The sequence below is a fragment of the Hemicordylus capensis genome, chromosome 6 (genome assembly GCF_027244095.1).
Source record: "Hemicordylus capensis ecotype Gifberg chromosome 6, rHemCap1.1.pri, whole genome shotgun sequence".
NCBI classification, from domain to species: Eukaryota; Metazoa; Chordata; class Lepidosauria; order Squamata; family Cordylidae; genus Hemicordylus; species Hemicordylus capensis.
Window position 1 is genome coordinate 21,402,603 of NC_069662.1, and position 119,264 is coordinate 21,521,866.

A 119,264-nucleotide genomic window follows, 5' to 3' on the forward strand; every position below is an offset into this window, starting at 1 on the left:
AAACACATTAAAATTTAGATTTCAATCAAAAGCCTGGGAAAACAGGTACGTCTTCGGGGTCCTAAAAACAAACAGAGAAGGAGATGCTCTTATTTCAGCAGGGAGTGCATTCCAAAGCACACTTGTGCAGTCACAGAGAAGGCCCAGTTCCGAGTCACCACCAAACAATTTGGCAGCAGCCATAAACTGGCCTCTCTAGATGATCTTAATAGGCAACAGGGTTCATGACAGAGAAGGCACTCTTAATAGCGAGTAGGAAAACCATGCTCGCCAGTAGGGGAAAGTGGGAAATGACTGAATTAGCCCTGTTGCTCCACCCCAATAGGGGTGCCTGTGGGTTGGAGTGGGGATGCATTGTCCGATTCAGCTCAGATTGCACTCGTATCGAGGGAACCCATGCACGAATGTGATCTGAGCAGAATCTAGTGATGACTCATCCCCAGACACTGCTTGTCAGGCAACTGGGCCACATCAACTTTTGCCAATTTTGAGCCTGCAGCTGCTCTGGGAAGGTCCCGCCGAATACACAAGTGCTGTTTGAGTAGAATTAGACGCCTGTGCCCTTTGAGTGGAATTAGACCCTGCACCTTTGCATCCTCAACCCAGAGTCGGGTGGGGGGAGCGACTGGGCCATTCCAGAATTTTTCCCTACTGTTCTGTATCAAAAAGTGTGTTATTCTATTACTGCAAACCTGGTTCTCCGATTGTCCCCTATTTTCAAGTGTGGTTTTTCTATTATTACTTTGGGGCAGGCATGGTATTCCTCAGATTCCCCAGTGGTAGCATATTGTTCCTATGCTTCACTATTGCCAAGTGTGGGTTCCTAAGATTCCTTGTTAAGAAGCTTAGCTTCCTATGATTTACAACTGGCAAGTGTGGTATGCCTATTCTTATTCCTATTCTTCACATGTTTTCCACAAGATTACATATTGGCAAGCAGGGTGGTTTAAAGTACAAAAGGGTATATCCCTGCCAGTATTCCCTGTAACAGGGATTCTCAGATGTTGTTGACTACAACTCCCAGCATCCTCAGCTCCAAAGGCCTTTGGCTGGGTATTATGGGAGTTGTAGTCAACGTCTGGGAATCCATGTTATAGAGAACACTGGTCCCTGCCTCAAGGAGCTTCTGTCTGGAAGTGGACGGAGGAGGTGAACCCCCCCAGCACACCGATCACATAAATGTTTTGTTTCATATCTCCAGAGGTGTATCTAAAGCTGGTTTATGTTTCGCTCTCAAACTGTTGTATACTTTTCCGGCAGATTGTATGGCATTTCAATCTGTAAATATTTCCTTTTGTACACATTATTTTACCTGTATATATTTTGTATGATGCTCCAGGCTCTGTAAGCACCATAATTGTACCATAACTTTTGAGTAGTTTGACATCTCAATAAAAAAAGTTCCCAAAAAACCGTTCCTAAGGAGCTAATAATTTAAAATTTGATGCAAAGGAAACAGCAGGGGAAGGTGAGGGAAACAGAGGGAGGGGTAAACAAAGGAAGAGTTTGATCTATTACAGTTTCACATACTTAGGCCTAGTTAAGAACATAAGAACAGCCCTGCTGGATCAGGCCCAAGGCCCATCTAGTCCAGCATCCTGTTTCACACAGTGGCCCACCAGATGCTGCTGGAAGCCACAGGCAGGAGTTGAGGGCATGCCCTCTCTCCTGCTGTTACTCCCCTGCAACTGGTACTCAGAGGCATCCTGCCTTTGAGGCTGGAGGTGGCCTATAGCCCTCAGACTAGTAGCCGTTGATAGACCTCTCCTCCATGAAGTTAGCCAAACCCCTCTAAAAGCCATCCAGGCTGTTGGCTGTCACCACATCTTCTGGCAGAGAATTCCACAAGTTGGTTGTGCGTTGTGTGAAAAAGTACTTCCCGTTTGCTGGTCCTAAATTTCCCGGCAATCAATTTCATGAGATGACCCCTGGTTCTAGTGTTATGTGAGAGGGAGAAGAATTTCTCTCTATCCACTTTCTCCACACCATGCATGATTCTAAACTAAATAGCCCCCGGTGTTGTAGTCTTGCCTCATAAGGAAGGTGTTCTAGGCCCCTGATCATCATGAATCAGCTTTTATTTCGATCAATGACCAGAATAAAAAACAAGCAAAAAAAGAAGGAGAGAGTAAGACATCATAAAATGGTAATACGCAACTTGCAAGCAATATAACAAAACTTGGCCACAGAGTTAGTACTCATACTATCAAATTTAGACAGTAATAAATCAAGATAAAAGTCATCTGAGCGGCCAGGAAAAGGCTTCAACAAGGGTGAAATAAAATCTAAACGGGCATCCCTGTAGAGGTCACAGTAAAGAATAAAATGTGCAGTCGACTCAATAGCACCTGGGCCACAGGGGCAGAGGCGCAAAACATAAGGAATCCCCTTGAACCTTCCCTTAAGCACAGATGTTGGAAGAACGTTAAGACGTGCAAGGGTCAAGGCACGCCTAAATTTAGGAAAAGTTATGTTACTTAGGTAATCAGCAGGCTTAAGATTGTAAAGCTGGTTACCTATATACAAACCTCTAGGTATTTTGGAGGCTTCAACCTGTAGGTCAGTATCTATTATTCGCTGTTTAATAACCTTCATAGCTGTAGTAGAGCCCATCCTAACAAGTTCTTCAAGTGGGATCATCTTGGTTGCCCTCTTCTGCACCTTTTCCAGTTCTACAATGTCCATCCTTAGATGTGGTGACCAGAATTGTACGCAGTACAAGCGTGGCCTCACCATAGTTTTGTATAAGGGCATTATAATATTAGCCGTTTTATTTTCAATCCCCTTCCTAATGATCCCTAGCATGGAACTGGCCTTTTTCACAGCTGCCGCACATTGAATCAACACTTTCAGTGAGCTATCCACCAGGACCCCAAGTTCCCTCTCCTGGTCAGTCACCGACAGCCGACAGCTAAAATTTCTCAGTTATAATAGGGTATGTAAGGGAACAGAGAGCTGCCAAGCACAGGCCCTGTGGCCCCCATGTCCTGACAGAATTGGTGCAGGGTTGTCCGTGATGGTGTAAAAGGAACAGGAAAGCTATTCGCTGATCACAGTCTTGTGTCTTCTATTTAGAGATCTTCCAGTTTATGGAACGCAAATTAGGACTGTATCTGTATGTGCATAGGCAGATTCATGTGAATGACAGGACACACATTCATTTTAAACGTCAACATGGAAACGCCCCCCCCCCCCGGAATTTGAAGTAGAGGCTGCATGCACATGTTGAATGTAGCTTGTGAATAACTCTAAACGTAGATTGACCGACAAGGAGCTCTTCAGTGCAAATTATGGTGGGAGATGCAAAGAGGCATCCACATGACATTCAAGTACATCGCCTGAGTTCTTAGTGTCATCTGCTGGCAATCTGTGAAAAAGCCATGCTGAAAACACAGCTTTTTCGCAGATTGTCAGCAGATGGCGCTAAGAACTACGGCGGCATACCTGAATGTCACGTAAACATCTAATTGCAGCATTTGTGCTAAAGTTGGACTAAAGTTGGACATCCAACTAAAAAGTTGGATGATGAAGTTGGATCATCATCATCATCACCACCCCTGCTAACTTAGCAAAGAGGCACCTTTTAATGTGGTGGTTCTCTTTATTTAGCAGGGGGAGAGTAACTGGCCCTATCCACCCCCAGCACAGTACCTCCAGTGACTGTTGCTGGTGTCTATCTTATGTTTGTTTTTAGATTGTGAGCCCTTTGGGGACAGGGTTCCATCTTATTTATTTATTATTTCTCTGTGTAAACTGCCCTGAGCCATTTTTGGAAGGGCGGTATAGAAATCGAATTGATGATGATGATGATGATGATGATGATGATGATGATAGTGTGAGGAGTGACTTTTGCCTGGCCGGAGAACAAAACCTGCCAGTTCCCCTCAGATGTGTTTCCTTTGGGGATGAACGGCTACGGTCGGCTCTTCTCAGCCTATAAAGAGGCTGCAGTCAGAGGCAGCTACAGACCGAACCATCATGGGGACATTTTTGTATGTATATTGACCATAACATGTGAAGCAGTAAGCACAACTATTGTAGGAATACAATATGGTGCCCGCCCCCCCATCCCTTGTTCAGGGGAGAAACAACTTAGCAATGGAACATGAAGGCATAGAATAAAATGTGATTCTCCTGTGGCATAAATTCTACCACCAAAGTATCTTTCATACATTTTCAAGACATCGGCATGATGTTTAAGTACTTCACAGAAATTCACTAGGGGATGGGGCTGAGTCTGGAGCTTGGAGGCAGAGCATCTGCTTTCTATGCAGAAAGTCCCAGGTCCAGTCTTCGGCTCCTTCAGGTTGGGCTGAGAAAGACTCCTGCCTGAAACTTGGAGAGCTGCTGCCAGTCAGTGTAGACGATTCTGAGCTGGAGGGACCCAGGGTCTGACTCAGTAGGCTACAGAATGTTTCTTCCCTTCCTTCTTTTCATCCCTTCTTAACTCAAGTACACAACTATTTCCTTAACAATATACCAGAGACTTCCCTTTGTGATTTAAATATCCTTGAGCAAGGACATTTGCTCAAAGGGTGGAACTTCAAAGGGTGGAACTTCTCAGTGGTGTGTCTCCAGTATCAGTTGCTCCTTTTGTCTGGTAAATAGCTTCAGGGTGCTGATGATGCTGGAACCAGTTTTCCCTGACCTGAAGCCACATTCCACTCTGAATTTATCTTATGCTAATTTCCAAATGACTGTGACTGTTGCTGGCGTCTATCTTATTTTTCTTTTTTAGATTGTGAGCTCTTTGGGGACAGGGATCCATCTTATTTATTTATTTATTATTTCTCTATGTAAACTGCCCTGAGCCATTTTTGGAAGGGTGGTATAGAGATCAAATCAAATCAAATAAATAAATAAATACCGTGCAAAAGGGAACTCACACAACATCAAGAGATGTATATGGCTTAATGTTTCCAAAGTAGTTTACATACTGTAGTTAGATAGATAGATAGATAGATAGATAGATAGATAGATAGATAGATAGATAGATAGATAAAAATGGCTCCCTGTTCCCAAAGAGCTCACAATCTAAAAAGATCCTTTAAGAAAGACACCAGCAACAGCAACTGGAGGGATGCTGTACTGGGGCTGGATAGGGCCAGTTGATTGATTGATTGCCATCAAATCGGTGTCAGCCACTAGCAACCACATAGGTAGATTCTCTCCAGGATAATCGGTCTTCAGCTTGGCCTTTAAGGACTCTCAGTGGTGCATTCATTGCTGTCATAATCGAATCCATCCACCTTGCTGCTGGTCATCCTCTTCTTCTCTTTCCTTCAACTTTTCCCAGCATTATGGACTTCTCAGGGGAGCTGGGCATAGCTATAATTGAGCGAAAGGGTTCAAAGAACACGGGCCCCCAGCTCCTGAGGGCCTTCCAGCTCCATCCCTCCCTATATTCTTCATTATCTCCCTCACTCTGGGGGGCCGCCAGAGAGAAGGATGAACACGGGCGCCCTCTTCCCTAGCTACGCCTCTGGTTTTCGCATATTGTGTCTAAAGTATGATAGTTTGAGTCTGGTCATTTGTGCCTCGAGTGGAAATTCTGGATTGATTTGTTCCATTATCCATTTGTTTGTTTGTTTGTTTGTTTGTTTGTTTGTTTGTTTGTTTGTTTTCCTGGCTGTCCATGGTATCTTCTAAAGTCTTTTCCAGCGCCAAAATTCAAAAGCGTCAATACTTTTCCTATCTTGCTTCTTCAAAGTCCAGCTTTCGCATCCATAGAGTGTCATGGGAAAAACCATTGTCCGAACAATTATAATCTTTGTAGATATAGACATATTGCGGCATCTAAATATCCTTTCCAAGGCCTTCATTGCAACCCTACCAAGTGCTAGTTTGTGGAGTAATAAAGAGAATCACCACTTTTAAAAGGTGCCTCTTTGCCCAGTTAGAATAGGAGTGCGACACTGTGACACTCTAGCACGGTCTACTGGTTATTGCATGCAGCAGCAGGCAAAGAAACATCACCTGGAGTCCAGCCAATGAGCACCAGGAGGCAAGCCCCTTCTCCAGCCTCCCAGTGAAGGTAAAAGATAGAAAGTTGAAGGTTAGTTGCCAGAGCACTTTTGCCAAAGATGATGTGCGGCCAGAAAGAGCACCACCTATAACAGAACTACACACCGAGGCAAAGACCCCTTTCTTCCAGGATCACAGAAGCAGCATTACTAAATTTTTGTTCATATATTATTTAAAAATTTTTAAAGGAAGTGCCCTTGTGAGACTCGCTGTCTGTACCCAAGCATATGGATCTGGGACTCTCAACGAAAGATTGTTTCAGGTAAATTCTATAAAACAGCCTAAAGATGTGATGCATTCATCTGTATGAACTTCCAGAAGTGTATCTGTGCTTGTCTGTGTCAGCAAAGAGTCCTGCGGCACCTTGAAGACTAACAACTCTATTAAAAGCATAAACGTTGTGGGCTAGAATCTTGAAGGTGGTACGACCTCAGGACTTTCCCCCTCATTTGTATTATTCTCTTTCTGAAAAACTCCTCCCAGTACTTAGATCTGCAGCTGCCTATATTTTTACAGTACTTCAGAGACGTGGTGTAGTGGTTAGAGTAGAGTAGCTGGACTAGGACTGGAGAGACCTGAGTTCAAATCCCCATTCAGCCATGAGACTTGCTGGGTGACTCTGGGCCAGTCACGTCTTTCTCAGCCTAACCTACTTCACAGGGTTGTTGTGAGGAGAAACTTAAGTACATAGTACACCGCTCTGGGCTCCTTGGAGGAAGAGCAGGATAGAAATGTAATAATAATAATAATAATAATAATAATAATAATAATCTTTTTCATTGATTTTGTAATGAGAACCCTGGAGCTGATGCAGATAAATATTGAAACATCAAAATTCCTGTAGCCGTAAGCTGGAGCATTCTCCGGTTTTATGGACATCTATTTGAAGCCTGATAATATTCATGATACTTTTGCAATCTCCATTTTAAAGTGAGCATTTACAGTGCTAACCCCTGCAAACTGAGCAAAAAGGCATCTTTAAAGGGTTGATTCTCTTATATTTAGCAGGAGGAGAGCAGTTGTCTACTTTGTGTCTCTTTTTAAATTGTGAGCCCTTTTAGGACAAGGAACCATCTTTTTTATTTCCCCTGAGTAAATTGCTTTGAGAACTTTAGTTGAGAAGTGATATATAAATATCCATAGTAGTAGTAGTAGTAGTAGTAGTAGTAGTAACAGCAGCAGCAGCATTGATTGAGAATTCAGAATCTCATTCAATCAGTCTCAATGCGAGGAGAGCTGGTCTTGTGGTAGCAAGCATGCCTTGTCCCCTTAGCTAAGCAGGGTCCGACCTGGCTGCATATGAATGGGAGACTAGAAGTGTGAGTGAGCAATGTAAGATATTCCCCTCAGGGGACAGAGCTGCTCTGGGAAGATCAGAAGGTGTCAAGTTCTCAGGGTTCTCCAAGATAGGAGAAGGATTCTTCACTCAGGCTTCTCCAAGATAGTGCTGAAAGAGATAACTGCCTGCAACCTTGGAGAAGCCAATGCCAGTCTGTGAAGACAATACTGAGCTAGATGGACCAATGGTCTGACTCAGTATATGGCAGCCTCCTATGTTCCTATATAAGAATCTGTCCTTGGTTTTACTGATCATAAGGGGTGTGTGTGTGCAAGTTTATTTATTTATTGTTTGAGTTATAAACCGCTTTTCATTAAAATAAAATGAAAAAAGTGGTTTACAATATAATTAAAACAATGCATAATTGAAATACAAAGGTACAGATGATCTCAAAGCAGTTTCTAATATAATTTAAACAATACATAATTAAAATACAAAAGTACAGATAATAAAAGAATAAAAATAAAACCTCTATTTAAAAATTTAAAAACCCATTAATAATAATAATTTATTATTAAGAATGATACATAAAACACCAAGCAGGATCAGTAAAAACAATACTCCCATTCAAAAGCCTGGCTGAAGAGTTTGACCTTCTCCCCCCTAAAAACTGTCCAGGAGACTGGGGAGCAGATGTCAGCCAGGGAGGGGAGGGGAGGGGAGCGGAGCGGAGAGTGGCTGCCCCTATCAGGGCATGGTGGCTCAGGGAGACAAGGAGGCGGTGGTTCTTCAGACCCATCCGCCCTATTGAAGCTCTACTCCCGGGTCCAGAGTCCGGGTAAAGCTGCCTTGCCCCTTGTGCCGGCTGGGGACCAGCTTCCATTCAAAGTCAACCTTTGCAAGCCTTGGAAGTGGCACCGAGGAGGAAAGGTTGCCAGCCGCCGCCTCTCCTCTCCTCCTGTTTGTTGCAAGCTTTGCAAGGCGTGTGAAGAGAGGCACTTCTTGCAAAGCGCGTGAGTGTCAGATTGGTCCCGCATTGCAACTCCATCTTGCCACCCTGCAGGTGCCCCAATAATCTGCCCTCCGAAGCAACCGCCTCCCTTTGCCTCATGAGACGGCTGCCCCTGGCATGAAGGAACCCTCCTCACTGCTCTCAGCAGTCAACGGGTAAGGCCCTTTTACAGGCCTCCGAACAGGTTTGAAGTTTGAACACTGGCCAGTTCGAACGTTTGGTGGGGGGGAGTAGGACTTTAAGGGCGGGGGAGGGTGCACTTACCCCTCTCCCCCGCTTTCCCCCAGCCAGCAACGGAGTCCTGTAAAATCTTTTGGGGTGGCAGTGTGCCTCCCTGCTGCCCCTTCAGTGGCCAGAAGTACTGGGCACGCATGCGCACATCAGACGGGCTTGCACGCGATCGCAACATGTGCATACACACACCCGTACTTCTGGCCACTTCTGGCCAAGGAGGGGGAAGTGGCGGCAAGGAGGTAAACTGCCGCCCCGAAAGATTTTACAGGACTTCAGTGCCGGTGGGGCTGGAGAGTGTCCCCCAAAGTAGTTTGCCCTCCCCCTTCCCATCCCATTGGAGAAATCTAATATGGGGGACGCAGTTCACCCTCCCATAAATACATTTTGCACCTTCTGTGCCCCCCTCAGCTTTTTAGCCTACTTTCCTTAAGGAAAGAAAGCTTGTGAGATCACCCGGCACTGTGTGTGTGTCCCTGTATCAACTTTGCAGTGTCTGGACCAATATGAACCAAATTTGCTACAGCTGTAGGGACACATGAGGGACATGCCTCAATGGCTTGGTTTGTATTATTAATTAATACAATTGTAATTGTAATAATTAATTAATACAATTAATACAATTGTTAATTGTAAACCGCCCTGAGCCATTTTTGGAAGGGCGGTATATAAATCAAATAAATAAATAAATAAATAAATAAATAAATAATGTCATCCGCCCTGATTCAAGATGGCAGACACATTAATGTTAGAGGCGCAAGTGGGCTAACTTGTGGACTGCCTAACCGATTCAAACCAAATTTGCTACAAGTGTGGGGACACATAGGGGCAGCTCAATGGCATAGTTTGTGATGATGTCATCCACCCAATTCAAGATGGTGGGCGTGTGGTTAAAAGGTGAAGTGAGCTAACTTGTGAGGATGATAATTATCAATTAAGATTATAGTGAAAGGAAAGTGGGCAGATTAGTTCTTACCAGAACAACTTGTTTTCTGGTTCCACCACCGCACTGACCTCATGTAAGTTGCAGATTACATTCAGATAAGGGCATGCTGGCAACAAGTCAACTTTATATTGTAATAGGACTGGCCTTTAATTAAATGCAACAAAGGACCTTGAGGGACTTGAAAGACTAGGATGGTTATGGATGGGTTCAGACATCACACTGAATCATGGTTTATTTTATCTAACTGGTTAGTTTGAATGTCTGAACCCACACCAGGCAACAAACTGGTTTATTTGGTCTATTTGGGGCAGTCAACCCACCATCTAAGGCCAAGGGTTGAATTTTGTTGGTTTGTCCTAAAAATGGTCTCCATGATACCCAAACTTGCAACCATGTTTTAATTTTGATTTGTTTCAGTAGCTCCATCCTCGCTAGATTCTCACATAGAGAGAGGTGAGCCTGGATCATGTGAGGGAAGGAGAAGGGGCAAACCACAATATGATGAAATAAACCAAGATCTGGCGATCATCTGTGGTGCCTGTCTAGGTTTGTTAAATACATCTTAATTAGAATTAACCATGGTTCCACATGACATCTGAACCTGCTCATTATCACAGGACAAGCTTTTGTGGATTAGAGACCACTTCATCAGATGTTATTCTCAGTTGGCATGGGTGTACACACACAGAGAGGGGGGGGAAGAAAGGGGGAAAGTTGAGCTGTGGGGACTAAAGGTTATGAAATGCAAGCAGTACAGATGGGGCCATTTTCATGTATTTGAAGAAGACTCTAGTCCATTAAAACATATACTCTAACAATTTATTAGGTTTTGAGGTGGTTTGACACTGCTATTTTGCTGCAGATGACTACCACTGCTACCCCTCTGGAAGTGGATATTAAACCCAAAGTAATCACCTAATGGCACAGCGGGAAAATGGCTTAACTACCAAGCCAGAGGTTGCTGGTTCGAATCCCCGCTGGTATATTTCCCAGACTATGGGAAACACCTATATCGGGCAGCAGCAATATAAGAAGATGCTGAAAGGCATCATCTCATACTGCATGGGAGGAGGCAATGGTAAACCCCTCCTGTATTCTACCAAAAGAAAACCACAGGGCTCTGTGGTTGCCAGGAGTCGACACAGCGGCACACTTTAGCACACAACAGGGGATACCCTTATTTCAATAATTCCCTGCAGACAGAAAATGTGCACAGCAGGCTAAGGACTAGACTAGAATCTGACTTCCAGCTGTGTAAACTTTCTGTTTGCAACTAATACTATATGTAAAGAAGGATTCAAAAGTAGTATTCCCTAACCCTATCACAGTACAGTCCATTCTCGGGGGGGGGGAATAGCTACAATTTAATAATGCCCCGGGGGAACAAATGTCCCCAGGCCCCTGAGGGCGGGGAACAGTGCGACACACTTAGAAAGCAGCAACGGGAGTCATGGCGGAGCAGTCCGACAGGTTTCTTCAGGAACCACCTTCACCTTCAAAGCTGCCCACCAGAAAAATCAGCACAAGCAAAGAAAGATCCTGCAATGCAAATCACCATGGGGGCGTGGGCAGGGAGAATGGCCAACTTCCCAATACTTCCGCTGGTCCCCCCACACCCAGAATAGAATTGCCAGCTTCTCCTGCTTTCGACACATTTTCAGCTAGCTTCAGAAAAGGCCTCGGCAAATTTTCTTTAGATCTAGAAGCCAGCCCAAACACTTAGAGCCAGACAATGGACACTTGGCAAAATTACCAGACTTGGTGACAGGCATAGTGAAAGGGGAAGGGGGTGAATGAGCTTCTAGAAAACATAGAGAACTGTCACATGCAGAGTCAGACCCTTGGTCCATCTAACTCAGTATTGTCTGCACTGACTGGCAGCGGCTCTCCAAGGTTACAGACAGGAGTCTTTCCCAGCCCTACCTGGAGATGCTGCCAGGGATTGAACCTGGGACCTTCTGCATGCAGAGCAGACGCTGTACCACTGAGCTACGGCCCCATCTCCAAGGGAAATATCTTATAGCAAACAATGCTCACATGTAGTCACCCATCCAAATGCAAGCCTGCTCAGCAAAGGGGACAGTTCATGCACCTAATGGCGCGGTGGGGAAATGACGTGATTAGCAAGCCAGAGGTTGCCGGTTCGAATCCCCATTGGTACCTATATCAAGCAGCAGAGATATAGGAAGATGCTGAAGGTCATCATCTCATACTGTGCGGGAGGAGGCAATGGTAAACCTCTCCTGTATTCTACCAAACACAATCACAGGGCTCTGTCGTCACCAGGAGTTGACACCGACTCAACGGCAGACTTTAATTTACTGCAAGTCAAGACTGGCTGTCTTCATTCCATTTACAAGTGGTTAGAGTGCTGGACTAGGACCGGGGAGACCCGAGTTCAAATCCCCATTCAGCCATGAGACTTGCTGGCTGACTCTGGGCCAGTCACTTCTCTCTCAGCCTAACCTACTTCACAGGGTTGTTGTGAAAGAGAAACTCAAGTATGTAGTACTCCGCTCTAGACTCCTTGGAGGAAGAGCGGGATATAAAAAATGTGTTTAAAAAAACAAAAAAACAAATAACATTCTTAGAACAGAAACAAGTGTGGCTGGGACAAATAATGTTTTTATTCAATAACTCTACCTCTGAATTACCTAGTTAAGTCACCACAGTTAAATTTCCGGACGCTATGGCTCCCTGGCACCTGGGATTGGCCAAACCCTACTTTACAATTCTCTCATTGTTATGCATTATCAGAACAGAAGCTTCTCTGAACCCCCTAGCACATTCCTGGAGACGCTGTCTCAAACCAGGATGACACAGTCGCTTCTGAAGCTATTTTGGGTTGGGGCCCTAAAGACTCCCGCTTCATATTAGCATACAGGTGTGGCTGGAGGACCAATGCCTCTTTTGTACAGACAGGTACACTGTAAATCACGTGACTGCAGCTTTGACACATTAGGAACATAGGAAGCTGCCACATACTCAGGCGAGGCTCACGATGGGTGAGACTAGCTGAAATGAGGTCAGCAGTGAGCAGGGAAAGCAGGCTTGTCCCCGCTCTCCCCACGGATCGGCCGCCCACACGACTGCCGGCTCCATCACGGAGCCGGTGGGGGCTGAGGGGATTGAGGGCTGCGCGGCCCCCAAAAGTTCCAGGATGCCCCACGCAAGTGTGCAGAGCATCCTGGAGAGCCCCCAGGGCCAGGAGACTTGTTTCAGCCTCCCGGTGGGGTTCTCCTCATATGTTGCCACGGTGCGGAGCCACGCCGCAGCGATACACCATCAAAAAGATGGGGTTAGCAGAGCGCTTGCTCTGCTAACCTCGTCTAAGGGGAGGGTTAAGTTAGAGGGTTACCCACTTTGGAGAAGCCGGGCTCGCCTGCAAGCCCGGTGGTTCTCACATTCTGCCAAAATCAGGCTAGGCTCCCTTAGCCCGATTTTGGCCGATCGTAAGAATAGCCTCACTGAGTCAGACCCTTGGCCTATCTAGCTCAGTATTGTCTTCACAGACTGGCAGCGGCTTCTCCAAGGTTGCAGGCAGGAGTCTCTCCCAGCCCTATCTTGGAGATGCCAGGGAGGGAACTTGGAACCTTCTGCCTGCAAGCAGGTAGGTGCTCTTCCAAGAATGGGCCCGTCCTCTAAGGGAACTATCTTACAGTGCTCTCACATATAGAGGCTATTCACACGATGGAGGAAAACCGGGCTAAGGTGCCCAGCCTGGTTTTCCTCCATCATGAGAACCACTGGACTCAGGCGAGCTCAGTGGCTCAACGGCGGCTAGACCACCAAAGTAGTCCTCCCCTTAAATGAGGTTAGTGGAGCAAGTACTCCGCTAACCCCATTTTTTTAATTGCGTGTCATCGGGGCCACTCATGAACAGACCCCCAACCAAGAGACTACAACAAGCCTCCCGGCATTGGGGAGCTCCCCAGAATGCCCTGCGCACTTTCGCGAGTGGCCCCTGATCCCTGCTGCCCCAACCAGCTCCATGACAGAGCCAGTAATCGTGTGGGCGGCAGATCCGGCCGCCAGGGATGGCTCAGCGATCATCTGCGGGGAGCAGTACGTTAACCCGCCCTTCCCGCAGACCCTCCGGAGGCTCTTCTCACTGATCATGAGAAGAGCTTCGTAGTCTCTCATTCAAATGCAAACTTGGGCATACCCTGTTTGGCAAAGGGGACAATTCATGCTTGCTTCCACAAGACTAGTTGAAGACAATTATGCTGAACTGTGGAGAGAGTGTGTGCTCTCTCTCACCTGGCTTTCTTCAGCTCACCTGAACTGGAGAAACTTTGGTTAAGCACTTGCCTCGTAACCAAGTTTGAAGTGTATTTGAAGTGTGTTTATGAACCATAGTTTGGAGGCCATCCTGCTTAGCCCTAACCATGGTGTGCCTGATGTAAATAACACATCAAACTCAGCTTAGGGGAAACCAGATAGGAAAGGATGGAAAGGATGTAGCAGGAAGCAGCATACCTATGATCTAGACCAGGTTTCCCAGGTGGTTGAGAGCCAGCAAGGTGTAGTGGTTGGAGGGCTGGATTAGGACAGGGGAGATCCAAGTTCAAATCATGGTTCAGCCATGAAACTCACTGGATAACTCTGGGCCAGTCACTTATCTTTCAGTCTAACCAACATAACTATGTGCACAGCTCTGGACTCCTCAGAGGAAGAATAGGATATAAATGTGAAAATTAACCTTGGGTCCCCAGATGTTGTTGGACTCTAATACAATGGGCACTGTGGCTGGGGATTATGGGAGTTGTAGTCCAACAACATCTGGGGACCCAGCTTTGGAACCCCTAGCTTGGAGAAGTGGAACAGGACAGCTGAACTGGGACCACTATCATCTTATTATTTATTTATTTATTTATTTACACAGTCATACAGGTGTTATTGACTGGCTTGTTTTATCCAGACATCGAGTCCTTCCCAAGGACCTGGGATGGCTGGATTTTATTGTCAATGTTGTTGCTGTTGTTATAGATATCGTCGCAGAATATAGGCTGTTCCCAGTAAAGTTGCTTTTTGTAATTGGCTGATGGTGATTTCTGTGGCCGCTGTGGTGTTGAGGTGCTCTTCAAGGTCTTTTGGAACTGCACCCAGGGTGCCAATTACCACTGGGATTATTTTGGTCTTTTTCTGCCACAGCCTTTCAATTTCAGTTTGTAGATCTTTGTATTTTGTGATTTTTTTTTTCTATTTCTTTTTCTTCTATTCTGCTACCCCCTGGTATTGCAATTATTTTGACTATTATTATTATTATTTATTATTATTATTCTACATGTATATCCCGCTCATCCTCTGAGGGATGCTTATTTTTATTGGACAGTATTGCTCCAGAACATTCCTCATTTTAGAACTATTGATCTGGTCCTGGTTTCTGGCAATTCCCCCTATCTTAACCTGCTGGACACCACTCAATTTTCACAGAATCCAGGCGTTGTAGTCTCCAGTCATGCTCCAGACTTCTTTCTCTAACCTGGTATTCTCAGATCTCCTCACTGATCATCTGGCAATCCTGGTGCGCTGTTAGAAAGGCACACATCATTGCTAAGGCATGGCAGATTGACCATTAAAGGCATTCTGTTTTGCTTCAAGAGCTATTAAGGTGGCAATGAAAAGATACTCCCTGGTGACAAAAGTCCCACATTAATAGCACTGCCACAATGCCCTTTGCCCTTACCAGGCATTGGGGCAGGGTGATCAGAATGTACTTTGGCACACTGCAGCTTCTACCTGCTGGCGTAAAGATCATTTTCCTGGACAGAAAAGGAGGCACAGCTAGCAGTTAATTCCAGGGTAAGGACACACTCTATCCACACAATATATTGCATGGCACTGAGGGCTCGAAGAAGAAAAACAGAACTCAGAGACCCCAAACTTCCTGCTTCGTGATCCCACGAGGAACCCCTGACTTTGCCAGTTCAGAAGCCGTGTATCAGCCAGGTCTGTGCAGTTTCTAAGTGGTGTCATAGATCTCCCCAAATTTCAGTATATTCTCCTCATGACTCATGTACATCAGGGAAGATACACTCTCACTTTAATTACAGGCAGGAGCCTTGCCTCGCTGGGTGTGTTGGCCAAGAGAAAGGGGCGTGGCAAGGAAAGTTTATAAGTATACCATTAGTTGAAGTTTTTCTTCTTTGGGTTTCTTTTAATTCCTGGGTGCAGAGCAAGACAGGAGCTTTCTGGTGAAGAGAGATGGGGTCTTCGGGAGCTAGCAAAGTGATGCTCAGATCCTGTCTCTACTCTGCCATACCTAGCCCATCATAACAGGATGCTAGAGTCCAATAGATCTGACTCCTCCCAGGCTCCTTTCAGCTTTCTCCCAAGAACCCATGACACCAGGCATATGAGGCAATCTTCTTCATGGTCCACCTGTATTTTTTGTCTTTAGGTCTTCAGCCACCATGCGGCTCTGGGCTCTGCTTCCCGTGATCCTAGCTGTAGGGGGTATCGCTGGCTTCTGGGTTGTGTGAGTAGTCAATTAAAGGGAACTGGGTCCTTTCAAGGGGGTGGGGTGTTGTGTGTGGAACTTTGGCTTCTTCTGGATTCAGGGTTCCACACAGAAGCTGGACACCAACAGGTTTATTTCACAGGGCTATATACAGCTGTATGGCAGGACCCTCAGCACAGACCTGCCACAGGGTTTCTTCTAGGAGAGGAGGAGAATCTGGAGGGTGGAACATAGGAAGCAACTACTACCCCTGTTTACTAAGCAGAGGCACCTTTTAAAAGTGGTGATTCTCTTTATTGAGCAGGGGGAGAGCAACTGGCCCTATCCATCCCCAGCACAGTGTCCCTCCAGTGGCTGTTGCTGGTGGCTGTCTTACTCTTTTTCCCCCCTTCTTTTTTTAAATTAAAGATTGTGAGTTCTTTGGGGACAGGGAGCCATTTTATCTATTCATTCATATCTATGTAAGCCACTTTGGGAACATTTGTAAGAAAGCGGTATATATTTGCCATGTTCATATTCCTGTCTTTTCCCAGAGACAGTGTGCAGGCTGTTATGTCAAGCAACCTGAGTCTGCACAACTCTCTTCCTGTACTCAATCTTAAAACAGTTGCAGTCTACAGACTTTTAGGGTTATTGCACCATGCACCCATTCCCTTGAAACCTTTTTGCTTGGCTCATTTTCGAGTCCAATGAAGAATGCTGGTGAACACAAAATTGTTTCTTTTTGGTTGGTCCCAAATAATATATCTATATCTCCATCCATTGTATTGTACTATTTACCATATTTTATGGACTATAAGATGCTACGGACTATAAGACGCACCTTAATTTTAATCCAGTTTTTCAGGGTTTTAACATATTAAACTGTTATCAAAACTGTACCGAAAAGTCCTGCTAGCTCCAGGAAAGGACTCTCAGACTTGCTTCAGTTTGTTCTCCTTTCTTCTTGCCTCAGATAAGTCCTCTTTCAATTGCTCCTACTCCACTCCTTGTTTTCTCTTCAACCTTGCTTCTGACCCTTTTTTTTTTTTTTAAACCTTTTTTGTTTTCGAGCTTTCCTTCTCCTCACCAGAATGCACATTCTTGGGGTGGGCGGGCAGGGGTCATATGAACTTCCAGAGGAGGGAGTGGCCACCACTTTGGCTCTCCTACTTCTTTGCACTTTCTTCAGCTGAACATGTTTGCAGAAAGTAAAACAGGAGGGAGAGCTGATAACGATAGTGTTGCTGGTGGTGATGTAAGGCCCAAGCAGCTGAGGGTGAGCTGGAGCGGCAGTCCCCAGGTGGCACAGGGTTAATAGAGGGTCGCCCCCAACCCCCTCCTTTAGCATCGGTACAGGCTTTGCTGGGGGATAGCCCCCCCCCCTCGAACCTGTTGGGCAGGCTTACGAGTATAAGACGCACCTGAATTTTGGTGGATATTTTTCGAGGAAAAAAGTGCGTCTTATAGTCCATAAAATACGGTATACGCTGCTTTTCAACAGAAGCTCTCAAAGTGGTTTACACAGAAAAATTAAAGTAAATAAATAAGATTGTAAACTAAATAAGCTGCTTTATACCAAGTCAGGCCCTTGGTCCATACAACTCAGTATTGTCTGCACTGGCTGCCAGTCAGTCTACAATGACTGGTATTGTCTACACCGAAACTCCAAGGTTTCAGGCAGGAGTCGTTGCCAGCACTACCTGGAGATGCCAGGGAGTGAGCTTGGGACCATGCAGATGCTCTCCCACTGAGCTATGGGCCCATCCCCTAAGGGGAATGTCTTAGATTGCTCACACGTAGCTACCAACCGAATGGAATCCAAAGCAGATCCTGCCTAGCAAAGCGGACAATTCATGCTCTCGGCCACAAGACCAGCTTCCCTCCCCTGTAAAGCTGTAAATAACACAGGGCACAACTAATTCACTGTGCCTGCATATAGCACAGGGGGTTTCAGAGCTTTGCCCATCTAGGGAGGCTAGTTAAGACCTAGGATTGGTTGGGCTGGATATTGCGGGGGGGAGGGGGGGAGGACATCCCAGCTAAAATCCGGTTTAGGAATGCAAGTTAAACGTTGTTACAGTCTAGCAAGGATATCCCGGAGTATAATTTTCCTTGAAAAGCAGTGACCTTTTTGGGTAGGACGGGGTGCTCCTGTCCATGAGGGTTGCTAGCTTTTCAACAGGCCTCTGAGGCTGTCCCTTTAACAGCAGTTTGTTGTGCAGAAATTAGCAGCTGATCATGTTTGGCTCCATACCCTGAAAACACAGGTAGCTGCCTTCTTCTGAGCCAGACCCCTGGTCCATCCATCTCAGAGTTATCTATCCTGACCGGCAGCAACTCTGCAGGATTTCAAGCAGGGATCTTAAATTCCCAGCCCCACCTGCAGATACCAGGAGTTGAACCGGGGACCTTGTGTTGAACCTTATCCCTTGTTAGCGTGGGTAACCCAGGTACCCCTGCTAACTGAGCAAAGAAGCACTTTTCAAAGTGGTGATTCTCTTATATTTAGCAGTGGGAGAGCGACTGGCCCTATCCAGCCCCAACACAACATCCCTCCAGTGGCGGCGGCTGGGCACTTTCCACTTGATTATTTATTTATTGGTTGGTTGGTTTTGTTATACATTTATATCCCGCTCTTCCTCCAAGGAGCCCAGAGTGAGATTTCACATTAAGACAGGGGTAAGATACTTCAGCTTGGCAGGATCATATTGAAAACGATACCCAGAATCTCAAACTTTTGCAACAGGAAAATACAGCTATTTTTCTGCAACAGATTTGCAATGTCGTAGCACTAAATCGCCAAGATAAAAATCCAAAAGAAGGCATCGGAACTGTGAACGGCACCTTGCTGTAAGTGCAGGGACTGCGGTGTCACAAGACGGGGTACAGAAGCACATTTAGCAGATCTGTAGTGACCCTCTGATCGAGGTTAATCTGGAAAGCGCCCTGGTGCCTACCTTACGTGTCTTTAGACTGTGAGCCCGTTGGGGACAGGGATCCATTGCCGCCCTGCGCAGTAGCGTACTGGAGGGGTGGGGTATAAATACTTTAAATAAAAAAATACAAAATATATCTTATTAATTTATTATTGTGTTCTCTGTGTAAACCGCTTTGGGAACTTTTGTCGAAAAGCGGTATATAAATATTCTCTGTGTGTGTATGTGTATTCAGAGTATGTGTTCTACCCCCTGAGCGGCAGTCCAATCCCCCTGCTGGTCTCACTATTTCAAGTGCTTCTTAAAGGTACAGGAACAGTACCTTTGAAATAGACAACAGGCACCGTTTTTTTCTGGCTAGTTGACAGCTCTTTGCATCCATGCTGATGTGGAACAAGGAGGTGGGGGTGGAGGTTGTTGCTAAGTTTAGCCTGCCAGCTTGAGGTTAGTGTTCTCAACCTTTTTGGAGTCAAGGACCGCTAAATTCTTCGTGCAGAGTTTCAAGGACCGCTACATTCTTCATGCGCAGTTTCCCGGACCAGCAGTTAGTAAAGGGGTTTCAAGTTTATCTATCTATCTATCTATCTATCTATCTATCTATCTATCTATCTATCAGACTTCTATACTGCCCAAAACTTGCATCTCTGGGCAGTTTACAATTAAAATAATATAAGCATTAAAATCTTTTGCAAACATGGAATATTAGGGGTTCTCAACCTTAGTTCTCAACCCTCAGTTAAACTCCCATAACCCCCAACCACAATGGCATCTGAGTACCCAAGGTTGAGAACCCCTGAATCTAAAAGCCTGGGTGAACAAATTTGTCTCCAGTATGTCTTCAGTATGTGCGGCGTGGGGGTGCTTGTGATTACTCAATGGAGAGGGGATGTTGGGCCATTAGAAAAATTTAAAAGCTACATGGGGCCAATGAAAACAACACACAAGCAAGCTTTTGAAATCCCCAAAACGCTTCATCAGGCTGGATGTCAAGCAAAGCAAAAAGGAGGTGAGGAGAGGAGAGCTGGGACAGTTCAGTAGAGCTGGAAATCTACCGTTTAACCCTCTCATGATGCAAGTGGAGTTTTTGCAGGAGTTGTGTAGTCGCAGGGCCGGATCCAGACCACGTTAGTCAGGACCACTCACTGAAATTAATTTAGTCATCTCTCATTTGTGTCAATGCTGCTTGGTCATGATCACCTTGCTTGATCTGGATCCTGCTCTTAGATGTGCACTTTGTGAGGCGGACCTAATGAAACCCGTGCAGCTCCTTAAAAACGGTTACATGGCAGGTGCTGGGAATGGCGCTTTTTTTTAACGGTGAAAGAAAATGTGAAGAAGAGCGGTGGGGACCTGGCATTAAAGGGAAGGGGGTGATTCTGAGATGGTGGAGGGCGTGGGGCGTTGTAGTGGTGGATGCCTCATCTTCCTCGCTGGGGAGACGAGGCACTGTTCAGGGTGGGTGAGGCAATGGTGCACCGGACTGCACTCGGAAGGTCGCCTGGGTCCAAGAGCTGCCGCCACTGTGCTTGCGCACCAGAGTGTAGCAGGTGTTCCCCGATCCTCTCTCACAGCGCGCGCTTCTGTGCCCCCCTCCCAACTCCCCTGCGTGCGCCAATCACACCAGCCTGCCTTTGGGGCCACGCAGCTCACGTGGTCCCACATGTTGCCCTCGCATACCTGCGAGGCAAGCCAAGGCAGCCCTCCCTCCCTCCCTCCTCTGCTTAGCCCTCACCGTGGCATGATCCCGGCCAGAGATTGTCCCCCACACCCGACGAGGTCATAAAGGGGACCTCCGTCTTCCACCAGCGGTGCAGACCAGGGGGTTATAGGGGGCCGAGAGACCACAACACCCCACCAATGCAAGAGGGATACGGCGTTCCCTCTCAAGGTGCCTTGGCCGCAACAGGCAGCTGGTTTTAAATCGGTTTGGATCTGACACGAACCATGCTGGGCACCAAATCCCCAGGATCACTTCATTCCAGTGTCATTCATCCAATGACCCTTTTGCATGAACGCACAAAATGGTATCTTGCCTCTTCCCTGCACCACACCGCCTCCCTTCTCCACTTAGCCCTCCTTGGTACACGTGCTTGCTCCCCTTCCCCTGATGAAGGTCCACTTGCACTCCCTTCCTGCAAAGCCCGAGCCAAGGCAGCCCTCCTCCCTCCCTCCGCCACTTAGCCCTCACTGCGGCATGATCCCGGCCAGAGGTTCCACCCCCCTGGCGAGGTCACAAAGGGGACCGCCATCTTCCACCAGCAGTGCAGACCCGGGGGTTACAGGGGACCGAGGGAGCACAACGCCCCACCAATGCAAGAGGGAAGCAGCGTTCCCTCTCAAGGCGCCTCGGCCGCAACAGGCAGCTGGGTTTCAATCAATCAACCTTTGGCTGCAAACAATGAGCACGCAGGAACCAGCAGCCCTTCAAGTGGCACCCAATGCCACACCTTTTCCTTGATGCCCCCCGCGCTGCATACAGTTTGAAGCTGTAAAGATAGGGAATAAAATAGCTGTAAGAAGATCTCAGCAACACGTGGAGGCAAGGCGGAAGCAGGGTCCCGCGCCTCCGTGATACTCTTCCTCTTCTGTGCCATGTGCAAAATTGAGGAAGTGAGTGCCTTGATTGCAGTTGTTGGGGAGGGGGGGATTGACTCCCAGTCAGGGACCGGCACTCAACCCTTCCGGGACCGGCAGCGGTCCAGGGACCGGTGGTTGAGAAACTGTGGAGGATCTGGAATCTTGTGTTCTTTGAGAAGGCCATGTGATCATGCTGCCCACCGGACTAGTGGGTTAAGTTGTGTGTAGTTTTCATGCCTGACTTCACAGCTCTTTGGGGCACTTGACAACATTTGCAAACATTTAACTCTGGCCAGTAGCCTATAATTCCTAACTAAAGACATTGCCGTGGCTCGAGCCTTATCTGGAAGCTGCGCCCTTTAATCCCAGTTATTTAGACAGATTCAGGGAGGATGAGGATATCAATGGCCTGCATTGCTGTATATTTCTATTAGGGTCAGAGGGAGTGTGCCCCTGAACACCAGGTGCTAGGGAACACCAATGGGGGGGGTGGATCGAGATTCATGCACAGATTAGAAGCACAGAGTTGGCGCCTTTAAAAGTGAGGAGAGCAGGTCCTTGCCTGCTCCTCGGCTGCTCCATGCAGCTTCCTGCTGCGGTGGCACTCCCCCAGCAGTCCTTGCATGGTAGCGGCACAGCAGCAGCACACACATGGCCTCTGTTCACATATAGAGGTCATGTGTGTGCCAGGCAACACAAGGGCTGCTGGGAGGCACACTGCTGCCACGGCAGGAAGCTGCGTGGAGCGGTGGAAGAGCAGGACCTGCTCTCCTCACTTTTAGAGGTGCCAGAACTGTGCTTAGAATCTGTGCACGAATCCTGATTCGTGCACATCCCTACTCTTTTCCCTGCACGCGGACTTCCCTGATGTACCTGGTTGGCCACTGCGTGAAGCGAGAGAAGATGAGAGCTGGTCTTGTGGTAGCAAGCATGACTTGTCCCCTTAGCTAAGCAGGGTCTGCCCTGGCTGCATATGAATGGGAGACAATGTGTGAACACTGTAAGAGATTCCCCTTAGGGCAGGCCTGCTCAACTTAGGCCCCCCAGCTGTTTTTGAACTACAACTCCCACAATTCCCAGCCACAGTGGCCAATAGCCAGGAATTATGGGAATTGTAGGCCAACATCTGCAGGAGGGCTGAAGTTGAGCAGCCCTGCCTTAGGGGATGGAGCTGCTCCGGGAAGAGCAGAAGGTCCCAAGTTCCCTCCCTGGCATCTCCAAGATAAGGTTGAGAAAGATTCCTGCCTGCAACCTTAGAGAAGCTGCTGCCAGTCTGTGTTGACAATACTGAGCCAGATGGACCAATGGTCTGACTCAGTATATGGCAGCTTCCTATGTTCCAAGATGCTGGACTAGATGAGCCTTTGGCCTCACCCAGAAGGGCTTTTCTTATTTGGAGGCAGTCTCTGCACCTATCTACTCTCTCCCTGCTTCGCTCATCTTATGTATTTGTGCAAATGTACCACACATCTCCAGGACACTCTAGCCCTGCAGTCGGCAACTTTGGCCCTCCAGATGCTGTTGGACTATAACTCGCATCATCCCCAGTTGTAGCTGGAGATGATGGGAGTTGTCGTTCATGAACAGCCGGAGAGCCAAGAGTGCTTTCCAGATTACACCCTGCAAGGGGGTCACAGCGGATCTCGGAAGTGTGCTTCCACACTTCCTGTGTTGTGACACCACAGTCCCTGACAGCAGAGTGCTGTTCACATTTCTGATGCCTTGTTTTGACTGTGATATAGTGCTATGACATCATGTATCCAGCGTAAAAAGGTGGCTGTTTTTTCGGGTTGTTAGTTTCCCCAAGACTGCTCCCCCTGCTGCTTACATTTCAAATGCAGATTGCCTGAATGGAAGCATTTTGCTGTTGTTGAGCATCTAGACTGGAAAGCACTCAGGTTGCCTACATCTGCAGTCTAGCCCTATTCACTGATTATGATCAACACTGGGACTATCTGTGTACAGTGCCTACAGGCACAGATCTGTACACAGGTGTAGTTATTCATATGTTATGTTGAATGAAGGTACAGCAGTACACTTCCTATCTGTATTCTGCATTTCAGAATGGCCTGTGCTCGGATTCACTTTTAAAATGAGTGCAGGTGCAATAAGCATATATGTGTGTACAGACATTTGAAAGCAGGTACAAGGTAATGTCTGAATTGGACTTCTCTTTACAAGGAACCTGTTCTTGGGACTTGCTACTGCTGGAGAAAGTGGGCAATGTGAAGGACAAAACCAATCTGGAATAACAATAATATACATTTTAACAAATCCAGCAATCTCATGCAATTCCTATTTTCTCAGGTATGCCATGGCGGTTGCAAATGGCTCCGTGAACATCACAGAAGCATTTCCATACATCAGGTACAGGTTTATTGGCTTTATTCGAAAGCATCCCTCCCCATATGAGCCCACCCACTAGGTTATCTTCTGTGAGGAGCGGGGTCTTTTCAGTGGTTGCCCCAGTCTCCAGTATGAAGTATATAGACATTCCTTCCTCTTGAGGTTTACACTATTGAGTAAGGCTTGTCTGTTTACAAAGGCCTCTGGATAGCCAGGGTCCGCCCATCCACTAGGCTAGGCTTGCTCAACTTAGCTCCCCCCTGCTGTTTTGGGACTACAATTCCCATAATCCCCAGATACAGTAGCCAATACCCAGGGATTATGGGAGTTGTTTTGCCAGCATCTGCAGGAGGACTGAAGTTGAGCAGCCTTGCACTAGGCAGATCTAGCCAGTCGCCTAGGGCACCAGTTCTTGGGGGCAGGTGCAAAAAAGTGCCAGAATTTAGCACTGCCAGCTGTTCTTTCTCTCCCTCTTGCATCGAGCCCCTGAAGTACTGCAGAGTGCCATAGGAGTGTAATGTGTAATAGCCCTCCCTAAAGGGCCTGCACATTCTGCACCCCAAAATATGGTCTTTTCTCCTTTCCTCTCCCCTCAGCACGTGTGGCGCATATCCCCCCCAGAGCTGTGTGTTTGGTCAGATTCTCAATCTGGGAGCCTTTTTAGGTAAGCTTGGTCTCACACTGGCTTGTTCACCTCTGTTACCTGAATGTACCAGCTGCCCCTATTTATAAGGGACAAGCCCTGATTTTATGGGGCCCTGCCCTGGTCAACGACTGTCCCTGTTTTGGCCTTGTTGAAACGCCATTCATGTGAGTTGCTAAAGCGGCCATTCTTCCATAGTCTGCACCCTCTAGGACAGGGGTAGTCAACCTTGGCTCGCCAGCTGTTGCTGAACTACAACTCCCATCAGCCCAGCCACAGATGGTTCCCTGTCCCAAAAGCATTCACAAACTGAAAAGAAATGCAAAGGAGACACCAGCAGCCGCCCAGGGGCGTAACAAGGCTGGAGTGGGCCCAGAGACAAAATTTTAAAATGGGCCCCTCGCTGATACACACACACACACACTTTTCACAATATATAGTCATGTGACTTGCCTCTGGGGGGCCCCTCGAGGTGTGGGGGCCCCCAGGCAGCCGCCTCCCCTTGCCTAATAGTAGTTACGCCCCTGCAGCCGCCACTGGGGAGATGCTGTGTTAGGCTGAATAGGAAATGAAGAAAAATGAAAAGCACCCAGTCAAGATGCAAAAAACAAACCAACTGGGGAGACCAAAGTCCCACAAGGCTGTGAAATTGTTTATTGCAGCCCAACATGTATTGGCCGAAGCCTTCTTTGGGGGCAGAATATTTTCCACTGAAATCCTGACATACAAAATCAACTTCTCCACAAACAGGTAAAAGCCTTCTTAGACTAGCCAAGACTCCCTGAGCAGACTGGCTGCTATCATATAAGCTCACGAGAGGAAGATAGCAGCCAGTCTTCTCAAAGAGTCTCGGCTAGTCTAAGAATGCTTTTACCTGTTTGTGAAGTTGGTTTTGTATATCAGGATTTCATTGGAAAATATTCTGCCCCTGAAGAAGGCTTCGGCCGATACGCGTTGGGCTGCAATAAACAATTTCACAGCCCCCGTGGGACTTTGGTCTCCCCGTTTTTTAACCATTGCTTTCCCCCATTAAACAGAAGAGAACCACCCCTCTAAAAAGGCGCCTCTTTCCCAGTTAGCAGGGGATGTGTGCGTTTTGTTTCCTGTGCATGTGCTTCTAAATCAGCGATTTTCAAAGTACGGGCCTGACCCTGTACTGTGTCGTGGAGTATTAGGCACTGGATCCTTTACTAATTAACATTTTAATGATCTCTTAAACTATCATGCACCACATTTTGAAAAGTAACATTACAGCCGTTCAGATATAGGACTAGTAGCTTGTTTCCAGTAAGACTGCTAAATTTGAGCTGATGCATTACATGTACAAGATAGCAGTTCTGAATATAGCCAGTCAGCTAATGAGAGTGGCTTTCCCACTCACTGCTGTGAAGGCATGGACTTTAGCAATAGCAATAGCACTTACATTTATATACCGCTGTATAGCCGGAGCTCTCTAAGCGGTTTACAATGATTTTTAGCATATTGCCCCCAACATTCTGGGTACTCATTGCAAGGAGGTTGCAAATTATTCTTTGGGGTCATGGGGATAAGTGATTACATACAACTGGGTTGCAAGAAGTTTGTATAAGAAGGTTGAAAACCGCTGGTCTGAATGCACCTTCAGGCTGTAAGTTACATGGGGATGCTGGGAATTGTAGTCTTAACAGCTGGAGAGCCTAGTTGGACATTCCTGCCAAAAGGTTTCCTGCAAAGGGTCCCTGCGATGATGCCTTTGGGAGAAAGCCCATTGACTATTGGAAGAGGAGGAGTTACTGCAGAAGGGCTCAGCAGCTATGGGGGCAGCTCTTCTTCCCACCTATTAAAGTGAAAGGGGGAGAAGTTGCTATCGGCACCAACCAGCCAATAACCACCCTGTAACCAAGAACTCTGTAACCACCCTGGTGAGGGGTCCAGTATTATTATTATTATTTTACATTTTATATCCCGCTCTTCCTCCAAGGAGCCCAGAGTGGTGTATCATTTCATCACAACAACCCTGTGAAGTAGGTTAGGCTGAGAGAGAAGTGACTGGCCCAGAGTCGCCAGCAAGTCTCATGGCTGAATGGGGATTTGAACTTGGGTCTCCCCGATCCTAGTCCAGCACTCTAACCACTACACCACGCTGGCTCCAGTATGCAATGGGGTGGGTGCCCATGATCCAGCATAAGACTTTGCCCCCGCCAGGGCCCAGCACAAACTGTCACTGGCCCTGACCTCAACCCCATGCATAATTTTATTGTATACACTTTTTCTTTTCTTTTCTTTTTTTGGTAAAAACTTATAGAAGCCTAGATTAATTTTGTAAACTTTTGTCATGGTCCTCTTCTTTGTAGTCTCTTCTTTTCTACACCCAATCAGCAAGAAGTATACCTGATACAAAATGAAACTGGACAATTAAAAGAGATCAGGGTTAAACGTTATATTCAACAATTATATATTTATACTGAATATGGATTAATAAATATAATGGTATATGTATATATTAAAGTCCAAATGAATAGTAACTCACCAAACTCCCGTCCACATAAATACTCAAAAAATTTCCCATTAAAAGGTTTGTATGGGAATATTGGAGTATCTATGTGGATAGAAATTCTGAGGGTTACGATTTATTTGGACTTTAATAAATGTATATACAATTATGTCTCTATTTTTTCTAAGCAGAAATGCCCCAAATGCTTTAGCCATTCCTTGTAGGGGTGGTGCTCCAACTCCCGAGGTTTTTGGTTGCCCTTCCCGGCACCTTCCCAGCTCTACCATGTTGTTATGGACACCATCTGGCTCAGGAGGCTTATCCGGGTTCAGTCTGTGCCCTCTGTTGCTGGAGTTACCTTGGAAGCAACCTCTGCCCTTCCTCTGTGGGGGTTCTGATATTAGATTTGGTTCAGTTACTACTGAAGCACCTTGTGATCGTGAGGAGCATCCCAAGGCCCCTTGTGTTTTAAAAAGCACAGAGTGGATGCTTCCTGCATAGGAACATAGGAAGCTGCCATATACTGAGTCAGCCCATTGGTCCATCTAGCTCAGTATTGTCTACACAGACTGGCAGCGGCTTCTCCAAGGCTGCAGGCAGGAATCTCTCTCAGCCCTGTCTTGGAGATGCCAGGAGGGAACTTGGAACCTTCTGCATGCAAGCATGCAGGTACTCTTCCCAGAGCAGCCCCATCCTCCAAGGGGAATATCTTACAGTGATCCCAGCTTCTGATAATTCACCAGGCATTGCTCACAAACGTACAAGCTAATTGTCACTGCCTTGAGGACTAGCAACTTGCTTTTTAAAAGATGACTATTCAGGAATCGTAGGGTGTGAAATTCTTTGCCCGTACTCAATTTTACACTTGCATGGCATTATGGTTTGTGATTACATAAACACAGAATAGGCCCAGCCATGCTAAAACACACGGAATACTGGCTAGGTACAAGAGCATTTGGGTAGCTGCAAGCTGGCAGCCCTTAGGAGCAGCAGATAACAATGGAGGAGTAAAGCTGGCAGGCTCGACAACTTAATGAAGTCCTCTTGGCGTAATGTCTTTTCCAGGCATGGTGATCTGTTATCTAAAGTACCAACAAGTGCGGAATTATGGTTGCCGCTCCCGTTTAAATCTAACTGGGCTTGTTCTAGGCATGTTTTGTGCCCTTGGCGCATCTATTGTGGGCAATTTTCAGGTAAGATGCTGTAAGGGGAAGGGATGGGTGAGGCTTCACAACAGGGGAAACAGATGTGAGGATCAGGGGTGGGGGTTCTCAGAAGGGACACACCCTGGCAATCTCTTCTTTTTTCTTCCCCCTACAGCAATACAACCAGCTGGAAACCCATTTGTTTGGCGCCTTCTTGGCCTTTGTGGTGGGCATCCTTTATTTCTGGGTCCAAGCATTTCTGACTGATAAAGTGAAGCCGAGACACGGAGGGTTGTGGATTGGGCCTCTCAGGTTCGCTCTCAGCGTCTGTGGCACTGTCTTCCTTGTGGCCAGTATCCTGAATGTGGCATCTGTTAGAGATGAAGGGGAGGGGAGGGGTGGGTGGACTGCGGCCCAGGATTTCATATCGTCTGCAGAGTGATGTGATGGAATTCAGGTCTTGCTGGGGACTGTGTGTTGGGAACTGAAGGGTAGAGGATAGGTGAAATCACAACGACCGGCTTCTCAAGGTGGCCATTTATCTTGCTTTTTCCCAGCGTCCACAGTACTCACTGACAGGGCTTTTGGGGGTCTTCTGAGGAATCCCATTCTCCCTCCTTGCAAGTTTTGGCTCTACAGTCAGATGCTGTGGATTATTTTAGTGCTATTTGTACAGTGCCACCTGCCGGCATGTGCTTACTTTCCATCTCTTTTTACAACTGCTTTAAAGCAGACATGAACAGAGATGAGAAAGTATGTGCTGTCCGGCAGGTGGCGCTGTAAATATACCACCGAGGCAGGGCTCGGCATCTGACCACAGAGCCAAAACTCACGAGGAGGAGGAATGGGATTCTTCAGGAGCCCGCATGCGCACAGGGGTGCTCTTACCCCTGGACTTCCAGGCCGAAGTCCAGGGCCTCCACACCCCCTGGGGCCCCCAAATCTTTTTTAGTCTGCCTCGAGTGGTGTGATCGCGTTAAAAATGTATTTAAAATACTGTGTGTGGGAGTGGGGGGCTCCAAATGCCCTTAGGTCCAGGCTCCAAAATTACCTAGGTGCACCTCTGCCTGCACATCTGGATCCTGCACAAGAGCCCTGTCAGTAAGTACTGTGGGCGCTGGAAAAAACATGAGGTAAATGGTCATTTGGGGAAACCCTGTAGCTGCCCTGAATGGTTGTTTAAACATCTTCCAGCCCTGACGGGATGTTTCTTTAAAGATGAGGTGCTGTAAGGAACTGAGAAAATGTTTAAATGTTTTAAATATAAACTGGTCCCTCAGAACTTAAATATTAATATTCAGTAGGAGCCTGGGCAACCCAGCACCTGGGACATTTCCCAGTCCTGCCCAGAACTTTGTTGGGACTGACAGGCACTCGGGCCTTTCCTTGACTGCTTGACCCCTCAGCATTTGTGCTCTTTTACTTGAAACGGAACTCTGAGGCCGCCTACTGTGAATGGGCGCTGGCCATGGACCTCTTCCTGCTTTTCGGCCTCTTCGCCGTGGATTTCTGGCACATAGGCGACTGCTTAGTCTGTGTGCAGCCTCACCGAAGAACCCAAGATATCCAGGCCTCCACACAGACCCTGCAGCTTTGATGACCCTGTGGGGAAGAAGGGGCTTTGTGAGGATGAGTGTGGGAACTCACCCCAGGCCAGCCTTGTGGTGGGAAAAGTCATGCCCCACTATATTGGAAACCAAAGTCGTTCTGGCCTTCTGCTGTGAGAGAAAGGAGTCTCTAATATTCCATGGGACCCTTGGTGGGCAGCATATATGTGCCATCCAACCAGCTTGGAAAGCCTCCCCAGCTGTGATTCCTCATAACCCACCAAATTAACTCTGCCACTGAGCAGAAATATCCCAGGTGCCCTTGGTAGGATCCAGCCATGCCTTTCCATCGACTGAGAAATATTGCCGGTTCTTTCACAAAGAGATCCACACTCAGTCTTCCTCTACATGTCATCGGAAAACTATTTTTTTAAAGTGCCTGTTTTATATTCTACTAGCACCTTCCCACAGTGGCGGCAACATGGCACCCTTCCGCTCTCTTGGCCACCTTGACACCGCTATATGAAACACAGTGCAGTGGAAGGATCCCAGTTACGGCTCTGACTTTTGTGGCACAGTTGGATGTATCCTTCTGCTGATGAGACCAGCCTTTGCATTCTACCTCATGGGTGGGCCTAGAACCCTTTGAACATGGTTGGATGGATGAGCAGCGATTCCACCATGTACTCCTACTACCTCAACAAGAAAGTGTGGGAGGTGAAAGGAACCAGAAAAACAAATGCTTCTTCTTCACAGTCTGGTTCAGTTCAATGAATCCTTGGCACAACTACTGAGGATTGGCTAAAGTATGCAGGTAGTTCTACATGGATCCTTATGCCAGTAAAACAGTAGCCCAGGTAGTGTTCCCTCTAACAGGGATGCCCAGATGTTGTTGACTACAACTCCCAGAATCTCCAGCTGCAATGGCTTTTGCTTGGGGATTCTGGGAGTTGTAGTCAACAACATCTGGGCATCCCTGTTAGAGGGAACACTGAGCCCAGCTGAGTGGTTGCATCTCCCTACCTCATCCTCTGGATATATCCAGGCACAGACAGCTGCTAGTTGAAACCATCCTGTGTTAAAGGATGATGATATTGTGTCTTAAATTCCTGGCTGGCTTCTTAACCATGTAAATACTTCTGAATCACTCCATGAAGGCAGGCCCAATTTTTTTTCTTTGATATACTGTAGTACCATGTATGACTACTCTTGTGTCCTTCCTCTAGGGGGAAAGTAGTCCCATCCTTTGTTTTCTTTGCTATGTAAGGGTTGGAGGTAGCTGAACCATCCCATTATGGGGATGAATACTGAGTTCCAAGATGCCTCTCTTTCTAATATGTTCCCTTTGGGAGTTTATTCAAACTGTACCCTTGCACAAGTGGGAAAACAAGTCTGTCCCCCAACTCTGATTTTAACTACTTGTTCTCTCAACCTCCCCCAATCTAACTGATTTCTTCCTTTCTGTGGAAGATTTAATAAACCGAAAGCCTCAGATTCAGTTCTCATCATCTACTATACTGTCTGTTTTCTGTCTGGCCACAAAACCAGAGCATGGCTGGCTAACATGAGCACAGCCATTAGTGATTTAGGTGTGGTATTATTGCCATAGCTAAACTATTTGTTGGCATGTGTGCTTTATAGCAGCTTTCAAAGAGAATAGGGGACAAAGTTGCTGAAACTCTGAAAGTATTTCTGTGAAAGATGAAGTGATCCGTGAGGCTGAGAGAAGCTTTCTAGATAGGAATGGAGAAGATAATAAAATGGATTCCTGTTGAGATGCAACATATATAAAAAGATCCCTGACGTCTCCATAAGCCTTCATGTTTCGAGCAGGCAGCAAAGCCAATTACACAGAGGAAGCTCCGATCCAGAGGTGTTGGGTACATGTCAAATGGTCGGACCTACTTAATACAGACGGTCCCCCATAGAGTCTCTTCTTCACTCATTTGCACGTGTGCACACATACACTAGTTACGGCTACATTTCTCAGTTCACACAGCTGCCTCCTTTCGCACACACTGTTGTCCTCCAGCCACACTAGTTCACAGCTCACTGCACACAGAGCCTCTAAGCTTATCTACACCCCCTACTTGTGTGCTCAGTCATACAAACCAACCCTCTTTACTCTCACTCAACTGCAGTATCAAAACCTCATCTGTTCTCTCTGGCTGGATTCATGTTAGTTCCCCCCTAGGGCCAAGGGATCCTTTGTATAGATGTTTAGGATTTGCCCCACTCACACAGTTCAGGATAGGTCCAGGATTTGTGCCACTTACACAGTTCCTCCATTACGATGTTGCCAGAGCTTTGTGGGGAGAAGCCATGAGAAAGCAGTTCCTCTGACACTGCAGTAATGTCTGTATAAGCCCATCTCCCCCTCACCCACTGCTTGCATGCAGGTTCATATACAGAGCACTACCCACTTTTTGGCATACACATGGTGCTCCGTGTCACACACCACCCCTCCTTGTACCCTTAATGCCTAATTCCACCCTCTAGTTGTCTGCTTTGATATGTGTATCCTACCCACTCCCATTTGTGCAGAGGGCCCAATCCTAATAAACCATCAAGCACTCTCTTATGAACTCATGATGTCTGCAAGGTACTAGGCCTATCCACACATTTGTTTGACTCTAGGTTTAATGTGGGTTACCAGCATTAGCTTGACTGTGTGGACACATGCCATGGGGGGAATCTCGGGCCATAAACCACCTTGTCCTGGTTCACACAATCACTTCAATTAAACACTGATTGTGTTTAAACCTATTGTGTGTACATCCAAACAACTGTGTGAGGAAGCCTAGAGTCTCTCTGGTGCACAGAACACTCCACACCAGTGGAGAAATCATTCATTCAATATCTCCATTCAGGTCCCCACCCGCTGTTTGAGATCCCAGCGACTGTTTCAAAGCCATCCCAAAGCTTCCCTTTTAGGACCTCCAGAAGTCCTCTAATTCAGTGTTCTCTGGAACCTGCCATAACCCTGACACTTGAAGGGAAGAGGGGAACTCCATTCATCCCTACCTGCCAGCTGGAAGCAAAGTCAGAGCCTCCCAGAGGTTGAGCAGAAACGACAAGCAGTGGATCTCAGCAGGAAGGAAACGTTTGAGTGATTGTTTGTATTTTTTCTTTCTTTCTCTTCTGAGCAATAATTAGACCCCGGAGATGACATGAAATGGAAGGACAGTAGATGGAGGGGCAGAGAAAAGACGGGCAATTGGGGGGCAGGTGTGTGTGTGTGCGATAAGGTTGGGTTCACAAAAAGGAGAGAGGATGGACAGACACAGGGCCAGAAAATGTGTGTGTATGTGGGGGGGGGGAGCTACATACAGTTATTTCCTGTTCATGTGCATGCCCGCATGCGCCATCGCCCACATCCAGCGCCCCTCCCAACTGGGAGAGGCCAGTTACCTAGAGTAGTAGGAGGAAGGAGGAGGAATGGAAGGTGGGAAACGGAATTGCTTTTGTGGATTCCCACCCCACTATGCCTGGCATCAAGCGCCGGTGGCAGTATCCAAACCTGGACTGCCTCCCCAGTTCTGCCAACAACTGTGGTTTTAAAGCTGCTCTTGCCCCCGGTCCTGCTGCTTCGGCCCCACCGCTCTACTGGTCCTCCGAATGCCGCCCATGGGGTCAAAAGGAATCCTGCCTTAAGATCTGTGTCTATGACGGCATTCCAGCTGGCGTCAATATTTATGCCACAAGTTTTAGGCCTGGTGTCTTGGGCTCCTCTGTCTTCTTAAGACCGCAGCACTTTCAAAATACAGTTGAATGGTTGCCCCCCTCAAAAAAAGGGGGGGATGCCCCATTAGAGTACCTTGTGTATATGGGTGCAGAGGGTTAGGGAAAAGGATTGAGGAATAGAGGTGAGACATGGACCTACTCAGAGTTCTGGCTGGGCTGCTAAAATGACACGGAACAGAGCCAGTTCGAAGCAAGAGGTCAAATTCCACAGGTAAATTTAAAAAGCCTTTTAAATTTTGCAAATGGATGAAAGTTTGAAAATGCCAGCCAAAGATTGCCTTATTTATGGTGCGGTGGGGAGAAAAGGAAATAGACTAAAATATTTGACTAAAACATGCTTCTTTTTTCCTTTTAAAAAATTAAGGGGGCAGGCCAATTTTGATAAAGTTTCCTGAGAAAATAATGATTTGCCTTTAATTGTGGTAGAGAAAAAATATCTTTTCTTTTTCTTTTTTTGTTCATACCAGTCAACATTTTCATAACCACAATATTTCTAAGGCTGTAGAAACTGCTGGGTTTTTTAAAAGTGTAAATTCTATTAGTCGAAATAAGGAGTGCTTGGTTTTTCCCCCAAAACATGAAAGGAGAATTCCCCAAAAGGAGTAACAACATTTTAAATATGCAAGAACTTGATGTAAATATGAAAGTACTCCCCCAACTCTCAAGGTATTGTTTTCTAGTCTGGAGCTATTGTTGAGGCCTCTCATTTTCCCTGCTTTTACTACAATTCCTGTGCAGGGATTATAAAGAGCTTTTTGGAGATGAGGAAAATCACTACTGAGAATGCAATGGGTGATTATAGAAGTCTAAAGATTAAAAGAACAAGGTTATAATCCTGTTCCATTGCAATAAGGAGCATCTGTACTGAACTGGAATCCAGAACGTGGGTTGGTGGGGGCGGGGGAGGAAAGATAAGCACATTGTAGTGTAGCTATTTTGGCATACCCAGACGGGTTGTTTTTAATCCACATTGATCATTCCTGGGCATACATGCACACACCTTAAAATTCCTGGCTTCTTAAAACTGCAGTTTAAAATTGGATGGTTCTTTTGTTTGTTTGTTCCATTTCAGGATTTTGAAGTCAATGCTTCAGGTACATCTTTTCTCTCTGTTTAGTGAAATGCCAGCTTTCGCTAAACTGTTTTGATATAATCACAAAATTGTTCAGATTGCAATATCTTTATTTAAATTTTCAACTTGCTCTACTTGTGAAATTCTGATTTGGCTCTTTTTAAAACATTTGCCTTGGGGAGAATCTTTTTATAATATTGGCTTTTGAGGAAGTATATTTTAGAGTACTGGTAAATATGATGAATGTAATCCCAGTCTATGCAAGTTTACTCAGGCATAATTCCCACTGTGTTCAATACATGTGTTCAGGATTGCAGCCTTTGGGCTTTTCCAGATTACAAGCTCCTGCCTTACTTAAGAACAGGCTCCTTCACAGGCTCCAGATACTGACATCAGGTTCTGAAGAAACCCCTTGCCCCTCTTTGTGAGTTTTCGTGCTCCAACCAGACAAGCAGCACCTTCCTCAAGCTAGTTTTGGAATGCCACCCACAAGCCACGGCTGACTTTCTGATCTCTTTTCGTAACCGATTTAAAGTGGCCAGCATGGTGTAGTAGTTAGAGTGCTGGACTAGGACCAGAGTTAAAATCCCCACTCAGCCTTAAAACTCACCGGGTATCTCTGGGCCAGTCACTTCTCTCTCAGCCTAACCTACCTCAGAGGGTTGTTGTGGGGATAAACATAACCATGTACACTGCTCTGAGTCTGGACTCCTTGGAGGAAGAGCGGAATATAAATGTTAACATGAATGAACAAACAAACGAGGGGCAATGGATTTCTTCAGAACCTGATGTAGGTGACTGGAGCCTATGAGAGAGCCCATTTTAAAGGAAGGTGGGAGCCTAAAAAGCTATAGAATAAACCATCATGGGGAGGGGGGCGGGAGCCAGTTTCTGAAAGTAGGAAATCTTTTTAAAAGAAAGAAAATTGTGCACTAGGGAAGTGGGGAGGGAATGAGAAACTTTTTATTTCTCTTCCATAACCATCAAGCTTCTTAATAGCTCTGTCTCGTGATTTTAGCAAATGCTGCTGTGATACTATGAGGAGGTTGGCACCTTACAAGCCACAGAAGGAAAAAGCAGGAGAACGAAGATGTCTCCTGATCAGAACCAAACTGAAATCAGAAGGAGTCTGTGAAAAGGACTGAAGTAAATAAAGACAACCCCCTCCCCCCAACCAAAGGAATCGGAGTAAACTTCCCAACCCCCACCGGCTCCTGCCCGGTTTTTTTCCTCCTCCTCCTCCTCCTCCAGTTTTTTTCTTTTTTCAGTCCACCATCTCTCTCTTTTTTTGCCATTCTATTTTCTTTTTTCTTTCCCCCCGTTCTGTTCTTTTGTGGATTTTTGTTTTCTGTTTTTGTTAACTATTTACAAGTTCACAGTATGGGCCGCTCCCAAGATGGCGACTTTCCACCCCGGGGTGAGGCGAGGTTGTTACATTTAAACCAATCTCCCTCCCCACCCCGTTGCGTCTCTGGTGGGGCCTTTACCCATCCGCCTGGTTCGTTGGCTCCTTCTGTCCATATGGGGCGGCTCTAGCTCCTCCCAGGGGCGTGGAGATGGCTTCCTTCTCCGCTCTTCCCCTGTTCCGCCCCTGTGCAGCCCCCCCTGCCCCAGATGTCATGGCTGCTGTGGGGACGGGGGTGGCGGTTGCTGGACTTGAGTCCCATTGGAGGAGACTAGCTTCTTGTCCTTGGAGCCACGTCGATGGTGTTCCGATGAGACGTCGGATTCGGAGCGCCGCGATGGTTGGCAGCTGCGAGTCGGAGTGCCTGGCAAACGGGGCTGCTGCTGCCCGTTCTTCTCATCTGGAAGGGAAGGGAAGGGAAGGGAAGTTCAGACTTCAAGCTAATTTCATGAGCGAGCATCCCTTGATGCCACCCTGAATATTTGCATTTCTTTTTTCTTTTCGCTTTTAACGTATTTTATGGATTTTCCAGTAATAAACCATTCCAAATAATCATTTTGACAGTCATTAATACACATCAATCTTAACTGTACAATGCATACAAGCTTTTATAAATAGCTATAAAGGTAATTTGGAGGGAAAGGAAAGGAAAAAAATAAGTGGAAGAATGAGAAGGGGGGGCGGAATCATTTTCTTTTTCCAGTTATGATATGAATGGTTGCCATCATAATAAAAAATAGTAATTGTGATTGTTCGTGCAATAAGGCTTTGAGTAAAAGGATATCTTATCCATAACCATTACATTCCAGAATCTCAAAAACCAAGTCCTAACTGACAAATAGCTGGATTTTTTTCCAATTTACTGCAATAATTAATTTAGCTGCTCAGTAAAGACTAAATAATTCATTTTGTTATTTGGTAAATTGTTCTCGTAATGGTTCATTCAACAGAAAATACATTGGATAAAACAGAATTTGTGTTTTTAAGATTACAGTATTGTGACGATGTATTCTAAGCCAAAATTTAACCACCACATGTGGAAGTAAGATCCTTTTTTGTTACATTTCTTCCAACACAATTCATATTCACATTTCAACAAGACAGCTTTATATCACACAAGGGATCCTTCCAGACATCATTCATATTCATTTTCACATTTAAACAAGGCAGCTTTATATCACACAAGGGGTCCTTCCAGACATCAATAAATTGCACCATTTTGAACACTTCCATGCAAGTTCAAAGCTCCATCCTACTGACAGTCCACATGCTGCTGTAGGTTTCTGCACTCTTTCCTATCAGGATTTTATTTTCTGACCACATAATGATCACAGACCTCATGCAATTTTCACAGCTCCCCCTGCTGGCCCGCATTTGCATTCTGAGAAGAAAAACAGGTTGCTTACCTGTAACAGGTGATCTTTCTGGTGATGCATGTTCACTCACAACCTGGGTTCTGCGCCTGCGCAGTAGCCCCGGCGGAAGATTATCAAGCTCCAAGAGGCGCTCTTCGGCTCCGCCGAATCGCGCGCGCGGCGCATCTGTTATTTTCGGCAGGAGAGCACCTTTCTCCTCAGTTCCTGATCAGCCACAGCGATGATAAAGGTTGAAGGTGAGACGAAGTCAGGTAAGTCCATACAATATTAGTAGATAGTCAAAAGAAGAACATAAGAACACAATAACAGCACTGCTGGATCAGGCCCAAGGCCTATCCAGGCCAGCATCCTGTTTCCCACAGAGGCCCACCAAATTCCTCTGAGAAGCCTACAGGCAAGAGGTGATGGCATGCCCTCTCTCTTGCTTTTGCTCCCCTGCAACTGGTATTTAGAGGCATCTTGCCTCTGAGGCTGGAGGTGGCCTATAGCCACCAGACTCATAGCCATTGATAGACCTGTCCTCCATTAATTTGTCTAAGCCCCTTTTAAAGCCATCCAAGCTAGTGGCCATCACCACATTCCGTGGCAGAGAATTCCATATATAAATTATGCACTGTATGAAAAAGTACTTCCTTTTGTTGGTCCTAAAATTCCCAACCTTCAGCTTCATGGGATGACCAGTAGTTCTAGGGTTATGAGACAGAGAGAGAAATTTATCTTTGTCCACTTTCTCTACTCAATGAATAATTTTATACACCTCTATCATGTCTCCCAGTAGTTGCTTCTTTTCCAATTCAAATGCCCCGAATGCTGTAGCCTTGCCTCATAAGGAAGGTGCCCCAGGCCCCGATCATCTTGGTTGCCCTTTTCTGCACCTTTTTCAGTTCTGCAATGTCCTTCTTAAGATATGATGACCAGAACTGCACGCAGTACCACAAATGTGACCGCACCATAGATTTGTATGAGGGCATTATAATATTAGCATTTTTTTATTTTCAGTCCCCTTCCTAATGATGCCTAGCATGGAATTTGCCTTTTTCACAGCTGCCATGTTTCCATTATACCCACTATATCTATTTTTTCATTAGCAACTAAGCACTCCAGCTCACCCATCTAGGCTCGGAGGCTTCTGGCACTGGTATATAAATACCTATACAGCGAGTCTTGTACCTGGTGTGGGCATGTGCTATTTCCCTTACTATCATCTGTCCTTTTTGACTAGCTATTATGTGTTTCCATCTGCTCTTCTTCTGGTTCAACTCTGTCCCTTTCTGGTTTATCTGAAATGTTTTTACCGTTGAACCTTAGGGGAATTTGCTTGCCAAACCAGTTACCGTCCAGTTCTGTCGGCAATCCCCCAGGCGTCATTTTAATAGCTGCTCTGCTTTATTTTTAGCACCAAAAACTAAGAAAAGCAACCCACGCAAAAACACGAAGGCACTGAAGACCTGAGCACAACGTGAATGGTGAAAGAATAGAAATGTAATGGCAATAAATCACAGGCACCCCTGTGATAAGTATGATAAATACAGTAATGAGGGCTGTACACGCTCCATACAATATAACAATAAGCCACAGTCACTGAAGTTCATCGTGCACGAAGGTGGTGCTGCTATGTTGAAATGTGGTCATAAACCAAGCGAAGTGTAGCACTCCACCCCAGCAACCCTTCGCCTAAAGGCTGAGCACAAAAATCTTGCAAAAGAAGCTGGAATCTGAAGCATGAAAATCTTGAAGATGAAACTGTATGAATTCTTGTATGAATGGTCATACTAAATTCCACGTGGGTTACGTATTCAAAATCCCCAGCTATGTTTGGAGAGGATGAGGATTTTAAACACAGGTGGATCGCCATATTGAACAAGTGTTCATTTGATTTGATGTTATTGATTATTCAAAAGGCTCTTAAAGAGGCAGAGTCTGTTCAACAGGAGATTATCACTTGTGAAACATCATTGAAGGAATAAGTTGCTCCCGACACTTTTGAAAATAGATATAAGGATCTGGAGGTGAATATTTCACAATTTCAAGAGAAACTTAAAAGAATTTAAAAATCGGAAATTTGAAAGAGATAGCCGGGACTATACATCAGGTTATGTTTACAATTGGATCATGCCTGTAGTTGTTCAAAATAAAAAGATGGTCAGATGGAGGGATCCTATTAGTATATCTGATACCGAGGGTACCGACACGGAGGAGTCGGCTACCACCTCAGGTCATGATATTTATATTCAGGAGAGGAGACCCCGTTTGGATAGAGCTTCCAAGAGCCATTTTAGGGGGTCACAGTCTTTTCGCAGGGACAGGAGACCCCGGGGCAGATGGAGGATCCAGAGGCGTATCTAGGGAAAATAGCGCCTAGGGCAAACACTGAAATTGCGCCCCCTATCCAAGCATCTGACACCCATCTTTCAGATAACTTTACCATAATATCAGCTGAAAAATACGAGTCAGGCTCTTTAATCTTTTAATATTTCAAAAACTATTTTAGCAGTGGACTTAGCCAGACCAAAAAATGCTGGAAAACTACAAATTTCAGTATGCTGGGGCTCATGAAATACCCAAATACTATGTGGAGGTGTACTTGGAAAACTAAACAGAAGTGCCTGTCTAATTCTCTACTATGCATTGTAGCATCACCATTACATAAGTTTTAAAAATAAATGGAGAATTTGACTTTTCCCAGATACTCTGTAAATAATTAAAGGATATGCAGAGTAAACTGTGTCACTGCTTGGTATATATTCTAGTCTTTCAGAAAGACAGTTAAAATGAGAGAAACAGAGCAAGAAACTCCCAGTGGGCCTTAATATTAAGGATTTCACACTGATTCAAAGACAAATTCATCATTAATAGCCATATTAGCAAGACATCACATTTAACTCACTTATCACAAGAAGCAAAGTAAGAGCAAATGAATACAATCCTAGCTCATAAGCATCAGCGTTGATTTATTCAAATTGATTAGACATTTGAAATTAAAAAGTTTTTTGGGGGATTCACCCTCGGTCATTCCTGATGTAGTTAAACCTAAATCCAGGTTTATACCCAGTGGAGAATACCCTGCAGTACAGGTGTTCCAAAAAGTAGTGGAGAGAGACATTAAACTTCTGGAGGTGAAGAACAGAACCAGAGTGTCCAATTTCTCCAGAGAGGACTGGCACACGCTCCATAGATTAATGGAAGATACCAATATTGTTATTAAGCAAGCTGATAAAGGGGGAGCGATTGTAATTCTAGACAAGAAGGACTATTTGAGTGAGGTCACGAGACTATGAATGATAGAGAGTTATAGATCGATTTCCTATGATCCCACCTTCCATATTATGTCTCTTGTGAGAATAGTCATCAATGAAGCACGAGCTTTAGGAATCATTTCCGATTATCTAGCTAAAGGCTTATTCAATCAGTACTCCAGGGTGCCAGTTTTCTATATCCTTACTAAGATACATAAGGATGGTTTTCCACCTCCAGGGAGACCCATTGTTTCCAGTTCCAATTCCATTCTGGAACCCCTTGCCATCTATGTGGATTCATTTTTGAAACCGTTTGTGTTCAAAACAAAATCATATATTCGGGATACTAAGGACCTCATCAGACAGTTAGAAGGGGTCAGTATTCCTCAAGGATCCCTTATAGCAACGCTGGATGTTTCCTCTTTGTATACCAGCATACCTTTAGAGGAGGCCAGAATGGTTGTAGAGAGAATATTGGAAACCAGGTACAATAAGGATCCTCCCACATATTTTCTGTTGGAACTAGTGGACCTCATTTTGGATAAGAATTACTTTAGGTTTGAGGACCAATTTTATTTTCAAATCAAGGGTGTTGCTATGGGCAGTTCTGTAGCCCCAATGTGGCCAATCTGTTTATGTCTGCTTTGGAAGATACATTTATCTGGAATGAGACAGCTAACCCGTTTTTTGCTGGGATTTTCATACAGGTATATAAACGTTTTATCGATGACATCCTAATCATTTTTACAGATGCTACACGATTTCAGTCTTTTCTGGGGTGGATCAATGAACTTCACACCAAAATTAAATTTACCAGTAATTTCAGCCAGCACATGGTTCCATTTTTGGATACCAATATTCGGGTAAATAAAGAACATAAATTGAGTTTCTCTTTATACAGGAAACCTATGGATAGGAATACATTTCTCCATTATGATTCTTGGCATCCGGGATATTTAAAGAACAACCTTCCCTTTGGCCAGTTTTTAGGGGTCAAAAGAAACTCTACAGATACCAGCTTTTATCGTAGGGAAGCTGATCTGTTATCCTCCCAATTGGGGAATAGGGGGTACCCAAAGGAAGTCATACATAGAGCAAAGTCTAGAGCAGACACCATCAGACGAAGTGAGTTATTGCAGGATACCCCGAAAAAACAGGTGGACTATTTGATTTGGTCTTTAGATTACACTTCATTATCTTATCAGATCAAAAAGATTATTTATAGAGATTGGCATCTTGTTTCTGATATCCCTGGTTGTAAAAAAAAAAACCCATGGTGGCCTTCAGAAAAACCAAGAGTCTAAGGAATTTTTGACTCATTCAGATTTTATAGTAAGACCACCACTGAGTAGTGCTTCGCTAGGTTTCCATGCTTGTGGGAATTGTGCAGCTTGCTCTTTTTGTCTTCCCACTTCTGATTATTGGGACCCTATTTTGAAGAAAAATGTAAGTTTAAAATTTTTTGCTAACTGCAAGACCAAAGGGACTGTTTATGTTATAGTGTGTCCATGCAACTTGTGGTACATTGGGAGCACTATTAGACCTGTCAAGACTCGTGTGCTTGAACATCGATCCAGACTCAAACACAGTATATTGGACTAGTATTTTTCAGCCCGTTAAAATAACGGGCGCTAGTGGCACTGGGTGGGGGGTACCTTTAAGAGTGGCGGGAGGGTTTACTTACCCCTCCCGCCGCTCTCTCGCTTGCCGCCGTAATTATGTGATTAATTGGGGCGGCAGGACAGCAGCCGCCCCCCCCCCCCGATTAGGGGCCAAATCGACCCAAAGTACTGCTGCCACAGCCGCCGCCTGGAACTCCCAGGCGTCCTTTGCGCCCAAAGTGCCAATTCGGGCCGAGGCTTTGCAGAGAGAGGAGCTCTGTTTGCGAGCTCCTCTCTCCTTCTTTTTCCATTATGGGTCCCTGATCGGCTAGAAGGTTAAGACTCGGGCAGCTGGGAGGGCGGGCGGGCGGTCGGCGGCCGCAGTACTTTGGGCCGATTTGGCCCCTAATCAGGTGGGGGGCGGGGGCGGCTGGTGTCCTGCCGCCCCAATTAATCACATAATTACGGCGGCAAGCGAGAGAGCGGCGGGAGGGGTAAGTAAACCCTCTCGCCGCTCTTAAAGGTACCCCCCCACTCTTTTCTTTTCTCCCCGCCTTTTGTTTGTTTGTTTGTTCCCCGCTGCCGCCTCTGCTCTCCCAGTTCCCCCGCTGCCGCCTTAGCCCTCCGTGTCTGGGCGGCCGTATCTTTCTCAGCCGAGAAAGATACTCAGCCGAGAAAGATACTCTGCGCATGCCCAGAACGGCCGAGAAAGACACAGGCGACACGGGATCACACTTTACCTTTTTATTATAGAGGATGCCCCCTTGGTGCCACATTTCATTGAGAAGTCTCATTCACCCGAGGATTTTAAGTTTTTTGTGTTGTTTAAATTTATTCCAAGGTCCTTTGATAAACAAGATAAACAGAGGTTCCTTCTTCAAAAAGAATCATTTTGTATCCACAAATTTAACATATGTATACTCAATGGGTTAAATGTCAATTGTGATCTCTCCTGTTTTCTTTAAAGATCTAGACTTAATAGGCTAGTAAAATCACCACATCTGTTTCAACTTTCTCATTCAGTGTGTGACTGAATGATGGCTTGTCGGTGAGAGTATTTAACTCCTGTTTCAAGCACCATTCATCAAGGAACGTAGCTTGTCTAAGCAGGCATGTTGGTGAGGTGCCGCATTTAGGACAAGGCTTTTCCAGACTGAAGGTGGGTGTGTATGTATCCATTTCATGTTTTTCATCTTGCACTTTGTTAGACATGGGGATTCATTTGTATGACCATTCATGTACAGATTTGTAGACTTCTGATGAAGATTCTTATGAAACAGTTCATTACCTAGGATGTCTGTCAGCTCTACTTTCAAGATCACTGTGCTTGGATTCAGACTCCAGCTTCATCTTCAAGATTTTCATGCTTCAGATTCCAGCTTCTTTTGCAAGATTTTTGTGCTCAGCCTTTAGGCGAAGGGTTGCTGGGGTGGAGTGCTACACTTCGCTTGGTTTATGACCACATTTCAACATAGCAGCACCACCTTCGTGCACGATGAACTTCAGTGACTGCGGCTTATTGTACTTGTTATATTGTATGGAGCATGTACAGCCCTCATTACTGTATTTATCATACTTATCACAGGGGTACCTGTGATTTATTGCCATTACATTTCTATTCTTTCACCATTCACGTTGTGCTCAGGTCTTCAGTGCCTTCGTGTTTTTGCATGGGTTGCTTTTCTTAGTTTTTGTCTGTTTACCCGTGTTTCCCCCCGCTTTTTCCCTTATTTTTAGCACCAGCAGTCTGGTTCCATCTTTGTTCAAGTGGAGTTCGTCCTCTAAACTCCTCCTCCTGGCACTATTGTCTCTTTCAGTCATGGAGACCCCTCAGCTTCGCCTGTATTGCTAGCGCTGCATGTAGAACAAGTAGAACGCTACCCTCAGCGGCCTGGACTTCAATATGCTACCTAGTAGTCTAGGTTTGGCTTCCAGGACCTCCCAACTGCATTTCCCAACATTGTTGGTGCACCACAACAGCTGACTCCACCCCAGCACTGCCTATCTAGATGCCACACGACATCTGCAACCTTTGCACCAGGCAGGAAAGGTACCTTGTGGTCTACACGCAGGACACAAATCCATGTCTCTATTCCCCTAACAATCTTATCACCCACTATTAGGAGGCCCCCAACCCCCAGTGGAGCATCCTCTGTGCAAGAGGGTATGGACACACCACCCAAGGAAGGGGTCTCTTCTAAGGGAGCATGCTCCTCTCTTTCTCAGACTAATGTTCTCCTTCCCTGAGACCTTCATTCTCCATGACAACAGAGGAGCTGTCAGCCTGGGAGTGGGATGCCTTTATCACATCCCTGAGGGTCTCACCCACATACTTCTCTGCCTCCCTGAGCTTTTCTATGTCTGCCACCTTGGCTTTGAGGGAACAAACCTGTTCCCTGAGAGCCAGGAGCACTTTGCACAGAGCACACACCCACGACTTCTACCCCTAAGGCAGGTAGTCATCATGCAACACTCTGTGCAATACAATGGGAAGCACCCCCTGCCCTGCTGGCATTCTACCTTCGTAACTGGTTTTATTGGCTATTTAGAATACATAGAGCTTGTTTATTTTAAAGCTAGGTCTTAGCTGCAATCATCAGCTAAGTAAAGATTTTAAGCTCTGTCTTACAAGAAAACTTCAAAAGTGGGATAGTACTCACCTTCTCCTTGTGCTGAGTGCCTCCTTTGTAATAAACGGGAACCGCTTCTGTTCCTTCCCGCACATTTCCCCACTATACTCTATGCAAAACACCTACAATATCTGGTTGCAAACTCCTGTTTGCAATGTTCTTCAGGTCTGAGCCTTGTCTTGTCAAGAGCTGCTTCCAAACTGGGCCACCTCAGGAATGTGCCCCCTCCCAAAAGCTGAGTGACTCACCTGGAGATAATCCCTCACCCCAACAAACTGCCTTGTCAAACACACAAACCTCTCGCCAGCCAGAAATCAAACCCTTTCCCCCTTGTTTATTTATTTATTTGTTTGTTTTCTAGAAGCAGGGATGGCCTGGCGGGTGTTGTGAGTGAACATTGGTCACCAGGAAGATCACCTGTTACAGGTAAGCAACCTGTTTATCTTTGAGGTGATCCATGTTCCCTCACAACCTGGATAACTAGCAAGCTCTCACAGGTGGAGGTGGATGACAGGATTTGGATTCAGAATACTTTCTTCAGAACCACCCAGTCAAAATTGGCTTCTGCCGCAGATCGAATGTCCACTGCATCGTATTTGATGAATGGGAGATCTGAGGACCATGTGGCTGCCTTACATATGTTCTTTACGCTAATGCCGGACATGTGGGTAGCAGATGTCCCAACGACCCTAGTGGAGTGAGCTCATACTTTAGATAGAGGTTTAACGCCTTGTTGTTTGTAACAAATGTAAATGAGTTCAACAAGCCAGTGAGAGAGCTTTTGCCTAGATATAGGAAGGCCCATGTTGTTCCCTTTGCAAGAGACAAAAGGTTGGCCCTATCTTCTAATGGCTTTGTCTTTCTAGATAACAGAGCAAGGACCTTCAGACATCAAGGGAGTGCATCACCCTTTCAAGTGGAAAAGTAAAACAAACAAACAAAAAAACCCTAGGTAGAATTAGGGTTCAAATGAAAACCATAAACCACTTTAGGGGTGAAGGAGGGTTCAGTCTGAAGCACTACCTTAGTAGGAGAGAATTTCGTATAGGGCGAGTCAGCCCGGAGTGCTGTCAATTCACTGACCTGCCTAGCTCATGTTATAGCCACTAGAAAGGCAATCTTCAAAGAAAGATGCCTTAGTGAAGACAAAAAGAAGGGCTCAAATGGAGCTTCAGTGAGTGAGGACAGCACCGGTGACAGGCTCCAAGGTTTAATAACTTCCTGAATAGGAGAAAATAGATTACTAACACCTTTTAGAAATTTTAAGATTTCTAGGTGGGATTTTTGGGTGGGAAAAGACTAGACAGCCATCCCAGCCCGGATGATGAGCAGACAGAGCTGCTGGATGAACTTTTAGGGAAGTATTGGAAAGTCATGATCTTTTCAAGCCTATTAGGTACAGAAGGATCTGGTGAGTCATAGCAGAGAAAGGGTTGACTCTCTTGGACACAACATGGAGAATAAAACACTTCCACTTTGACATATAATTTCTACGAGTGGATTCTTTACAGTCATTTAATAGAATTGTGTCTAGCAATTGATTTTCCGTGCCGTTAGATTCAGCAATTCATCAATTCTAAGTTGGGATGAAACGCGCAGTTCCTCTCTCAAGATAGAAGATTCTGGCATTGAGGAAAACCCTTAGACAGGCGTAGCAGGGAGGGGAACCACAGTTGTCATGGCCACCAAGAAATGATTAATATGCATCATGTCCAATCCTGTAAGACCTTGCTCAGGCCTTTGGAAAGTAGAGGAAATGGCGGAAAGAGGTGGGCAGGTGGCAGTCCAGGGCAGCTGGAAAGCATCCCCTAGGGACAACTTCTCAAGGCCTGCTCAAGAGCAATACAGAGTGCATTTCTTGTTCTGTTGCAAAGTGGTCGATACTCTGTGTCCTCCAAGAGTGGAAGAGTGGAAGAGAGCATGAAGGACCTCCAAATTCAGCTCCCACTTGTGTTGTTTCAGAGAGAAGTCCCTGCTCAAGGCATCCGCTAGAATGTTGTCTGATCCTTTGATGTGCAATGCAATTGGGTGGATGCAGTGGTCTAGTTCCAAGACCATAGCTGGTGAGACAGATTGCACAGGGAGTGGGAGACAGTGCCACTCTGGCAGTTCAGGTACGCTACTGCTGTGGTGTTGTCCAATAAGACCTGAGCAGTACAATACTTCAGAATTGGCAGGAAAGACCTGTGTGTTCCAGGGCATGGAACACCGCTAGGAGCTCTAGATAGTTTATGTGTAAGATTCTTTGCTGCAGGGTCCACATGCCCTGCACATGAAGCCTTTTGCAGTGGGTGCCCTAACCTTCCAGGGAAGCATTCAAGGTGAGAGTGATGGACAGAAGAGGCAGAAGAAAAGGCATGTCTTGTCCTATAAACTGTAGGTCGGTCCAGCAGCAGAGAGACCACAAGAGAGATGGCGGCGGATTGAGCCACTTGTTTTGACGGTCGGAAAGTGGTTTGAACTCCGACAGAAAAAATATGAGAAGACGTGCATCGGGGATGATGGCCATGTAGGAAGCCATTAGACCCAGCAATCTCTGTATGGAGAGAGCACGTTGCTTCAGATTGCCAAGGGAAGCAATAGTCAGAGCAACAATTGTCTCCTTTCTGTCACCCGGTAAGTGAGCTTTCTTTAGACATGGATCCAGGAGAGCTCCTATGAACTGGAACTTGGATTGTGCTATGAGAACAGACTTTTTAAAGTTCACAGTGACCCCCAGATGGGATAACAGATCGAAGGTGTAAGTGACATGGGAAAGAGAGTCTCCTTGCAGTCGTAAGTCAGAAGCCAATAGTCTAAGTGAGGATAAATAGCAACTCCCCGTGTCCTCAGGTGTGCTACGATGGCACTTGCCCCTTTGTGAAGACATGGGGGGCAGTAGACAGGTGGAATGGCAGGATGGCGTACTGATAGAAGTCCTGTCCCATCATAAATCTTAGGAATTTCCTGTGTTCAGGATGGGTAGCTATGTGGAAATAGGCAACTTTTAGGTCTAGTCACAAACCTTTCCTCCCCTGTCAATAGGGGAAGAATGGTCTGCAAGGAGATCATGCAGAACTTCTGTGTCTTTATGAATTTGTTGAACTGACATAGATCCAGAATGGGGCGATGACCCCTGTCTCTTTTAGGCACTTGGAAGTATCTCAAGTTAAATCCCCTGCTCCGATCCTCTAATGGGACTGATTCTATCGCCCCTTTCTCTAATAGCAAGAGGACTTCATCTGCAAGTACTGGAGATGAGTAGGTGTATTTAATTCCCGTGTAAACAGAATGGCTTGAAAATTTGATTGCATAGCCATTTGTGATGATGGATAACACCCAGGCATCAAAAGATACATGACACTATTCTGTGGAACAGGTAGTGAGACAAATAGGAGAGGGGAAGTGGTGTTGAGATACTTCCTTGCCTGAGTCATCAAATGGACTGCTTAGAGGTTTCCTGAGGACGGGCCTCTTGTTGGTGTTGTTACTTCAGGAAATATTGCCTCTTTGGGGTATATTCCAAAGATTTCCTAAAATCTCTCTGCTCTGCAGGCTTGTATAGATATTTTTGTTTGCTGAAAGACTTGAACCTTTGAGGGAAGTATGGTTGCTGGGAAGATAAAGTGAAGGTCTTCTCACTGTATTTGCCCCCCCCCTTTTCCCATTGACTCATCAGTGTGAAACAGCCCATCACTATCAAATGGCAAGTTCTCTATTTTCTCTTTCATATCATTCTGCAGAGATGTAGAACACAACCATGAATGCAGCTGAAGCATTATAGAGCCTGCTAGAGAACATGATTCTGATGTTTTGCAATGCTTAAGGACTGTCTTCTGATATCCACCAGTTTCTGGAGAGAAGATCTTAACTTCTCCCAAAAGGCTTCAGGAACATCCTTCAAATCATCTTTGAGAGGATCCCATATAGAAAAATGATATTTTGACATACATGCCATATAATTGGAAATTTTGAGAGCCAAGCAGGAGGTGGACTAGAACATTTGACCTATGGAGTCCAGTTTCTGCCCCTCCTTGTCTACTGGAGCCGAGTGTAGTTTGGCAGACTTAGCACTGACCGCACGGTCAACCACCAAGGAATTGGGCAGTTGATGCTTAAACAAAAAGGGGCAGGAGTCCTCCTGAACCCTATAAAGGTTTTCTAGATTTATGCTGTAAACTGCCTAGTGACTTTGGTAGTGGGCAGCATATAAAAATTTATTTATTTATTTATTTAATACATACATACATACATACATACATACATACATACATACATAGTCTCTTTGAAATAGTGGAGGACACAAAGACCTTAGCAGAGTTTGCTAGTACCAGCAACATTGGAAGAGACACAGGTTGAGTTGCTGATGAACCCAACATGAAGTTGTAAACTGGGTCTTCAGTTCTAGCCCCAAAGCAGTCACCATGTCAGCAATTTGAACTCTTTATGAGAAAACTTCCTTAGATGGAAAACTAGAAGGGACTGCCACGGCCTCAGCTGGCAAAGGATCAGAAGGATTCTCTGTCATGGCAGATTCATCGTCTGAGGGGGAACTTGAGTCATACTCAACATTGGATGGTACTACATCTTTGACAGGTGAGGTAACCAGAACTGAGGCATCTGGAGGGCACTCAGGAGCGGGTGGGGAGAGAGTAAACACTGGCTGATGGTTTAACAGGGACCACCAGAGATGGAGGAGTTAAGGGTCTCTTAAAGGAAGAAGAGCATGGCTTCAGTGCCTGCAATCCAGAGATAGTGCCAGATGGAGATGTCAGATTGCTCTTTCACTTATTTGGCTTCCAAGTCTTATATTCTTCAAAGTCATTTGGTAAACCCAGGGAGGGCATGTAATATGGGTCCCGATACTGTTGTAGACCACTGATGAATCTGGGATTGAAGCCCCCAGGAGAGCTCCAATGATCAGTGGGGCATGTAAAAAAAGCATAGCTAGGCGCTGAATGATAGAAAAGTTCCTGCCAAGAAACGAGGGAACAACATGGAGTTGCTGACAACACTGAAGGCATCTTCAGAACAGGAGGCATATCAGAATCATCCTCTTGGTCAAGTCCATGAAGATGGAAACCACTGAAAATAGAAGCAGACAGGGTAGTATTACTGGAGTCAAGCACGGACTCCAAGGCCACCTCAGTGGGATGATGGACTTGTTTAGGAGACAAGCCACCTGAAGATCCAGAGCAGGCAGGCAAAAATTCTGCCAGAATTGATTAAAGAGGCTTAGACAGAGTCTTTGTAGGCATCGTCAAGGTCAAAGTTGATGTTGATGTTGCTGCAGTGATTGGTATATACTTGAAACATAAGAAGCTATAGACAATTTGGAGTGTGAATGACCAGGAATGAGAGAGGCCGAGGTAATTAAAGACAATGTAGTCATCAATAATGATGATGGGGCCAACATTGGTGGCTGTGCAATGGTAGAAATCAAGGGTCTATCCACTTTATATCCGCCCTGAGAAATGGATGGAAGGTGTGTGAGGTGTGATAGTCAAAATCGGGGTGGGAGTTTGCTTCCAATGTTCTGATATCGAGGCTGGTTTAGAGCAAGAGGTCAGGGACGATGTTGTCAATATCAAAGTAGGGCATAGTAAATATGACATCGTTGGGGCCAACATCAAGTGGTGTTTAGAAGGTTTGGACCCAATGGACGCCAAATGTTTTTCATTAGAGGTTGAAGGGCGAGACTCAGTCAACATAGAAGGTTTTATCATCAACATCGAGGATGCTTCAGGCTAGTAGATGGAGAACCAGAGCATTCCTTCTCTCTTTTCTTGTGATGTTGACAATGGGGGTCGACGTCGGTCCCAGTCAGTGGTTTCCGAAAGTCAGAGTCCCCTTTAGTCTGATGAGTGGAGGAACTTGGCATCACCCTTGAGCCTGAGGGGCAATCCAATGCCGACTTCAATGTCAACGATTTTGGGGGTCGAAGAGCTGTCTTGTACAGGGCAGTCAGGAGACAGTTCCCTGCTCTTCTTGATTTTCCGAGAGAAAACCAGGCAAATCTTGCAAGCCTCGAGATTGTGCCTCCTCCAAAACAAAGCAGATACTCCTCGTGCTTATTGGAAGAGGGGAGGGTGCTGTCAGAGGCAGAACACTTTTTAAGTGTCTTTTTAAATACCATCAGGAGACATGGCTTGGGAAACCAAAAGAGAAAAACGTATACTGGCTGCATTGAAGTCAGAGAGATAGAGACCAGAGTAAAGATGAAGGCTGAAGAAAAATTAAAAAAACAGTCCGAGTCAAGCCGAAAGGATCACAAATAATTAAAGCCAAATCACAAAGAAGAAGAGTAGCCGAAAAAACAGTCCAAATATCAAAGTCAGAGAAAAAATACACTGAGGAATGAGGAGCTAACAACCTTCCGAACCGAGCAGCGCGGTGGTCAAGAAGAAACTGAAGAGAAAGTCGCTCTCCCACCAAAAATATTGGACGCGCCACTTCCGCAACTCAGCAGAGCCAAAAAGCACCTCTTAGAGCTTGATAATCTTCTGCTGGGGCTACTGCACAGATGCAGAACCCAGGTTGTGAGGGAACATGGATCACCTCAAAGATCCAGCAGTTGCCACAAAAATAGCATTGAAAAGGGAATGTATTGCCATCTGGAAGGACCCAATAACAATATTCCCAGATGTCACATTCCAGAGCTGTTGCCTTGTTAGTATGTTATAACAAATTAACTTCAGTGAATGACTGAATATATTATGAATATATTTCAAATATTATGAGAGACAGAGGGTACAAAACCCTAAATATCTCTTTCTTCATGCTAGCAAACTGTTGGTGCTGAGTCTGAATAGTAAACACCCACCTGCTAGGGCTTGCACGGAAGGCTGGTCATGTGTGCTGAGCAGTTGCGCCTGAATTGTTTCCACGACCCGCTTAAACCGGCGGCTGGGACCTATGGATTTAGATATGGGGTATACAGATCAGCAGAAGGAACTGGATCTCCCTGGCTTATCACGGAAGACAGATGCCAAGAGAGGACTCTGTTGGCCTTTATGCTGGGAAGATGTGGTCATGAGTGCAGCATAAAAGGGATCAATGGAGCCCAAAGCCAGAATTGTGCTGCTCAACAGTATACAACCCACACTCTTGCTGAGGTGGCAGCAGACATTTTGGAGGCCGCTGCACATGAGCCCTGGCCATTTGTGTGGCCAGGCCACCACCACCTCAGCAAGGGTTGCAGCAGGCCAGAATGGCCCGGGAGATACCAGGAGGAGCCCAGTGGGGGGGATGATCACCAGAGGACACCCCGTCCCCGTGACCACCACCAGCACCCCCCAAGGGCCTCAGAGGCAGCAAGCCCACCATTTTTAAGATACAAAACAAAAACATCCCTGGCACTGGACCCAAACTGGCTCAAATTCGAGGTGAGCCGGGCCCCTCGTTTGGGGTGCCCAAACCAAACTTGCCCAGTTTGGTTCAAGCCCAATTTGGCCTTGCACCAAACCGGGAAAAGCGGTTTTGTGCATATCCCTCTGTTGTGTGTGTGTGTGTGTGTGTGTGTGTGTGTGTGTGTGTGCGCAAACACGCACACACACACACCATACTGTATTTTTGCCCCAAGGACCCATGAGTAATACTGTTTTTTACAAATGAAGGTGGGGGGAATTTAAAAGGGTATGAGCTGTCTTCCTAAGCATAAACATTTCTCTCCCTGCCACTTCCATTGCTCCCCACTCTCCCTCTCCCACAACCAAGTTGCTCCGGGGCTTGTTTTCCAGGAGGCAACATGGCTTTCCCACAACCAGCTCCAAGAGCCCCTGCCCCGCACTCCCACCCTGGAGGCTGCTGGGGCTGCTGCTTGCGCCTGCTTTGCCCAGATTCCTGTGGAGAGCAGCTGGGTGCGGGCTTTCAAATTTTTTTTGTCCTTCTAAGGTGCAAGCTCTGGGCAGGTGCAAGCACTTGCCGTGGGTGGGGACTATGCACGAAAATACGGTCTATAGCTTATTTCTCCGAACTGAAGATTACTCTGAATTTAAGACAACCCCCTTAAAAAGTAGAGGTTAAATACAGGTTATACCTGCACTTATTTGAAAGGAACAGGACTCTGAATTTAAGATGGCATCCTGATTTCTAATATCAAAAAACTAGGGGGTGGGAAACTAGCTTTGGATTCAGGTAAATACAGTAGCGCACGCATGCATGTGCACATACACACACACAGAGCATGTGTGTGTGTGTGTGTGTGTGTGTGTGTGTGTGTGTACGCGCGCGCGCGCGTGTCCCCTTATGGCCACCATAAATATACACACAACATTTGTATGATGCTCAGTGTCACCAATGGGTATACCATCTTCCAAGTCGCAAAAGTGTCCAATAAGCTCAATTAGTTATGTTAGGGATCCAATGGAAGGACATTAGAAGTTGCTAACCTGAGATGAGGGTGAAGGTAACCGAGTAGATCCCGCTGTCCTTGGGTGACTCCCCACCCTCAGAGTAGCTGATGTCGACTTGGAACTTGACAGGTTTCTGGAAGACGGAGGGGCCGCCAGACGACTTGTATTCGGCCCGGAAGCTTGTTTGGGACACCACGCTATGACTCAGGCTGGGGATCTGTAGGGTGACAGGGGTCCAGGGGGGTATCACCTATTCAGGAGTATTGACCCCATTTCGCTAGGCTAATTCCACCACTGTCCAAATTTTCCCATGCTGTCGGATGAGCGCCCTGTAGGCCGCATCGTACGAGCTATCCCTATATTATTCTTTGCTGTTTTTCCTTGCCCCCCACCAAAACCCACTCCTCTCCTTCCCTGGCCCTTGGCACTCACCGAGAGGAAGGCATGTACAATATCAGCCTTGATGGAGCTCAGGGGTTTGTCTTTGATGACCACAAAAATTTGCTCCTCTTTGTCTAGATTGATAAAATTCCCAAACCAGGATTTCTTGGCTAGCCTAAAAGGAGGGAAGCAGAAGAGAAGGTGTCCAGCCTGAGTGGTGGCGTAGGAGCAGGGAGGTGGTATGAGGATCCAGTGGGGCCGCCCACCCACAAGCTATGCTCACTCTGCCGTGGACCCATCCTGAGGCCTGGAGGAGCAGGCAGGGGAAACACTTCCACCCAACAATGTTGTCAGTATACAGAGAAGCCAGGAACGGGCAGGGGAAACCCAAGGGGGAAGGGATAGGCCTGGCCAGTGAGAAGTCTCATGAGACCATGGGGGGATCTCAGGAGAGGCCAGGAGCCTCTTGCAAGAGTGCCAAGGCTGCATGATACTATTTAAACAAGGGAGGGAAGCACTATTTAGGAGAATTGACATGGCCAGAGCACCAACTCCAGCAGAGAAGCAAGGTACCAGGGCTAGATGTCAGAAGGAAGAAGATTTGGGCAAACTGTAATCTCCTCCCCACCACACCAAGGCGCCAGGGGAAAGAGTCAGGCAGGGCCCTAGTGGGCTGTGAAAAGAAAGCTGTGACAATTTGCAAGGAAGCATGGCTGAGAGAGGTGTGACTTGTCAGTGATATCACAAGGATTAGCCAATAGATGCTTATGACACTTGTGCAGTCACTTTCTATGCAGCACTCACTCTAATAATGGGTGCATCTATTGGGAGTTTTATTCCCCAATACTGTATTTCCCAGTTCCAAATGTGAAATAAAGTGATAATCTGAAAGGGCATTTGGTTAAAGAATCAGGAGGTACAGGACTGAACCCTCCCTTTCCTATCATCACCATCTTCAAATACTCACTCAGGGGATGACTCTGGAGTGAGACTGGACATTTCCTCTGGTGTAGGAACTGCAGGAAAAAGCAAATTAAAATGTAAAAGGAGTATAAGTTTGACTCACCCTGACCCAACCCTTTAAAGCACAATATGCTCTCCTATCATCCATCACATGCCAAGGACAAAAACAGGGGAAGGACATTAAGCTTCACACCTGGTTGTGAGTTTCTTTGAGGCATCTGCCTGGTCACTGGGGCAGACAGACTGCTGAACATGAGGGTCAGATCCTGCTAGGCAGGTCTTATCTACAAACACACACACCATGCTGCCCTGTTCACATCTGTGTTTCAAGCTAGGGCATTCCTAGATGGCAATTTGTTCCAACATGAAGACAAATTGTATAATAGGTTTTGGGGGGTATCTAAACGATGTCAAAGGCTATCGCTTAATGCCATCTACTGGCCATTTGCTAACAATCCATAAAAGGTTCATCACTCTGAAATACTACTTTAAAAGTAGTATTTAAGAAATGGGGTTTTCATGGATTGTTCACAGATTGTCAGCAAATGGGTCTAAGAAACAGAACAACTTCCTTGGACATAATTTGGATGCCTTGGAAAAATCTCTCATCGCAATATGTGTTCATGTTAGAGTAAATTGCTGTCCGGAAATGCTCCTAGTTGTCACCAGAGTCTCCTGATGTTGACCTCATTCCTTACCAACAGAGGGTGCTCTGTTACAAGTTATCCACACTGTTGCACATTCAGCCTCAGAGGGGTTCAATTCTCCCCTGGGCAGGATGAAGCATTAGCTTCCATGCCTCCTTGCACACTTATTTACCAAGTTTCCACATCCTGACACACCCAACACCTTTCTCCCATGAGTGTCAACTCCAAGGAGCTCAAAACAGTGTCTCCCCATCCCCATTTTATCTGCACAACACCCCTATGAGGTAGGTTGGGCCACGAGAAAAATAACATAGACCAGGAGTCCCAAGATGACCCAGTCAGCTTTGTGGCTGAGGAGGGAGAGGATGTGAACCTGGGCTTCCCCAGTCTAACCACTAGACCACACTAGGTCTCATACAATAATTTACTATCATCCATACATTCTGGCAACGAACAATCATCAAACACACCTAACAACTTGCACTTTATCATTACCCAAGATCTCTTTCCAGGTCATACGTGTCAGCCCTGCATTCACGGTGTTCATCTCCTTTCCCACTCAACCTTGATTGTCCTTCAAGCAACTGCACAGAATTCTCTTGCCGCTTCATACCCTAGAATCCTCCACCCCCAACACAATTTGCTGCCTTTGCACAGGCCCCTCCGGCACAAGCACTTTGGATACTCGCTCAACAGGGCACCCAACCAGGGGAGCCTTGTCGTGCCCCACCTGCAGATTACCCCCCTGCTCAGCAGAGGGCAGTACAACACACTCACCTTGCAGTTTCCGGCGGTGGAAGCGCGGGGAGCCAAGGAAGCTGTTCTTGATGGAGTTCAGGCGGGTTTTCCACGCCACACCGGCCACGCCAGGGCTGCTCGGCGGCGTCCCACCGGGAGTGCCAGTGGGGCTCTCTTTGGGCGTGTGCACGGGGGTGCCGAGCGGAGTGGGGAGGGGGCTTCCCCGAGGGGAGGGGTGGGGGGTGACCTGCAGCACAGATTTGGGTGGGGGTTTAGTAGAGGGGAAAAAGCAATGGGGAGAGGAGGGCGGGTGAGGGGGCGGAGAGCTGGGGGGCAAGGGGAAAGGGGCAGAGCATCGGCTCTGCAGGGCCCGCTCCCCTGCTGGGCTGCCCTTGGCTGGGAGCGTCTGGGTCTTCACAGGGGCAGGGGGAGGTGATGGGAGGGAAAAGCTGAAGATGGGGCTCTGGGTGTGGGGAGAAGTGGGAGGGGGGAGAAAGGTGGGGAGGGGAGAGCCGTGAGATGGGGGTGAGTAATGGCAGGTGACAGTCCCACACTCTGCTCCCCAAGGGAATCTCACTCCATGGCCCGTAGCTCGGGGTCCCCTTCCAGTGACACTATCCAGTCTTGCAAAGCTTCTCCTACCCCATGGCAAACCTATCCCACTTTACAGGCGAACCTCTACAGGCCCTCAGGAAATCTGACTGTCCCCTAACCAGTCTGTGCCACAGCAAACTGGATGCACCACTCCACAAGAACCTATCTCATTTCCCCTCCACAGCTGGGCTCGGCTCTACCACTTGGGAGGAAGGGTCACAGCTCCGTGACAGAGCATCCACTCTGCAGGCATACAGTTCGCTGCCTTTGCACACAGAGGTCCAGCCCCTAGAATCTTCACCTCTTGCTCTTCCTTGCCTGGCCTTACCTCATGTTGAGATTGGCTAACCTTTCCTACAGAAAGCCTACTCGGAGCCTCAAATCCTTTCCCCCCAGGGAATCTGATCTCCATCCTGTAGCCAAACACCGCTGAAACAGCTAGGCTACTGTAAGGAACATTACTTCCCACAAGGCTTTCTAGGTTTCTTTGCCCTCTGTAGCCTTTAGCAGTTGAGTAGCAGGTAGAAATTCAACAAGTATGGGTTTTGCCAGAAAGAGATGCCGCAGTGTTGAGAAAACTGGCACCTACTGAATTTCTGTCTCTTGTCCAGCTGCTAAAGGCACAGGAGCCTTACCTCAAAAGACTTGGCAACTATACTATGCCAACAGCCAGCATACTCAGCTGCCAAATTCCACCTGAGAATGGGCTTGTGCCCTGCACAGGAACACAAGCAGCATATTTTGAGTTAGGCCCTTGGTCCATCTAGCTCAGTACTGTCTACACTGACTGGCAGCAGCTCTCCAAGGTTACAGGCAGGAGTCTCTCCCAGCCCTACCTGGAGATACCAGTGGGTAACCCAAGTCCTTTTGCATGCAAAGCAGATGCTCTTCCATTGAGCTATGTGCTCACATGTAGTCTGCCACCCAAATGCAAGCCCAGGTGGATCCTGCTTTTCAAAGAGGACAGTTCATCCTCACTACCTCATGACCAGCTCTCCTCCCCTACAACCTACTTCTCTGTCTCCTCTCCCCACCGCTTCAGATTTCAGACTGCTTCCCTGTCTCCAATCATCCAGATCTAACTAGAGTCCTGCCCATACTCCCAAGACACCCCACTTCAAATTTGCTATGTTTTATCCCCACAGAATCTTGAGGCCTATTCCGAACCTGGACACTCCACCCACCATGATTCAGACATCTCCCTCAGCCTTCCCCCACCAAAGCTCTGCACACATCCCCATCCTCCTTTTCTGCACAGGGCTGACACCACTTGTCACTGGGTGCCTTTGAATGCTATGGAGAAGTTCAGCAGGTCCAGCTTTTTCCTAGCATGGGAATGCAATAATGGGAAGGGGGAGCTGTGCCTGATGAATTTCTGCCTGGCATTCATGCAATTATAAAAAGGCATGGCACTACTGTCAGGAAAACCATGGGCGATCACCTCAGCACCACCACCACCCCCAGCAACTTGAACTGAGTGCAAGATGGGATGTGAATGAGGCTGTTGGGTCTGTGGCTCTGTCTCCCCACCCCAAGCCCCTCAAAGCCCACCCATTTCCTCCCCATATCTGTTTTGCCCCTTCCCATCACCACCCACAACTGCTCCCCAGCCTCTGCCCCAATTTCCTACCCCTTTTTGCCTCCCCCACTCCCTCCCCCTCCCCACCCTCTCATATCCCATATACTCACCCTTGGGCTACTGAGGGGGCTAGAGGATAAGCCAGTGGAGGCACCACTCACAGATCGAGACCTATTTGTGCAGGGAGGGAAATAGATATTGGAGGTGAGGAGGGCTGTCTGGAAAGGGTGAAGAGCCATGAGATACCCACCAATAGAATTATCAGAGTTATCAGCAAGGGGCAGCAGTGCTCTGCATACGCATGCAGTTCCCAGCACAACCAGTGAAGGGCAGCAAAAATAGAAAATATTCAGGGAACAGGGAATGCAGAGAGACAATTGGAGCAGTGCTTGAAGCATCTAAAAGTGCTTCCAGACCTTTAATTGGTTTGAAAATGGAACTCCTTTTTGTGTAATGGGGACCAGATGACATACTTCCCCCACTGCACAATTCTACAGTGCCATCTGCTGGCCGTTTGCTGCTAATCTATGGTGGAAAACCGACTCTTTTCAGCCTCACTTAAAAGTGTCAGAAAGAGCACTGTGAAATTGTGCGAGATGGAAGCGCATCATTGGCACATGAGAAGAAGACCCTTCTCAGTCGAGGGAAGGGGGCAGAGGGAAGGCTCCCCCAAAGCAGCAAAAAATATCCAGCAGCAGCTAGGGGATGAGGAGGCAGAAGTGTAGTAGCGGCTGATCGAGAGGGGCTCCATGGGGCTCCATGCAGGAGAAGGAGCAAGGAGAAGGCGAGGCTGCTGAGGAAGGGAGGCTGCTGAAGGAGCCTCTGGGGAAACCAAGCAAGGCACAGCCACAGCAGCAGCTTGGGAGGACAAGCCCCATTCCCTGAAGTGCAAGATCCAGGCAAAAGGTATCCAAGGCTGACAGCCCTCTGGAGTTGAGGGAGTGCAAAAGGGGTGAGGGAATAAGGGAAAGAACCCAGAAGGGGTGGAGGCTGTCGATTTGGAGCTGGGACGAGCGAGCTCCTCCCAACTGGGACTGAGGCTCATAAAGGCAGCAAGAACAGGAACAGGAGAGGGGAACTTCAGTGGGCAAGCCAGCAGCCACCGGAGATGGGGAGGTCTCATGGGACCACCAGAGGATTGTCAATGGTGTGGAGTAGGAGAAGAGGGCTGGGGGGATGGAGGAAGCCAAGCACAGAAGGATCGTCTTCTGCTTATCACGAGTGGGGAAGACTTCCTTGAAGCTGTGGGCACCCAGGCAGCCAGCCGGACAGTCAAAGGGTAAGGCAGAGCTGACACTGGGATAGCGACACCAGGGGGAGGAGAAAGAAAGTGCAGCGGCAAGGAGCCCAGGGAGGGAAAGGGGTGGACAGGGCACCAACAGCCACAGTGGAGGCAGGACCACCAGCAGCACCACCAGCAGCTGGAGTCTGCAAAGGGTTTGGCTTGTACCTACACAGGGACTGAGCAGCCACCAGGAGGGGAAACAGAGGCAGCTACAGCAGCAGCACTGGCTGCCACTGCCCAGCCAACAGCAGAGGAGTGGATTGCCAGGAGTCATAAAAGGGACAGCCACTGTGCTCTTAGACCCATGTAGTGGGCACGACAGAGCATATGAGGGGAGGAGCATGGGGGCGTGGAGGAGAAGGAGGAGGAGAAGCAAGCACTGGTGTGAAGGGGCATGCCCTCTTTCTTGCTGTTGCTCCTCCTGCAGCTGGTATTCAGAAGCATCCTCCCTCTGAAGCTGGAGGTGGCCTATAGTCCTCAGACTAGTAGCCATTGATAGACCCATCCTCTGTGAATTTGTCTAAGCCGCGCTTAAAGCCATCCAGGCTGATGACTGTCACCACATCCTGTGGCAGAGAATTCCATAGGCTAATTACGCAGGTAGATTATTAGGGAGAGGCAGCAGGGGAGGCCATTTGGTGGGGGCAGTGTTTTTGCACACCACTTGGAGATGATGCCAAGGCCACAATATGTCGTATCATCCCTGATGGGAATGGATGGTAAAGCATTTCCTACTTGGCTCCCACCAGCTGCAGGCTTTGAGTGCCAACCAGTTATTCACTGCATATACAGAAGGGAGCATGATATGAACTTTCAAACCAAAACAGTTACATGTCAGTTCTGCAGCATGTTACTCAAGAGCCAGGCAGGAGAGCAGGAAACAGTGGAGGGATTTTGAGGTGGTCCCTCTGTTCCATTGTTCCAAAAAGTGCATCTTTGAGTCACAGGTATCTTTCATTTGCTTCACACACACGCTCACCTCTGGCTATGTTGTGCCATCTCTATGGCCCGTCGGGCTGGGACTGGGGAACCGCCATCTGTAACGCTCAGAACTTCCATGGACTTCCGCTCAGGTCGGCGCTTCCCATGTCGGTTCAGCATGGGCGAGTCAACCCGCTTCCGAGGGGGATCTGAAACAAATTGGGGAGAGGAGGTGGGCTGAGGCTACTCTTGGGGTGAAGGACAGGGGTGGCTGCTCGTACGGGGTCCTTCAGCATTCAGAGGGAGACTGCACAACACTCATATTTTCTGTTGATGCACCTCACATACAGCTGCATTGCTTGGATGGGGCCAAATATTTCCCCCCATTTGACAAAGATCTTAAATCAAAACAGAGGTCACCAATTCTCCGTAGTGGATTTTACAGTATATATGTGTCCAGCCGTGCCGGCCATCCTTACTTCCGAGGACGGGGCCAGGCAGAGTCCCGAGGCTGAGGAGCCAGGCGGAGGACAAGAGGAGGGAGGCGAGATGATGGGCCAAAGCACGGACCCAGCTGGCCCCCATAACCCATGGCGGGACAAAACTCCAGCCAGAGAGCCCTGATGGAGCGGGCCGGGGCCAAGGAGGGCCCAGGGGGAGGTGCGCAAGAATGACGTCATCAGTGTGCCTCCCAAAGGGAGGTGGTTTGAAGGGGAGGAGTGAGGAATAGGAACAGGAATGACCGGGAGCACAGCTGCCAGGGATAAAGGGCTAATAGAGGGGTGTTGGCCTCATAATTGGGAGTGGGAGGTATATGGCCTGCGAAGGGGCATATAAGGAGCTGGCCGAGGATGAGAAGGAGGCTGGTGGAGAGTGCTGGGGCCCTCCGGAGAGAGACCAGCACAAGGAACAGACCGCCTGGGATGAAGGAGGCGCAGGGTGACACTCAACCCCTCCCTGACCCTGCTCTGAGGCCAGACTCAGCTTGCCCCAGCAGGCTGGGCGAAGAGAGACAGAGACGGACAGCTGGACAGTGCACCTTTTGTGGACTTTATAGTACATGTGGACTTACAATAAGGGGATGAATTTGTTCTAGTTATTCATAGGAGTGACTATATCTGTACAATACGATTTGTGTCTCTTTAAGTATTGTTCTAAACCAAGACCAAAAGTTGAAAACTCTCTCCCCTTATACACAAATCCAAGGCTCACAATCATTAAAAAATGATATGACTTTGTTTGATGACTGAACCAAACCTGTCTCTGTTTAGCCCTCTGTTCTTTCTGTCTTCAATCACACGAATGACGTTAACTAAATTTGTTAACCGGGGGCTCCATGACATTCTGGACCCTTCAGCAAAATCATGTCTCTAGTACCCTGGGGGTGTTGGAGTACTGCTAGTTGAACAGGGACTCGCTGAACATAGAGTGTTTTGAGAAAGCGCTCTCTGCTGTCTCACCAACGTCATTGCGTGGAGGCAGATCTTCATCCTCACAGCTGGGATATCTCTCCTTGCGGTCAAGCAGCAGGTAGTAGATCATTTTCTCCTGGTTCTCCCTGAAATGGAAAGAAGCAAATTAGGGGAGAGGGTCAGGGTGGGACAGGGTTGTAGCAAGCTAGGAGGAGGCCCAGGGACAGGCTGTCGCTGTGTCCCCCACCCCCACCTCCATGGGTCACGCTCCACCCCCTGAATCATCAGGCTGGCACAGGGGGTGTGGTTGGTGCTGGGAAAGAATGCACAGCAGCCCCCTCCTCCTCTCCAGCCTACTAAGTGCCTGCTTCACCAACTGGATGCTTCCTTTTTCTCCCTCGGGTGCCTGGCCTCAACTGGGGTGTGGGGAAATGTAGCACGGGAGACACAGCAGGGGACTGCGGGGGGAGTATAATGGACCCTGGCAGCCCCCTCTACACCATGGCCCAGGGACATTTGTCCCCCACCCTGGCAGCGTTCTCTCTAATTTTTTTCATGTGTGTGTGGAATGAGTTTTGTTCTGGGTGCCCGTATCAAGGCAGTGTGTGCATACTGCATACATACATTCAGAATGGAGCCCTCCTGATTCAACCTGAGCGGGATCTAAAATTAACTGAGTGGACATCAAAAAACTTGTGAGGGCACATATGTGCACATGCCTTAGAGGGAACACAGCACCCCGTGCTCCATCATCCCAATGTGCCTGGGTGGGGACTGTGTTCAGTGTTCTGTGGGATGAGGGCAGCAATTCCTTCTTGTTTGTTGCCCACAACATTTTTTCTCTTCTTGACTCCTTCTTTTCATCCACAGCTTCTCCAAGAATTTGGCCTTATCCCTGCTTCTTCCCTCACCAGATAAACCCATAGGGCAGTGGTTCCCAAACTGGGAACCTCCAGATTTTGCTGCACTACAGCTCCCATCATTCCCAGCCACAATAAATTGTCACAGGGGCTGATGGGAACTGTAATTCAACAACATCTGGAGGTTCCCAGACTGGGAACCACTGCCATAGGGGTTTTAAACCAGTGCAACTGTTCTCTCAAAGAACTCTGGGGAATGTAGTTTTATAGATTTCCAATAAAAGGGAAGAAGACTTCCTTCCGAAATTGGAAGACCTGTCCAAATGAAGAGAACAGAAAGGAACACAAACTCTGGCAAAAGAAATGCAATGTGACAATAAGGGAGGCAAAAAGCAGGTTTGAGGAACATTTAGCTAAAAGTATCAAGGGGAATAACAAAAACTTCTTTAAATAGATCAAAAGCAGGAAACCTTCCAGGGAGGCAGTTGGACCATTAGACAATGAGGGAGTGAAAGGGATTATTAAGGAGGATATGGAGGTTGCAGAGAAACTAAATGAGTTCTTTGCATCCGTCTTCATGGCAGAGGATACTGAGCATATATCTTTTCCTGAACCAGGCTTTTTGGGGATGGAAGCTAAAGAACTGAGTCAGATACAAGTGACAAGACAAGATGTTCTAAACTGTCTGGAAAAACTAAAAACTAACAAATCACCAGGGCCGGATGGCATCCATCCAAGAGTCCTCAAAGAACTCAAATGTGAAATTGCCAGCCTCCTTGCTAAAATATATAACTTACTAGTTGACCGGGCGCATAGCATCTGCGCCCCTAGTTCTCCCTGGCTACCCCCCCTCAGCCCCTTCTCCCTAACTCTTCCCCCAGGTGTCTCTAACCACCACCCACCCTCTCGTTTCTCTCCCCCCCTCTCCCCGCTTGTGGTTTCTGACCGGCTTGCTGGCCCGTTTGCTCCTGCTGCCGCTTCCTCACACTGGCGGTGCGCTCCCGCCGCCGTCCGCCCACCCATCCACCATTTCCCTGGGCAGCAGCTCAACAGTCTCATGAATCCTGCCGCGCGTGAGCTCCACCGCCCAGCCAATCCGGTGCCTCGGCTTCCCAGCCAATCCGCTGGGTTGCCGGGACGCATCCCCACAGAAGCACATCTACGGGGATTAATAATATAGATCCCTGCAATCGGGCTCTGTACCAGAGGACTGGAAAGTAGCAAATGTAACACTGATTTTCAAAAAGGGATCCAGGGGTGATCCGGGAAATTACAGTCCGGTTAGCTTAATGTCCATTCCAGGCAAATTGATGGAAAGCATCCTCAAGGATAAAATTGTAAAGCATATAGAACAGGCACTGCTGGGAGAGAAGCAGCATGGCTTCTGCAAAGATATTGCCTCACAAAACTTTTGGAGTTCTTTGAGAGTGTCAACAAGTATGTGGATCAAGGTGATCCAGTTGACATAGTATAGCTGGACTTCCAAAAAGCTTTCGACAAAGTTCCTCATCAAAGACTCCTGAGGAAACATAGCAGTCATGGGATAAGGGGACAAGTACATGGGTGGATTGCTAACTGGCTGAAGGACAGGAAACAGAGGGTAGGTATAAATGGAGAGTTTTCACAATGGAGGGAAGTAAGAATTGGGGTCCCCCAGAGATCTGTACTGGGACCAGTGCTTTTTAATTTATTCATAAATTAAATCTAGAAGTAGGGGTAAGCAGCAAGGTGGCCAAATTTGCAGATGATACCAAACTCTTTCGGGTGGTGAAATCCAAAACAGATTGTGAGGAGCTCCAAAAGGATCTCTCCAAACTGGGTGAGTGGGCAACAAAGTGGCAAATGCGGTTCAATGTCGGCAAGTGTAAAGTGATGCACAGTGGAACAAAAAAACCCAACTTCAAGTATACACTGATGGGATCTGAGCTGTCGGTGACTGGCCAGGAAAGGGATCTTGGGGTTGTGGTGGACAGTCTGTTGAAAGTGTTGACTCAATGTGCAGCAGCTGTGAAAAAGCCCAATTCTATGCTAGGGATCATTAGGAAGGGGATTGAAAATAAAACTGTTAATATTATAATGCCCTGATACAAAACTATGGTGCGGCCACACCTGGAGTACTGGTCACCACATCTAAAAAAGGACATTGTAGAATTGGAAAAGGTGCAGAAGAGGGCAACCAAGATGATTAGGAGCCTAGAGCACCTTTCTTATGAGGCAAGGCTACAACACCTGGGGCTATTTAGTTTAGAAAAAAAGATGACTGCGGGGAGACATGATAGAGGTCTATAAAATCATGCATGATGTGGAGAAAGTGGATAGAGAGAAATTCTTCTCCCTCTCACATAACACTAGGACCAGGGGTCATCCCATGAAATTGATTGCCAGGAAATCTAGGACCAACAAACGGAAGTACTTTTTTCACACAACACATAATCAACTTGTGGAATTCTCTGCCACAAGATGTGGTGACAGCCAACAACCTGGATAGCTTTAAGAGGGGTTTGGATAACTTCATGGAGGAGAGGTCTATCAACGGCTACTAGTCTGAGGGCTATAGGCCACCTCCAGCCTCAAAGGCAGGATGCCTCTGAGTACCAGTTGCAGGGGAGTAACAGCAGGAGACAGGGCATGCCCTCAACTCCTGCCTGTGGCTTCCAGTGGCATCTGGTGGGCCACTGTGTGAAACAGGATGCTGGACTAAATGGGCCTTGGGCCTGCTCCAGCAGGCCTGTTCTTATGTGGAGGGGCTGAGACTTCTCTATTCTAGCTCTCTTAGTTTCCTTACAGAATTACATTTCCCAGGTTGGCTGGAGTTAGGAAGACATACTGTCTAGAGCTATCATGCACACCAGCCTCTTAAAAACTCCTGAAAATAACTACTGTGCCCTGCATTTACAAAGTATAAGGTCCAGAACTTAAGGCAGAGCCTCCTTCCTGCTTCCAGTCGTGCGCATCGGTCTCTCACCCCTCTGTCTGCAGCTCCTGCTTCAGCTTGTTCTTGTCGCGGAAGCAGCCCAGTGAGTGCATGCTCTCCAGCACATCTGGATCCAGCTCACTGACGGATTGGATTCGCCGGATAGCCACTTTCCGAGGAATTGGCTGCTCTGGCTCTGGTTCGTTCTTACCTCCCCTAGGGAAGAAAGAACACAAGCAAGATAAAAGGAAATAACTACCTCTCATGACTGCTGTGGTTGCGGGACATAATGGCCAAGACTTCTAGGAATCTCCATTGCCATGATCCTAACGTGAAGTGTGGAATATGGCCCTTGGGCCATATTTGAAAATGAAAGGTCTTTGAGTTGATCAACTCTCTGTCCTCATTAAGCTCCCTTTCACACAGGTTCTTTGCATTTATTCATTCACTGTTTACACTGCTTACTACTTCCATGCTTGATTTCACAGCATCATCTGATGGCAATTTGTGGGGAATCTGTGATGAAAATTAAACTACTTTAATAGTAACCTCAAAATACGTGATTTTCATCACAGAGTTCTTCCAAATGGCCAGCAGATAGCACTGTGAAACAGCACATTACGGAAGTAAGCAATGTGAACAGCGAATTGATCAACCCAAAGGTCCTGTGTAAAAAGGAGTGACATAATGTGGATACAGAGTTAATTAATGCAAAGGCCTTCCATTTCCAAATGGAGTAGTTTTCTGTCTAGAAATACACTTTAAAATGTTAAAATGGGCCAATATGGAAAAATCCCACGATTTCTGGATCTGGTTTACATAGTCAATCACAAATTTCTCCTGTGAAAGCCCAATTGAAATTAAACTTACACTTCAGAGGGGCTACATAGAAAAAACTCTAGTGGAATGACACCCTCTTGCTATTATTATGTCATATTATTATGATTAATGGACTACTGTTTAATGTTGCTGCTGATTCTGTGGCTTCATCAACAGTTATTAACTTTATACTGTTTATTATTTATTATTTATTCATTATAAATATTTCTCTCCTGCCAGTCCATTTTTTATATAACACTCAAAGCAGTTAACAATATATCATTTTAAAATGCTGGACTGATTTATTTTAGATGTTTAATTTATTTGCTATAGAACCTCCTTTGGTGAAAAAGCAGGATAAAAATGTTTTAAATAAAATGATTAATGTCAAAGTTTCTAGTTCTCATGAGTACAGGACAAAACTGGCACAAATCTAAGCTGGAAGCTTAGAAACCAGAGAAATATTTTGGAGAAGGCTTACAGTGAAAATGGTGGTAGGGTGATTCTAGAACTGATGCATGTCTCCCAGCGCCACCTCCTTCCCATACCCACCATCTCCACCCTGGGTAATGGCAAGCAATACCTGGGTAATGGCAAGCAATACCAAGACCCTGAAATCTGGTCATGCCCAGTGGGGAAAGGGGAGGGTGAATGGGGTGGAAATGAAATGGGACAGTCTGGTAATACTCACAGGAACCATGGGTGTTTCTGAATCTGTTCCAGCTACAACCACAACATGAGAACAAAACAGCAACATTAGACTCCTTTTCCATGCAAATCACAGGCACAAGCCATAAACTGCTAGAATAACCAATAATAATAAATTTTTAAAAAGTGTTTATAGTACCCCCAGCTGCTAACTGGCACTTCAGACTCTAAATAGACTACAATAGACTAGTGTCAGCCTGAATTAAAAGAGATTTGTTTTCTCGACACAGTTGAAAGTAACATCTAATCTTAAATATAAAGATGATTTTTAATGAAAAATGGTTTCCAATGCAAACAAATGCGGATGTCACAGACTGGGAATACAAAAGAGTGGTTCAGATTTCTGCAGTGGCTATTTTATAGACTTTTTACAACTCACCTGAATAACATATCCAACTACAATTCTCCAAATCTCAGTTTGAAGGGATCCAAATGTCTGTACCAGGGGTTCTCAACCTTTGGTCCCCAGATGTTGTTGGATTACAACTCTCGACATCCCCAGCCACAATGACAAAAGGCCATTGTGGCTGCGGATGTTGTAGTCCGATAACATCTGGGGACTCAACACTGAGAACCCCTATCTATAAAATGCCACCTCTTTTACCTTATTAACCCCTCTGTTTCTGAACTTTGTATACATCTTTCAGTGTTGTAAAAGGGGTCAGCTGCTTTTAAATATCAACATTGTACTATAAATCTTTTACAATAAAAAGCTAATAAATAAAATAGATTGGTTTTTACATGGGTGGGAGGAGGAGGAAACGCTTCAGGAAAACCAACAATGGACTCCCTAAAATCAGTCTGTCACATTACAGGGAGCCTACAGAAAGGACAAACTTTTGTTTTCTTTCCTAAAGAAGAAAACAAGCAAGCAAGCAAGCAAATAAATAAATAGATGAGTCAACAAGAAAACAAGGGGGGAAAGACAAGGAAAGTTAGGGCTAGTCATTTCTTGGGTTTGCTTTCTGAATGGCTAAGGGTTTGTTTTTGACAGGGCAGTTTCAGTTGTGCCTAGAGAGACAGTGGGTGGGAATTAGCTGCAGGTGAGTTGCACAGCTTGGAGGAGGAGCCACCACATTACTGAGGTGCCTCAATTTGGAAGCAGCTCTTGAGAAGACAAGGCTCAGACTAGAGAAACTTTGCTACCTGGAGCTTTGTGAATAGGAGTTTGCTAACAGATATCAAAGGAGTTTTGCATGGGGCTTAGCGGGGAAGTGTATCGGGAGGTGGACAAGTGGTCCCCCTTTATCACAAAGGGGACATCCAGCATGAGAAGAAGGTGAGTACTACCTGACCTTAGTAATGTTCTTGGAGGACAGAGTTTAAAACCTTTAATTCGCTTACAACTGACTCGGCTTTCAAATAAACAAGTTCTATATATTCTAAAGAGACAATAAAACTATCTATGAAGGCAGATGCCAGCAGGGCAGGGGGTGCTCTGTGTATTGCACAGAGTGTCTGTCTGAGGGGCAGAAGTCCTGGGTGTGCACTCAGTACAAAGAGCTCCAGGCGCTCAGAGAACAAGTTTGTTCCTTCAGTCAAGGTGGCTGACCTAGAGAAGCTCAAGGAGGCAGAGAGGTATGTGGATGAGACCCTCAGGGATGTGATAGAGGCATCCCACTCCCAGGTTGACAGCTGCTCTGTTGCCATGGAGAATGAAGATCTCAGGGAAGGAGGACATCAGTTTTAGGAAGAGGAGAATGCTGCCTTAGAAGGGACTCCTTCCTTGGTGATGCCCCCATATCCTCTCGCACAGAGGATACTCCTCCAGGGATTGGGGTCTCCTAGTAGTTGGTGATTTAATCATAATGGGCAAAAAGAAATGAGTTTGTGATCTGTGTGTGGGCCGCATGGTGACGCCTGCCTGGTGCGAAGGTTGCGGACATCATTCAGGAACTAGATAGGATGTTGGGCAGTGCTGGGAAGGAGTCAGCTGTCGTGGTGTACATCAGCACCAATGATGTTGGGAAATGCAGTTGGGAGGTCCTGGAAGCCAAATTTAGGCTTCCTAAATACTAGGTAGCATACTGAAGTCCAGGAACCCCCAGGATAACATTCTCTGAAGTGCTAACTGTTCCCCACACAGGGTCTCAATTCATGGCTGAGACGGTGGTGCTGGGAAGAGGAGTTTAGATTTGTTAGGTACTGAGAAACATTTTTGGGGTAAGTGAAGCCTGTATAAAAGGGGCAGGCTCCACTTGAACCAAGATGGAACCAGACTACTGGCACTAAAAATTATAAAGGTTGCAGAGCAGCTTTTAAAATGATGCCTGGGGGACTACTGACAAGAACTGGATGTTATCTAGTGCAGCAAACAATATCCCCTAAGGTGCCAGGGTTCAAATATTTCAGATAAACCAGAAGGGGACAGAGTAGAACCAGGAGTAGAGCAGACGGAAACACATGACAGCAGGTCAAAGAGGTCAAATAACAGTAAGAGAGATAACACACACCAACACCAGGTAAAAGACTCAGCATATAGGTGTTTATATGCCAATTCCAGAAGCCTCCCAGCCAAGATTGGTGAGCTGGACTGCTTGGTTGCTAATGAAAACATAGATATAGTGGTTATAATGGAAACCAGGTGGAACAGTGAGAACCAGTGGGACACTGTTATTCCTGGATACAAACTCTATAGAAAGGACAGGGAGGGGTGGATTGGGGGTGGAGTAGCACTGTATATTTTATTTTATTTAACTTATTTTTATACTGCCCGAAATGCAAGTCTCTGAGTGGTTTACAACAAAACAATACAACAAATAAAAAGGTTAACATAATAATTTAAGATTTAAAACAATGTTAAAACTTTTAAAAACCATCAAACTATTAAAACAGTATCTAATTAAAAGCCTGGGGGTGAACAAATGTGTCTTGACTGCCTTTTAAAAAAATTGTAAGAGATGTGGAGGCTCTTATTTCAACAAGGAGAGTTTTCCAAAGCCTCGGAGACGCAACGGAGAAGGCTTGTCAGTAGCCAGGAGACAAGCCAGTGGCAACTGCAGACGGACCTCTCCTGATGGTCTCAGTGGGTGGTGGGGCTCAGCAAAGATGTTCTCTTAAACATCAAAGGCCTAACTGTTTAGGGCTTTATAGGTTATAACCAAGACCTTGTATTTTGTTCGGAAACTTATCAGCAGCCAGTGTAGATCTTTTAAGATAGGAGTGATATGGTCTCTATGAGATGACCCAGAGACCAACCTGGCTGCCATATTCTGGATCAACTGCAATTTCCAGACTACATACAAAGGCAGCCCCACATAGAGCACATTGCAGTAGTCAATATTAAAGAAGAGACAGAATCCAACAAGCTAGAAAACCAAGGTGGACTGGAGTCCTCTACAGAATCATTATGAGTTACAATCCAAGAACTGAAAGAAAATGTGTTACTAGGGACATGCTATCACCCTCCTGATCAAAATTCTGAGAGTGAGCTAGAGAAGCAAATCAGAGAGGCGTCAAAGAGAGAAAGAACTGAAATAATGAGTGACTTAAATTACCCTCACATAGACTGGGCAAATTCATGTGTGGGTATTACACACATTGACAGAGAGGCCAAATTTCTAGATGTGCTAAATGACTGTGCCTTAGAACAGTTGGTTGCAGAACCAACCAGAGAGAAGGCAATCTTGGACTTAATCCTGAATGGTGCCCAGGACCTGGTGCAAGCTGTCAGAGTTGTCCAACTATTGGGGAACAGTGATCACAGTGTGATCCAATTCAGCTTATATGTGAGTGGAGCATTGTCAAGGAAGTCCAGCACACATGAATTGGACTTCAGAAGAAGAAACTTATCAAAAATGAGGGGACTGGTAAAAAGGAAGCTGAAAGGGAATAGTCAAATCACTCCAGAAAGCATGGAACTTATTCAAAACCACAATAATAGAAGCTCAGTTAGATTGTATACCAAGAAGGAGGAAGGGTACCACCAAGTTCAGGAGGATGCCAACATGGCTAACAAGTAGAGTCAGGGAAGCCATAAAAGGGAAGAAGACTTCCTTCAGAAAATGGAAGTTCTGCCAAAATGAAGAGAACAGAAAGGAACATAAGCTCTGACAAAAGAATTGCAAGGAGACAATAAGGGATGCGAAAAGAGAATTTGAGGAGCACATAGCTAGAAGTGTCAAAGTGAATAACAAAAACTTCTTTAAATATATAAGAAGCATAAAACCTGCCAGGGAGGTAGTTGGACCTTTAGATGTTGAGGGCATGAAGGGAATTATTAAGGAGGATAAGGAGATTGTAGAGAAACTGGATGAGTTCTTTGCATCTGTCTTCATGGAGGAGGATACTGACCATATACCCTCTCTGGAACAGAGCTTTTCAGACTTGGAGCCAATTTGAGGTGATGAGAGAGGATGTTCTAAACTGTTTTGAAAAATAAAAATTAACAAATTGCCAGGTCCAGATGGTATCCACCCAAGAGTTCTGAAGGGACTCAAATGTGAAATTCCTCTTCTCCTAGCAAAAATATGTAACTTGTCCCTACAATCAGGCTCTGTGGAGTCTGTACCAGAGGACTGGGGAGTAGCTAATCCAATTTTCAAAAAGGGATCCGGGGCGGGGGAGACAGGCCAGTTAGCTTAATGTCTGTGCCCAGTAACTTGATGGAAAGCATACTTAAGGACAAAATTGTTAAACATACAGAAGAATAGGCCTTGCTGAAAGAGAACCAGTATGGCTTCTGTAAGGGCAATTCTTGCCTCACTGACCTTTTTTAGTTACTTGAGAGTGTCAACAGGAATGTGGATAAAAGTGATCCGGTCGACATAGTATACTTGGAATTCCAAGAAGCTTTTGACACAGTTCCCCACCAAAGGCTCTCGAGTAAACTTAGCAGATATGGAATAAGGGGACAGGTTCATGTGTGGATTGGTAAGTGGTTGTAGGACAGGAAAGTGAGGATAGGAATAAATTAACAATTTTCACAATTGAGGGAAGTAAGAAGTGGAGTCCCCCAAGGATCTGTACTGGGACCAGTGCTCTTTAATTTGTTCATAAATGATCTAGAAGTAGGAGAAACCAGTGAAGTGGCCAAATTTGCAGAGGACAGAAAACTATTTAGAGTAGCAAAATCCAAAACAGATTGTGAGGAGCTCCAAAAGGATCTCTCCCAACTGGGTGAGTGGGCAACAAAATAGCAAATGTGGTTCAGTGTAAACAACTGTAAAGTGATACATATTGGGGCAAAAAAACCACCCCAACCACTTACACAGAGAGAGATTTTAAGGTTGTGGTGGACAGCTCATTAAAAGTATTGACTCAGTATGTGGTAGATGTGAAAAAGGCAAATTCCATGCTAGGGATCATTAGGAAAGTGATCAAAAATAAAAATGCTAATACTATAATGCCCTTATAGAAATCTATGGTGCACCACATTTGGAGTACTGCATACAGTTCTGGTCACCATACCTTAAGAAGGACATTGTAGAACTGGAAAAAGTGCAGAAGAGGGCAACCAAGATGATCAGGACCTTGGAGCACCTTCCTTATAAGGCAAGGCTATCTGAGGCTTTTTCGTTTGGAAAAGAGGCGACCACGGGGAGACAGGAATGATGTGTATCAAATTATGCATGGAGTAGTGAGAGTGGGCAGAGAGAAATTTTTCTCCCTAGAATCAGGGGTTATCCCATGAAACTGGGTGCCAGGAATTTTAGGACAAACAAAAGGAAGTACATTTTCACACAGCACATAATTAATCTATGGAGTTTTCTGCCACAGGATGTGGTAATGGCCATTTACTGCTTTTATGTGCTTTTAAGGTAGTCTGAAAAGAGACAATTTACATCATGTACTGGAAGCAAATGGCCAGCAGATGGATCTGTGATGGACTGCATGATGGAGAATTTTCATTTGAATGGGGAGTAGATAAACAAGAAGAACTTCTGTTTGCAAATGGAGTATTTCTCCATCTGGATGGCTTTGAAAGGGGCTTAGACAAATTAATGGAAGACAGGTCTATCAATGGCTACTAGTCTGGTGGCTACTCAGAAGCAAGATGCCTCTAAATAACATTTGTAGGGAAGCAACAGCAAGAGAGAGGGCATGCCCTCACCTCTTGCCTGTGGGTTTCTCAGAGGCATCTGGTGGACCACTGTGTGAAACAGGATGCTGGACTAGCAGGACTGTTCTTTTGTTCTTATGACACAAAGTGGGTGGGTGTTGATGACAGTTGCCTATAGCAATCTGCAGTTGGGCAGCCATTTTCCAGAGAGGCTGCAAAGGCAGAGGTAGCTACATGGAACCCTCAAAGCTCAGGGGCAGTATATCTCCATTTCAGTTGCTGGGAGGCCAATAGTGAGGGAAGGCTGTTGTCTTCATTTCCTTTTTGTGGGCTTCCCAGAAGCATCTCACTAACAACTGTGGGAAACAGGGTGCTCTTATCTAGCCAGGCTCTTCTAATCTTCTTATGTCTTACTAAAAACCTGTCAACTGGTCACTGCACCAGAGTTTATTGTGTCAAGGGGCATTTCCAGATGGAGAAAGACTCCATTTGCAAACAGAAGTTCTTCTTGCTTATAGCAATAGCAATAGCACTTACATTTATATACCGCTCTATAGCCGGAGCTCTCTAAGCGGTTTACAATGATTTTAGCATATTGCCCCCAACATTCTGGGTACTCATCCACTTATCCACTCCCCATCCAAATGAAAATTCTCCATCAAGCACTCCATCACAGATCCATCTGCTGGTCATTTGCGGCCAATACATGATGTAAATTGTCTCTTTTCAGACTACCTTAAAAGTACATAAAAGCAGTAAATGGCCAGCAGATGGCTCTGTGAAATTGCATGATAGGGAAGTAGATCATCCGGACAGGAAGTGGATAAGTGAAAAGAACTTCAAACTGAATATGAAACATCTTTGAGGGAGGGCAGGATGCCTCCTTGTCTTAAGGATGCTATTATTAGACCTTATTTGAAGAAACCTGCATTGGACCCCTCAGAGTTGGCTAATTATAGACCCTTTTCTAACGTTCCATGGTTGGGCAAGATGATTGAGTGGGTGGTGGCCTCTCAGCTCCAGGCAATTTTGGATGATACAGATCAGGGATTCTCAATGCTGGGTCCCCAGATATTGTTGGACTTCAGCTCCCATAATCCCCAACCAAAGGCCACTGGGGCTGGGGTTTATGGGAGCTGAAGTCTGATAACATCTGGGGACCCAACGTTGAGAATTCCTGATACAGATTATCTAGACCCATTTCAAACTGGCTTTCAAGTGTGCTATGGGGCTGAGACTGCCTTGGTCAGCCTGATGGATGATCTCCAATTGGCTATCAACAGAGGGAGTGTTACTCTGCTGATCCTTTTGGATCTCTCGGCAGCTTTCAATACCATCTACATACTATCCTTCTGGGTCACTTGAGAGAGGCGGGAATGGGTGGCACTGTTTTATAGTGGTTCTGTTCCTACCTCTCTGGAAAATTCCAGATGATGTCATTTGGAGACTGTTGCTCTGCAAAGCGAGAGTTACTGTATGGAGTTCCACAAGGTTCCATAATGTCTCCAATGCTCTTTAACACCTACATGAAACCACTGGGAGACATTATTAGGAGATTTAGTGCAGGGTGTTATAAATATGCTGATGACACCCAGATCTATTTCTCCAAATCAGCTTCATCAGGAAATGGCATAACCTCCCTAAATGCCTGCCTGGATGCAGTAATGGGCTGGATGAGGGATAACAAACTGAAGTTGAATCCAAATAAGATAGAGGTACTGATTCTGGGGGGCTGAGACCTGAGAGATGGTTTAGATCTCCCTGTTCTGGATAGGGTTACACTCCCCCTGAAAGATCAGGTACGTGGCTTAGGAGTGCTCCTGGATCTCAAACTCTCTCTGGTTTCTCAGATTGAGGTCAGCTATGTCCATTTCTGGAGGTAAATTAACTTAACACAGTAGTGGATATGCTATGTCCATTTCTGGAGGTAAATGATCTTAAAACCTAGTGACTTAACTAAGTCAGACTTTCACTGACCCCTTAAGTACATCCCAGCCTCCCGCCCCCTCTCTGCACTTATAAGGAACCCTGCTGAAGGCCTGCACTAAGAACCTCTTCAGGGAGCTGTATAAAACTTTATTTTATAAACCCACTCTGCTATCAACATCTGTGTCGAACCTGAATTATGTAGACAAATTTCAACAGACAATGCAGGGCATGGGGAGAGGGTGTGGCGAGGGGATGAATGGAAAGCTGTGCATTTTGGGTCCTTGTGTCCACCCTCTTCTCCAGGCAGCTTGCTAGTAAAACGAGTTTCTAACCTGGGCCTTGTTCTCACTGAAGTGGCACACCTTTGTGCCTGGGCTGTACCATTTCAAACTGCAGGTGGAGTCTCACGTAACCGAATGCTCTTCCATGCTAAAACATTCTCTGCACATTCAAAATGAGCATGTTGGAGAGAAGGGTTCTAGCTTAGCCTTCTATCGGATGTGCTAGTCTTCTATGTGCAGAGATGTATTTATCTGTTAGTTTGGAGGAGCATCCCATTATATAAGCCCTCCTCCCCGCACAATCAGAAGTGGTATAACCCAAACCCTGGTTTGCCGCCTCAGGGAGAACCAGGCCCAGGATCCTGAAGCACTGCCTGCTCAGAGTTGGAGTAGCCAAAAGCTCCACCCCCTCAAACCACACTCTCTTCCTACAGGGCTCACAATGTCAGGATGACTCACACTGAGGCGCTTCTCAGGCTCCACCTCAATCATGCCCCGCAGGAGGTTCTGGCAGTCAGGCGGGATGAAGTGGGGCATGTGGAAGATCCCACGTTTCACCTTTTCCAACAGCTGCCGCAGGTTGTCGTCATCAAAGGGTAGCGCCCCCTGCAGAGCCACAGGTGAGAGGGCAGAGAACACAAATTCAACCTATTTTCAACATCGGAGTTTTAATTTGTTGGCACTTTGTGTGGAAATTCTGCATGCCTGAGTTTGACAGCAAGTTGTGTGGGTGAGGAGCACTGAAACTCCTCTGCGCTGCCCCTTGCCTCCCCACAGCAGCCCCTCTCCTTGAGAGCTTTTCTCCTCAGCCAAGCTCTGATACCAGAAGAGAGCTCAGCTGAGGAGGAAAGTGACTGAGCAGAGAAGCTGTGTGCATGTCAGTCATGTGTGGGTAGGGAGGGTTCTGCACAGCTCACCTGTGCACTCAGCTTGCCATTAAAACCAGAGCCCCCAACTTTGCCACCACCACATCCAGTTTGGGCATAAGGTTGCTCCTACACTAGGGCCCCGAAGCGATGCTGAATGGAAATTGAGGTTCCACACAGCACTTGAATGTAGCGCTATATAATCCAACCATGTATTTTCCCATGGCTAAGCTCCTCCTACAATGCCTACTGAAAAATGTTACATTCAGCAAGAATTCTTTCTGACAGTGATTAGAAGCCTCCTGTTTGCCTGTTTTATTACTTCCCTGGTCAGCACAGTTGGGTATTAGTGCTGAATTGCCCCTTAATTGCCCCATTTTTAGTCAGATTTTGTCCCCTGTGGGAGGGTATTAAATTACTATTTCCTTCCTATTATTTTTTTCTCTCTCTTCCCACCCCAGCCCCACCCCAATTATAGTAAAATAGTTCAGCTGGCCCAACATCTCCTGCTCTCTCAGATATCTCTCTTGGCTCTTACACCTTGAACAGCCTTCTGGACACCTACATGATGCAACCTCTCTTTATCCTTTCAAAATCTATCTTTCCTGTGAAGTCCGGCACAACCATTGGTTCTCATACCCTACTGTAATCAAGCTTAAGTACATGTTTTTGCAGAAAATGCATATTTCTCCTCTATTTGCCCTCGCTCCTATCTTTGCTTCCTCTGTGTTGAATATTAGATTGTAAGTTCCTCAGGGCAGGGAACTGTCTTCTTCCTGCTACTCTTTGAAGCAACATGCACACTGATAATGGGCAGCATCCAGACTAGTTAGCATGAGGCAGCACCATTGTAATAAATGGGACAAATAAGTTATCACTCACTTTCCCCATTAATCCCCATGGCTGACATTCCAAGCAGTGTTAGAAGCATGTAACAGGAGCTGTGTCCCTGGAAGACTCTGCAATGGAGCTCAGCCCAGTGGGTTGCCGAACAGGCAAATGTGCATGGAAGGAGATAGGGTAACAATTTTAGCTGCTCTGTTCTCCCTCAGGTTCTGGGGCTGGCCCTCAGCATGTCAACCACTGGGACTTAATCATATCTAATTTAGTCTATAGGCTGTCCAATAATGATAATATCCACACCCAGAGTGGGAAGTCTCAAGCAACATATTTCTGGTGTCACTGAAGAACAGTAACTTTTCAGTTATTTAATTTATCCATTTTTGTCTCCTTTTACAGCCACTGACAGGGGAACTATATGTATTGTCTGGTCAAAATGTTTTGGGCCAGTCCTTTCCCCTGTGTAAATGCATCCAAGACCTGATTGCCTTTGGAATCAGGAAGCACCCAACAGTAACCTAGAACCTCCCTGCCACAGGCATACAGTGGTGTGAGAAGCAGGGTGGCCCTGTCATGAGGCAAAGTGAGGCACTTTGCCTCAGGTGGCAGATTATTGGAACACCAACAGGCTGCAAGATGGCTCCTACCATCGCCATCAGAGCAGCTCTTTGGGACTAATCGGACCCCATCAAATTTTCCAAGGAGCACCTCTCCTTGCAGGAAGCACAAAGAGAGAAGAGAAGGCTACAGATAACCTTCCCTCCTTCCTGCTCCCCACATATTTTCAATGCTTGCAAGGGTGGGTTTTGAAAAGGGCTGGTCCCCACCAGGGGTGTCGGGCAAGGCAGCATTTGGCACCCTGCTCCAGGTGCTGCAATACCTTGGGCCACCCCTGGTGTGAAGCAATTATTAGGGAGGGGCCTTACCACCAGCAGGGCGAAGAGGATGACTCCACAACTCCACATGTCAGCACGACGTCCATCATATTTCTCCCCCTAATAAGTAAAGAGGAGAGACATTTGGGGACCTGGCATCTTGCAAGGCAGAGAGAGGCAAGGGAGGAGGCTTGCTGAGAATGATGGGGAATTAGAGCTGAGGGCAGGAGACTTGGCCAAGCGTTAATGCAGCCAGAGGCAGTATATCTCTACAGAATGGGAGTCATGTCCAGTGTTGGCTATAACAGGGATTCCCAGATGTTGACTACAACTCCCATAATCACCAGCCAAAGGTCACTGCCACTAGGGATGCTGGAAGTTGTAGTCAACAACATCTGGGAGTCACAGGGAACACTAGTCATGTCCCATCCTGTTCCCACTTGGGCTCAAACCACTTGCCAAGCAAGTGTTATCGCAGAGGTCTCAAATTGAAGTCCACCAGCTGCTGTTGGACTACAACTCCCATCCTCTCCAGGTACAACAGCTAGTAGACAAGGGTAATGGGAGCTGTAGTCAACCACTGCAGGAGGGCCACAGCTTGAGACCCCTGATCTGCTGTTTACAAGTTCCTGCCTAAGGCTACCAGAAGGAGGGCTGCCATTTCCCAACCCCATGAGTGAACCATGAGTGGTTCCCTTCCCAAACACCCTCAGGAGTGAACAGCACTTCCTTGCCCCCAGCTCCATAATCCTCTTACTTCAGTTCTAAGTCCAAGAGGGTCTTCTACCTCACAATCAAGCCTAGCGGCTCTAGAGTGAGGATTGTTGTGCTTGAAGAAAGTTCAGCTTTTCATCCCTGATTTCAGGAAGGTACTGCAGGCTTAACTCTTCATGTTCTACAGGGTAGGGTTGTTGTTGTTGTTGTTTTGTTTTTATAACGGTTGCCATGGATGAGAGACAAACAGATTCCCATCCCTACTTTTATTTCCTCATCTAAACCCATATCTAATTAGGGCTATCATCCAAAACAAGGAAATCTTAGTTGATTAATTATATGAATGTTAGTTGATGAATCAGTTCATTCATCTATGAAATCTATATCAATTGGAATATAAGGAAACTCCAACATTCTGAAGAAAAAAGCTTACTTTCTTTTTAAAGGATGCACACATGTGTTACACCAGAGAGAAGCATTCCTCCTCTTCTCCCACACACAAGGGAATGCCTCATTTAAGATGGTACTCACCTCCATCCACACATTTTGTGAGTACTTCTATGAAAAATACATTTTAAAAGTCCAAGAACTGATCAATCAAGGACAACTACGTAGCAAATCCATTTTTATTCCATTTTAAATCTAAATAATTAATCAACTAAGTGTTGTGGCCTTAAACATAATCATTAGGCCACACTGCTTTGGCCACACTGAATCTGAGTAATGTGCACCTTCTGGTGCTATGTGGGGGTGGCTGCCATCTCCATGCAGTACTGCACACCACCAATAGAGGGGGCTTCTTTACAGTAAGCCGAGCCCTGTACTGCCCCAGTGACAGCTGGGATGGTTAAAAGGATGCAGCGGGAGGTGTGCACAGGAAGTGACGAGAGGTGGACTCCCTCCAAGTGCTGTCCCACAGAGTTCTTAGTAGAAGTGCATGGAGGGACTACCCCTCCCATCACTCCCCAAGCACACCTCCCACCATGCTCCATGTGCCATCTCAGCCATCACCAGGGCAGTACAGGGCTCGGCTTCCTGTTAAGGAGTCTCGCCACACCAGAAGCCTGCAGGACTGCATGGAGAGGGCTGAGCTGAGAGCGGCTACCTCCACATGGCACCAGCATGAAGGCGCACATTATTCCAATTCAGTGCAGCTGACGCACAGGCCTAATAACCACCTTTTCCCCACTCCCTGGATCCCTCCATTGTCCCCTCTCACCATCACTTCCTATAATTGCTCCTGAAATCACCCTTCTCATTCACCAAACTCAGTTCTGAAAAGCCGCTAGCCAAAATGCAGGAGTGTCAGGGGTGGGGAGCCCAATGTCGTGCTTGACGAGCCCATTCATCTGCTCCATGGTCAACCAGGAGGGGAAGGGGAACAGCAGTATATACCAGCATGGATGAGAAGTGGGCACTAGGCCGGAATCCTTACCTTGATCACCTCAGGACATGCATAGTGAGGAGAACTGCAGCCCAGCAGTGAGGGCAGAAAGGAGAGAGAGACAGAGAGACAGAGGAAGAGTGAAACGCAGGAGAACGCTGATCCACAGGGCCAAGGGGCACAACACACAGGTCAAGTGGAGCTTGTGGGACATCTCCTCCCCAGCCTCATATGGATCATTGAGAAGAATAATCTATTCATCCCCTATTCGTCCTTGACCCCAAGATATTTGCTCCTTTAACTGCCTGACCTGCAAGGCTGGTCAGGCCACTGGACAGGGTGGACATCTATCCCAGCAGACAGACTGCAGGGCGCTATTTGAGACAAGGCAATGGGATCCCCTCCGGCAGGTGTTCCAACCTTGGGTCCCCAGATATTGTTGGACTACAGCCCCCATAATCCACAGCCACAACGGCTGGGGATGATGGGAGTTGTAATCCAACCACATTTGGGGACCCAAGGTTAAGAACTCCTGCCCTCAGTCCTCACGTACACATGGAGTTATACTAGGGAGGGAAGGGGAGGCCCTCTGAGGTTTTAAATCATTTATTGCATATATTATGGTGTTTTTACCACCTCTTTTCCATCCAACAGGTCAAGGCTGCCTACAGACACTGAAAACCAGTACAAAGCTAACAGAACCAATTTTAAATAAAAGACTTATTACAGCCAAAAAAAACCCCCCAAAACAATGGCTCTCCACAATTAAAACTCAAAGGGGTGGGGCTGGGGCTCAGCCGTAGAGCATCTTCTTTGCATACAGAAGGTCCCAGGTTTGAGTCCAGGCATCCCCTGTTAGGGCTCAGAGAGACTCCTGCCTGAAACCTGGAGAGCCGCTACCAGTCAGTGTAGACCAGGGATTCCCAACGTTGCATCCCCAGATGTTATTGGACTTCAACTCCCATAATCCCCAGGCCCAGTGGCCTTTGGCTGGGGATTATGGGAGTTGAAGTCCAGTAATATCTGGGGACCCGCCATTAAGAATCCCTGGTGTAGACACTACTGAGCTAGATGGACCAATGGTGTGACTCAGTATATTACAGTTTACACCCAGACCAGGGCGTCAATAGATGGCCTCAATGGACAGACAGGTTCAGACAGGAGAAGGCTCTCCTTCAAGGCCAGGGTTGGCTAATCTGATGTCCCCCAGTTGCTATTTGACCACAACTCTCATAATCTCTGGCTAGTCCGATGACATCTGGGGACTAAGTGTGAGAACCCCTGATCTAGCCATTAGGCCATTATAGAACCTCAAATAAATCATTTAAAAATAGAATCAAACAACGTTGTTTTAAAAATGCTGAAGCATCTGGGAAACAGTCAATTACACTTGACTTAACACACTTCACTTGTGCCTTGGCTAACCTAACACGAGGAAAAAAGGAAGGCTTTTCTCTTATGGAAAGAGCAATAAAACATCCTAGACAAAGAGCACCAAGCTTGAAACACATAAGGGAAATGAGTGGAAATGAACTTGTGTCTATAACACATTTGAGTATTCTTCTCCTGAAAGGTCCCGTCCCACTGCCATGTATTGGTACAGCTCTCTTCTCACCAGATGGGAACCTCATGGTGCCCTGTGCATCGGACTGACAAATGCACCAAAATGTGCTTCTCCATTGCTGACATAGGAGTGATTTATATTTTACCTAGCATCAATGTCTCTGATGCATAGGTATTGGTCTCTCCCAGTAAGCACCATAATGTGTGAAGGGGAGACACATTTCTATAAAGACATAAAGGCTGTTCGCACGATTGAACACCGGGTAGGACAAGCATCCTACCCAGCTTTGGGAGCTGTGCACGCTCTTGCTTCCTGTTCTTGTGTGAGCAAACAAGCAGGTAGGAGGAGGTGGAGTGCTTGTGTGTGCGAGAGCTGCTGGGCAGGACAGTGCCATCGTACCCAGCTCTCGTCCCCCGCATTTTAACAAGGTAAGAGGAAATGCTGTCCTACCCAACTCATTCACACATGGCCACTCCCAGCTCCTCCCAGCTATTTGTTTGCTCATACACAACCAGAAAACAGGAACATGCACAGCCCCTGAAGCTGGATAGGATGCTTGTCCTAATCACTTTTCAGTTATATGAACTGCCTTAAAGGCTGACATCCTGACTAACGCTGTGCTTGTGCAAGGCTGTTGTGCTAGTGAAAGGCTGTTGCGTTAGCTAGTGCTCAGTCTCTGGCACTGAGACTGGAGCTTGTATTGCACGTGTGCTGGCTAATGTTGTGCTTACAGACATGTTTGCACTTGTACAACAGATGCCACCTATGGCATGCCACCCTATGGAGTTTTGCAAGGAACTTTTGCACAACAGTGCAGCTATGCAATCTTCCTCCACTAGCACAACTTTGTCTGTTGTACAAGCGCGGCCTTAGTCAGGATCCAGTCATGGATTGGCCACCCCTGAGCTAGAGTCACTACCAGTATTTCCTGTAACAGGGATTCCCAGAAGCTGTGGACTACAATTCCCAGCACCCCCGGCTGCAATGGCCTTTGGCTGCAGATTATGGGAGTTGTAGTCAGCAACATCTGGGAATCCCTGCTACAGGGAACACTGGTCATTACTGCCTCCAGATCTTCAGTAAATGTCCTGGATGGGCTTCCAGACATCCGTCCACCCCACATTTCACATTTTAGGATATTCACCACTGCAAACACAAACATACACACAGCAATGTGAATTTTCTCACACAAGGACCAACACATCTGACTCCTCCCTTTTCCTGGTGCTCCTATGAACCCTCTCGTCAGCCCCTGCTCAGAGATTGGCTCACCCACAACTTGTTTCTAGCAGGCTATCTCCGACCTGCAGGGAGGCCATGCCAAAATCCGCAATCCGGATGTTGTTCTTCTCATCCAGCAGTAAATTCTCCGGCTTCAAGTCTCGGTGGCTGGGGAAGTCCAAACAAAGTGTGGTCAGTGGGAGACAAGCACACAGCCCTCCCAACTCTGCCCCTGAATCCACTGTAGCTGGCTGGTAAATCTGGTTGTATCATTATCATCATCATATTAAAAATGAATAAATGAATAAATGTATCCCAGTGATACATCCAGAAATCAGAATGGTCTTCACCATCCCTTGATCACTTCCTGTTGTCTGAGTGTTTTAAATGGGTGATGACAGTGAAGTGTTCCGTCAAGTCGATTTCGACTCCAGGAGCCCACAGAGCCCTGTGGTTTTCCTTGGTAGAATACAGGAAGGGCCTCCTCCCATTGCCTCCTCCCATGCAGTATGAGATGATGCCTTTCAGCACCTTCCTATATCACTGCTGCCCGATATAGTACCAGCGGGGTTTGGAACCGGCAACCTTCAGCTTGTTAGTCAAGGATTTCCCCACTGTGCCACTTACGGTGACTTAGGCAATGACAGTACCAGAAACATATGCTGAAATTGAACTTCTGGCATATTGGTCAAAGAATTAATCAGAGTTCAAAGAACATAAGACCATAAGACAAGCCCTGCTGGATCAGGCCCAAGGCCTATCTAGTCCAGCATCCTGTTTCACACAGTGGCCCACCAGATGCCTCTGGGAAGCCCACAGAGCTGAGGGCACGAGCTGAGGGCACATCCTCTCTCCTACTGCTACTCCCCTGCAACTGGTATTTAGAGGCATCTTGCAGCTTCTTGCCGGAAGCCTCTTGCTTCCAGCTTCTTGCCTGAGGCTGGAAGAACCCAAGCTTTCATTCTGAAAGAACTAAAAGTGTCCAGTTCTCATAGACATGGAAATTTTATTTTTATTTGTTTATCAAATTTGTATCCACCCCCAAACTTCCATCTCTGGGCTTTGGACTTGTTGGAATCAAAAGGCAACCCCTGTAACTGGGCAAAGAGGCAACTTTTAAAATTCTGGCTCTCATATTTAGCAGGGAGAGAGCAACCGTCCCAGCACAGGACCACTCACAGTAGCGGTAGCTGATAGGAAAATAGGAACATAGAAAGCGGACACATCCTGAGTCAGACCATGGGTCTATCTAGCTCAGTATTGTCTTCACAGACGGGCAGCAGCTTCTCCAAGGTTGCAGGCAGGAATCTCTCTCAGCCCTATCTTGGAGATGCCAGGGTGGGAACTTGGAACCTTCTGCTCTTCCCAGAGTGGCTCCATCCCCTGAGGGGGATATCTTACAGTGCTCACCCATGTAGTCTCCCATTCATATGCAACCAGGGTGGACCCTGCTTAGCTAAGGGGACAAGTCATGCTTGCTACCACAAAACTAGCTCTCCTCTCATGTCTCCCTTGAGTTTCGTTTAGAATGCAAGTCCCTTTGGAAAAGGAAACTATCTTCTCATTTCTTTTGTTCTGTAAGTCACCATTTTTATTTATCCATTTATTACTACTACTACTACTACTACCACCACCACCACCACCCATCTCCTCCCATGGTGTGGTCCCAGTCCAGATTGCCCGACTGCGCAACTGCTTTTTGAAGGGGGGAAAACTTGTTTCTCTTTCTCTTTCATTCTTAGCTCTTGAACCTGTCTTTTCTTCTTCTACAACCCTGAAGTCTACATAGTAGGCTCAACTGCTGGCATAGTAGTACACAACTGCTGGCAGGGTAGGAGAAGCACCAACCCGCCTGGGTAGGAGAGTCGAGTGCACTCCTGGTTTCCAGTTGTCAGTTTGCAAACATTAAGGTAGGAGAAGGGGAGAATGGTCATGTGCAAATTGGCAGCTAGGTCAGACAGCTTTTCTTCCTACCTCGGCAAATAGCCGGGGATGGAATCTGGGGAGGGCGTGCTTATCCTACCCATTTGCCACCTTGAACACGATCATTCTCCCCATCTCCTACCTACTTTAATGTTTCCAAGCACACAGCCGAAAATCAGGAGCACGCCCGGCTCTCCTACCCCAGCTGGGTGCTTCTCTTACCCTGCCGGCAGTCATGTGAACGGGTCTACTGCGTAGTTTGGTCCTTAGTGATCCATACAACAAGGGGAGAAGCAAACAGAGGCTTAAGACCTAAGGAGGAAAGAGTGAAGGGAGAGGCTCACCATATAGAATAGCTGTGGCAGAAATCCAAAGCAGAGACAATTTGCCGGAAAAACTTCCTTGCTTCCTTGGGCGTGAGACGTCCCTTCTTCACCAGGTAATCAAAGAGTTCTCCTCCTGAGACGTGTTCCAAGACCAGGTATCTAACGCAGAAGGAGTCCAGAGACAGCGGGACCAAGAAATAGGGAAACGCAGGAAGACATCATGAGAATCTGTCAAGCCATGGTGGAAACAACCTCATTCTGAATTCATGCTGAGGAAGAGTCATTGCCAGGCTGGCTGGGGGACGGAGCTAAACACATGGTTAATATGAGGAAACAAGGAATAAACAATATTACACAATCCAAATACTGTGTAGACACCAGCTATAGTCACCTAATAATCCAAAATATGAAGTAAGGAGACACAAAACTGTTTCAGATGTGACAAAATCCCTTCTGGGTAAGAAGGTATTTATTTATTTATTTACTTACTTACTTACTTACTTACTTATTTCTATACCGCCCTTCCAAAAATGGCTCAGGGCAGTTTACACAGAGAAATCATCCTATATAATAAAGCCCTTGCGTGTGTGCCCGTATCTCTGGTGTCTGCGTCCGTGTCTCCCTCGGCTGATCTGGGCATGCGCTCCGCGCATGCCCAGAACACGCCGAGGGAGACACGACCACAGGCACCAGGCGGCCATGTTGGCCGGTTGGTCGCCCGGCCGCAGGGAGGCCGGAGGCGGCGCCCGCGGGACCGGCCGGGCTGCGGGGAGGGCAGAGGCAGAGGCGGCGGGACCAGCTCTGCCACGGGGAAAGCCGAGGCAGCAGCGGCGGGTCCAGCCCAGCCATGGGGAGGGGAGAAACGGCGGCAGTGGGTCCAGCCCGACCGCAGGAAAGGGAAAGGCGACGGCCGCGGGATCGGACCGGCCGCGGGGAGGGGAACTGCGGCAGCGGCGGGACCAGCCCGGCCGCAGGAAAGGAAGAGATGGTGGCAACGGGACCGGACCCGACCCAGAAGGGAGAGAAACGGCGGCGGCAGGACCGGCCTACTAGCGCCCGTTATTTTAACGGGCTTAAAGATACTAGTAAATAAATAAGATGGTAAGAAAAAGTGTGCAACTTGCATATGGATAGTCACATGTGATTACTACAGACCTGTCTATATGCTGAGTGTGTATGTATTGGGCAGGTGCCGTACATGATGTTCACATGCAGCCAAACACATCTCCGTATGGTCATCACACATGACAATTTACATATGGAGCTGGACACTATTTTAAACAGTCTTTTCCCCCCTTACAGTTGCCAGCTTTGACTGAAGCTCATCCTGGAAATCTTTTTCCAATATAGTTTTCCAATATTTTTCACAGTACCAAGTTATTGAAATACCCAGGATTGCTTTCAATAATCACCTAGAGGTTGACACTAATTTCTGGGGATTCCAGGCCAATTCTGAAGGTATGGCAATGCTAGCTACTGAGGGGGCCAACCCCTCAGCCTCTCTCAGGTTGCCCCCTAAGCATGTGAGGAGAGCCCTGCAAAGTGCTTTTCTCCCCACTCAATGTCTTTCCTCTCCCCCCAAAAAATCAAAGACAGGACTTGCTTCTCAAGCTTTCCCTCTGTCTGCAACCCTCTCTGGGTTTTCCTATCATTTGTCTTGGATTGTACACTCTTTGCGGGCATAGAGTTGTCTGTTTTTACCTGTGTGACTCCTTAAGGCATCATGTACACTGAAGGCTCTGTATAAATAATAACATTAATCAAAGCCAGATCAAACAAAGCTACTGGTGTCTAAGGCGAAAAATACAAAATGGCAACTCCACAAAGGTTCCAACTAATTAACATGGGGTGCAACTCACCTGGAACGTTATCCTGTGTACATTCCACTAAAATGAATGTAAGTTCTATAAGAGTGCATTTCCCATTCATTTCAGTAAGAAATTTCATTCATTTCCCATTCATTTTAGAAAAAAGGGTCCCAGTGGGTGATTGTCTGTGAGTCCCAAGTTCAGTCTCTGACATCTCAAGGTAGGGCTGAGGAAAATTCCTTCTTGAAGCCCAGGAGAGCAGTGTTCCCTCTAAGGTGTGTGCACATGTGCACGCTCAGAAGGTTTTTGATGTCCGTTCAGTTAATTTTAGATCCCACTTAGGTTGAATCAGAAAGGCCCCATTCTGAATGCACATGTGCACACACTGCTTTGATACTGCCGCCCAGAACAAGACTCATTCAGCACACAGATGAAAAAAACAAGAGAGGACACTGCTGGACAGCCACTGCCAGTCCGTGCAGACAACACTGAGTTAGATGGACCAGTGGTCTGACTCAGTATAAGAGCTTCCTATTTTCGTTAATGGCATCCGATGTCTCTCCCTTCTCCCCACCCCTGTTGTATGACAGTAGATGGGGCTGTCAGTCTAACTTGAGTTGGCTACCTCAGCTTGCCTCATGGTGAGGCTGCCTCTGGTTTTTGAACTGCCTCACATTTTATTGTCTAACCGAAGGGGATTTTTTTTTTTTTAAAGACACTTTGCTCCCCTCAGAAATTTGCATACGCTTGCACCAAAGAAGAAGAAGAAGTCCTATGAGAGAGAGAGAGAGAGAGAGAGAGTGAGTGAGTGAGAGAGTATGTGTGTTTCATTTAATTCTAAGTAATTCTTTCAGGCAGCCTCTCCCTCCAACCTCTTTGTCCCTTCCTACATCTCCTCCCATTGTTTCAGCAGAGGAGGACGGTGACAAAGGGAGCTTATGTGTGGGGATTGCCAGTTGTCTGGCACCGCCTGGTATTCTGGAGGGCCTTCCTGCTCTCTCTCTCTCTCTCACACACACACACACACACAGACATGTATGCTGAGGCCCTGCCACTCTAGCAACGGTCACACACAGAGAAACACAGATATCTCCTACCTAGGAAACCACCGCTCCATGCCAGGAATTTCAGAAGCCAGAAGCAGATGGGGTTACCATCCTTTTGATTGCACTGGCCCTGCCCCTCTGCCTGGAACAGCAGATTGACATGCAGGAATCAAGCTTTCCCCATCACTGTATCCACATGAAGGAAAAGCTTTAGCTGCTATTGCCAGCCTCCCGTCAAGCTAATGTTAAAGGCACAGAAGCAAGGCCGGGGTTAAAAATAAATAAAAAATAAATGTTGGTTTGCCCATTCTGTACATGAGAAAAGCTGGGAAAGCAGTGATTAGATCTGGAGAGATGTGGCCAATGTTTCCTTGGGACTAGAGCAGGGGAAAAGGGAGCCTAACTCGAAACCGAGTAGCTGTGTGTTTTCTTGACATTATAAATCACACTGGTATCCTGCCCTTTCTTCAAGGAGCAATACACGCGGCCTGGCTGACATCCCGAGGAAACCGGGAGTAGGCCAACAGCCAGAAAGGTTGTGGTGAGGAAGCCTAATTGGGAAATTATTGCAGAACTGCCAGGAGGTAAATACAGGTAGCTATGTTTATAGGTTTATTAATTGCTTCAAAGGGTCAAGTTGTCAGACGTTAGGAACAGGGTAAAAATAAATAAATCTTAAAACCCATCTGTTTAGAGAGGCTTTTTAATGTCTTTTATTGCATCTTTTATCCAATGGGCTTTTAATTTTTTTTAAATCCTGTTTTAACTGAGTCTGTTTTAATCGATCTTCTATTAATTATATACAACTGAATGTTTTATCTATTTTACTATTTTGTTTTAAAACTTTATACTGGTTGTATTGATTTATCTGTCTTATTGTTTTGCTACTGTTACAGCTACCCTGGGCCATATTGCAGTAGAGGGGTGGAATATTGCAATTAATTAATTAATTAATTGAATAAATAAAATAGGAGTAACCATAGGTTTGTTAAAAACATGCTTGCTCCTTTCATCTATAACATGAGTTGCAGGAGTGGGGTTTACATTTTATACCAAAAGAAGCCTACAGGGGAGAGGAGAGCTACACACTCGTCCATCTTACCTCCCCACACACAGTTTTAAGCAGTTACCTCCCTGCTCAGTTCACTTCCAGTATCAGAGCCAGACGGGGGGAAACTACTTAAAAGCAGTTGACTAGTACAGTGAGCTAAGGTAGGAGAGGGGATGGGTTTCACTCTTCTTTCCCCACCATGCCCCTTTTTGATACAAAAAGGTAGAGCCAGACACTCATATTATACACATACTTTACAGTCAAATGAAGCAAGCCCATGTTTAACAGACTCACAGCTGCCCCACTGACAGGCGCATTCAGACATCACACGAAACCGAAGTTACAAGTGGCTGCGGTTTGTGTAACTGCGTGTCTAAATCCGTGAAACCTAACTCAAACTGAGGTTTCAGTCACCAAACTCCAATTTGAACCCTCAGTTTGAAGTGAGGTTTGCCGCTTGGGCATCTGGTTTGTGGCTGCCTCCATTATGTCGCAACGAAGAACTGGAGACAGCCTTCCCAGGAACCAGAGTTGAGGGAAGGAAGCTCCTCACCTCTCCGTGTCCTGGTTGGCTGCCGCAGCTGTTCATCAACCAAAGGACGAGGCCAGTGCTTATGTCTGAATTCAGACAGGTAAGCATGTCGGGAGTGGGGGAGAGTGGAACTGGGGTTATTTCTGAATGCGGCCTCAGAGTTGGACCTAAGTAAGTAATGGGGTATAATGCTGCCTGCACACTTTTTCTTGTTTCTCCAGAACTAAAAGGGCTGGAGGACATTCTGATGATATTGAGGGAGCTCCACTTTAAAAAAACAATGTTACATTCAGGAGGGAAACAGCCTGGTGTGTGAAAGAGGTAGGACGAACAGCCTTAGACTGGGAGAAGTGCATGCAAGCAGCTCAGGACTCTAGAACTACAAAAAGAGCTGAAGAGTTTGTAAAACCATAGCTGAGAAACCACACTGATTATCTTTGGCCGGTTCATCGTTAGAAGCAACACAGACACTTTTTGTTTTCTTAGTCTAGTAGCAGCAGCCTGGTAATGCCTTTGTTAGGCCTAACCAAAATGACTCATAAGGCTGGTTCACACAATATTTAATATGGTAGGACAAGTGTCCTACCCACATTTGGGAGCTGTGCACACCCCCGTTTTGTGACTGTGCACTTGTAAAAAACCTGGAGCCTTGCCAGATGACGATTTTACTTTGGAAGGGCAGGTGCGCATTCACATATTGTCCAGATTTACATTGAAATCCCTGCAAGCTACCAGGGACCACTCCATACATGATTTGGGTTTTTCATTGTGCATTGGAGCTTAGCCCGATTAATGCCCAGGGTAAAAAATTCCACTTTTTGCATCAGGTTTCCAGGGAAATTTGAAATATCCGATATGCCCCGTAATTCGCAGTATTTCACCCCCTTAATCCCATGGGAAAGCCTGCTGTCTGGGAAAGGTCCTGGTAGAATGCAGGGGGTGATAATTTGAAAGACTCATGCTCTACAGTAGGGCCTGCCTTTTCCTCCTACCTCATTAAACAGTTGGGTACAACTGCTGGGTAGGACAGAGCCCCCATAACCAGCATGGGCCGCGCAAATTATCACTTCCCCCCACACACTGATTTTTTTCATGCACACGTTCACAAGATGGGAGCACGCACAGCTCCCGTGCTTGAGTAAGATGCTTGTCCTACCCTATTAAAGATCCTGTGAAGCAGCCTAAAGTCTTGAACAACTAGCTTTTGAAAACTCAAAAGCTTGCTGGTCTACAGGTAGATTCTGGGTCATTTTGGTTGGTCCTCATCACTGTTCCCTCTAAGGCGTGCACACATGCGCACACACATGCGCAAGTTTTTGAATATCTTCTCAGTTCATTTTAGATCCTGCTCAGGTGGAATCAGGAAGACTCATTCCACACAGAGATGAAAAAAAATTAGAAAGACCACTGGTCTTCATATTACCAAACTGTGGCTTTTGAACTTTTTCTAATGGATCAATACATGAGCCTTGTTCAGACATTATATTGTACATGTACACAGATGTCTGTACACATCTACATATTTTGTGTGAGTAATTATACATAAGCCTTTAAAAATAAACCTGTGAACAAGCTCGCTCAAATATAGGCTATAGACAAGAAGCGTACTACCATTTATCCATTAAACATAATGTGTAAATAACTGTATATGCATATAGATCTGTACATGTGTAAGTTGTACACAGAAGCCTGATTCAGACATTATGCTGTACAAGATGTCTTTACACTCGTATAGGGGTGTGCACTGACTGATTTGTGGTCGAACCAGTCCGCCACAAACCGGGCCAGTTCAAACAGTTCAATTGTGAACTGCTTCAAACCAGTTCACGCTGGTTTGTTGGTCCAACCGAACCAGTTCGTGGAGCGGCGGTTTGGCCGGAATTCAGACCAAACTGCTGCACACAGTCTGTGCATACCCCTAGACTTGTACATGTGTCTGTGTAAATGGCTGTGTATTCATTTAAACAGTGGACTTGGGTACAGGCCTTTCAAATGCATGGCACAGATAGAAAGCATACTTCTGTACCTGCACTCAACATAACATGTGAATGACTGTACCTGTGTAGAGATCCTATACCTGTGTACACTGTACAGTTGTTGAACATAATGTGTGAATGGGCCCAGATTGTACATGCAGTATAATGCTAAAATGCTAAAATTTAGTGTAAATAAAGTTATGATCTAATGGACCACAGATACCTGTAATTTTAGCATTTTTAAAATGAAAGTTGAACACTCAAGGAACCCCAAAATCAAAATTCCACAGATGTTCCTCAGCACACACATCAGTGTAGAAGACATTCCTCACATTCAAGCTGTTTTGTAGCTAGCTGAGAGGAAGCACTGCTCCACTTTGATTCTGAGTGTATATGACGTGTGTGTGTGTGTGTGTGAGAGAGAGAGAGAGAGAGAGAGAGAGGGAGGGAGGGAGGGAGGGGCGGGGGGCTGATGGAGGTAGGAAGGCTTCTGTAAGTAAATACCTACAAATATTTTTTGTTCTCGTAGACATCATGGAGTTTGAGCACATGGGGGTGTTCTATCAGCTTCAGAATGGCGATTTCCCGCTCCACCTGGAATGGGAGAGAGAGAGAGAGAGAGAGAGAGAGAGAGAGAGAGAGAGAGAGAGAGAGAGAGAGAGAGAGAGATTGTAAAATTATATTAGAATAAGGAAGGAACTATTTTCAGAACTGTTAGCATCCTGGAATCTAGAGAAGTAGAGCCTTTTGCTGGGTTCTCTGTGAAGAGAAAAAAATAAAAATGATTTGTGTGGTATTTGTGCTAACCATAAACTACCCAGTATAGGTTTCCAATTAGAAAAAGTATCAATAAAATAAAATAAAATAAAATAAAATAAAACCAACAGAGATAAGTGGAAACACAAGCCTACTTCTGTCTACAGCTCTGTGAGGAGTAATAGAGAAGGAAAAGATGTTTGGTATCTGTCAGACACCATGGGGCTCATACTAAGGGGGTTCATACTGAGAGGCCTGTGGACCAGGCACCACCCCAACTTTCTGTGCTCTGCTTGTCCAAGGACAGAACTATAGGCCATTCCAGGCGTTCAAAATGGCAGCCCATAATTCTCTGGGCCTGGGAAGTCAGGTGATGTTGGAAAGCCAATCAGGTGCTACTAAGGATAATAAAGAGTCTCAGATCTGCTGATTTCCCTCAGTCTGGAAACCATGTTGCTAGTAGGGGGCACCTGCTCCCCCATCTGTGCCTCCAGATTTCTGGCTTCCAGCCAGCCTGTTTCTAGTCCGTCTGCCTCTGCCCTGTCAGCCTTTAGTCTGCACCAATGTCTCTGCGCTGCCAGCCTCAGCACCTGACAGTGGCAAATCCAATCTCAAGTTTGCCTCTGACATTCAAAGTCCCCGCCTCTACATTGTCCATTGGAGGCAAATGCAGCAGGGTTAGAAGTCCTGCGTCTGCTGGATACTGAGACTTAGTTTGAGCACCCAGTTCAGATAGTGAGGGTATGCAGAAAAGCATCCCTCCTGTTACATGTTTTGGCAAACATAGTGAACCTGCCCGAATTGTTCTGCATGGTGGTTATCATTGCATGATCTGTGGAATGGCTCATCATAGACTTGAAGTGATTTCCCCTCCCCCCTCCACAGCAGCACACACTTCTGAAAATAAAAATTTGCAGCGCTATAGGAAGAAAAACGCTCCAACTACATCATGAGCTACTCCACACCTCATGATAACAGCCATCACACGGAGCAAGTCCAAGTCTGGTACACCAATGCAGTTTGGTGATGTCATCAATTCACGTCAGTAGGGAAGGCCTCAGCCTACGCCTAGCAAAAGTCCAGAAATAATTCAGACTTTCGGATTTATTTGGATTTGTGGCAAAATAATCCAGTGAACCCAGAATACTGGAGTCGAGGGCAGGGGCAGAGTAAGTTTTTTTGCCGCCCTTTTACCTTAAACAAAAAAGGTTTGCCTTTTTTTTTAAGGTACAGGGGCGGGGGGACTTTCTCCTTGCCCATTCCACCCTTGCTGCAGCCGTCGCTGCCCACAGAGAAGGACGGAAAAATTTGAGGAGGGGCAAAATTTGCTGCTCCTCAAATTTTGCCGCCGTAGGCAAATGCCTACTCTGCCTCTCCATTAACCCACCACTGGTAGAGGGAGTTTGCACATTCCTAATACTGTTCTGTTTCCTGCCTTCCTCTTTTCAGCTCTCTTTCATGGTCAATCAGTACAGAGAGTCCTCTTTGGGAGATACAATTCTGCTGCTTTTAGGATTTCCAAAGCATCCCGGCACTTTTATTGGCTTCTAATTGTGCTTCCTTGTTCTTGCTTTTAGGCTTCACAATTTCTGGATCTGGGAAGTGCCTGATATTGTTTTGCACATCTCTCTGCTAAGGTATCTGTAAGGAATCATTCTGGGCCAAGATATAGATTGTGAATGAGCTTGGTGTCTCTGCTAAGGGTTTCAGCTGTTTACTTAGCAAAGCAACCTGATCTGACCTTCCTATAGAAATGAAGGTGGAAGCCAGAGACTAGATCTGTAGAAAGGAGAGCCTGCATTTTTGCTCCCTGGGTTTTAGATACAACCCCACAAACACTCATCTTCTGCCCACCCTCCTCCTAACAAAACTCACATACTCACCTTCATCAGTACTGACTCAGAAAGCTTTTCCCGGTTCACAATCTTAATTGCAACTTTCTGCCCTGTGATACAGTGTACCCCCAGCTTTACCAGACCTAGAAAAACAAAAACAAATCTCAAGAAAACAATCATGGTGAAAGAAAGCAAGACCAAATGGTATGGGGTTATTAATAATCATACAATTCCCCCCACTTTTTGAAAGCACACTCTCCAAAGGTTCTTATACTTTTAAAAAGAGAATTAAATGTACTAAAATGTACCTTTTAAAAAGCTTTCACCCTATGAACTTTTAAATATACAACATTTTAAACATTTATACTTATTATTTTGATATGCATTCAGGTTGCTGAGGGGTTGGTTGTGAATTGGCACTCATCACTTGGATATACATGTAAAGGTAAAGTTGTGCCGTCGAGTCGGTATCGACTCCTGGCAACCACAGAGCCCTGTGGTTCTCTATGGTAGAATACAGGAGGGGTTTACCATTGCCTCTTCCCGCACAGTATGCCTTTCAGCATCTTCCTATATTGCTGATGCCCGATATAGTCTGGGAAACATACCAGCAGGGATTCAAACCAGCAACCTCTTGCTCCCTAGGCATGTTACTTCCCCACTGAGCCACATGATTAGCATATAACTTCCCAACTTTGGGGGTAAATGGATCCCCAAACCTGGCTTCTGCCTGCTGATTTTAAAAATTATGAATTGGTTATTCGGGGGGGGGGGGTGAACCACACTTTGACAATATCTTTCAGTCCCAAAGGGGTCCCCCAAGGAGGCTTACAATACAATTTACAAACAATAAACCATCAGTAAAGTCAACAAAATAAAGTAATAAAACAAAAAAAGAGAGTCACACTATAAAATGGGGAAAGTGCACAAACCAAGCAAAGAGGCTATTCACACACGCATACAAAACTGGGCTAAGGGAGCCCAGTCCAGTTTTACACACGCGTGTGAACCGGGAATGGGCCCGATCACGGTGGCAAATCTGCCTATTTAGCCACCCTATTAAATGAGGTTAAGGGAGTGAGCTGGCATACTCGGGGAGAGGAGGGAGGATTTCTGTAATGCACCGTGCACTTGTGCAGTGCATTAGCGGAGCTTCAGGGTTAGGGTGATACACAGCGGCACATCCTGACACCCCGACTCCCAGAGTTGCAAAGGGAGACACCACTCGTCTGGGCGGGTGGTCCTCCCACCCAGGGAAGGAGAGGAGATCGTCTGCAGGGAGGGTGAGTGTAACCCACTCTCCCCACAGACTGCTCCAGAGCTCTTTTCAGTGATCGTGAGAAGAGGTCCAAGGAAGAGAGCATATACAGATGGTGTCTATGTGTGCCAATTACACTACAGCCTCTGGATGATCACGCCTTTCTTAACCAGCAGGAATAAAAGAAAAAGAAAAAAACATGGTTTTCAGTGTTCTGCAACTCCATGTTCCTCCAAGTCAGGCACAACCTTAATGCAGTGAAGTGGTGTTTCATCCACCCCCCACTAAGTAATATTGCTTAAAACTGAAGTTTTGCACCACACCTCAGTCTACAAGGGATACAAAATAGGACCTCAGCTGATTATCAGAATGCATGAAGAAAAAGATACAAGAGAAAGTGATCCTTTATGTTTCTAGCTGTTTATGAACACAAGTTCCATGGCGTTCTTCACACAGCAGGCTCTACAGTGAGTTGACGGCGAGGCTTTACTGTGAATGTGAAGTTGTCCCTACTGTTGTTTATTTCTACCTGTTATGCAGCAGTTAGAGAACAGTGCTGCTAGAAAAGGTATTTATGGACTTTGGAGGGCGGGAAAGCCAGATTTAAAATCCTGCTCAGAAATGAAGCTCACTGGCCACTTTCTCTCTGCCAGAGATATGGCTAAATGCCAGTTGAGTTACTGGGAAGGACGGCTGGATACAAACCTTGTGAAGGAAGGAGCATCGTTATTATCCCCATGTTACAGATGGAGAAATAAGGCAGGAAGCATGTGAGTGGCTCGAGGCAAGCCTTCTCCAGTGGCCTAGTTCATACATGCATTTCTCTACCCTTGGTTACACCCAATGACTGGCCACTAAATGTGTGAAATGGGTTCACACATTCAAGTCATCACATGATGGTGCAGTCGTGACGTGGCAAACGTGTGTGTGAATCAGCCCAATGAGTTTGTCACTGATTTGAAATCCAGTCTCAGAGCTCCAAGTTCAACACACTCTAGGCAGGAGTTTCAAGCTGCAGCCCTCCAGCTCTTGCTGGACTACAACTCCCGTCATCCCTGGTAGGTAGTCAAGGATGATGCAAACTGTAGGCCAACATCTTCAGGGAGGCCACAGTTTGAGAGCCCTGCTCTACAGCATTTGGGCTATACAGGAAAATACTTCTTGGGGGACACATTATTTTTGTTTCCCTTAATTTGTTTTAAATGTCACCCAGAGTACCTAAGAGCTTTGTACCGTTGCCTTGTACCATAAAAAGGAAAGATTTGACATGATCACTGTCACAAATTCTATGAATGGATCCCTAGTCAGTTCAAATATTCTATTTTCTATCTTTGCAAAGACTCTTCAAACAAATCTCATGAATCAGAGTACCTGTCCCTATCAGCCCACACCCCACAGCTCCACAATATACCTTATGTCTGAAATTGGCATCAGGTGTATTGACATTATCAAAACTGCTATATGTGTGTTTTCTTAATATGTGAGGAACAAAACAAGCCAAATTCCTGTTCAAATTGTTAAAGGAGTCTGTGTTGCTTACATGGCATGTATGGGATATGCAAGTGAGCTTTACCAGGGCTTCGACTTAATTTTTTTTTTGGCTGTCATTCATGCATTCAGTGATTACTCCAAGGGGTAGCAGAAACTCCCCCCAAAAAATATTTCCCACTCCCCCATCCATCAGACTGGAACTCCACAGCAAAGTGTCAGACAATACAGTCATAGTATATTATAGTCCTATAGCTTGGATGAATTATTTTTAAAGGCCTCCATTGTTTAAAAAAACCTAATTCACTCACTCCTGTACTCCAAAACAAGCAACAGAAGCCGGTGCAGCCAGGCAGGTCGGAGACTCTTCCAACCTCCCAGGAGCCAACCCCTTTGCTTCCTTCCTGGCCAGGAAGTGGGCTGAAGACCATGTATGCAAGGGGTGCTGGGTTATCTCCTCTGCAGGTTTCAGCTGGCCTAGTACTTGGCCTAGTACTGACCTCTGTCCCCACCCCAGACTTTCCTGCCACACAGTCTTGGACAGGAAGAGAAAACTAGAATAGAAAGAGGACTGGAAGATTTGACCTAATCCAGAAATACACTATTTTCTAAGAGGAATCTGGCCCATTTTCCAAATAAGATTGAAAATATGAAGCAAGCTTCAGTAATAAGATAAATAAACTAACAATATTAATAACTTTACCTCCATATGTATTTAATGTATAACAAAATCCTCACTCCCCTAATAATGTTCTTTGCCAACCCTTTACTCCCCCAAACTAGTTATCCGAGAGTTGCCCCTGCATGCATTCCAAATTTCGAAGAAATGAAGAAGAGACAGAGCACAAAATCCTGCCAGGGATCATTTTGCTACTATTCTGCTTTCCTTTTGCCCATATTTTCTTCTGCAGGGACTACTTATGTTGACCAAGAGGCACCTCAGGAAGCTGAAGGCAGAATTTAGCCTCTTGCCCATTGCACCATACAGCCTATTAGCCTATTGCACCATACAGGGCTGTATCCATTTAGGCCTCTTCTGGCCTGGCAAGGAAAAAGAGCGCAAACAGTCCCTTTGATAGGAAGGCATTTAAGAGGCCTTTGGACTGACAAAGGCAAGTATAAATATCAGGGACCAGGCTTTGCCTAATAAACAAAACACTGCCTCCAATCATCTGCTTGTTAGGTTCCCAGCCAGTTTCCCCAGGGCCCAGACAAGGTTCAATATGGGACCAACCTGGCCCAGAGGGTGAGACAGACAAAAAGTAGAGTGCGGAAGGTTGCTTCAGGACGTTCCACACATTGCTTTTTAAATGAAACTCTTGTGGGGGGGAAACAAACACACAACAATGTGCTGGAATAATATTCCCTTCCATATATGGTTGCCACTGCCAACTCTGGCTGAAGCTGTTCCTAGAGATTTTCTCCCCCCCCCCCCAATATTTGTTTCCAATATTATTAACAATAACAAGCCATTCACATCTCCTAGACTGCTTTAAATAGTCACCAAGAAGTTTTTTACATGGGGCTTTAAGCCCTTCAACTTCTATCGCCTCCAGAATGGAGGGGGTGCATTCACATAGCCGTCAGATTTACCCTGAAGTCCCTGCAAGTTATCAGGGAGCAGTTCACACACAATTCAAGTTTTTCACATCGCATTAGAGAGTAGCCCAATTTATATCCAGGGTTAAAAAGTCCGCTATTTGCGTTGGGTTTTTTTGGACAACTTCAAGTTTGCATTAAAGCCTCCCAGTATACTCGTGTAAAGCCTGGCACAGCAGGGAAATGCTTGACTAACAGGCAGAAGGTTTCCGGTTTGAATCCCCACTGGTACTATTTTGGGCAGCAGCAATATAGGAAGATGCTGAAAGGCATCATCTCATACTGCGTGGCAGGAGGCAATGGTAAGCCCCTCCTGTATTCTACCAAAGAAAACCACAGGGCTCTGTGGGCGCCAGGGGTCAAAATTGACTTGACAGCATACTTTACCTTACCTTTAAAGCCTGCTGTGTATAAAAGTCCCAGGAGGCTTTTCAGCCAGCAGACTTTACCATGGGTTTACCGCGAGGCTTTACTGAGAGTTCAGGGCATAACGGATACTCCTGACACAAAAATATGATTTTTTTTTTTACCCAGACATAAGTCGGGCTAGGTTCCAATAGGGAGGGAGAAATCTGAATCGTGTGTGAAGTACTCTCTGAAACATCACACGGACTTCGGGGTAAACCTGGCTGATAAGTGAACGCACTCCCACCCTCCCAAAGTAAAGTAACGGTAAAGTCGCTGTCTGAAAAAGCTGCCAGAGATTGATGCTGATTCCTGGGGGTTTTTCACACAGGACGTTTAGCTCATATTTCCTCCAGAATGGAGGATGTGCATTCACATATTGACCAGATTTACCCCCAAGTCCCTGCGGGCTGTTGAGGAGTACTTCACACATGATTTGGGTTTTTCATTGCCCTTTAGAGTGTAGCCCGATTCATATCCAGGGTTTAAAAATCCACTTTTTGCATCGGTTTTGGGGGGCAACTTCAAATTTGCAGTAAAGCCTGGCAGTAAACTCGCAATAAAGCCTGCTGTGTGAAAAACACCCTGGAGTTTCCAGTCCATTCCTGAAGGGTTGGCAACCCTACTTCCATAAATCAGACCCCAGGTCATAGCCATCCAAAGACCACCACTGAGGGCAGCCTTGAGTCTCATATTTCCCTACCCAAGACTCACATGCCTGAAACCTCTGTCTTTGTAACATCCGAAGGCGAAAATCCCAGTCATGTCTACTGGAAAATGCCCAAAATTGTGTGGAGAACCAGCTCCATCCTCTCTGGCCTGCCCTCACGTGTCCTACACCTTTTCTGGGCAGCATAATAGTGAGCAAAAGTTTCTGTGGTATCTGGCAGCAACCCCAACAACACATATTGTGGTGAAATATTAACTTCCAGAGGTGCATTCCCCCTGACCTTGAAAGCGTTGCATTGTTCGGAACAGACAAATTGAGCCATGAGAAATATAACCAAAAATCTGACACCCAAATAAAACATCTTTTTAGAATGTGTTAAGAGAGAGAGAGAGAGAGAGAGAGATCAGTATACACTATCCAAGTTGCTGGATCTGGTGTCGCATTGGGGGTGGTGCTGTCAAAATAAACAGTCCAGACAAATCATATGAAGAAAGGCTGAAGGAAGTGACTGGGTTTAGCCTACAGCGGGACAGCATAATTTGTGGTCCACCAAGCCGAATGCAACCCACCAGCCGTGTGCTCCGGTGCTTGATAACCACCATACCACAAGGCACAAAGCCAGACATTTTGAGGTAAGGGGACCTAAGGGGGCAGGAAATTATTGGAGAACAGCCAGGACCTCGATACAGGTGAGCCTAAGATATTTCCAGCTATTTCAAGGCATCAAATATACATTTAGTTCAATTGTATAACATTTTAAAAATAAGGGCCTAGGGCTCATCAGTCATCCTAGTGCCTTGACACTCATTAGCTACAATGCTGGAAGACAGGAACAAGTTTACTGTACTTCTTCCTGAGCAATTGGACAAGATTCTGCCTGAATGGTTCTCCTTACATTTCTACAAGTAAAAAAGCTAGAGACATACTTGTTTTCCCCTTATTGCAAGCTAAAAGGTCAGGGAGGGGCCTGGAATATCCTATAAGGGGGCCAGGCTCCCACAGGTCCTCCCAAGCTTACAGCTCTGAACTTACCCGAAGGCAGTTCCCATGACTGAAAACTGGGTAAGGGCACTCTTCTACTCAGCTTGAGGAGCTCTGAGCGTTCTTGATTTTCAATAATGTGTGAGCAAACCATTTGGTAGGAGGAGTGGGGAGTGATCGTGTATATGAGAAGAGCTGGGTAGGGTGGCTTGTCCTTTTACCTTTTTAAAACTCTGGGTACAAATTCAACAAATATTTATATACTGTTTTTCAACAAAAAGTTCCCAAAGTGGTTTACATAAATATACATACATACATACATACATACATACATACAATGGCTGCCTGTCCCCAAAGGATTCACAATCTAAAAAGGAAACATAAGATAGACACCAGCAAAAGCCACTGGAGAGATGCTGTGCTGGGGATGGATAGGGCCAGTGCTCTTCCCCTGCTCACTAAAGAGAATCACCACTTTAAAAGGAGCCTCTTTGCTCAGTTAACAGGGGACGAGAGCTGGGAGGACGGCACCGTCCTGCCCAGCTCTTCGCTCACACACGATCACATACCCCTCCTCCAACCTAGTTGTTTGCTCAAACACAATCAAAAATCTGGTGTGCACACAGCTCTCGAAGCTGAGTAGGATGCGTGTTCTACCCAGTTTTTTATCATGTGAACTACCTTCTTGTTTTTGTCGTTCTGAGGAAGCAGCAAAACCAGGAGGGTTATGGAAGCCCTAGTGGGCTGCCCTCCATAGTGCTGGTCTATATTTGTCACCATGTGTCACAAATTGGGCAGGTCTGGGCTATAGGAAAGACAATTGGACAGGACAGCATCGCCAAAAACTGTAAACTGATAATTTTCAAAGATGGAACAGGAGATCAAGGGGTGGGGAGTGTTTACATTCACCAGGGGCGACCCTTCTATGAGGCGAGCTGAGGCAGTCACTTCAGGCAGCAGATTATAAGGTCACCAACAAGGCAGCAAAATACCTTCCTGGCACCCACTTTAAGAAAAAAAGAGAAAGAGGGGGAGGAGGATGTGTCCTAGGGAGGCAGCATTTCGCACCCTGCCTCAGGCACACAGAGATCTTGAACTGCCACTGACATTCACTGAACACACACAAAACCTATTCAAACTGTGGATATCCTTCAGCAAGAACAAACACCACTAGGGAGAGCTGGGTCCAAATCTCCACTCAGCCATAGATCTCATTGGCTAACCTTGGGTTGGTCATTATCTCTCAGCCTAACCTACCTTGCAGGGTTGTGTTGTTGCAAGGATAAAGCGAGGGAGAGCCATTTACACCTCTCTGAGCTCCTTGGAGAAAAGGGTAGGATAGAAAAGGGGGGGGGGAATGAAATATACATCACGGTGGTGAAACCTGCATATTAGAATGCAGATTGTGCCAATGTCCTATAAACTTAGAGGGTGCAATTTAAAGCACAGCATGGGAAAGCTAAACTTTTCACCCTGAAACAATTTCATGCCAGCGGTTTTTCTCCCAATGGGAGTTACCTCTCTTCTCACCGCCCCACCAGGAGAAAAAAGGGTTATGGGTGGAAATAATAGATGGGGCAAATGTTCAGCACTTCCCATTTGCTACCCAGGCTGTGCCTTAAACCTCTCACATACTCCATTTCCTGGCTTTCTAGGAAATCAGAGGCATAACGATAGGGGGGGCAGGGGGGGCACATGCCCCCGGCGCCACCCCAGCGGGTCACGTGGGGGGCGGCAAAAAGTGGCTTCCCCCCTGCACCCCCCTGGATCGCCTGCCGAGTGTGGCGGCGGGCGGGCGGCGGCGATGTGGCAGGCCGTGGCGGCGATGTGGCGGGCCACGGCGGCGGGTCACCCGCCGAGTGCGGCGTTGCGTTGGCGGCCTGTAGCGCCCGAGCGGTGGCGGATTGCCCGCCGAGGACTAGTGGCAGAGCGACGCCGAGCCTGCCTTCTGGCCCGGCGTCGCTTCCCAACTGCGCAGGCGCACCAGTGTGCCTGCGCAGTTGGGAAGCAACGCCACTCCAGGCCAGGAGGCAGCAGGCAGGCTCGGCGTCGCTCTGCCACTAGTCCTCGGCGGGCGATCCACTGCCGCTCGGGCCGCTACAGGCCGCCAACGCAACGCCGCACTCGGCGGGCGGCCCGCCACATCGCCGCCACCCACCACATCGCCGCCGCACGCCTGCCAAATCGCCGCCGCCATGGCCCGCCACATCGCCACCGCCGCAGCCCGCCACATCGTCGCCGCCGCGGCCCGCCACATCGCCGCCACATGCATGCCGCCGAATCGCCGCCACCGCCAGCGATCTGCTGCCTGGGGGGCGCCGCCGCCGGCCCAGGTATGTGGGGGCCGGGGGGGCGGTGTGGGGGGGGCGCCATTTCAGGGTGCTTGCCCTGGGCGCCGTTTCCCCCTGATACGCCACTGTAGGAAATTGGCACCCTGATCTACCACTTTCACATCTAGCTTGCCCCTCCTCCCAGCAGTTTAGCTGTGGAATTGGATGCCACAAGAGACACCTTTCAAGAAAAGGTTGGAGAAGCATCCATAGGGAATATTTCTGGGCAAGGGTTCTCAACCTTGGGTCTTCAAATGTTGTTGGACTACAACTTTTTATTCATTCATTCATTCATTCATTCGATTTCTATACTGCCCTTGCAACAGTGGCTCAGGACTGTTTACACAGAAAAACAAAAAATAAGATGGATCCCTGTCCCCAAAGGGCTCACAGTCTAAAAAGAAACATAAAACAGACACCAGCAACAGCCACTGGAGGTACTGTGCTGAGGGTGGATAGGGCCAGTTACTCTCCCCCAGCTAAATAAAGAGAATCACCACGTTAAAAGGTGCCTCTTTGCCAAGTTAGCAGGGGTTCCTGTGGTGCTTTTAGTCAAGTAAAAGGCAACTAACTAAACCCGCACAGAGCATCTGTGCGGCAGTACACTCCCCTGACTTTCTGCCCACCTCCCCTGCCCCCTTCTGTCCCAGTCTCCTCTCCCTCCGCCCCCTTCTGCCCCAGTCTCCTCTCCTCCCTCTCCCTTCTGCCACAGTCTCCTCTCCCCCTGCTGCCCACTTCTGTCCCAGTCTCCTCTCTCCCCCTCCCCCTTCTGCCCCAGTCTCCTCTCCCCGCCCCCTTCTTCCCTAGTCTAATCTCTCCCCCACCCCTTTCTGCCCCAGTCTCCTCTCTCTGCCGCCCCCTTCTGCCCCAGTCTCCTCTCCCCCCGACCCCTTCTGCCCCAGTCTCCTCTCTCTCCCGCCCCCCACCTTCTGGCCCATTCTCCTCTGCTTTCTTGCCACTATTATTTCTCTTCCGCCCGCGCCACTCCCAAAGTGGCCGTACTTCCCATTGGGTGGCTTGAGGGCGTATGCCTGGTGTCTCGCCGCCTTTGATGCCATTCCCTCCCAAGACAATGGGTCTGGTTTCCTCCTTTCTTCCTCCTTTCCCCTGACTCTACCGATTCCCCTTCAATTCTGCTTCTTCCTTCTCTCTCCCGCCTGTCTCCCTGTCTGCCGTTCCCTCTCAAGGCAATGGTTGGAAATCTCGCAAGACCTCGAGTGTTCCACCAGCAGGCATCCAGACGCATCCCCACATCCCCACGCAGTTCCCTACTCAGTCGGCCGTAAGAGAATTAAATATATAGATTCCAGTTTTAAGTATGCCTCTTACTGACATGATCAGCCACATCTCTAGTTTGACCCTTAGAGGACAATGTTGCAAATAGCCACTCAACTTGTCCTCTATGGCGACTAAGAGTTGTCTCCAGGTGATCACCTTAGGAATGTTGGTGCTTTATTTCCCTTTCAGGCCATAAATGATGTCTGTGTGTGGACAGGTTAACCTCCTAACCTTGGAGAAGCTGCTACCAGTCTGTATCTCAGAATACTGAGCTAGATGAGTACCCAGAATGTTGGGGGCAATATGCTAAATCATTGTAAACTGCTTAGAGAGCTCCGGCTATAAAGCGGTATATAAATGTAAGTGCTATTGCTAGATGGACCAATGGTCTAACTCAGTATAAAGCAGCTTCCTGTGTTCCTGTGTACACTCCAACATTTCATAGATGAAATCAGGAACATGCTTGTAAATACCAATTTTTACAGGCTATTCCGACTCTCTCCCACTGACACGTTGCTGAAAACTGCCTATTCTGTGCTATCTATATACTCTGCGGTAGCCACTTAGAAGCCAAAAAGATGTCTGTTCTTTCAGCTAAAGGCCTATTTGATAATAATCTGAGAACATGTTACCACCATTAAAAGTATACTTCAGCAGCTGCTGTGCACTGAATGCTGCTTTAATGTTCATGTGCAGGCATTTGTAAGAATGTACAGTAGAGACAAGATGCATCCATTCCTTACTCAGATATTTAACTTCTAGAGACCCTGGAGTTGGAAGTTTAGATCTGAAAAAATGACGACACTCAAGCAATTCACACCAACAAAATTTCAACACAGCATCCCCACCAAGGCAAAAAGAAGAAGAAAAAAAAGAATGGTGATTTATTTATTTTAACCACAGAGAAAGCGCACTGAAAATTGGGACACTTGGAGTACAGTTGGGGGTTTTTTTGGGGGGGGGCATTTATATCCCCCCTTTCTTCAATGGTGGAACTTGATGTGGCATAAATAGGCTTCCTAGGTAGTTTCTCATACAGACATTAACCAGACTTACAATATACAGGCCAGGTTCAGACATAACACAAAACCGGAAGTCCCTTCACCTCCAGCTTCACTAACCGAATGTCCAATGCAGCAAACTGCAACTAAAGGAAAAAATGGACCTGCAGTTTCTCTCCCACAAACTCCCATTTGTTGCCTTCGGTTCTCTCTAAGTTTTGTTGTCCCAGTCAGCATTCCCTCTAACAGGGAATTTGAGATGTTGTTGACTACAGCTCCCAGCATCTCAGCTGCGATGGCCTTTGGCTGGGAATTATGGGAGTTGTAGTCAACAACATCTGGGATTCCCTGTTAGAGGGAACACTGGTCCCAACCTCCTGTTTGGCAGGGCCAGCATTACATCTGAATGCTGGCACCTATGTTACCCTTGTCCCAAATTGGAGTTGAGGGAGGAAGCTCCTCCCTCACTTCAGCTGCTATTGGCTGTATGGGCTGTCCTTCAGGAAAGAAGGAAGCCCTGAATGTTACGGGTTACATCTGAACCTGTCCACAGTATCTGCTTAGCTTCAGCAAAGTGGCCTCAGGCCATGCCCTGGGGATGTATGAGTTAGTTCAAACATGTTTACTAAGGTTGCTGGGCCTGTTTACAGAGATGATATAGGATATATTTCTTTAGGGCTGAATCAAGGGCAGAAATCTGACAATTAATGGGCTGGATCCAGCCAGCGAAGCAGTTTTACCTGACCCTCGGTGGTAGTTGTAGTCAGGGAACGGTTTAAAAAATGTGTATATTTTATGAATTAAAAAAGGGTGGAAATGAGATATCCCTCACCTTAGAAGCTACATCTCCCTTTGGATTTTGTTTGTGGCCGTTAATCCAGAATCCCTCATTGTTCTCGGCTTTACCATAGAGCATGAAGAGGTTGAACCGTATGGCAAAATAGACTTCTGCCCTTTGGATCACTATTTGGAGAATAGTTTCCATACAAAAATATAGATGTCAACTATCTCCAAGGTAGATACTAGAATATGCTTGTAACTTAACGTGAGTCTCACTTTATCATGCAGGTAAATAAATATATATGTGCATGCGAGAGAGAGAGAGAGAGAGAGAGAGAGAGAGAGAGAGAGAGAGAGAGAGAGAGAGAGCACATTCCTGGGAACAATTGTGTGTGGACAGCTTGATTCTGACCAGTGGGTCAGAAATAAGTTTTCCGGAAGGGCCATTATGAGATCAGAATGAGAGGACAGAGGTTCAGTACCTCAGTCATCACCACTCCCTAAAATAATTTGCCACTGATTGGGAGCCAGGGGGTTACATCTGAGGGGATCGGATTTGGCCAAAAGGTCACTGGTTGCTGGCCCCTCCCTCTTTGACCCTCACCCAGCCCTGAATATGCTGAGCTGGAATTCTCGGGGTGGGGGTGTAGGATGGCATGCATCTGTGGAATGAAAAAACATTTGAACATTTAAAGCAGTTTGTAAATGTAAAACTATATATTATTAAAATATGCATATTATATGTTTAAAAGCACTTAGTGTATGCTGTTCACTGATATTCTCCCACAGAGCAGGGCATTCTAAAATTCTGCACCACTAATCACCAGAAATCTTAAATTCTGGGACTGAAATAATTTAAGTCATTTTTGCACAGCCTTCTGGGAGGCAGTGTGGCCTAGTGGATAGCATGTTGGTCTTGGACCAGGGAAGCTTGTGCACATGTTTATTATTTTATTTATTTTTTATTTACTACATTTATATACCGCCCCATACTAAAGTCTTGGGGCGGTTCACAACTATTCTCGGGGTGGTTCATGTTACCCTCAGTCCCTACATACCATTATCAATCAATGTTCCCTAAGCACATCTCTCCAGTCTGACCATAAAGCCTAGTTTTGTAAGCAAAACTACTCTAAATATTAGTGTTAATCTCTTCTTTGATAAAGTATGTAAAGACCTCACATTGACAGTGGGAGGCAGACCTTTACAGCTTTTTAAAAGATGAGAAATGTAGGCTGAGAGATTATAGGGACAGGTGGCTACCTGTCTGCTTTTGCAGGAGTCTGTTTGTTTTTAGATCCCAAGGCTATTATTTAAGACTAGTTTAAAAAACAGTAGTAATCCCACTGAGATTTTATGACTGAGAGGTGGGTCATGTACCCAAGCTTTCCAGGTTCAAGACTAACTTGCTATCCACTAGGCCACACTGCCTCTCAGTCTGCAGCACACACAAAAAACCCTACTTAAATTATTCCAACTCTATATTTTGAGGTTTCTGGTCACTAGTGGTGCAGAAATGTAGAGCACCTTGCTGTGGGGGGAAATCAGTGAACAGCATGCACTAAGCAGACCATGCTTTTTAACATATAATTTGCACATTTTAAACACTATATACTTTTTAATTTACAAATTGCTTTAGATGTTCCAGTGCTTCTTCATTCTGCAGATGCATGCCATCCCACTGCCCTAGAGAATTCCAGCCCAGCATCATCCGGACTGGGGGTGGGGGAGAGTTGAACTGGCTAGTCCAGCAGGAACAGGGACATGAACAGTTTTTTATTTCTGTCTCTGCCACTGACATCTCTTAGGTGACCTTGGGCTTGTCACTTGTGCATGTGCTTCAGTTGTCTCCTACTAACGTATTTTACAACACTTAAGGATTCTAATAATAATAATAATAATAATAATAATAATAATACTCTAAAAACAGGGACAAAATCATCCAAGTGCAAATAAAACTCTCCTGCATTGAAATATCCGCTTGTCCTATTGCACATAGTTTCCCCCTCCTTCTGGAGTACAGAAAGCAACCAGGCCTCTTCTCCCCTACCATCTCCTTCAATTCATCCACCTACCAGTTCAGTCTGAGATTCCTAAAACATCTTTGCACGAACTGCCGCCACAGTGAAGAAATGATTATTCAGCAAAATCCCGCCCTCTCTTATCCCTTGCTGCCTCTTCTGTCTCATTCACCCACCTGCTCCAAATCTTTATTATTGTTATTATTTTAAGATCTCCCAAACCTGGGAGACACGCAGACACCAGTCCTTCTTTCCCTGTCACAATATTTTCTATCACTGCAGTCATTGGTCCCTTTTGAAGCCACAATACTCATTGTACACATAGACCCACACACACAAACTGAGAGAGAGAGAGAGAGAGAGAGAGAGAGAGAGGCCTTGTGGTTTAGGTTTTCCTGCATCATTGCAGAGAGAGATGGATGGATCTCCCCCCCTTCCTCAACCTTCCATCCAGCAACTGACCGTCACCCGAAAGAGGAGAGGAAGCTAAAGAAGATGGATTTTCATACAGCCCAGCCTTGGGCATTTATTCAAGCAATCTCTCTTATAACCAAGCCCCAGGATCTAAACCGCACAATCGAATTGGTATCCCTGCAGAGAGTAAAAAACTCTTCCATTCACCCGGAGTGCTGCAGCAGGAGAAGATGGGGGGGGGGCGGGGACAGGGAGAGAAACCTATAGGCCTCTCCACAACGCCTCTCCACAACACACACAACCACTACCACCCCTGGGCCGCCCCCTCATAAATACAGAGTCTCAACAAGGTAGTGATGGAAAGGCAAAACAGAGAGGGGTGTTCCTCTTTCTACCCCTCGCCAAGAGGTTATATGTGCTGGGAAATCTCTGTGGCATGAATCTGGACCAGGTTGTTCCTCTGGGGTTTGGGGGGGGGGGGTTCCCTTCCCCAACCAGCCTTGGTCATTGCAGCATTTTTTAAAAAAGGCTATTATTTCATCCCAAATGGTCTCCGCTTCAGGCCCTGATTGCCAGGGTGTGGGAACCCAAAGGGAGGCCTTGAAACTGTCCTGCTCAGGAAGGATGGGTGACCCACTGTTGTCCTCCACCCTACCAAACTCCATCTAGGAACAGATATTCCTGTGTGTATACACACACACACACACACACATCCCTCTACTACCATGTACACACTGTGGATCCTAGAAACCTTACAATTCCCAAACAACATCTGCTGCGTTGTTTGAATGCTAAGTAGGAACGTACCCCCTTTCCAAAATCACCCCTATTTATTATTTCCTTTTATGTTCCAAACCACCACCTCTGTCAAAAGAACTGTTTACCTTCCATCAACATGCTTCCCCAATCAACTTCAGCAGGGCAAACCTTTAGTGCCTCCCTCTAACTCTCAACACAGACCTTTTTAACCCCCACCGTCAGCTTCTGATAGCCCCCCAACATCTACTCTCCTTTCCCAAAAATTTCAGAGAGAGGGGGATGTCTAAGTACTCCACGCCCAGAGTGCTGTGAATAGGACTTCTGAGAGTCACTCAGATTTAATCCCCCTTCCGCCAGGTGCCATGGGTCCCCATATAGGACTCTCCCCAATAAACTCCAGGGAAGTGGGAATCCAGTCATCCCCTCATCCTCCCCCCCGCCCCATCAATGTATTTTCCAGGGTGGCAACACAGTTACCCTCTTTGCTGACCCACCTTCATTCTGCAATGGGACAAACACTTCTGCTACCCAATCACATCTACACATCTTGTATTCTTCACAATGGGCCAATGTAACCTCCGTCATTTTGTCAAATCCGCTGATACTCCTTTATTCCCTAATGCCAGAGGCCGGAGTTAAGGGGATTTTCCTCCACCACTGAGGTTGTCCAACTATGCCCACCACCGTGGCATCCGGGCTGCCCCTCTTACCCACCCCACCAAAGGCAGCAGGAATACACCAAGTACTCACCGGTCTGTCCTTTCCCCAGTGTCTTCTCCAGCCGGTAGGGCCCCACATACTGAGCATGCTGCTGGCTCTGTTGTGGCTGGTAGGGGTGGACCCCACCTGCTTCTTTGCCACCGGACATGGCTTTTGTCTGTCACCTTCTGAGCAACAATAAGAGGCAAGGGTTTTGGGGTGGGGTAGGGTGGGAGAGGCGAGGAAAGGCCCCCCTGATATCCCCCTATAGGGACAATACCGGGGCCGGCATCCTGGAGGATTTAGGGGGAGGGGGGTCCTCGCAGCATCTGGGAGGGGAAGGGAGGAGAGAGAGGGATGGAGGATGCTACAGACCGGGTACCAGCATCATCCCGCTGGTCCAGACACCCCCAGCGAAGGATGTTGATGCTGCTGCTGATGCTGCTGTGGATTCAGGATGCTGGCGGAGAACCTCTTCTGCTCTGGTCCTTCGTCTTCTCTCTCACTGCAATCTGAAGGGATCTCTCGAGCTCTCCCCTTACATCAGCATCCGGGCAACTGGGTGACAGACACAATCCGGGTTAACCCTTGGCGGAACAAAGGCAGCGCCTCCTCCCCAGGCAGGAGAAAGGGGTGGGGACTCGGGGGGCGGGGTTGGGGGGAAGGGAGAGGGGAAGGGGCCGGGGGGCCAGGGTGCAGCAGCAGGGTGGGAGGGGTTAACTAAGGATAGGACCTCCGGGTGCCCGAGGAAGGCTGTTTATCTCTGGGAGGTTGCGCGGGAGGCAGCGTGGCGCTGCTGGGCGCGCTTTTTTCGTTCTTTCTTTTTAAAAAATGCCTGCAAGATTTTTCGTGCGGTGGGAGAGGGGGTGGGCCAGGTAGTTGTGTGTGTGTGTGTGTGTGTGTGGTTTGGGGGGAAGGGAATTAACGTTATTCTCAGAGAGAGAGAGATAGGGTGATTTGGGGCGGGAGGGAATGTGAGCATGTGTGCAAATGCATGTGTGATTCGTGTGTGCGCATGCATGCAGGTTGCTTGAGTGTGCAGGAGAAAAGAGAGGGTTGTGTCATGGTGTGAAACAGGGATCCGCTGGCGCTGTGCTTCTCTCATGTCTCTCTCCGCTGTGAGAGAGAGAGGCTATGATTATCATCCTTTCCTCTCTCTCTCTCTCTCTCTCTCCATCTCTGGGACACTGAGTATATGCTGTCTGTGTGAGTTTGAACAGTTGCCTTTCACTCTCCTGATGCAAAAGACCTGTGTAGTTGTGTGTACACAACTCTTTAGTTTTGCATAACTGCTGATAACTACGTCTTTTCTCCCTTTTTTGGATCTCTCTCTCTCTCTCTCTCATTTTAATTCCACCTGTAACCAGCGTCTCAAGGCTGATCACAAACAAGTTAAAAACAGATTGCATTTTAAACCAAATAAAATTAAATTCAATGTCACCTAAAAGCCTGGTAGAACAGGTGTGTCTTCTGTGTTTTTCTAAAGGCCATCAGAAATGGTGTGGTCCTTATTCTGACAGGCAGCATGATCCACAACCTTGGGGCAGCTATGGAAAAGGCTCAGCTCTGAGTCACTGCCATATAATCTCAGGTGTGCAAAGCAGGTGGTGGGCCTCTTCTGCGGTGCCTTGACTGAACACCTGAGATTGTATGCCAGGGCTGTAAGTGACTGGATTTGTGTCTTGGTCCGTGGTTCTCGAATGTGGAAGAGGGCCCCTCGGAGAACACTGCAGAAGGAGGGAGGGTCATTCCAGGGAGGGACGAAATCCCCAGGCACATGAACCATCTTTTTGTCACAGGGACGACTTGACTGTCCTCTTGTATAGAATCTCTTAATGATTCATATTGGATTTGTGAAGGTAACTGTCCCACAACTCTCTCCGTCATTCCAGCCTGATTTGGGAAGAGCTGCTGCATTGTTCCAAACCTCTGAAACAAATGGTGTAGTTAGGACATGTACTGCTGTACCTGCATTCAACATAATGTGTGAATAACTGTACCTGTGTTCACTGTACGCTTATTTTACAAGTGCTGGTCATGTCAATAGAGCTTTTCTATCCCGTTCAACAGCCTGTGTCACATAGTGGCCAGCCAGGTACCTCAGGAAAAACTCCACAAGCAGGGCAGGAAGGCATTAGACTTTCCTCACTGTGTTCCCCAGCAACTGGCATTCAGAGGTATGCTGCCTCTAAATATGGAGGCTCTATTTTGATACCACGGTAAAGGCCATCAAGATAGATTTATCCTCCATTAATGTGTCTAATCCCCTTTTAAAGACATCTAAGCCAGTGTCCATCACTGCATCACTGTCAACAAATTCTGCCATGTATGGCGAAGTATTTTGTTTCGTTTTAATCTGAATTCTGTCTGAATCTAAATTCTCATTCTATGGGTTATAGTTTCATTGGGCGACTCTGAGGTATTATAGGACAAGGAGAAAAATTATATCTCTGTCAGCTTCCTCTACATTTGTTTGCTTGTTTGAAACAAGTTAAAAGACCAAACAAAAAACAATATTTAGATGTTAAAAAATAAAGGTTTCAAAATAAAAATAAAATTATAAATAAAAAGCTAACAACTTTATTAATAATAATAATAATAATAATAATAATAATAATGCACATCTTGCATGATTTTATAAACCTAGATAATATCCCCCACTCCTCACAATTGTCTTTTTTCGAAGCTACGTACTTGCTGTCAGGCTTTAGCCTTTCCTTGCAGGGAAGGTATCTCAGCCCCCTGATCATCTGGTTTATGTGTGTGTGTGTGTGTGTGTGTGTGTGCACCCTTCTTAACTTTACAATATCCTTTTTGAGATGAGGAGGCAAGAACCAGATCTCTTGTTCTTTTCCCCTTTCTAGCAGCCATGTTGGAACACTACCCCAATCCACTGATCTTTGCACATAACAGCAGGCTGCACGCATGTGACAGCATGTAAGGATCTCTGCAAACCTTCTTTACCTGGAACAAATCATTGATACTAGTCTGGAAGGGGCCCAGATAGTATAATAAGTTTACAATTATTTATTATTATTTATATGACACCATTAGTGTAAAAGGTATGGGGCAGGAACAATAAAGTAAATACTTATCAGAGGAGGGAGTTGACGAACCAAGGAAGGTTTTGTTAAAACCTGGTTTTCCTTTCTATTGTGTTTTAGAATCCCAGGTGGGTGGAGGAAATATGAGGCTGATAACAATATTGATGCCTTTCTTTAAGATATCCATTTTTGCTAGCTCTTATAATGCTAGCCCTCATTATTATTGTTGTCAGGACCCTTTTTTCTTTCTTGTGTTCTGTTAATATTCTACAAATGCTTTTATTATATATATATTTAATTAAAAAAAAATTTCCCTACCCCAATGTGATTCCAATCTAAAACTTGCCACAGAAGAGATGGAGTATACACAAGATGAATATGCAGTTCACATTCAGAATAGCCTGAGTATTCAGTTCAACATACTCCAGCAACAATCAACATTCAACAATCAATTCAACATTCTTCAGTAAGAATGAAGACTATGGGATTGTGCCCAAAAAGCTTCATGCCATAAACCAAGATCAGTAGTTTCTCAAACTTCTATGAAGCTTTTCATGAGCATGTGTAATTTTGCATACATGTAAGGGAGATACTTATTTTATTTTATTTATCATATTTATATGCCACCTAATATATACATCTATAGGCAATGTATACAATCCAAATTACAATATAAAAAACAAAAACAATTAAACAGTTTCACACATTAAAAACAATTCACAGAGTGAAACAAACAGTAAAAAAAATATTTTAATTAAAAACCTGGGGAAACAGGTGTGTCTTAAGAGTCTTTTAAAAAACAATCAGAGACGGAGAAGCTCTTATTTTGACAGGGAGTGCATTCCAAAACCCTGGGGCAACCACAGAGAAGGCTTGGCTCTGAATCGCCCCCAGACAAGCTAGCAGCAACCATAACTGGACCTCCCCAGATGATCTTAATTGGTGGCAGGGTTCATGACAAAGAAGGCAGTCTCTTAAGCACCCTGGACCTAAGCCATTCAGGGCTTTATAGGTAATTACCAGCACTTTGTATTTTGCTCAGAAACATATCGGCAGCCAGTACATTTCTTTCAGAATCAGTGTTATATGATCCCTTCAGGTTGTCCCAGAGACCAACTTGGCTGTCGCATTCTGTACCTGTTGTAGGTTCCGGGTTACATACAAAGGCAGCCCCACGTAGAATGCATTACAGTAGTCAAGCCTGGAGGTTACCAGCATATGTAAATTAAAAGGTAAAGTTGTGCCGTCATGTTGGTATCGATTCCTGGCTATTTTCCAAGCAGTATGAGATGATGCCTTTCAGCATCTTCTTATATCGCTGCTGCCTGGGATATGTGTTTCCCAGCATATGTACTACTGTTTTAATGTCATTTTCCTCCAGAAATGGATGTAGCTGACATATCATTCAAAGCAGATAAAAAGCGCTCCTGGCCACTGCCTCAATCTAAGAAACCAGAGAGAGCTTTGGATCCAGGAGCACTCCCAATCTACATACCTGATAATACAGGGGGATTGTAACTCCATCCAGAACAAGGAGATCTAAACCATCTCTTGGGTTTTGACCCCCCACAATCAGTACCTTTGTCTTATTTGGATTCAATTGTAGTTTGTTATCCCTCATCCAGCCCATTACTGACTCCAGGCAGGCATTTAGGGAGGTTATTCCATTTCCTGATGAAGTTGATATGGAGAAATAGATCTGGGAGTCATCAGCATATTGATAACACCCTGCACCAAACCCCCTGATGATCTCTCCCAGTGGTTTCATGTAGATGTTAAAAAGCACTGGAGACATTATAGAGCCTTGTGGAACTCCACAATTTAGCTCTTGCTTTGCAGAGCAACAGTCCCCAAGTGACACCATGTGGAATCTGCCTGGGAGGTAGGAATGGAACCACTGTAAAACAATGCCACCCAATTCCACCTCCCTCAAATGACGCAGAAGGATACCATGGTTGATTGTATTGAAAGCTGCCAAGACATCCAAAAGGATCAACAGAGTCACTCTCCCTCTGTCGATAGCCAATTGGAGATCATCCATCAGGCTCACCAAGGCAGTCTCAGTTCCATAGCCCACTTGAATGCCGGTTTGAAATGGGTCTAGATAATCAGTTTCCTCCAGGACTGTCTCAAACTGAGAGGCCACACCCTCTCAATCACCTTGCTCAACCATGGGAAACAGGTCTATAGTTGCCTAGCTCCGAAGGGTCCAATGTAATTTTTTTCAAGTATGGTCTAATGATAGCCTCCTTAAGACAAGTAGGCATCCTACCCTCCCTCAGAGAAGCATGTATGATGTTTACCAGACCCTTTCTGATAATTTGATTGTTAGATAAAATAAGCCAAGTTGGGCAAGAGTCAAGAGAACAGGTGGTAAGACCCACAGTCCGAAACAGCTTGTCCACATCCTCAGGAGTCAGGAGCCCCTGGTGGTGCAGTGGTAAAACTGCTGCCCTGTAACTAGAAGATTGCAAGTTCAATCCTGACCAGGGGCTCAAGGTTGACTCAGCCTTCCATCCTTCCGAGGTCGGTAAAATGAGTACCCAGAATTTTGGGGGGCAATATGCTAAATCATTGTAAACTGCTTAGAGAGCTTCCAGCTATAGAGCGGTATATAAATGTAAGTGCTATTGCTATTGCTATTGCTAAACTGAAAGTGATCCAGACTGACCACATAAGAGGAGTTTCTGGATACCTCCATAACCGACTCTACCCTAAATGTAGAAGCTTAGGGCTGCTTCACATATATCTCTATATCTTTCCTTTTCTTTTTAAACAATTGATTGCAGTACCTTTTATGACTAGCAACTGAATGTGTGAACTGAATAAATTTGCAAAGCATTGTGTTTGCAGTAATGTGAGAGTTCTACCTCTGGGGTTAGAGATGTGATGGCCCATTCAAACATGGGAGTTATCATTCCATGTTGGAATCATTAATAATAAAAATAACAATAATAAAAACTTTAATTGTTGGCCTCCCCATAACAAATTGTTCTCTGGTTGGCTCACAAAGAAAAACAATAAAACAACAATCAAGTAAATCATACAATTAAAGCACATAAAATAAAAGATTACAATAAAATACATTACATTTTTAAAGCTTTTTTTTTTTTTTTTGAAGTCCTGGGTGAACAGAAATAACTTCAAATATACTGTATTTACCCAGATACAAGGAGACTCTCAATTTAAGATGATGGCTTAGAAGACAGAGGTTAAATACAGGTTAAACCTGTATTTACCCAAAAGAAAGAGGACTCGAATTCAAGATGACCCCCATATATTTAACAGGAAAGAACTGGTGGGGGGGACCTCATATTGGATTTGGTAAATACAGTATATTAAGTTATGTACATGCATGTGTGGACTAGGGCATGGTCCCAGAGCATGGTCTGAGGGTATACGATACAGCTACCTTGTCAAAGATAAGCAGATCTGATCAGTGGCTGGATGGATGACGATCTGGGAACTCCACGACTGACATCTTGAGTTGCATGATGGAAAACAAACAGGCTAGAAATGTAATAAATAAACCAGCTCTTACACCTGGGGCCAAGCTATAGACAGCACTCTCTAGGGGACATCAGTCTCATATCCTGCTCTTCAGAGAACCTTTTCCAGACACTGTGATTACCACAAAAGGATTGTGGAGCTTGAGCTGGCTCTATATAAGACAGACAGATAGATATTTTATTTACGACCCATGGTCAGCTTAAAAAAGAATTTTTAAAAGGTAGAATAAAGAAATCCTACAAAAGGTTAACAGTTGCTAGAAAATAATAAAACATCAGTCACAGTAGACAAGACAGCCAACATCTCTCCAACAGACCCTGTTGTGAGGGAATCGCTATTAAACAGTAACAATACTGCTCACCCAAGTTTCTGGAAAATAGCAGTCCCAGGCTACAGAATCTATTACTGTTGCATTTCTTTCAGTGTGAAGAAGGTGGCCCCGCTAGCATCATGGGACTTATTGGACAATGCCTGTGATGTCAACACAGTGCATCACAAGCCCTGCTCCAGTATGCTTGAATTAGTTACGCTTGAAAATATCTTTGCTGTTTTTAACGCTGGAAACTATTTTCACTCTTTGCAGTTCTCAAGCACACACCTCTTCTTTTTAAAAGCCCCCCCCCCAAAAAAAATATTTCCCATATCATAGAGCCTGAGTTCCAGTGTACCAAGGCTAGTCCTGACCTCTTTCATAATATGAGGATAGAGCCACCACAGCAGACAGACGGAGCTAGTAAAACACTGGAGAGACAAAGCAGTTGGGAAACACAACAGCATGGAGGAGACTTCCGCCTGGGGACAAGCTGTTCATATTAGTAGCTCCCCACACTATTCTAGCACCTGTTTATCATGCGCTCACAAGTCACAAAAGAAAAAGGGCTGGAATAGCATCAATGTTGACAGAATCGCATAGAGGATCCGAAGCAGTGTCTGAAGTCAGATCGGTTGGATACGAGTGAACAAACTGAAGCTCAAGGCTGGCCCGAGGATTGGGGGCACCTGAAGCAAAGCCTGGCTTTGATGCTTCTCTGCCCCTTTGCCCACCTTCTGGGCAAGGTGGGTGGGTGATTCCCATTGCCTGTCCTGGCTGGCTGGCTGCAATGCTGTGCACACCCACCTGCAGTCACCTGACTGGCTAGCTAGCTGGCTGGCTGTGTTGACAGGTGCGATCCTTGTCACCTGACTGGCTGTGCCTGGCTGGCACACATGTCCCACGTCGTTGGCATCCCTCCTCACTTGGCATCCTAAGCGGCCACCTAGTTCACCTAGCGAGTGGGCCTGACCTGCTGAAGCTTACTTCAGACAAGATGGAAATGCTGTTTATTGAGTGTACCTTTGTTCTAGAGTTGGGTGTTCAGCCAGCTTTGGTCTGCACATGTGCACACTATTTCAGAATAAAGTGTGTAGCTTGGCATCCTGGATCTGGTGGTGTTCTTCTTGGATACCCAGGTGGCAGTAGCTTCAGCTAGTGCACAACTGCGAAAGATGGACCTGACCACAGTTATTCAGATTTTCATAACACCCAGCCTAGATTATTCTAACATTCTCTTGATGGGGCTGCCTCCCTGAAGTGTTTGGAAACTTTGTTCGGTTCAGAAAGTAGCAGCCACATAGTTATCTAGTTACTCCAGTGTTGGGTCTTCTCTGTTAGCTGATTATTTGTTTACTTGCCCTATTCTGTGTTGGTCTTGATTTTTAAGGCCGACACTGTGGAACCAGCAGGCCCATAGCCAGAAGGTTTCTGTTGAGGGGGCGTAAGGGCATGTGGTGGTGTGAATGTGTGTGGATGGTCCCAGCATCGCCACATGGCATCCTTGGGCACCTGCTGGACCCCAGTGGAACAGCAGAACCCAGCGCTGAGGCTGTGCCTCACATCCCCCACAGGACGGCTGGGCTGGGTCCACAGCCCAGAGCTCTTCTTAGTAACCACAGAGGCAGCCGCCATTTTCTTTAACCACAATGCTCTCACTACTGTGACTGGAATGCTGTGTTCTTGTGGGGGCATTGTGGATAAAGAAAAGATGGCGGCAGCTGAGGAGTGCTCTACTGTCATGCTCCACCCTGCTGCCAAGGTAAGCCCCTATAAGGTTCAAGAGGGCTTAGCTTGGCAGTGGAGCAGCAACAGTAGCAGAGTGTCTGTACCTGGGTCAGGTGAGACAATAAATTAGCTGTTGGGATCACATCACAAGCTCTCTGGTGGAGCTGTTGACCAGGAAAGGGCTGGTGTGAACCGAGGGCTTATGTCAGTGATCTTCACTATTTTTTCAAGCAGGGGCCACTTTGGCAAAAAACAAACAAACCCTTCAATGTGAGAGCCATTTCCCACTGTGCTGACCTCCGTCCAGTACTGTGCTTTTCTCAGTGTTAAGACAGCCCTTTAAAAGAGATGGAGTCCCTCTCTTAAGAGCTCTGTATGGAAAGTGCAGGGAAGGCTTACAGTACACTTCCCAGCACTCTCTGCACACCTTCCAAGAAGGTGAAGGAGCTCAAGAGGGCTTCGTTGATTAAAGAAACCCTATGCTGGGCAAAGCACAGTGTGAATGGTTGTCTTCTCCTGGGGCCAAGGGGATCATGCAGAATATTCAGCTTTGGTGGAAGCTTCACACAGGCCCAACAAACAATTAATCAAAGGTCCACACTTACCAGGCCTTACAATGAAGAACCCTGGCTTAGTGAGGCTCGACCACCGCCGCCCTCCGCCAGTGGTCCCTCTAGTTTTTTTCATCTCTGTGCAGAATGAGTTTTGTTCTGGGTGGCAGTATCAAGATAGTGTGTGCACACCTGCATTCAGAATGAGGGCCTCCTGATTCAACCTGAGTGGGATCTAAATTGAACTGAGCAGACATCCAAAAACTTGTGAGCATGCACATGTGCACATGCCTTAGAGGGAATAGTGCCCCCCGCACTTCCCGGCTCACCTATGCCCAAGGAGCACCAGAACTGGTTTAAATTAAGACTAGGATTCTCAGGCGTCCCCAGATGTTGTTGGGTGGGAGCTGTAGTCCAATAGTATCTGGGCTGGGGACCCATGTTCAAGAATCCAATTATCAGAAGATAGTTTGGGATTTATCTTCATGTTGGAAGAACATACTTGTCAGAGGCTGGGGAGAGTGAGTCACTCACTGCAGCTAGGCAGAAGAGGCAGGTGTGTGTGTGTGTGTGCGTGTGTGTGTGTGCACGCATGTGCAGAGAGAGGTCTGCAAGTTGTTTGGACACTCCTCGAGGGTGCCTGCAGTTTGCTTCCACATCTACATTTGGAAATAAAGACACAATAAGT

The 119,264-nt window shown here is 46.4% G+C and overlaps 2 protein-coding genes and 1 long non-coding RNA gene across 11 annotated transcripts; 2 read left to right on the plus strand and 1 right to left on the minus strand.

Moving 5' to 3' along the window:
• The first annotated feature begins 15,669 nt into the window (after nucleotides 1-15,669).
• TMEM150B (transmembrane protein 150B) lies at nucleotides 15,670-31,112 on the plus strand. The gene is made up of 6 exons (XM_053262655.1): nucleotides 15,670-15,973; nucleotides 23,758-23,817; nucleotides 24,393-24,460; nucleotides 27,978-28,105; nucleotides 28,233-28,410; nucleotides 29,464-31,112. Exons 1-6 carry the CDS (start codon nucleotides 15,909-15,911, stop codon nucleotides 29,652-29,654), a joined length of 690 nt encoding a protein of 229 aa, XP_053118630.1. The 5' UTR covers nucleotides 15,670-15,908; the 3' UTR covers nucleotides 29,655-31,112.
• Nucleotides 31,113-32,704: 1,592 nt separating this feature from the next.
• BRSK1 (BR serine/threonine kinase 1) lies at nucleotides 32,705-109,975 on the minus strand. 8 transcript variants are annotated; one of them, XM_053262647.1, is made up of 21 exons: nucleotides 109,809-109,975; nucleotides 109,485-109,621; nucleotides 93,799-93,893; nucleotides 91,668-91,753; nucleotides 84,765-84,905; nucleotides 82,549-82,665; nucleotides 79,764-79,797; nucleotides 77,666-77,734; nucleotides 75,493-75,639; nucleotides 66,806-66,837; nucleotides 65,347-65,511; nucleotides 61,570-61,667; nucleotides 60,168-60,318; nucleotides 58,014-58,074; nucleotides 55,770-56,193; nucleotides 54,350-54,398; nucleotides 53,434-53,557; nucleotides 53,038-53,218; nucleotides 51,471-51,560; nucleotides 37,232-37,405; nucleotides 32,705-36,225 (listed from the first exon to the last, which is right to left on the minus strand). In XM_053262647.1, exons 2-21 carry the CDS (start codon nucleotides 109,600-109,602, stop codon nucleotides 36,038-36,040), a joined length of 2,544 nt encoding a protein of 847 aa, XP_053118622.1. In that variant the 5' UTR covers nucleotides 109,603-109,621; nucleotides 109,809-109,975; the 3' UTR covers nucleotides 32,705-36,037. The 8 variants fall into 8 exon arrangements, with proteins under 8 accessions (XP_053118622.1, XP_053118628.1, XP_053118624.1 ...); XM_053262653.1 differs by lacking the exons at nucleotides 93,799-93,893; nucleotides 109,485-109,621 and adding an exon at nucleotides 86,448-86,485; XM_053262649.1 differs by having other exon boundaries at nucleotides 55,770-55,977; nucleotides 109,485-109,975.
• LOC128330200 (uncharacterized) lies at nucleotides 40,668-43,667 on the plus strand. Of its 2 annotated transcripts, none has more exons than XR_008310007.1 (3): nucleotides 40,668-41,144; nucleotides 43,062-43,197; nucleotides 43,283-43,667. It is a non-coding gene; the product is annotated as an uncharacterized LOC128330200 (long non-coding RNA). The 2 variants fall into 2 exon arrangements; XR_008310006.1 differs by having other exon boundaries at nucleotides 40,668-40,922.
• Nucleotides 109,976-119,264: the final 9,289 nt, after the last annotated feature.

What these genes read in the sequence shown, in the direction of transcription:
- TMEM150B (XM_053262655.1), top strand. Translation starts at nt 15,909, where the DNA reads ATGCGGCTCTGGGCTCTGCTTCCCGTGATCCTAGCTGTAGGGGGTATC. An exon ending in CTATTGTGGGCAATTTTCAG is followed by an intron (nt 28,106 to 28,232) that starts GTAAGATGCTGT and finishes TTCCCCCTACAG; the next exon opens with CAATACAACCAGCTGGAAAC. An exon ending in CACTGTCTTCCTTGTGGCCA is followed by an intron (nt 28,411 to 29,463) that starts GTATCCTGAATG and finishes TTGACCCCTCAG; the next exon opens with CATTTGTGCTCTTTTACTTG.
- BRSK1 (XM_053262647.1), bottom strand. Translation starts at nt 109,602, where the DNA reads ATGTCCGGTGGCAAAGAAGCAGGTGGGGTCCACCCCTACCAGCCACAA. An exon ending in CATGTCCTGAGGTGATCAAG is followed by an intron (nt 77,735 to 79,763) that starts GTAAGGATTCCG and finishes TTTACTTATTAG; the next exon opens with GGGGAGAAATATGATGGACG. An exon ending in TTCCGTGCAAGCCCTAGCAG is followed by an intron (nt 37,406 to 51,470) that starts GTGGGTGTTTAC and finishes GTGGCTGATCAG; the next exon opens with GAACTGAGGAGAAAGGTGCT.